The sequence below is a fragment of the Platalea leucorodia genome, assembly GCF_965183815.1.
Source record: "Platalea leucorodia genome assembly, chromosome: 1".
NCBI lineage: Eukaryota > Metazoa > Chordata > Aves > Pelecaniformes > Threskiornithidae > Platalea > Platalea leucorodia.
The window spans coordinates 42,751,689-42,889,108 of record NC_138823.1 but is presented as its reverse complement, the minus strand read 5'-3'; the positions used below and the strand labels follow the sequence as shown (position 1 = coordinate 42,889,108).

The 137,420-nt window shown below is 41.7% G+C and overlaps 4 protein-coding genes and 1 long non-coding RNA gene across 8 annotated transcripts; 2 read left to right on the top strand and 3 right to left on the bottom strand.

Moving 5' to 3' along the window:
• Nucleotides 1-29,242: 29,242 nt before the first annotated feature.
• Nucleotides 29,243-84,912, top strand: LYN (LYN proto-oncogene, Src family tyrosine kinase). Of its 4 annotated transcripts, none has more exons than XM_082321129.1 (13): nt 29,243-29,325; nt 50,642-50,715; nt 52,014-52,062; nt 52,155-52,260; nt 52,642-52,740; nt 52,847-52,950; nt 54,439-54,588; nt 55,889-56,041; nt 62,921-63,103; nt 64,027-64,103; nt 76,081-76,234; nt 78,015-78,146; nt 83,247-84,912. In XM_082321129.1, exons 2-13 carry the CDS (start codon nt 50,647-50,649, stop codon nt 83,447-83,449), a joined length of 1,479 nt encoding a protein of 492 aa, XP_082177255.1. In that variant the 5' UTR covers nt 29,243-29,325; nt 50,642-50,646; the 3' UTR covers nt 83,450-84,912. The 4 variants fall into 4 exon arrangements, with proteins under 4 accessions (XP_082177255.1, XP_082177252.1, XP_082177254.1 ...); XM_082321126.1 differs by having other exon boundaries at nt 50,642-50,778; XM_082321128.1 differs by lacking the exon at nt 29,243-29,325 and adding an exon at nt 35,902-35,919 and having other exon boundaries at nt 50,642-50,778.
• A 2,086-nt stretch (nt 84,913-86,998) lies between these two features.
• On the bottom strand, nt 86,999-111,444 carry LOC309592534 (kinesin-like protein KIF20A; the record flags this gene model as incomplete). Its single annotated transcript, XM_082316006.1, has 18 exons — nt 86,999-87,274; nt 89,363-89,482; nt 91,175-91,242; nt 91,325-91,442; nt 93,089-93,254; nt 94,496-94,635; nt 95,300-95,470; nt 96,789-96,954; nt 97,576-97,722; nt 99,703-99,774; nt 101,351-101,462; nt 101,547-101,741; nt 102,214-102,310; nt 105,813-105,997; nt 106,096-106,234; nt 107,172-107,291; nt 110,075-110,149; nt 111,316-111,444. The coding sequence occupies 18 exons, from the start codon at nt 111,442-111,444 to the stop codon at nt 86,999-87,001; spliced, it is 2,496 nt and encodes an 831-aa protein (XP_082172132.1).
• Nucleotides 111,445-114,482: 3,038 nt separating this feature from the next.
• Nucleotides 114,483-117,452, bottom strand: RPS20 (ribosomal protein S20). The gene is made up of 4 exons (XM_082318850.1): nt 117,299-117,452; nt 115,947-116,046; nt 115,125-115,198; nt 114,483-114,706 (listed from the first exon to the last, which is right to left on the bottom strand). Exons 1-4 carry the CDS (start codon nt 117,299-117,301, stop codon nt 114,524-114,526), a joined length of 360 nt encoding a protein of 119 aa, XP_082174976.1. The 5' UTR covers nt 117,302-117,452; the 3' UTR covers nt 114,483-114,523.
• Nucleotides 117,453-117,860: 408 nt separating this feature from the next.
• On the top strand, nt 117,861-127,969 carry LOC309593786. Its single transcript, XR_014228935.1, has 3 exons — nt 117,861-117,941; nt 126,785-126,863; nt 127,618-127,969. It is a non-coding gene; the product is annotated as an uncharacterized lncRNA (long non-coding RNA).
• Nucleotides 127,970-135,234: 7,265 nt separating this feature from the next.
• On the bottom strand, nt 135,235-136,599 carry MOS (MOS proto-oncogene, serine/threonine kinase). The gene has a single exon (XM_082325807.1). It carries the CDS (start codon nt 136,385-136,387, stop codon nt 135,338-135,340), a length of 1,050 nt encoding a protein of 349 aa, XP_082181933.1. The 5' UTR covers nt 136,388-136,599; the 3' UTR covers nt 135,235-135,337.
• Between the last annotated feature and the right edge of the window lie 821 nt (nt 136,600-137,420).

The following is a 137,420-nucleotide window of genomic DNA, read 5'->3' as shown; positions in this document are numbered from 1 at the left end:
TAAGGAGTAGCTTTAGAAGCGTTTTGAGATCTCGCTGCTGCTGCTGCTGCTGTAGAAGAAAGCTCTATGGGAGAAATACCAATGAATTTACTTTTACCTTCAGGAATGTAGTCAGATTTTGTTCAATGCCCAGGATGCAAAATGTGGAAGCTGAAATATGACATGAAAGGTACAACATTTACTGTTTTAATGTTTATTTTCAATGTAATGAACTTACTGGTTAAAAGGAACAATTTATCAAACGTCTCTGCTGAGCTTTGCAAGCACATGAAGAGCCAAAAGCAGAAGAATATCCTTGTTCATGGCTGTTCCTCTCTGTAACCAACAAGTACAAAAGGTGGTCTTTTCTATTTTTTTGTTTAAATGCAACTCAAAGTCAGAATACACTCTGCTGGGTTGTGATAAGTGTTTGCCCTCAGCTTCCCACTTCGACAGAACAGGTGAAGTTCCCCAAGGCTGTGAATCAGTCAATCTGTTAAGCCTAAAATACATCTACAAGTATTTTTACTTCGTTGTTAGTAATTTCAACCAACGAACACTTAATGGAGGACAGCTTCATTCATGATGTGCGTTTCTGTAAAACGTTATTCTGCTTTATATTGTAGAAATAAAGTTAACATGGGCTGTTACGCAGCAGTAACCGAGCCGTTACGCAGCAGTAACTGAGCCGCGGTTAAATTTCCGGACATCTCACGCCCAGAGTTTTAATACCCTTTTGGGATTCGAGTAGTATTTTGCATATGATCCGTTAGGCTACAAAGAAGTTATGTTGCTACTGTGAAGTAAATACTCCCAGAGGTTTGGTCTTTTACCAATTTTAAGCCACAAAATAAGCTGTAGGAAAATGCAGATTTTTTTTAAGTGAACTAATATTTGGACTAAATACAATAAATACATACTGGTTTGTACTTTCCACTGTGCTCTTGAGCTCCTAATCTCTTAGGTTTATGTTAATTAAATCCAATATTAAACCAAACGCATCGGTTTCTTTTCCTGGTGCGTGGTACGAAGGGAAGCGATGGATACAGTTAAAACAAGTACGTTACAAGGCTGAAGCCTAACTGCAGATTGAAGGGGAGCAGAGCATCAGCGACGCTGAGCAGCCAGCTCTTTGTGGCAGGCCAGTCAGTGTTGTGCCCTTCTCTGAAGGAGGCCCTGTTAGTGTTATGGTAAAAAATCACCGTTCCATGAAGTTCTAACGTGCAGGTTTTAGAAAATCTTCCCCAAGTGTAGTGGTTCTGAAGTAACATCTGGCTCTATATGTGCAACTCAGGAGCTATATAAACAAATTAATATTACACCACAGTGACCATGGTAACATTCAGAAGAGGGAAACCCCATAAATAGCACAAGGAAAAAATTACTTGCAGTAACTCATTGAACAAATCAGTAGAAAATTGGGTCATTTTCGCTTGGTTTACTCTCTCTGCTTTCATATGCCTCATACTCACTGTTTGCTTTAACTGTCCTTCCCTCCCCTGCCAAGAATTTCCCACCTCCAAACACCAAGGAAGGAGGGTATACATAGCATGAACTAATTTAGCATTGCTAGTTTGGCCTTTCCTACACAAAAAAATCCTGGTATTCCTGCCACTGGAATATCTTGGTGCAGTCCAGAGTACTTAAAGTTGATTTTCAGCGTCAAGGAAGTTTTAGATTTCTGTATGAAAGCAGAACAGGTATTTTTGCAAGTGTGTGGTGCAGTGGTGAAGGAATAAATGGTCTAAAACCGGACTTGAAATTGATTCAGACCCTCTCCTGTTTCAGCTGTCAGACGGTGAAGATGTCAAGTGGTCCAGCCTGCTCCACCCATGTAGTACCCATTCACACACTCCGGGGAAGTACTTGTAAGAATGATGCTGTCTTGGTTCAGTTAAGTGAAGTCCCCCAAATGCCCAAAGTAATTAATACAAAAAAATAAAAAAGGCAGCTTGTTACTTGGGAGGCTGCAGAAGGGATCACTAGCTGAAAGGAAGCAACAGGAATGGCTAAAACCAGCTGGAGTGATTGAATCTAGTGAGGCTGGAGATTTACCCAAGCACTGAAAATCCCAGCTGCAGCCATGAAGGGAGGAGGCAGGAGAAAAGGCTGAGTCTGCAAACAGGGCTCGTCCACCCCAGGGTTTGGTTTCCACCTCTACTCAGCATGGTCCTGTGGTGTCTCTTAGAGATGCCCGAGGCTCTGGTAGTGCCTGAGTGATGCTGTGAGCAGGGCTGTTGGCTGGGGCAGAGGTGGGGAGGGCAGCAGCCCACCTGGGAGCTGTGACAGCGGCTGGGCTCTGCTTGAGGGTTTCCCTGCGCCAGGGAATTCCCCAGCTGGGCTGCACGCGCAGCTCTGCAAAACAACCCCTGCAACCTACAGCAGGGTCTCACCATTTACCTTCTCCTACCAAGCTGAGTCAGCCCCGGATTTCTCCATATAAAGACCGAAGGATCGGTGTCTTTTTAGCACGTCACGACAGAGGGTGTCAAGGAGTGTGGTTCTGCCATCAGCCCCTTGTGCATTCTTCAAGTCTCACGCAAATGCATTTTCTGAGCTCTTCCTTTTGGCACATCTCCGAGGTCTTGGCCCATCACCTCCCCATGTTCCAAAACCGGAGCAGGTTTCAAAGCGCTTCCCAGCAGCACGGGCTTCACTGAAAACCCGAAACATCGCTCCCGGTTTCTGGGTTCTCAGACCGCTGAGAAAAAAAAAGTGCTGTTGGAGGCAGTCTGGGTTTGATGACAGCGCGATCCTTCCTGTCTTTCTCTGTGGCTCAACTCATTTTCTTCCTTTTTCTCAAGGCTGTGCTGCAACCTTCTTGTGAAACCCCTGTGGTTTATTAGGGGAGTGCACCACCAGAGCTTTAGCACTGCATAAACATGAGTGAAGAGGCTCACAGTGTGCCTTTGCCATGTTGGGAGTAATGAAATACCTTTCCCCAATCTTTTATCCTAAAAATGTGGCCAAAGAATGGGCATCAGAAAGGATATTCCTCTGCATAGTTATTGCAGGTTGAATAAATACATTTATCATATCAGTGCACTGCTACTTAGAGCTCTGGGGGTTCATCACATATTGTCACAGTGTCAGACACAGCGATGGTGACAGTAGCAAGAGCTTTTGTGAAAGGCAGCGTTATGATCTGACAGCAAAACCCATCCTAAGGTATTAATTAAATTGTTCCAGGCACCGGGACAGCCTATGATTATGTCAAACAAGGGGGGTAAATTGTACGCTCTGCTTTCCCAGTATATGCCAACTTAATCTGAAAGTCTGCCTAGGAAGGTTAAACACGGACAGCTTTGCCCAAGAAAACTCCAAATGGGCAGAGCCCATCGCCCCAGAGGGTCAGTCTGGGGGGGACTGCCCGTGCCAAACATCTGTGCCAGTGCGGGAATGATTTCCAGTGGATGAGAGTTGCAGCTGGGCGTATCCCAGGTTCCCTTGGACCTCAGAGCATTTGGATGCTCCCAGCAGACACGATGTTACCTGCAGCTCAGGCTCAGACCTGTACTTCTGGAAAGCGACGGCCCCCAGACGGGAAGCTGGAGTTCCCCACAAGCGGCTGTTCGGGGAACCCCGGGCTGCGGCTCCTGCTGCAGGAGAAACCGCACTCCGGGAAGTGTTAAGAGTCAGGTTTGAGAACAACCTTTGTGGTCACGTAATGCAGAGCAGGACGTCTTCTGCAAGCAAGTGCTCCTGATGGCTCAGGAACAAGACGAGTACTGGGAGCAGGACAGAGCACGGGGCCGATAGAGCTGTGTTGAGGCTGCAGAGCTGAATGCCATGGCGCCTGGATTGTGGCTTCTGCAAGAGACACTGTTTGTGTCCACTTTTTCTTCTTGCTGCCAAGTTTCGTGACTTTACTGGCAGTCTTGATTTTTTAATGCAGTTTGTAAAGAACATTGTCTGAAAAAAAAAGAGCTTTCATCTAAAAATAAATCTGTAGCCCCTGCAGTTAAAAAAAAAAAAAAAAAAAAAAACAGCTGACACAAAAACAAGACCTGTCCAAGAATGTCCAAACTGTAACTATTTTGCAATTGCTTCCTAGGCAGGTCCACCTCATGTTTTGGCCTGAGGCACAGAGATGGAGAGAGGCTGAGACGATTTTTCAGCAGCTGGGATTGACCATGCTGCTTGTCTTTGCTGCTGCTCTGATTTATCAGCTTTGTTTAAAGAACTGGGGGCATTTATTATAAAGAAGTTGAAGTAGGAAACAGTCTGACTTCTTGCACACTTATTTTGCTGTTAATGAGAAGAATGACCTAATTATTGTCGCTTGTTATAAAAATTCAAAGTGGAGAAATCATTTAATCTCTTTGCAAGCAGAAAACTGGTTCACAAATGGATGTGGTGGCTGCAGAATTAAGGTCTGCCAAGAAGAAATCCAATTTGGCAAAACTAACACTGTCCAGTTAGCTAAAAACATGAGCTCTGCCAGCACAGAAGACTCAGAAAACCCTAAAAGATTCGTGATCTCAAATCAGCGCAGAGGAGGAACCAGTGATGAGCAGCTGTTTGACAGCTATGAACCATGAGAGAAGTGAACCTGAGTATTTGGCCAGCTCAGAGCACGTGGACAGACATGATAAGTGGTGCGGATTAGGGACCTGGGAAAACTGCCAAGAGAAGGAATTCCAAGGAGCAGTGGGTCCCAGCTTGGAAGTCAACTGCTTGGGTGAGAAATAAAAAGAGCCAGAATTTACAGATCACGGTTTATAGATATCCAGTCTTGCAGAAAGTTCATGAGTCTTAAGAGAGAAAAAAAAGCAGATTGCCCAGGCTAGTGCAGGTGTTTGAGGGAATGCCTGGGAGCAGACCTGGATTACTGCACAGTTTTGCTGATGCTAAAGATGCTGCTGCCTTGCACAGCAGGACCATCGTGAGCAGATGAATGGCAAAATCCGTGGCAATTCACAATAACTTAGATAAAGGAATATTAAGAAAAGATCAGATTCCTGCTGGAGTCCACTGCCTCTTCCTTTCCTCTCTTCAACTGCAATATGAGTTTTGTATTGCCTTTCAGGCTGTGCAGGGAACTTTATTTTTCATTTACACAAGAAGAACGATCAATTGACCTTGGTGACAGGTGTCATGTTTTTGAGACTACACGCTGAGCGGCAATGCTAGGATCCCCACCAGCAGTATCATTTTCCATAGCTTATCGCAGAGGAAGTAAATGCAGGAGCTGCTCCGTGCTGGCCACAGCAGGACTCCCAAGCGCTGTAGCACACCAGGCAAACTGCGTTTTAGAGAAAAATACCACAGATGCTTCAGCTGGTAGGCCTGGGAGCCAGCTGTCCTGTGCTGGGGGTAAAGAATAATGGGCCAATGTGACCCGAATAGGCAGCAGGGTGGTACCAGGTGCCCTCTTCACAGCATCTGAAACACGTCAAGCTCCCCACGGGTCTCTGAAGAAAGCTGGGGGAAGGAGGCAGTGCAACCGGCAACCAGCCACCATCTATGTGGGCTAGCACCTGTGCTGTCCTTTCCTGGTTAGTTTTTCATTAAAAACAGGTCAAAATGAGTCAGTGGCGTGAGGCGGTGACACTTAGCTGCTGAGATGTGATAATTGTTAGCTTTCTGGTCGTAAGAGAAAATAGCAGTGCTGCAGTTTGCTGCTTGCACTATAAAATGTATTTGCTAAGACATTTGGGGGTTAACACAAAGAGCTGTGAATAAACAATATATATAAGAGTATACAGTAGAAGTTTTGAAGTCATGACTTCTTGCTGATGCCTGGTTATTGTAGCTGAACTCTTACTTGGTACCATAGATGGCATGAGCCCTGAATCCCTTCCTTGTAGCCGAAGAGAGATTCTCAGCTTTCTTTCTGTCATGCCACCTTCTTACCAGGGTAACCCAGATTCCAATCCCAAAATCATGTCCAGCCATGCAGGAGAGGTTCCCACAGCTAGGTCCACATGGTCAATGCAGCACCCTAGGAAGGGAGCTCCAGAGGAAAACAGCGGGTGCGGAGGCCCCATGCAGCACACGTCCCTGGGATTTTATCACAGAGCAGCTCTAATCCGGTCCTGTGGGCTGAGTGCATGTTGGTGGTCAAAGTGATCTTCTGTCTACATTTCCCGTGGCAGGAATCCAGGTTGCACACTCCAAGACTATGCTGCAATGTGAGCCACAATAAGGGGGGCAACCACAAAATTAATTTTAAAAAATTGTTCTGAATCCAAATTGAACTACCAGTATGGGGATACCTAGAGATAACAAGTGCCTTACCCAGGGACTCAACTCCAGCTCAGCATCCCGATGCTCTCTAGCTGGAAGAACTGGAGGGCCAACTGGAGCTAAAAAAAAAAAAATCACTGCTAGCCATCTGTGCTTCTTCTCCTTATTTCTATGTCTGTCTGTCTCTACAGACAGCAACTGAACACTTCTACTTTGCATGTCAATATAATTTCACTTTGCCTTCACTTAAAATTCATTTCAGTTTGAGCTGAGTGATTTCAGGCCGGCTGGCAAACTACCAGTTTCTCATTCTCTAGGGAAGAGCAGTCCCAGATGGGACTGTGAAAACACGGCCCACCAGCTGCAGGCAAGGTCCCTGTGAATGTGGGGCACACAGGGCTGTTCCTGCTCTGAGCCGTGAAGGCTGGTTTGAAGCAGCGAAAGGCAGCGGGGAACTGGAGTATTACTGGCATAGCACAGGACAGGGAACACTCGAATCCTGCCTGCCTCTCTAAAATTGTCGTTCTTTCCCATCTGTGGCTTTTTCTATGGACTAAATCTGTATGTCACAACAAGTGAGAGCTGCACCCTTACAGGTCTTGGCTCAGAGATTAATTTAATAATAAATATTTCTTTGTTAATTATATATCTACCATGGGTTTTCCTAAAGTATCAGATGCTGCTATGTAAACACCACAGCTATCTAGATAGGTTATCTCACACACTACCTCCACCGCTTTCCCATTCGTCTCCATCTTGTCAGCCACCGAGTGCACACGGATGCTGTCCGTCCTCACGCCTGCGGGTGCTCGGGACAGTGCAGCTCTGGAGCGGCGATGCAGAAGTGGAGCTGCTGGGTGTAACTCAGAAAAGAAATGATGCAACTCGGTCTAAGAAATTAATGAAGTGGTAGCAAGTAGGGCAAGATTGTTTTGAAATAAGAATGAATTATTATTGTATACTAAGCTGATTATGCATCCGGGTTGAGATGTACGGAATGGGTGGGCTACGCTATAGCTGGGAGAAGCCAGGCACACAGCCAGCCCCATACAATGCGTGTGTTTGTGTGGCTGGTGGCAAGCAAATCCGTCACCCTCTTTGGAGAGTACTGTAAATGTGAGCGGGGTCTGCCAGATGGCAGACATCCGGCAAGACACAAGGAGAGAGCAAAGCGTAACCGCATTGTGCATGGCAGTAAGCAGGCTGGGTCTGTCCACAGATGGAAACTTGCAAATCGCAGCCCTGGTACGAGCTCATGGGAAAACGCTGACAAAGTCAGGCCCCAGTTCCCCAGCCTTCTCTGTGTAACTGAAAAATCAGGACGAGGGTCCGGATCAATCTCATTTTCTAAGGTTGGAGGAAATGGCAAGCCTGGATGTGGCTGAGCTGCTCTTGGTGTAGGGCACACAGAAGGGCTGTAGGAAGACAAGCTGACTCACAGAGCTCTTGCAGCTCATTAGCTCTGGGGCTAATTAGAGATGGATCATCCCGTAGATTATATCAGATTAAAATTCCAAAATCAGAAAGTACAAGGAATGCAAATATGCTCCCTCTTCCTCCTCCTGCTTCCTTTGCTTGTCACTTTCCATGGGCAGCCACAGGATAAGGTATCCGAGAGCTGCTGAATGCCAATGTGGAATAGGCAGGGGGAATTTTTATGTAGCTGTTTTCTCAGTTGTGCTATGCTACTAATTCCAAAAATTGAATTCCATGAAATGAAGACAAGAATGGCTGGTAGAAAAGAAAGCGCTTTTTTTTTTTTATTCCTCCTACCACGTCCAGTCTGTATTTGACTAAGTTTCTTGCTTCTTTGCAAAACTTTTTGTCTTTTTTCCCTTTCAAGGCAGGCTGAGGAAACAGAGAGCAACATGGGACTCGTGTCCTCCTCCCTCGTCTTGCCTGCCTCTACTCAGGAGACACCTGGGGAGAGGATGCTTACCTGAGACTTCTGGCTCAAGCAACAAGTCTCTGTGCAACACACTTTCTGAATCACTCCTCTGTGTGATAAATAGGGCCAGCCTTTTAGCTTCTGGTGTCTTTAAGTTTTATTCTTATCCCATATGAGCCCAAATAAGAGAAGCCTGAGACCCCTGTCTGGGTCCAAGTGAAAACAGGTAGCTCAGAAAATTTAATTTGATTTACACCAAGGGACAAACCTGTTTGGACAAACCAGTGTGTCTTTTTGAAGCCAGCTACTGATACCTTTTTTTTAGTTCCACCTTACTCCAGTAACAAAAAGACCTGGCAGAAACACCACAATTTGGATGTCAGGCTGTGACATATTTTACCATCCTCTGTGCAGCAGCTCTTTAGACCACATTGAAGTGTGTATATTTGTCAAGGACTGACAGAAGGGTGCTTTGTAAAGATACGAGGCTCTTCCACACTGCTGTGATATAATGGGTGGTTAGTGACTTGTCAGTTCATGTTTTCAATTACTGTTATTACTATTATTTTAAAACTGTGGGTGTTTCTAAAATTGCTTTATATCAGATAATAAGTATACTCATTCTTCAGTTACAGTAATTAGCATTCTGAGTTTGATTCTGCCACCTCGATGGCTCCAAGAGCTGGGACTGGTTACCACATACACAAAGCTCTTAGCTCTTTTCCATAAATAGATTACAACCTCCTAGTTTTAACTCTTGATGTCCCAAAGACCATCCTTCCTGCCCCTGTTTCTTCTGTGGCTCATTCCTGACGTTCCTTCAGAGTTTCTCTCCCACCAAATGATATGTCTTGCAAAGGAGTGCCTCTTTTTGACCAAAATAAAAACGCAGTCCCTGAGCAATTCCCAGCCCTTGGCATGCTGCTGTAGAGCACATCATTAACTTGAAGCATCCCTAATGAACAGCTTCTGTATTAGCCCCTCCTGGGCCGCTCTTACGTTTCCTACCAATTGTGCACGCATTCCCCAGCCCCCGGAGGGGACACTTCAGATCATTGCCAGGCTACGGCACGGAGCAGCCTGAAAACGCCGTGCATGCCCATCTAGCTCAAAACAAAGCTGGTGAGCAGTGGGTAGAGCAGAGAAAAGTCTTGCTTTTAAAAACTGCCTTTAAAAAAAAAATCTGAGTCTGACCTAAAAAGAAGCAAAGTAGCAGAGCAAGTCAATAAAAGCAAAGAGAGGGGAGGATTTGATAGTGTGGCACTGCTGGATGCAACAACAGCTTAAAGTATGTTATTAAACCAGAAAAATGTTGTCCTGAAAAATTTATGGTATTTCACTGGAGAAAACTCTAAAGGGACATTTCAAAGGAAGAACAAACCAAAGAACGAAAAAAAAAAAATCCAGACCAGCTGAAACCTTGGGAGATGGGCCACAAGGACTTGCATTGAACCGAGGAAAAGAGACTGGATTATCTAATAGAAGTAATCAAATTTATTTCTTTTAAAGCTTTGTTAGGAGGCTCTATATGCATTTTATGGTCCATCTCCTGGCTGGGGAATATAATGTTCTCAGAGACAATCAAAATCTGCCTTTGTAATGATAAGGAGATACCTAGAGCCCTCAAACTGTGGTACAGTCAACTGTATTTCATTAGGTAAACTGTTGTCCTCCTCACCAGACTACACATGCACATCATTCAGAAGCTAAAGCTTGTTTACCTTGTTACCTACGCAGAAGCTTGCTGCGCTCCTATTGCCAGACAAAGCATCTCAGCTGGTTTTCTTACAGTATGAAAGTAAAGTTGCTGCTGGCAGATATTCATTATGACAAGTCATCAGGTTTGAAACTCGCTTCACACCTTGGGTTTGCCATCAACAAAGTCCCTTCACCTTTCAGACCCACTACAAAGCCTGCGTTTTTCCTCACAGCTGATATGGGGTTTTCTATCTGTGCAATAGCTCAAATTTCTTAAATAGCAAACGCATCCTCCATTTAACTGCCAATGTGGGGAGAGATGAAACAGCCATACCGGAGCTCAGGACAGAACCAGGTCTGTTGATCGATGCCTGGGTGTATTTGCACACAGGACATCTTGCTCTGACTGCAAGATGAAGCTGTGAACTGGTACATGGATTTACTGAAGGTACAGAAAGAACCAAACTGACTTTTTTGTTAAATGTGACAAGGCAGAACATACCGGGTTTATTTATAAGAAAAAAATATACAAATTCTCCTATTTCTAGCACGTTTATTTGATTTGTAGCATGTCTATTTGTAGTGAGTGTCTCCACCAACACTAGGAGACAGCTCCCTAACCTAACCTACCAATGGTCCACTTACTGCGTACAACCAACACATCCTCCTTTCTGTGGTAGTGGGGTGTATTAATAAAGCAAACAACACCCAAATAATAATGGTAAGCTCAAAACCTTGCTCCTGGCTTGGCTGCTGCCAGGGGCTACGTTGTAAATGTGCTGAACTCAGACACTTTGCCTTGTTTTTTATGTGCTGGGGACACCTGTTTTGGGGTGCCAGAAATGCCGTGGAAGCCATTTAACTCTTCCCTGAAGGTTACATCCCAAAAAAACCCCTATCTTCAGGAGAACAGCGCCAACCCGTTATACACTGCTGTTGAGGGAGATTGTATCTCATTAACATGCAATGAGTAATATGTTTGAAAATGTAATTAAAATGTTTTTCAATCATTCATGAAAACTCTTTTAATGCAGTGTAAAGCTTGATAATGTCTGTGGTTGTACTTTGACCTGATGAAAGCTCTGAATGGAAACTTATACAGTAGGTAATATTTACTCTGGCAGTGTGTCAGTAGGCAATGTCTACTGATTTTATTGCTCTGTGGAATAAAAGTTTTGAGTTTTGCTCTGTACTGAACCATTTATTGTCTTGAAATTGGCAGCAGTAACACCCAGCTGGATGCCGGTATGTTTTGTGTTTGCGAGCAGGCTGATCCATGGGAAACAATCTAGCAGACAAATCAACTTCATTATGAATTAAACAAAATCTTTACTTGGGTATGAGACATTTGAGCCTGAGGGAGCTATTATTTTGGAAAAGGCCCATAAAAGGACTTTTTAAGACACAGACTTTGTGAGTTTTAAGTGTGATATTCTTAGACTGCCTTTAGTTATGCCTTGCTTTGCATAATCCAGTGGACTTTTATAAAACAGTATCTTCTATGTAAATGGTGCTGGGGTCCAAAGCTCTGAATTGAGAGTCAGAACAGAGCTCGGTGTCTGGCCAAGCTGTTGAGCTGTTTAAATTGTTCTTCTTCTGCCTCCCACATTTTTTTTTTGCCTTGTCCCTGGGACAGGAACTGCCATTTCCTATCTGTTTCTCTATTGCATAGCACTGAAAAATTCCTTCTTATAAGCAAAAGAGAGAGGCAGAAAGTTTACTCAGAAATAGCTGACCACTCAGTACCAAAAATAAGCTTAGCATGTAGAGATAATTCTGTATGCTTAGAGCCAGTCCTATCAACTCTCACAATCTCATGAATGTCATGGGATCTGATGTTTTCTTAATTCTCCGGCTGATGGTAATCGGTTAACCACATGATAATCTTGACTTCTTTAACACAATGAAAAAATCACATGTAAATTTCTAGCTTTGTGATTGCTGAGAAAATGTGAAACAAGACAGTCTTAAATCCTGAAGGTAAATAAAATCATCTGATGGTCATTCTGGGTTAACATGCCTAATGTTTCTTGGCTGCTTCTTAGACATGATCACACAAAAAAAAGGCTCCTAATGAAATATCCTCTAACAGTCTTTGCTCTCATCCCCAATCAATCAGCCACGTTTATGATTTTTTTTTTCCTCTCTGTACTTTTAATAAAGGACTCGTAGGCTCCTCTTCTTTAAACTCTGAGTGCTCAGGCTATTACACCGGTACTCAGTAGAAATAGGCTCCATTCTCACAGACTTCCCACATGGCTTTGGGAAAGTCACCGTGACAGTTCCTCCGTTTTTTCTCTATGAAATGAGGATAATTGTATTTCCTTTCCTGGTCTGTGTTGGACTACCGACTCTTTTGGACAGGTACGTACAGGGCCATGCACAACCAGGCTTTATAACCGATCTCCATTTACTTTATACGTCCCTTGGAGCAGGGACTGGGATTCAGGTTTCCCCCCTCCCAAGCTGGTCCAGGGATGTGACAAAGGGAGGAAGCAGACAGCAAACGTCCCCACAGCTGCGCACAGGCCAAATGCCAGCAGTCTACAGCCTGGACACTCATAGGTGAGGAACCTTGCACTGGGTTCCATAAAACACGAACTGGGAACAGTTTAAGGTTGATAATGCTGGTGTGAATTGTGGCTGACACGACTAACCATTCATGGACATCTCTTTATTAAAAAATAAAAGGTCAGGATAGTAAACTCAGTATATAATCCACATCAAAGAATATGCTCTGGGCAGGACTTTTTCCAGTGCTGTGGATGATACCGTTTACTTTCTTGTAACACATCTTTCAGAGATGGGCAGGCACATTTTTGTCACGTGATTTTTTTCTGGACTATGATAAGCTTTCAAAGACAGACTTTTAGTTTCCTTATTCTTTCCTTAAATTCATACAGCTTTAAGATGTCTCCTTTAACCATGTTTCAGAGTTTGAATGCTTGATATTTTCAGGAAGGAATGTGAGAAAGAAAGAAAAACATAATAGTTTCCGATCATCAAATATTTTGGGTGAGTCATTCGCCTGCATCACTAGATAAATGCAACAGGACATCCTGTAACCGCTGTGCAGTTTCTTTAACTTCTACTTTTTTTCCCTACAACATTAATAGTGAAGTAGGGAAGAAAGTGGCAGTGGAGTCCTGTCCGGGCTCTCCTCTATGCTTAGATCCTCTCCTGCATCAGGAGAGGGAAGTCACAAGTCGCCTCTTGGGGTGACTACCCACCTTGGTACTGAGATGCACAGACAGATTGTGGTCTCCTCCTGGCCAGCGGCAGGGAATGCAAAGGCAAACCCTCCTGAGGGAGGTTAGGGAAGCTGATGTTATTTTGCTGAGCCTTTTGCTTCGTGGAAGAGTTTTAGGAGTTACTAGCATCAGAGGGAGAGTGTACCTACAAGTCTTCACCGGAGCTTTCCTGGAAAAGACCTGGATGGGGAGTTTCTGTGCCAGCAGTCCTTTCTCTCACCCACAGTTTTGAGACTAATGTCCCCCAACCATTTTTGTAGCTTTTGCATGCCAGCAGAATAATTTCTAAGCAATTTCTCTTCTTTCTTTTGGATGCTGATAGAGGGATACAGCTGACCAGAATACCAGTAAGAGTGGCATAACTGAAGTAAAACAAATCCTGCTCCCAACAAAAGAAAGCAATAAATCAGAACATAATAATTCTGGTCATGGAGTTGGCATATTTAACAGTAACAGAGAAAGAAGGAAAAGCTGAAAAACTGGCAAAAAAAATGCTTTCCTCTTTCTACTCTATCTGCAAGTACAAACAGAGCTTTGAACCTTAGATCTATCAAAAGTCAATCTGATCTTACCCAAAGGCCTTGGAAAAAAAATATCTGATATCAGGTAGATAAACATCTAGCCAGAAATCTTAGAGCAAGCCTGAGAGACAGTTTGCATGTGTGTGTGTATACATATATAATAACCAACAATTAAACAGACAGATTTATGATGACAGACCAGGTGAAAGGGAATTAGTGGAAAGATAACAAATTAATAAAGCCTAACTTTCAGTAATATTTCCTGACAGAATTTTGGAAGCATGACTTCGCATTAAGTAACTGGAATCCCCTGAAATTCATCTTCCTCCTCCAAATCCCTTTTCAAGACTTGTCCCTACAGAAAGAGTTAGCTGATGAAACTTGAATGGTGATGTGTTACTGAGGTATAGAGGATTTTATTTCATTTTTCATTGCCACTTACTACATTTATTATTATTATTATTATTATTATTATTATTATTATTATTATTGCCCTTTACTTAGTGTCAGGAAATGCCTTTCTGTGTTTACATAGTACATAGCACAGTGGTCTTCAGGTGTGGTGGTGGTGGTTTCAATAAACGCCATTAATAATTACCAGGAACCAAATCTATGAATAAGTAAGTCTCATAACTTCATGATCTGAGAAATGAGGAAAAGTCAGTGTCTAACTGCTATCATGCAGATTTAATTCTGGCACTGTTCTTCCTCTCCCTCCCACACAGATACAACCTCAGGAGGCAGAACAATAAAGGTGAGGCTCCGTGGTTTCATTTGCTATTTACATCAACATTTTCTTCAGGGCGAGAAGTTCCCTGTAGACCTTTTATACACTTCTCCCATTCCCTCATTCTTTGAGTCTTTTCCTGATCTGGTCACAGGTATATTGGCAGCAGGCATTTTGTTCTTTATATTGGCAAACTTCTTTTTTTCCACTTTTCAATCACCAATTCTCCTGCCCTCTCCCAGTGCCATCTATTTCACAACTGTTTTTGTCAACAAAACATCTTCCACTCCCTATCTGCTTTCCACATCGGGATTCATGCCTTACATCTAGACTGGGAAGTCTCTGGGGCAGGGACTGTAGACATGTATGTACGTTTACTTATCCTCAAAAAGCCCCAGCTCCAAACCTCAAAGTCCTATTACAGTAACTAATGCTGGTGTGGGTGAAAAAGCTTTAACCTATTAATTCCAGGAACCACCTGAAACACTACTTTCCAGCCTTGGCCAAAAGGTAAAGGTCAATTTCTTCATGACCCTTCTAAGCCTTGAGCTCTTCTTTCATCCAGTTTCAGGCTCTGTAGCCTCTCTTGAGGCTGTTCAAGACTAGTAGTGTAGAGCCTTTTCTTTTTCTCCCTTTTAATTGGCATAGCCTTCCTGAATGACTTGGCTTTTCCCTGCTTTTCTTCAAATATTACCTGAATCTTATCTTCCTCTCCTAATTGTTCTCACACAATTGTTTTCTAAAACCTTTGATTTAGCTGGCTTAGTAAAACATGCTATGAAAAATGCCACAGGAAATTGTTGCTTTATTCCAGATGGTATTTTTATTTTTGTAATAGGTAGGAGCTATTTAGTTTACCTACTAACCTGCTTTCTGTGTTTGTTGTTGGTGATTGTGGTATCAATTTTCTGTTACGTTCTCATCACCCAGTCTGGTATAATCACTGTAATCCTTCTCTTTGTACTTCAGAGCACACCTAATACACCAGTTTAGGGTTGTACTTGTTTCCTTTATCTTTGATGAACCAGTTGAGCTGGTTCACAAAAATAGTGAGTATTTTCTGCGTAGTTAATTGAAAAGGTTTTTTAAATTGACACAGAAAACAAATAGTGAAGCTGGGAAGTGAAAGAGAGTTTGTGTTATGCTGCTGTTAGTTTTTACATTTATCATTGTATTTATTTATTTTTGTAAAGCCTGTTTCAATGGAACTCATGATCTGGATAATGTCAAGAAGCAGCAAGAAGTGTAATACTCACAAAGCCTACACAGTAGCGTATTCAGAAGCAGCATGCTGGTTTTTGCACAACAGAGTGCGTAATTCTCCACCAGCTCTCCATATCTAGCCTACTTCAGTCTAGCCAAAATGCATCACCGTGGATGGCTTATACGGAGGTCACCACTGTCCCCTTCCTTAAATACAGCACAAACCTTCCTCAGGGTTCACATTGTTGTTTACAGGCTAAGCAGGAGAATGATAAAGAAACAAAGGAAACTGTCCTTTCATGGCTCAGCTTTGCCCCAGTCTCCTGGGGTTGGACAGTCCGGGTGAGGGAGCCTGGAGCCGCAGAATGGCATCATTTAGGGAGGTGATGTGGTGTTGCCTCCCAGCAGCCATGGCCTGTGCCTGCAGTTTTACGAGGCTCTGGCAGATGCTGCACAACTCCTCTGCACAGGAGTTTGATCCCGGCTGCTGTGCTCAGCCTCAGAAGGCTGTAGGCAGCTGCTGGCAGAGGTAGGTGCACAGTGTGGCTGTCCTGTGCAGGTGTTTCCTGACTGCCTTGGAGCTGAGGCTGGGTCGAACACCCCCCCTCTGCGTAGCCTTCCCTTCACCCTCACAGCCAGCTGAACGATAATCATCAGACTGTCCTACAGACGTCTTTGTGCCTCACAAACACCTGCCTCTCCCTTCCTTTGCCTTCACGTCCTGCTATGGTACAGCGTGGCAGACATACTCCCCGTCACGAGTGTGACACTCAGGAAAGCTTTCCTGGGAGCCTGGCTGAAGCTTCCCCCCATAGCTGGGGGCTCTAGCTTCTCCCCAGATCTCATCACATTCACACACTCCCCATCTGAGGGTCCATAAAGGCTTGGGAGATCCTTGTCAGCTCCCTCCCAGAACATGCCATCAAAGCGTGGCTGCTCTGTGGAGAAGTCCTCTACACCACTGAGTCCCCCTTTCCTCTGGCTGTCTCATTCAAGTTGACAGTTTCTTTGAGCAGTGGGAGTCCCATGGGACTCCTTCACAGAGATTTTTGGTGTTTCTCTTTTTAAAGAAGTAGCCCACACTAGTTCCTGTTTATCTTCATTCGTGTTCTCCACTGCATAGATGCGGGGGAAGCCACGAGGTCAAAAGTAAACGGGCTACTTAGTCCTTGAAGACTTTATCTGCCATGCCTGACGGATCTGTCTGGCCAATGACATTTCTAAGTGCTATAATTAAATATTTTTATCATTCTAAGCAGTTTCTATTCTGGGCTAACTCTTTCAGGATGCATCAGCTTGTTAGGTTTCTCTGCATGCTTGCAAATAGCCTTAACTTTGCCCTCCGTGCCATAATAGCAAGTTAATATCATTGCTGTTAGTCAAAACCAGACTCTTGCCAAAACTGCTATTCATAACTCACCTTTCAAGAAACAATATACTACTGACTACAGCTACCATGCAGTTGTCAGATATTTGCTACTTTGATTTTTGATTTTTAAATGTCATTTGGACTTTAAATGGAGCACAGAAGTTTTGCTCTGGCAGATTAAACCTATGCAATTAATAGTGGGTTTTTGTACATTTTACCTTAGGGATGTACTTGGATGAGAACAAATACGTCTTAATATCCTTGTTACATTTTAATGTTTTTTTATCAGGATTTTGCTATTCTTGCCATTATACTAAATTGAATGTTGAGTCGTATTTCTAAACCTGGATTTCAAACATTAGGCAGTGAAATAGTTGCACAGCATCTGGATGCAACCTGGATGGGTGCGCTCAACCTCGTACGCAACAAGCTGGGTGTAACTCAACAGTTTTCTTATTGTTCAATAGATTTCTTCCAGCCACTACCTGCAGAGCAGCTGAGAGCTAAAAAAACTTCTTCCAGTTGAAAGACAACTGGGTATGGGAGAGCATGATGAAAATTGCAGAGAGGAAAGGCTGCACATAAATCAAAAGCATGGTCTCGCTTTGGGGCCAGTGTTGCTGATGGCTGACCAGGTAGGGTTAAAGGCTTGAGTGGGGTGGGTTAAAGGGAAGCTTATTTGAGAAGGTCTTAAGAAAATGGAGATTAGCAGACCAAAGACATTTGAAGACAGAATCACAGAATAATTTAGGTTGGAGTCCAACTTCCCACTCAAATCGGGGCTAGCTTCAAGGAGAGATCAGGTTGCTGAGGGCCCTGTCTAGGAGTTTTGAGTATCTCCAAGGATGGAGACTTTATGGGTTTTCTAGGCACCTGTTGCAGGTTTAACTACTCTCATGGCGAAAATATTTTTCCTTAGATTCATCTGGTATTTTTATTGCTGTAACTTTGGCCACTGCCTCTCAGCATTTCACTCCACACCTCCAAGAATCTGGCACCTTCATCTCTATAACACATCTTCAAATAGCTGAAGACTATAATTAGACCTCCATTGAGCCATCTCTTCTCCATGATGAACACAGGTCTCGTCTTCTCCTCATACATCATGCAATCCAGTTCTCTAATCATCTTTGCGGCCCTCTGCTGACCTGCTCCAATTTGCAAATTGATCCCTGACGAGGAAGAGGTAAAAGATAATAGGACAGGAGAAAAAGTAGGAGACAAAATAGAATGGGGAGGAAAACCTTCAAAAAGCAAAGCCCAGAGCAACTAGGACACTGTGCTAAAGAAAATGGAAGGTGGGAAGGCAAAAAAATAGCACGAGGAAAGTGGCCACATAGTTCCAGCTGTGCCCTGTAGTAGCTCTGTTTCTAGAGCATCTCAAGAATTTGGCCCAAAAAGCTTATATCTGAGAGAGCTGTTATTCCACGGATTCATTTTAAAGGTTAGTGTTGACGTGGATTTCTTTCAAAAATGTCTTACTAAAAATCTAATTAATTTTGCAGTAGTGTGCATGAATTTTGCAGAGTATGGATTGGGAGGTTATTCACATCAGACAGTTACCAAGAAAAGTGAGTGATACTGGGGTTTGCATTAGGCTTATTCTCCCAATGAACATGGATGTCTAAGTAAGACAACTCTGAGACAGAGATATGGGGGTGGCAGATAGGGATGCTTAGGCTCCGATTCCTTGATTTTCTTTATTGCAGCAGGCATGGCCATGAGCTTGCTGCGCAGCCACCTTCCCGTTTGTTTTGAATCATCCTCACCTTCTGGAAGCCGCTCTCTAGCTTAGTGGCGTAATAGTCACTTGGCTGTTTTTGCTCAAAATGGTCGTCAGGGCTGTAGCTGTCACTCATAGAAATTTGTTCTACTGCTTTGGGACTGCTGTGAATGGTTCCTCTGATGATGAGCTTGACAGATCAACTGGCTGTTGCTCAATGACCCCCGCACCATACTTGGCAGACGTTGATTTGACACATCAGGGCAGGCAGCTGCTTTGGAGCCTGGGTAATGTCAGTCCCTGACAATGCACTACATTTGTGCACAGGTGATGGCAAAGCAGAGTGACATTTCGAGTAATGTCACCAAGCAACGGGGCAATAGCTACCATGTTTTAAAATGTGCACATATTCATTCTAAAAAAGCACATTCACCTTTTTAGACAAAACATTTCCGTAATTATCTACAAATCTAATCCTGTATATGGTTTTAGGGATTGTCTGATAGTTTTTTTCTCATTTTGTGTATTACTTGGTCAAGTAGATATTTTACAGTTTCAGCTCTACCTGCAAATTATGAAGCATATACCTGTCTCTGTTGTGGGTGGGATTTCTTCCACTTTTAAAAACTTTTTTATGACTAATCAATCTGCTTAATCATCTAAATAAATGTGAACTGTTATCCAAAACTGTGATCTGTACTGAAATAATAATGTTATCAATAAAAAGCATTAGAAAATCTACAGAAAGAGCTAAAATCTTCATAGCTCTATATACTCTTATGAAGTCTAAATGCCAAATTGAACAGGAAATCAGAGAAGTAGGAGAACGTGCAGTCAGATATGGTCAGCTATGTCCCATTTGAGGCCAATTAAGGGCCTGAAAGAGATGGAATCCAGTTGAGCTCTTTTGGCGATGATATCCAAGGTGCTGGGAGTCCCTTACCTTCCTCTGGACAGTTCAGATACCTTCCACTCTTCTTGTAGTTCCCTCTTTGGTGGCTTGCCTGGGAGGTGAAAGAATTGGAAAAGACATATCACCCTTTCAATTTCTCAGCATTTAAGAGATATTCAGGTCCCAAATAATATTTTTTCCTGTCTACTTTCATCAGCTCTATTTAGCACAAATTGTAAGGTTGGAAAAACTGTCTCTACAGCAATTTAGGTAGTAGATTAGAATTAGATTAGAATCTACCACGTCTCACACACTTTAGTTAAGAACATTAAAGATTGGGTTCATTCAGTTTATCTCTGAGCTTGCACATTTCACAAGCACCCTCACAGCTGCACCTGAAGAAATGCTGCTATACATACACAAATAGCAAATTAGCCACACTTATCATCAGGCGATTTTCACGCCTAATGTAATGTATGCATTTCTGTGCACTGGGGGGCTACACAATGCATTTCTGTGTTTCTTTTTGTGAGCAAACTTGACTTAATTCTGAGTACCAGCTCACTTAAATTTAACCCTTTATGAGCAAGAGGGCTGCCTTAGTGACAGAAATGTGTGCACATGTGAGGAACCTAGTTGCAGGTTGCACTAATAACCTCATGTTAGTAGTGTGAACTGTTTGACTTGTTCATGGAAGCTATTTAATAAAGTTTTATGTTACAGTACGGACCACAGAAAAAGAATGTTCATATGCTTGTCATTTTACTTCATATGGATGAAAATTAACTTAGTTAATCAGACATCTCTTAACATGCATGCCATCTACAAGATTAGCCTTATCGCCCCACAGCTCAGTCTTAAACTGCTTTTGACATTTGATTTGTATTTATAGTGGCACCCTTGCCTCTAAGGCTGTGGTTCAATACAACAGTAAACCTCATTTTAAATACTACTGGACCAAAATTGCAGTGGCTGTCTAATACAAAGCACTGCCCTGATACATATAGTAGAAAGTTTTGATGGATTAAGTTCATATCAATGAATTTTAAGCTGGCTTTGCTGTAGTATAAACTCAGTGGCTCTCTCACAGCTAGCACCATCCCAAGAGTCTGCCCCAATGCTCTCTTGCCTCTGCCCATATCATTCTGTTCAAAGATAATGATCCTTGGATGTCACCTGCAAGCTTGCAATCTTACATGTATTGGCCATCTCTAATGGACACTCACCCGTCAGGCTTCTTTGTCATAGATCTTATCCTAGATTCCTGCCTTGCATCAGATGTCTTCATCAGATCTTTTCCTTAACCCTTGCCTTTGCCTCTGCATTTGCACAACCAGTCTGCCAGTACAGCATTGTCACTGACTCATAGCCAAGCTAACTGAAGTCAAGCCATAAATCTACGCAAGCCATAAATATAGCTGATGTTCCTCAGAAACCACCCCTTACGCTGCACCATGCTGCAGACCTTTGTAGGCAATACATATCAAGATACAGTTCACCATTTCCCACAGATGCTTCAGTGGGGACATCAAAGGGACTGGGGAAAGTTAAAGGCAAAAGACATCTCTCTGCAAAAAAAAAAAAAAAAAAAAAAAAAATCTGCAAGGTGGTTAGGTGGTTAGGGGCAACAATGGAAAGTAAAGGACAGGTGAGATGGTGCTGACAGGTTTACTGTCATTACAGTGGTGGACTGTATCCTGAGTGGGAATATACACATACTTTCAGAGAAGAAAAGGGACTCCATGGCAAAGAATCTAGGGTTTCACTTTGTTGTACTTGAGGTCACTACCTTTAAGGTAGAGGACAAGTTTGAGCACAAAAACCTGCCTACATGGAAAAGACAGCCAAGGAGAAATGAAATGCTCTTGGTGCCTAAAAGCACCATCCACCCCAAAGGCTCTGAGAAGGCTTTTTTAGTTTTCCTGGGTTATCTTAACATTTTTTAGGCATTCATTCTGGTCCCAAGTGCTTTACTAACAAACTAACTAGTATGTGAGGAATGCTGCTCCCTAACTCTTGCATGCCCCTAAGTTTGTGCCAGAGGCTCCTGCCTTGGTTTGTCCCAGGCTTGTGACATATGGTACCTCCCCATTACCACCTAGAGTGTCCCTCTGACCCCTGCACCACCATACTTTGTGTCAGGTTGAATTGCATGTCACCCTCTTGCAAGTCTTCCAGGTCTGTGAGCCCAGTATGTCCCAGTATTGCTTTCTTATGCCCAGCAGGTCCCTCCCTTGGAAAGAGCCACTTGCCACATTACCAAGAGATAGGCTTGTCCGTAAAGAAGAAGTTGTTTCACCAGTGGAGAAATCCACCTTCACTGCCCTCCACCTTGTTGCAAGTCCACGTATTTTCTATCTCAAAGGCAGTAGATCATGCCATGCATCCTTCAGAAATGTATATGCTCCTGCACATCCTAGGAGGTCTCTTTTCCAAGTCTAACACTAACATAGGTTTGCAATCCCTCACTGACTCCAATCCACGGCCCTTCATGGCTTAGGAGCAACCCATCCAAAGAACGTGCACATGGAAGCTGCCAACCATTGAGCTCATCGAGGCAGAGCAGGAGCTGCTGGTGTAGGCCTTCAAATGACCTTTGAAAATGTTAACAACCTGTCTAGCTAAGGAAAGAACAAGGGTTACTTTTATTCTCTTACTAAACCAATTCTGCTCACTGCGGCAGAAAACAGAACAGCAGGTACAGGGTGTGCACGACAGCCAAGAGGCTAGGCAGTTCTGTGGCAGCAAATGTGTAGATGCAGGAAAGAGGTGGTTGTGATGATAAGAAAGAACAGACTCTGTCCTGGACTAAAGTAAGTAACCTAGGACACCCAAAAAGAGGAGCCAGGTGACAAGCACAGCTGCTGTTGAGATCACAAGCGCTAGTATAGACTCAGAGGAGGTTGGCAGTGGCCATAATGAAGATCAGTAATTCCTACTCCCTCAGAAGCTCCCGCTACCTCAGACTTAGCCTTCCTGACCCCTTCATATCCTGAACACCTCCACACCAGAAAACGTACCCAAGGCTCAGCAGCTGCTAAGGAACAACTCCTAATAGAGCAGGCATTGCCAGGAGGAGACACTGTATGAAATTCTTGCTACAACCGGATCCCAGAAAAGAACTCAGGCAGTGCCCAACTTCCACACTTCAATTCAAGTATGTCTGGAAATAGCTGCTGTGTCCAGTTTTGCTCAAGATTTGATTTTCTTTTTTCCTTGGTTTTTCAATCACTCCCTACTTTTCATTTGTTTCCAGCTGAGAGCCTTATTTGGGGGCTTTCACAGCAGGGCTGGATGGCATCAGAGATGTTAAGGGTTGACATTTCAAACATTTCAAAGCCTGGGGCAAAGAGCTGAAGAGCTGCAATGGATGGGACGGCGCAGCTGGGATTTCAAAGCCAGTAGGGCTTGGCTCCAAGAATGGGATACAAAGGGCTTCAGGGGGAAACAGCAACTGGGAACAGGAAAGCCAGAGAAAAGCTGATTTACTGCTCATGTCCGACATATGCATGATTTCAAGTTACAGCAAACAGCTGTCAACCACTCGGCAGAAAACAATTAGTCAGGTTGTCCCTGACAATGTGACCCTCCCAGTTTTCACAGGAAACGAGTGAGCTGCAGCTGGTGGAGGGACTGGCTGTAGTGCCACTTGTTATACTCCTACCCTGCCACCATCTGCTCTTTTGGCTCTCCGGGTTTTTGTGAAGGACACAGCATGCAAACAGGAGCCTGGTTCAGAGGGCAGTTTAGTAGTCCTCCAGCATCCTTTTAGACACATTGCACAGCCATTTTGAAGCCCTACCTGAGCTGGTAATGCAAGAGGTTCTAGCAACAGCTAGGTTGCTGCTAAAGGCAAGATGAGGTAAGCAGGCTCATCCAGTATTAAGGTGATTAAGCCACTCCATCAGTCCAAATGGGCTCAGCAGCAGGTTTGTACTTGGCATGGCTGCACAGCATCAGACGGGCAGGAGATATGAACAATGTGAGTGCCATGTGCCTTGCCAGACCAGCCAGCCTGAGCTGACAGCAGTGAAGTACCTGTAATGATCCATGATGGCTCCTCTTGGGATTCCTGCCGATGGAAAATTGTGCTGGGTCAGGAGACATGGAATAAAGAGAGCACCCTACCATGTTGCTGTTACAGGTGGCACAGCCTTCCAACATGTCCTCCATGTCCACAGAGGGTGCAGGCTGAGAACTTTACGGGTGGCAGGTGTCACCTCCTAACTCACACAGGGCACTGTCACCTTCCCAAGCCCAGGCTGACAGGTAATGCACCAGCAAAAGTTAGGTGCTCCCAGGTTTCATATAACCTAGGCAACCTTCTTCTTGATGCTTAGTGGCACTCCAGTGATAACTATCTTCTGTCCCAGATAAGAGCTACTTCTTACAAACCCTGTGCAACAAGGGGAGGGGGTTGATAACTTTAATTGGTACCAAATGTTTTCATCAATGCTACCAGCTCTAACTTCATTAACTGAATGTCCACATAAGTTGCCTGATGTTCTGCACTGTCCCAGACGCAAAATGAAAGCTGCACTTGATGCAGGGATGCCTCATACTGCTGTATGACTGTGAGCAGGAACAGGACTGCCTTCCTACTGCTACTGCAGCTGTCCAAGAGCAGCTTGAACACTGTGTTGCTCTTGCACAGTGAAGATGCTAATGGTGGTCCAGTGCCTCTCTGTAAGGAAATTTTCCATAGCAACTGGCTGATCTTGGAAAGGGAAATCCACACTTCGACATCAGACCACTCTGGAAGCTGCCTCCTGAAACACCATGTGCTTCTGATCTAGCAATTCATGTGGTGCAGGACAGGCAAGATGCAGTCTGGACACCCATCATCCAGGTGGGTGATACCAGGCGTAATGCCTGGAGTACAAGGCAGCAAACAAACAAACAGACAAATATATCACCACTGTGTAATTTTGTTAATTTGAAATGATCATACACCTGCTCCTGAATCATCTCAAATCTGTTCTTTCAGGTAATTAAATATTAGCGATCACAGAACTGTGTACTAAATTAAGCATAACTTAAACACATTCTTTAATAGTGTGGGCAGCCTCTTCAGACCAATAAGAACATCTGCAAATGGCGACAAATCTTTGAAAGCAAAGGGCTCCTGGAACCACTTGTTTGCCAGCTCACCCTTACTATTGCCTACCTGAATGAGCTGTGAAGAACCCATCAGTTCGGCTGCTTTTCTTGTCTCTGTGAGGAAGATGATATTCATGAGAACCAAGATGACCCTTTATTTGAGCTGTCATTTCTACAGAAAGGCAATCAGGATATTCTGTAGGATGCATGTAGGCCATTTTTAGCCTTCATCAGGATATGCACCAGTGCCATGCCACGAACACAACCTAGCTCTTGGCAACTGGTTCTTGAACTATCTTCCAGCATTGGACACGTTTTGATTTGCTAACTAGCAATTTTTCTGCTCACACCCATGAAACAAGTGGAAATGGAATGGGAAGGATTCCTGTGTATAAAAATGGGTAATAGTGGGCAAATAAAATATTTAAAATCAGCAAAGACACAGAAGAAGCAGCTGGTTTTAACTTTCAGAATTAGAGTATCTCAAGGCAAACACTTTTTCTATGTGCTGTATTACTATGGCTCATTCATGGGAATTAGAATTAACAAGATGAAACAAAAAAGGGTGGATTTAGGATTTACAGCCAGAAAATATCAGTGTAATAAAATGTAAGTGGGTAAGCATTAGGCAGACCACTGCCTACAGGAAAGATGCCAGCTTTCCCTCATTTAACCTGCTGAGTACGTGTAGCATTAGCCTAAACAACAGGTCAAATGCAAGTTGAGCCAATATAGGGATCTGTGCATTAATCCCTGAAGTGTTTTTAAATAATTTCCAAAATTTGAGCCATAAAATTAGTCAATTTTGTAAATTAATGTGTGATACATTTCAAATAATCTTAATGGAACTACAATTAAAAATTAAGATTGTTTGTTTGTTTTAGTTTCTCTTTAGTGCACAAAACTTATTGTCCCAGGCTCTAAACTGGAAACAAGAACAGGAACTGATGAATGCCCACACATAAGAGTATATTAACTTGTTGCTTCATACCTGAAAGTAACATTTCTTTCCTATATTCTTTTTCTTTGAACAAGCAAACAAAAGCAAACCGTCTTTATCACATGAAAAGCACATTTCTTAGAATAAAATTTGTAAATATTCTTTTTACATAGGTCAATATGGCTTTCTCTAATGCTAAAATGAATGCTAAAACATACTGCTTTTTTGTTCTTGTTTTTTTTTTTTTTTAGTTCTCCAGCAACATTGCGTGAAGAATGAGCATGTGACTTGGATCTCATTTTTTTATAATCCACCTTTCACTACTTGTTTAAAAATTGCTACATTATTACAAAGCAGGTTAACAATTCAGACTTGAACTACTTAATGATAATCCCTTGAGGAAGAAATAAAATACAGAAAAACAATGCAAGCGGTGACCATGTAAATGCTGGGATTTCCAGAGAAAAGACATTTTACTATGTCAACAAATTGAGAACGAGTTTCCAAAACACTGGCTCATTCAAAAAAGCCAGATGTCTTAATATTTTAGTTTTACATGTATCTTTGCTCTCTCTTTCACTGTTCTTCTATGGAGAATTTAAATCCTTGTAAATCTACTTTTGAACAAAGTGATCTTTTCCCTGCATTTTTTTGTTGAATGAACCCAAGTGTTCCTTGGGATCTCTCTGAAACTACTGCTCTGGCTGTGCCATTTACACTTTCATGACTAACTAGTATTCTTCTATTACTGCTCTGCTTCTGGGTTCTAGCATACTGTAGAAAGTGCTCAGCAACGATGAGATTACGGAATATATAAAAACAGAGCGTGAAATCTGCTGTCTTCTTTCGTTGCCCGTGACAAAGTTCGATTTACTGCCCAGAGACACTGTCCCCTACAGTTTGTGCCACTTCATACTCCCAGACGCAATCCAAACCAGGATCAGCAGCTGTCTACAAGGGTGCGTAGCTGGATTGGTCTGGAGTCTACAGGGCTACATATAGGCCAGTAATTAACGGTGCTCAAGGAAACTTTCCTGGACATTCCTCTGAGTCTACTGACAATTTGCTGGATTGATCCCTGGCCCAGGCCACTTACCACTCTCAAAAGATTTCCAGAGCTGATCTGGAAGTTAACCTGGGCCAGGGACTACTGAAACACCAGTTTGGTGTAGTCCCCGTGTTCTGGATGCCAAGAGAATTTAATAGCACAGACATGGACTCTTACAGCGCCAGCTGGCCTCCGTACTGGAGCACTGCCTTGGAGCACTGTCTTGCAGCCATGCTTAATTCAACAGTAAAGACATAGGCTGGGAGTCACGCCGGCCCAAAGCGGAAAATCAATTGCTGAGCATGAACGCTAGCTGGCTGCCATGGCTCACAGTCCTTTGTACAAGGACTTCCACTTCAGTGACAGGCCTGAAGTTTCTTTCTTGATCTATACAAAAAGACATTTAAAACATGTGACTAACAGTAGATCTGGAGACATAGGGAGGCTGGAACCAGCTTTTTTTTCCTTCTTGGTGAATATATAATGAGAGAGTTCATTTCCTGCTTACGCTTTCTAAGGTAGGTTTTGTATATATTCCTCTTATCAGCGGGAACAAGGATGCAGAAAACCGTGACTTATTTCAAATGATACTAACAACCTGTCTTTGTTTTCTCCTCTTATAAAGCACAGTGTATTTATTGTACTCCAACTGTTCTTCATATTAGTTCTTTCAGGGCAGAACTGATGAGTTTGTGCTATGTCTTCTCAATCTAATATTGCACAGCAGCCTATTAAGGGTAATTCAGCACTTTTTTTATTTTTACAAATTATTTACATTATAGGTAAGATGATCGTATTTTACTCGATTGCTAGACTCTATTATGCATTTATAAAATGAAATTTTGTTTTGTTTACACTAATGCTTTGATAGGAGAAGGTGAATTTTAAACCCACCGCAATACTTGATAATGGAAAGAAGAAATAGGGAGGAAAGGAGAGAGGCCAAGACAGATATGGGATCTGTGCACCATTTCTCCTCTCCAAGAAGAACGATACAAGATGGAGGTACTTATCCTATAGAGGGAAGTGGAAACATGAGGCATTGCCAGTACATTCTCTTGACCCTCTGTGATAGCACTTCCAAACAGAAATAGCTCACTTTGCATAAACTTTTGGAATCCAAATTTCCAACAACAACAACAACAAAAATATCCCCAAACCCAAAGACAATGTAAATTAAATCTGATGTTTTCTTTTTGTATAAACTTTTCATAGGGGAAAATGTTTTGTAGGTTTTTTTATTTCTTTTTAAACACCTTTAAATAAGTTGGGGGAAGGGAGAAAACATTTAGCAACTTTTTATTAACAGAACTTGAAGGAGTACCTTAATGTCTCACCCTACAATATTTTTAAAGGCTGGTCTTATACTGAGCATCTACATGATGTTATTTGAATCATTGATGATATAATTCAAAGAAGACAAGCAACTATTGCCGTCCACTTTTCAGAGCTCTACAGATGCCCAGGGACATCTGGGACTGATTTAGAAATGTGGCAGATTATGGTCTGACTGCTTCTACAGACTGAGGGATCTAGGTAACGGCCTGTGCTGGAGCCACAGCCTCGAGAGAGGACAGCAGCTCATACAGTGAAGTGATTGTGCCAGTTGCACATGACCACGTGTGGCAGGCCTTTACATCAGTGCCAGAGTACTGATATGAATCAGATTCTTAAACCCATAGGGTGTGAGCTGCATTGACTCATTTCCAGCTATTTGGATGGTCTGCTGGAAGTCCTCACCAGCTCCTCAGTCTGCTCCAGCTCCAGTTTGTTAGGCCTTGGTGGTGGACTTCAAGAAAGGGTACAGAGATACCTTTGAGCATCTTGTACCACTCTATTCCCAAAACTTGTTCCACTGTCTTCAACACTTTATGTGGAAAACCTAAATGTCTTTTTTTTTTTTTTTTAATTCTGACTTTGAAATCTCCGTGACCCAGACTCGTCCAGGTGGTCTGGCAGTGCGCGTGACATCTTGACTCCAGTTCTCGTAGAGCTTTTCAGCTGCATCCTCTGGGTGTTATGTCCGCGCATTCATATTTCCTGTTTTGCTGACCGATGAGAACTTATTTCACTTTTCAACAGGCTAGTAAAAAGTTCTTAAAAAAAAAAAAAAAAAAAAGATAACCTTACTTGTTCTTTGCTTTCTTCCAACCCAGCCTCCAATGGACCTTAGTCCATTATAGCAACGTGAGTTGCTATAGCTGAGCTTTGGCAAAGTTCCTGATGGCTTTTAGGGCTGTTGGTGGAGCAAGACAGGCCTTTCTGTTTTGCCTCTCAGACTATCAGGGTTTTATTTAGTTATAACATTTAATGGAGGCTCCTTCGCCTCCTGAAGTTTGCTGCGGGGCACAGGGGCGCCCACTCCTTGAGGGCAGCAGCTCCGCCGGCCCGGCGGCACCCCCCACCCCCCTGGGGCAGCTCCTGCCCCACCTCGCCCCGGCCGCAGCCTCCCTCCGCTCCGCGCTCCCCGGTTCCGCCGGGGGAGCCGCTCCTCCCCGCCGAGAGCCGCCCGCTCCCCGCCGCCCGCCTTTCCCTCCCTCGCCCGGCTCTGCCCTCGCAGCCCCGCATGCAAATCTCCCCCGGCACCAGGAAGTCAGCCCCGGGGCTGCGAGCCAACCGCCGGCGGCCGGGCGAGGTTCCTCCGCCGGCTGCCCCCCTCTCCCGGCCGGCGGGACCGCGGCGCCGCGCCCCGCACGCAGACCGAGGCCAGCCCCGCCGGCCCCCGGACCCCGCTCCCGGCGCCCCGGCGGTAACCGTGGAGTTCCCTCGCTGCCGCTCAACTTTCGCACCCGGGAAAGTAAGTGCTTTCGCCCGTCGCCCCGCCGGAGCGGCCGGCGGAGGGGGAGAGGCAGCCCCGGCTCTCCCGGCTTCTCCTGCGGGGCTGCGGCGGGCGGGAGCGGGGGGGTGCCCGGCCGGGCTGCCTCCGTGCCCCCGCCCCGGCACGGCACGGCACGGCACGGCACGGCGGGTACAAGGTGCTTTCCGGGGCGGCTTGCCCTCCCTGCTGCCTCCCGGAGGAGGTGCTGCTGCCGCCTGACCTTCCCGGTAGGACTGGATGGGGTCTTGAAGGAAACACGGCATTGGGGGGGAAAAAAAAAAATCATTCTCAAAAGCATGATTTACCTCTTGCCGCTTTGCCCGGCTCCTGCTGTGATCTTGAGGGCTGTTTCGTGCGGGAAAGCGCGTACAGTTAGCTGATCAAAGTCTGCAGTCGGTGTTTCAAGCCAAGGCGATAGCCTTGACTTAGGGGAGAGAACGTGGCCTCTGGGTATTCCTTCTAACACTGCTTTTTTCTAGGACAGTAATTCCTGGAGCGTCTTCTGTGTTAAAGCTGCTTCCTCTTAACTGTATGTGCAAATGTGCTTTAGCGTAAAAGAAAGATGAGAAAATGGTATCGTGGTATTTGGCGCATGGTGTTTCTTGCTGACTACTGTTGTAATGGTACTGTACGCCTAAGAAATGGTCTTGAGGGGTTTTCTCTTTCCAATTTTAATTTAGGATCTGAAAGTCAAGCTAGATCTCCCTAGCTGATGCCGTACCTTCAGTAAAGCAGTTGGGAGTTTCTGTTGAAATTGCATCTTTTATGCGCTCGCAGTGAATGGGTTTGCAAGAACTCATCTTGCTGCTTCACTCCCCTCTGTTGGCACTAGAGACCAAAGAGATTAACACTTAAAACTTGTTTAGCCAGATCATATTACTGTGGACATACATAGGGAGCACAAAGGTTGAGTTCTTATTCTGCTGTTCCATCTGAAACCCCAAATCAATACCCCATCTCTTGCCTTTCATTCCCACCTTTGAAAAAAAGAAATAGTCTGACCAATCTTAATGTATTTTAGCTCATCGTAATACAAATTGGAAATTACATTTTTTAGCTTGATCCCGTAAAGTACCTGGAAGACTTCTGTAATTTAGAAATCTTAATGTTAGTTGCAAGTACCTGTAAAGTATGAGTGCCAGGTAGATAAGTCTGCACTCATCATAGTATCACTAAAGAGTTATTAGAAAAAAAGGGAAGATTTTTGTTGGGAAATTGCAAAGCTATGTTGGGAAAATGTAGCTCAGTTTTACCGAAGGGATAGTCAAATTGTGCTTGTGTGAATTGTTTCCAACCCAATATTGAATGAGAGTAGGAGTTACTTATCCTGTATGTGTTGGGACTTTGTATCTTTATAATAGGTACCATCAACAGCACTGAAGTATGGATGAGAAAAAATCAAAAAGTAGCAACAGGCTAGAAATCAGTTAGATACTGTTAATAGGATGTTATGAAATCTTGGGCAAGGATTAAAATTAATGAACTCTGAGATCAACAGATGTCTCATTCTATGGATCTCTTCTGAGATTTATAGCTTTTTTCTGTCTTCATTTCAGCTTTGTGAGGTACAGACTAGTTAGAAAAGAATTCTTGATTTAATAACATAAAGACCTATTTTAATTGTGTGTTGTTGAGATATATTTTTTTTTAACTTTAATGGTGTAGAACGATCATCTTTGTTTGTACAGTAGCTGGCTGACTTGAAATTACTCTGCTTTTCTCCTGCAGCTTTTTTTTTTTAGTAAATGAGGGTTTTTTTCCTATATAAATATACAGGGAACAAGGTAAGACTTCCGCCTTTCCTTATAAGTTCCTTGACCAGTGGAGTTGCACAATGACTTTTTCTGACAATGCAACGAATTATGAAATTTTTGCATATGAAGTTAAACCCCATTGCCTTTAAGATGTTTAATATTCTGGTTTTTAATATTACCCTTTCAAGAGAGTTTCCATAAATGTGAAATTCTTTCTTGCACATATTTATAAATATGTAAGTATTTATGAATGTATAAGTAACTCTTTCATAACACTTTTTCCCCCCATTTTATCTATGTAATTGAAGTGAGCTGTCTTCCTATGGCCTTGTTGGCTCTTGTAAGATAAATGGCATCACGGAACAGCAAGTGTTGTAGGAAGCCATTCCTAAAACGGGCAATGAAAAAGGTCCAAGGTCCTCCTGGCTCAGCTTAGTAGCTGATCTTCAGTGGGGTGGCTCACGAGACCAGAGACGCTACATCTGGCCCTTGTAGTGCTGCACATCAGAGAGCAGCATTTGACCTCTCTGTAGCTATTCAGCAAAGTTTAAGAACTGCAGTATTTAACCTCAGATGTGATTCCATTTCTGTCACAAAAAGAAGTTTTCCTATGTGTACTTTGCATGTTATTTGGAATCTTAATGGGCATCTTTGAGGTTTTTGGATGGAAACATGTTGACCATGAACCAATTTTTATTTTTCTCAAAGGGCTAGGTGGTCTGGAGAGGGGGTGAGGTCTTTCCTCCTTTCCATATGTGCATATTCTGAGTGACTGAGTGACTTTATTTCTTGTGTCCAGGGAATTGTAGAGCCAGTGGTACTCTTGGGGTTCAGGGAGCCCATTGCAAAACTGAATGAACACAGAAACAAGCAGATGAGGAATAAAGAAGGGATGGGGGGAGAATTCATTAGCCGGGGATCCTGAGGGTTGTGTGAGCTTTGTGTGCAGTAGGTGATACTTCCTTCTGAAGCTATGGAGCCAAGTGTGTAAATAATTACACCAAACCACATGACTCTGTTAAGTATTATTTATTGTTGTTTTACCCCTATAGGATTTCTATCTCTAAGAAAAACAGCTCCATTCTGTAGAAGAACCAGTTTCCCAGCTGAGAATTAGGATTTTTCTCCTGCTGATCATATTCCTGCTTCCTATTTCTCCCATTTATTTGTGTCCCCTCTTTCATGAGAGTGTGGGCGTGCTAGAGATGGTATAGAGAGAGGGCTTCCAGACTTGCCGAGCCATGCCACAGGAAACTATGTAGATAAAAAATACAAAATTACATTCGTATGAAAACAGTCCTTAGTGAAGCGTACAAGGAGGAGACTGCCATACCGTAAACAGTAATGGTACCTTCTCAAAGAAATCAGCTTCTACTAATAAAAGGCAAATACAATGTAACTGTCCTTAGTGTGACTGTTCCTAGTTTAAACTTAATTGTCCTTCAGGGAAGGATGGAAAGGTCTGTGCTTTCATATTTATTTTTGCCTGATTCAAATACGTTTCCTGTTGACATTGTCATTAAATACTGTAATTTCCGAGGCTGAATCATTCACAGTCATGTTCAGCATCTTTCCTGAAACTGTGGGTTCACGGAACAAAATCCAAAGGCAGAATTCATCTTGTGTTGGAAGTATTTCCTCCAAATATCTACGAGATACTTGTATTTGCTGTGTGCCCTGAAGAACTACTCGTAGAGGTAAATAGATGAATTATTTTTGTCAGCCAAACGTCAGAAGAGAGACGGTATTTTGACAGTGACACTTCGCTGGGGAGGGAAGGAGGAGGAGACCAGGGAAAGGTGAAGGGGGGAATGGGTAGATCTCATTTCTCTGGGGGAAAAAGGGTAGACTAGCACCTTTCTGGCCAGTATTTGCTATCCCTTAGGTCAGCATTGTCTATCTTTTTCAAACTGCTGGCATCTTAAGTATCTACAATTGGTTCCTGTGTTTGCGCAGCATACTATCTTACTTCTTCAGTTCAAAGGACTCAAATGATAAACAGTCTGAACAATGTGTCCTTCTTCCTCTATGGTCTCTGCTGCGTGTGGCATGAGGCTACTTCTTCCTGTCTAAATTGTGGTTGATATGTTGTAGAATTTGCTACTTTAATTTGTAAAGGCATGCTTTTTACTGTGCATGTTCTTGTGACCAAGCCATTTCTTGAAAGTGCCTGTGATAGCAAATTGTGTGATCTTAAGCTGGAAAAAGTGATAGCTCACCACAGGGGCTGAAGTATGGGATGCAGCTGCTCTACTGGAATGGTGTTTTCTGCACTTTTCTCTATTTTGGAGGGCTACTGCAAGTCTGGACATGATAAAAGTTTGGAGGGAATGGACTCCCTCTGCGATGTGTTCTTAACTACTCCTTTGTTGGTTTAACAGAAAGCTGTTTCAGGAAGTTTGTCAGTGAAAACATTATCTGTTAAGTGGGCTTTCTGATGTGGCATCTGTAATATATTGCTTTGCTTTTCATGTTTCCTTCGTTAGTTTGTGCAGATAGGTGTACAGAAAGCTGTTTGATCAATTTTTTGATGAAGTCTTATTCAAGCTTTTTCTTGGGCATAAACTGAAACAATGTGGTATTACAAGAGTTAGTGAAGAATTATATTTGCCTGCTAAGCAGGTTTATTCTTTCCATGTATGACTGTACTAGGGGCTTAGAACAAAATTAATATTAAAAGTTAAGGAGTATGTTTGAGTGAATTCCTACATAATGATAATGTGTTTATAAATCAGTAGGTCTGACCTATGACTAAGTTTTACTCTATTCAGACATAGAAAATATTTCCCGGTAGTATCAACTGAGTAGGAAAAGATCTGGGTAGTAGTGCCTCTATTGCATTTCTTGAAATTGCCTGCTCAAGTATCCCTTGCCAGCATCGCGAGGCTTACATCCATTAGAGCCAGTGGGCAGAAAATGGTTTTCTCCAGGGCAACCCCAGCCATGCCATGTGTCTTGATGGGATTTCTAAAACCCTTCAGTAAATGCTGAATGCCCTAGGGTAGCTGTGATTCAGGTGCGAGTGGACGAGAGCTGGAGAGCCGGGTGAAGGGATGGCCAGTGCTGGTGTCAGCACCTCTGAGGAAGTGAAAGTTTTTCGTAAACACACAGGAAGGGGATGGGCAGGAGAAAGAGGAAATCCTATGTTGGATGTCCTGGGTTCAACTTGCTCAAAATACATTGCAAGAGTCATTTGAATGTGTCGTTATGGCGTAGCAGAGCATGCAAATAGGATTCAAAGTACATTTTTGTAACTACAGACCTATCATTGCAAAAGATCTGCCAAACTATGTAAAGGCTAGAGAGAAGCATTGCAGCCCACAAGGGGTGTAGGAAAACTTGCCTTTTAAGCAACTCCCCTGTTGTATTGCTGGTGTGGCACTTTGTCTTCCTTTTTCTGTCTTGCGAGGTCTTTGCTCTGTCACTGATTTCCAGCTCTACTTGCACTGGCTGCGAGAGAGATTGCAGCCGCTGCCCTGGCACCAGTATAGAAGCACCGGGCCATACTGAGGTAAACACAAAGCCAGTTTCTCTTGGGATGTAGAGGGCCTGATTGATGGTTTCTGCTAGGCAGGTGATGGACAGCAGTACTGCCACTAGGGCTGACCAGGAGACTTTGCCTCTTCTGAAAATCTCCCACTAAATTTCCTTGGTAGCAGTTCCCGTCCCTCTGCCATGATGCTTACCGGTGTGTCTGAAAAAGTCTTAGAGCCACACTGCTTCAAATGTCTTCATTAGTAATAATGTGCTGTTTGTTTGGGGCTTTTCCTCCACAATTTCCTGGAAAAAGCCACATTTCAGTCTTTATCCTGCTGTAGCCGTACTCCCTTCCTACCGCTGTTTCCTTTTTAGTTCTCCCATCGTTCCTTTATTTCCCCAGCATCATTCTGTTGTTTCTTTCTCCCCAGCTTTGTCTTCAGGACTGTCAGTGGTATAAACAGTTTATTTCATCTCTTGATTTAGATCTCTGTGCAGCAACTTTTCTTTTTCCCCTTCCACCAGAGAAATAAGTCTCAGCACCTTTCATAATCTAATTATCATTTGTAATCTATTTGTGCTACCACATCAGGGAATACATGCCCAGAAATATGTACCCCCAGCCTCTTGAAGAGTTGTGAAGTCCAATGGAGTAGCAACCTGGCAGTACTGATGTGGCCTTCACAGTGATTTAAGAAGCCTGTGCCTCCTTAAGGGGCAGCTTTGTACTTCTATAGATGGCCAGCAAGACCCTCCTATCTAGAGCATGTATTATGTGTAGGTGTGATCTCTCTTTAAAGCCAACTGCCACTGTTTACCACATCTGATTTAAAATAGTGACCTCAACCTGACTCGAAACAGGTTAGTTTCTGTCTTGGAGATGGTCAGCGTGGATTGTCTGCTACCCCTTTGTCTGCCGTTCTCCGATGTTTCTTTGACTTTCTCAGGTCAAGTTTCATTTCTGCTGTATGCAGGAGGTTTTTCTGTGCTGTGTAGTGGCACATGTAAAAGGTTTTTGAGCGAGCATTGACCCTCCTTGTAAATCCACCTGGTTCAGGGAAGCAGAGCGTGGATTTATTGGCATGTGTGCTGGCCTGTGAAGAAGAAACCAAGGCTTGGTATGGTGGGGGTGTGGTGCTAAGGCAAGAGCTCATGCTTCAGGATTTCTGTGCTGTGTTCCTCAGTGTCGACATGCCCCGTATGGTCTGTCCCCACAGAAAGTGAAACTTAAGAAATTTAGCTTTGGGAAGGCAGTGCAAGTTTTAAAGAACCAACTTCAGCAGTGCCGGCACCAGCAGAAAACAGATTGGTGGAGCGAACAAGTGGGGAAAAGGTGCTTCAGGTGAGATGTTTCTGCTCTCAATGGAGCATTTGAGCAAGTCTGAGGACATTGGATACGAGTGGCAGGAAATGCGAAATTCAGCATTTGAATAGCTTATTTGAATCAGAGATCAGAACAGTGTTCTCTTCTGCAATGTATTTGACTATGTACAATGGCAGCCTTCTCCTGCTAGGTTTAGATGGGTGAAAAGTCCTTTTCCTTGCTCCTGCAATAAAAGCAAAAATATCAAGATGCTTGGCATGGTATGACACAGGAAAGTAATTTCTCCTTTGAGTACAGAATACAGTTTCAGTGATGTGACTGTATTATGTTCATTACGTGTTCTGTATCTTGTCAGAGTGAGTGAGATTACATGCTTCCCTAGGGACTGCAATTGTCTCTACCCCGTTAATTATCATCCTTTGCATTCTTATTTGGTTGTTGTTTCTCCTTTTATCTCTCTGCTTCTGCAGTCTTCCCTCTTCATTTATTTCTCAGCATCCACCCCAATTCTGACTTCTCAGGGATTTCAGCCTCCTCTCCTACACCTTTTCTCATATGGTTTTTGTTGTCCTGAGAACTTCCCGTGCATGCCTAACAATGAAGCAGCCTTGCTGGTTTTTAAAGCATCTTCTTTGCACAGCGCTTAATTCTAAGTTCATTGTGGACTCATTACAGTTCTCCTGAAACAAACTTGGGTGACCATTGTGAACACTGATTCGTTCTTACTTCTTGCTTGGAAAGTTAGCTGCATGGGCCGTGAGTGCTAAAGTCACATATAAACAATCAATCAGGCTTGTGCACAGTCTAAGATGTTTTTGTTAGGTACAGTGTAATCACGCGGCCTGCCTATGAGCTCTATCTTTGATACTTGAAGTTACAAAGATTATAAACTGCAATGAGCAGCCAGTATGGTCGTAATAAGAGTGGTGTAAAATTCTTGCAGTCTGCAGTATGAATGTGAAAATAATCCTTGTCATGGACTTCCAGGTTACCGTGAGTGTAAATCTGTCAAAATTATCATGCGTGTTGTCCTACTCGTTAAGGTCTGTGTCCTGCACTTTGTTTAGAAAGTCCTGGCCTAAGTCTCTCAAAGTCTGTAGAGCTCCTGCAAGTTGTCTGCAGTCACTTACAGGATCAGAGCCTGGTTCAGTGGAACTGGCTATGGTCGTAAGTGCTAGGTCTTCATCTGCTATCAATTGCAAGGCTCTTGACCATTAAGCAGGACTAGAAACAATAGAAAATACAAAATACTGTGCAATCCAGTAACGATACATTGTGAGTACAGCAGTGTTCGTTCTTTTTAGAGAGAGAAAACAAGAAATGTCAAGGCAAAGTCAAAACAGTAGCAGCAGTCAAAGTATTAATCAGTTTCTGAAAATGAAATAATTAACATATTGAGCAAATGCAACATGCTTCTTCAAGTCCGTCCTCCACTCAGAACTTCTATGTAGTGTGGAATAACTTCTCTCAAATATAAAAGAAATTCAGTCAAGTTAATATCCTTGCATAGCTGTCGTCCCAGTGATTTGGGGAACTCTGTGTTCATTCTTGCCCTTGATAAAGATCATCTGCAAAGACATACATGTGTTTAAAATCCAGGGTCTCCAGTTCTTCCTTAGAATGTTTGAAGCAGGAGCAATCAAGTGAACCATCACACCAGCGATTCACAACCCTCCCTCAAAAGAGAGTTTCCAGATTCCCGCTCTCACTCCTCTCTGAAAATAGGAAGAAGGTAAAATATTTTTAATTTTGATTAACTTTAGAGAAACTTCCTATTCATGCTCATGTGTGCAACAAATGTGAAAAGCATGGTTAGAAACTTGGATGTGAATTCTTACTCCATGTTCATTCAGTGACATCCTTCCTTTTACACTTTTACCGTCACCCCAGCTTGAGCAGGTAGGTTCACAAGACTTTAGTTAAAGTGTGCTTCTGTCTTTACGTGCCAGGCTTTCAGACCTGAATCAGTGGCAATCTGCAGTCCTTCAGGATATGTTTGGTAGGCTTATGCAGAGTGTACGCGTATCTATTAAAAAAAACCCTGATCTCAAGGATGTCATCTAAAACCCTCCAAAAATTGCTCATGATATAGCTCTTTTAGTTCTATTTATCATATTTGCAGCAAACTGTTGGTCCAGACAATATCCTTTGGTGCCCCTGCATGTATCCCGAATTGCAACAGTTGCTTAGAACAGTTTACTAAGATGGGCGAGAAATCAACCGGAACATGCCTGTTTTAGATTCATGCCCTCAAAGGAATATAATTAATGCAGAGTTTAAAAATAAGTAAAAGAAATGAGTTATAAATAGACCTCTGTGAAGTGCCAGAACCTGGAGTACAATCGTACACCCTTGAAGTTAAGGGAGGTTCTGCTACTTACATCAGTGAGAACAAGACGAGGTGGTTCCTCACAGGAATACTCACATGGTTAGTGCTGAATGTTCTTCTAGTATCCCTGTAAAGATTAAATAGCACAAAACTTCATTTCTGCTAGTGTAATTTACTGGCACTGGATTCGACACTGTCTGATTTTTTTCGAGAACTCTTGCAACTTCCTCTTGTGACTTAAGAAAACTTGTCCAAGGTTTGCAAACTTCCAGGAGGAACTGGACTCTGAGTAACAGCGTTAGCCCACGTCAGCATGAATGATTTAACCCCAAATTTTCATCTTATCTTAGAGTTCATTCTTAGAACCAGTATTACATACCCTGGTGCAATGGCCTGTGTTTCAGGGGGATTCCTCTGTGTATATCTAATGCTGTACAGCTAATGAAACACAAAACCATCTGCTGGAGAAGTAACTCATTTTTTTTCAACCGAACTATATGCTGGCATTTGAAGAGGGTGAAAAAAATATCTGTTTTTCTTCTGTGAAATTCAGTGCTTTAGACAGGTGCCCAAGGCATAATATGATGCTATTATAACAAGAATGCTATGTTTAAGTTGCAAGTTTGGTCATAAGTACATGTCAGCATTTAAACATGGAGGTGACAGCAGATGAAGAAGCCCTCTGACCAATGGAACAGGACGGTAAATGCAGCATGGTGCAAATTAATATGAGTTACAAAATGATCAGGCTGCTACAGAGTTAGGATCCATTGACACAGAAGTCATTCTGCACTAATTTAGTCATAACTAGCTTAATCCATGTTGAAAACAGATCGTAGAATGCATAAAGCCAGGTAAGGTTTATAATAATTTATTTATTCCATGGGTATATGGGTACCTGAATTTCAGAGAACAAAAGCTAATATGCACTAATGATCTGCTCCCCCTTTTATTAAACACACTGAAAACAGAAGATAAACCCAAAGGAGAAGTGGGATACTTTCTATGAGGCCACCCTCAAAACCTTCATCAGGGCTTGTTGGCTGTGAATTTGCTGTCCTCCATCATGCTTTCATTGACGTGATAATTTCATGATCTCTGAGTTCTGTTTACAGTATAGCAATGGGTTTGAATTACAGGCAGATCTCAAAGCAAGAGATCACATCTGCAAAAGACTCTTTATTGCCAACAACATCTTTAACTAGTTGAAGGCCATGTGCATAAACAACCATCTCTTCTCCCCTTAGTCATAGTAGCTATTAATGATTCTCCCTAACAAATGTCCTGTCAATACATTTGTCTGGACATGTGGAGGTTGAGCATTAGGTTGCCTTACTTGAATGAGATTAAGGTTTCAAGTATCTACTGCTACCTGCAAATACACCTTCCTAGTTGAAGTGCTAGTTGGGGAACAGCCTGGTGATGATATTAAAGAGAGAGATTAATTTTCTCCAAACTCACTAAACGTTAGCAAGCTGCTCACTTCATCCCATGTTGTCTTCTGAGGCTCAGTGAAACAGGGAGAAGCTAACTCTCATTTCTCTTTCATGTGTCATGTAGTAAATGGAGACATTGGGTACTGCACATGCAGGGCCACTTGTTGCTCAGTGTAATTTGTTTGTGTGGCTGTGCCGTTGGTTTCAAGTACTTTGATGGGTATGTTGAAATCAACACCTGAGTAAAACCACCGTGTGTATGAACTAGACCTTTTGGACTGACATAGAAACACTTGTTGTGTGCCTCTCAACTACACCTTGTTTTAGGCGGCAAAGTGTATGTGTGTGTGAAGGAGAAGGGGAGAGCGAGGAGCTAGGTAAGTACTGTTGGGAGTGAAGAAGAATAGGTCCTGGATCTGTGTTCTCCAAAGAAACCGTGTGAAACTTGTCCTTCTGCCCTTCTGTCACGTCACTTGTTATGGGGATGACGTCATTTGGGCTACTCCTGGACCTCACTCCAACACCTTGTTGTTTTTATGGGTAGTTTCTCATTTTCTTATGCCACAGTGATTGCTCTAGGCATTAAAAGGAGGGGAGAAGGATCCTTATACGACTAGTAGACATGGACATCTATAAAGCTCAGGGCAAATATTAGACTGCTGAAACTTCAGCACACTGCCATTATTGGCCAAAGTGATCAATTTAAAGCTGAAAAAATTGTATGTGAGTTATAGATACACTCAGCTTGGAATGTAGACATAGTCCTTGGGGTTTGCTAGCTGGAGTGAGATACTTCCTAATACTTAAGAAAAATGTTGATCCTCTTCAATGCAGTGGTTTGGCCAAATTTTCATCTGGAAATGGAGATTTGGTTATGTGGAGCTGCTGTTTGTCATTACTGAGGTTTTTTACTAGAAAAGAAATGACATTTTTACTTATAGTTTGCATGACACTTTTAAGTCTGTAAAGTATTTTGGGAACCTTCCCTTTAAGTTGGTTAACGTGTTGGTACATTTTTTTCAAATTTTGAAGAATTCAATAGAAGTATTTATTCTGTTATGTCAAATTAAGATGTTATTTGACCTTTTCCCCTATCTTCAAAAGATATAGTACAGTGGAAAAAAGTTGAGGAAATGGAAGATGTGGTTGCCTGAGGGCTGGCAAAGTGAATTAATTCATTGTTGATATTGATTCAAAATTCTGGAGGATGCAGTTGAGGCAAATGATTGTAATAAAATGAAACGAGTGTTACAAGGTCAGAAAACAGATGTTAGCTTAATGTAAGACTTGGTTTAAAATTAGTGCCAAAAATACTGACTACATGAATCTGGAATATTTTCATAATATATAAAGTCTATTATGCAATGTTAACAAAATTACAGTCTTGTGTGGATTAACTTTCTTGTGTTTTGGTATTTTTCTTCAATTGAATAAACAAGGATCAGTAGTTTGTATAAATTATATTCCACTTCATTTCAATGTAATGTTTTGTTTCAGAATTTTATTTTCATCCTTTTGCAAGCATTATAACATTATTATACTAGCATGATGACATTAGTTATTTTCAGTGTTTCTTTTTGATTTTTTTATGTTTTTTTTTTTTTTTTTCACCACTGCCAAAATTCCTGCATGAAACCAAGCTTTTGACAAACCTAGGCAAAAACTGTGGTGGATTTACAGAAAAATAGAAGATGCTTCTTTCGTGGTCAAGGCTCCCTACCTCTGTTAAAGCTACCTTTCATGTCATTAACTATGTTGATATTTATTATATATGTTATACTATCATTTATGAGTTCCAACAAAGGTCATGTATCATTTAGCTGAGCACTGAATAAACTTATCCTCTTCCCAGAGTCCTAAGAAGACAGGCAAAGGTTGGACTGTGGATTAGCATCATTTGAATATAGAAAACTGCTTACCTGAACAGATACAGTTAGTTTTACCAAAGCACTCGTATTTCAAAGGCTGCAGAGGGAAGTACACAATCCTCAAGCCTTGCCTGACCACACCTGATTTGTGTATAGCTGTATTGGATCACTTCATACTTGGAAGTCTGACTTAAGTCTGACTTAATACATGACTTATGTCACGTTATTTTCCATTTAGTATAGCAATGTGTTAATTAATGTTGGTTGTTGCATAGCTAAAATGCTTGGTCTAGTAAATAAAAAAAAAAAAAATTAAAATGGGGGCAGGATAGGAGAAAAGTTTTTTTCCTTGTACGATTAGATTGTGCTGCTCAGAACAAATGGGTCTGCCTTTCCCAGAAACACATCAATACAGCATCAGTACAGCAGCTCTAGGTATTTTATCTCACCAGAAGTTTCCTGTTCTTATGTCAGCTGTAGGGGGATTTTTGCCATATGATGTAGTACACAGTCCGCTTCCAATATAGTCAGATGGCAGCATACCTTTTTCCCCTTTTCCACCTTGAATTTTGATTTTAAAAATGTTTAAATTAGGAAGTGGACTTGAGTTATGATTGTTGCAGAGTCCTACCCCTGATTTCAATATGCAGGGCAATGTGGGAAAGGAAAACAGGACACGAAAGGGTGGAAGAATGGGCATTGAGAATGTCAATGAGAACAGTAGTCAGCTTGGTAATGAGTTCAAGAAAGGTTTCTGCCAACCCAGATTGGTTTAGTTGGACTGAGATATTTGTGCACTAGTATCTGGAATCTAGGCTCTGAAGAGGAGGAGTAGAAATACTTGTGCAGGACTTAAAACTGAATGTTGCAGAGGAAGTAGAAAAGTGACAGATTTATAACTCTAGTAGGAATGCAAGTGTTGGAGAGCATGAGGGTGATTGATAGAGTGATACTTTCTGTAATTGATCTAGGAAAACCATAAAAAATAATCTGAGATAGCATGGACAAAGTAGAATTTGTCTTGGTCGCAATTGCTAAGGAAGGAATTGTGAAAGAAGTTGAACAGGGTAGTGGTGCCTGTCTGCTGCACTTCCCCAAACTCTCAGCAATACCACTTTGTGTTGCCTAATGGCACAGTACCATTGCATTGAGACTTTTTTTTAATACTTTCATTTGCAATGAAAAAAAATAGGAGTACCATTGTGATATTAGGAGGCATTAGAACCACACAGGCAGCTGAGAATATTGTGCAGAAAGAATGGTCTGGCAAAATAATGGGGAGAAATTTAATATCAGGGTGTAAGGTCACGCCACTGGAGATACGAAAGTCTGCCGAGACAACAGTTTGTCGTTATGAAAAATGAGACAAACTTGGATGTCTTAACAGATTGCAAGATGATTATAAAAGGCTAGTGTGATGGAAATGTGAAAATAATAAATTAATTTCTGGAATTTATTGGGCTACATATTTCTGTAGATGGAAGAAATATTAATACTATTTGCTGCAAGGCATTGCTGAAAGTCATCTCGGAACACCTGACCAACTCCAGCCTCTTGTCCTTAAAAGGGATGAGTTCAAACTGAAACAGATGTGGAGAAGGGCTCCTAGGATAACCAGTGGAACTGGAAAAGACTGAGAGGGCTTGGTCTTTAAAGCCTAGAAAAGAGGCTGAAAGAGATGTGACTTCTTCCTAATTGCCTGAGAGGATGAAGGGCTAAATGCCATTATTGTCCCCAAACCCGTGCTTAAGACTGGGAATTACGAGACAGCTTTAAGCCAAGTGGAGTGAGGTTCTGAAACCTTTCAGCAATAATATTGTGTTCTTCCCCACCACCTCCCATTAAACTCTCTAAAAATGGAGCATGGCAAACTTGCTTCTGAGCTGGTACGATGTGATTGTGCTGCTCAGAACGGGTCTGCCTTTCCCAGAAAGTAATTTTTAGTCCTGTGCTCTAATCATGGATGATAAACTCGATAGCTCTGTTATCTTCCTCTGATAGAAGTGCAAATTGGAAAATTTGAGGGTTTGACTTAAATGAGAGTAAGTCTGAGAAAATCTCACAGTAATGTGCTTGTTGCATACTTTTCCACTACAGTAATATTTTGGTTTTGATGGTTACTCTGAGGATTAACTTGTTTCTCTTCTTTGCCTGTTTATACAGATATGTGTGTCAAAATATTATTTCAGCTTTGTCTCACCTTTTCCCAAAAAAAGGTTGAAGAAGGTAAAGAATTCCCCAAATTTTCTCCTTTTTTAAAAATGCTGTCAGCTGAAATACTGCTTCTCACATCACAGGAACAACGGGAGTTTACACTGGGCAAGTCTGTCATAGCTAAACACTGAGGAGATTTAGGCTATCCATGCTCCTTTTTATATGCATCACAGGGAGCACATGGTGATTTGTGCCCGTGTGTGTGTATATATATATGTGTGTCTGTGTGTATATGCCCATGTATATGTGTGTCATATAAGGGATAAATTCCGTTTGGGAAGCATAGAGATGATGTAATCTGGACCTATAGAAATAAGCTAAATTAAAAAAGAGATTAAAATACTTGAGGCAAGGAGTGACTGAGACATACATAACCGTTTCAGCAGAAGGGCAAGGGAAGAACAAGCTGCTTAAGTTCCCATAGTTGGTCTCCAGTGCAAAAACAAGATGTAGGAAGTGAAACAAGCCCAAGATGAATGCTGACCCAGGATTTCGGTGTTTGCAAGAGTCTAGTTTGATGAAAGTTACCAGGCAATCAAGATTTACAGTAAAATTTAAATGTGCGTATATCTATAATACTATATTTATATAGTATATTATTAAATATACAGATAGATATTTTTTATAGATATTTTATACATATGTGATGGATTACATGTATAAGAACAAGGCTGAACAAAACCAAAACTGATAATTTTTGAGACAGGCAAGAAATAGGAATCCACTTCTATTCAGTTGCTTTCCAGTTTAATTCTTTCACATTACTCTTAACCACAGATAATTTATTTTTGTCACTCTTATTCTCACTCTGGTCTAGTAGCACATCTTCACTGGCACGAACGTGTATAGAGCAGTACTGATGAGGCTTTGCTGAGCTCTACCACCTCAAATTAAACTCCTCCTCTGTGTTCCTTGGAGGTTGCTGTGCCATTCTGCACCATATGATGATGGGTCAGAAATGAACCCAGGTTTCCCAGGCCCCTCAGAGACAGTTCTCCTCATAGTCCCGATCACAGAGGTATAGTAGGCCGTTACAACACTCAGGTACCACAGATGATGTGGAAAGAGATCTTCAAGTGGAAGTCAGCAATAAACATTAAGATAAATGAATTCCTTAAATTTAAGATTTTCCCCATTTTTTTCATGGAATGGGAGACTTGAGCAGTTGATTGAAGTGATGTAGAAAGTTGGATGGGGTACTGAGAAAGCAGGTGTTTGTGTCTTTGGGCAGAGCAGGCTTACGATTCTTCCTCCCCAGCAGTTTTAGATCGACGTTCATCATTCTGAGTTTGTTTGGTTTTCAGGACACTTCTGCCTTGACTTTGAAGGTAATGCAGAGAAGTCCCACATTCTCTATTATTCAGGAGAGATGATGAAAGCATCACTGTGTTACCTCTGGCTTTATAACTTGTGAAGTAGCAGCAAACCAGCTGCCATTAAAGGCCAGAATGAAACATCTGAAACAGAGGAGGGAAAAGATATTTTTTTAAATTTTTGAAAGAGATGTTAAAAAAAAATATTTACCCCTCTGCTGTCTAAGCTGCTTTAAAGCTCCAGGTTTAAAACCAGTTGTTTTTTTAATATATATACGTGTAAACAGTTGCTTCCTGTTCTTTGATTCAGAAGCTTAAATATAGAGCAACATTCAAGACACAGAATAATTTGGGAGCCTTGATTTTTTTAATTTTTTTTTTCTTTATACTTCTTAATGCACTGTCTCTCTCTTATTTGTACTGCTAAGGAACATCTTCTATATACATATATATGCATAAGAAATTCTGTGGCTTAAATGAAGAGTTTACTGCTTATAAACCTTGTAATTGAATACAAATTTATTTTATGTACCTATTAAAATACATATGTATATATCTGTTAAACGCCTAAGCCACCCACAGAATTCGTGTTTATGCACATGATTACTGACCTTTTGAAAAACAGATATTTATTTGATAAAATAGAGTTGCTTATATACTCAATGTTGTAGTTCTAATTCTTTTAAGAGTTACTTTACCATTGGAAAAACCAAAGTATCCTCTATTTCAGTTGTTTTTTTCAAAATTTGCATTTTCTGCAAAGATTAAAATGAAACCGCTCTAAACTGTTGAAAAATCTGTGAGGATTTGAGAATCATTTTCATGAAGGCATGACTTCGATTAAGAAAAGCCCAGACATGACAAGTGGATTTTTAGGAAATAGTTTCTCATGTGCACCGTAAATACTGTATGTAACAGAATCACAAGGAGGAGAACCGTTGTGACCATGAGCAAAATGAAAAATGAGATCGGCTTTGTAGATGGTGCAAAGGGTAAGCGCTGGGAGGAAACGAAACCTCAAATGCTGCTGATGGCGGATGGGCAGGCGATGGTCACGCAAACCTTGACTGCTTGCAGTAGGAACTATTGTGGCTTTAGACACATTACTCTGCTGGTAATGTAGCAACAGGCAGATAAACCAATAGTATTGGGGGGATAGACAGCAGTTTTTAACCCTGGAAAAATGTTGCACTAATTTCTGACCCCCACCCCTCCGCAATCCATTTTAGAATCAAGACCCACGTGCCACTGTAGCAGGATGAAATAGGGGATTCAGAGGGAAAATTCAAGGCAAATGCTTCTGTAGACATCAAAATCAGCGTCTGTGGAACAACCTGCTGCAGAGGCTGTGTGTGATGGTTCTTATGGATACTCCTGTAGCTTTTCGAAGGGTGCCTGCACTTAGATTCTTGACACCACGCTGCAAATGTTAACTCAAGTACCTGCCCTTACCTTTTAGCCATGAAATACAATATGCTCTTTGCTGTAACAGCAGAGAAGCTGTTACTTTTTTAGATATCTGTTTATAAAAGTTAGCAGCTATGTTGTATAGAGCTTCTTTTAATTCAATTTCTATCTTTCATGTCTAGAGTTGTGGACAGGACAACAAATAAAAAGCATGGATGAACAGTAGTGTCTCCTGTATTGCAAAACTGCTGGAATGGGAAATGCCTAAGTAGGGGCTGACAGCATTTCCTCTGATGTCTAAATTATTTTTCTCTCTGACGAACAATAACATAGTTTCATTTGTAATGATGCTGCGCTCTCTGGATTGCTCTTTGCTTAACATGTTCTCTTTCTCTTTATATCTGCACAAAATGCTTCCTTGATGCTCCTTGTGATATGGCAACAGAGCGCTATGCAAATAAACATTTTACACTGAGTGAAATATTTTATTTATGCACGAATGAACTTCCCCCCGTCAGATTTTCCTTATGACTACTGTATAAACTAAGAAAGATGTACACTGCATACACATTTTGTATTTCAAAGCTTCTTTTTTGTGTAAGTAATTTGCTAGGGTCGAACGTTTGTGAAGTTAACTTTGATAATGATATAGCATTTTGTATTTTGAAATCCATTACAATGTGTGTTGATTAAAACTCTCCCATCAGTGTCTGCTGTTTATACTGGTCCTATGAATCTTTACTTTGATGCCACTTTCAAAATGTTGGGAAAGACCCAGATCAAGACAGTTACGTTTGCTTTGGACATAGGACTGATCTTACGGAATTTTAAATGTGCAGTCCGGAACCCAGTGCACACAGCTTTACAGAGGTCTAGCATGTACAGAAATATAGGATCTTGCAGCCTTTGAAGAGTTCAAAAATCTTTCGTTTCACACTATCAAAAAAACGTGTGCTCGTTGATCCAGTTTCTACTGCTTAAAAACTATTTTTCAACTTTGTTTATGCTTTGTCTCCGTTGTCTGCCTATACTTGTTTAGAAATAACATAAGGTCAGAAAATTAAATATTAAATTATATATACTTAACTATATTGGTATATATTAAGTGCCAAACATTCGTTTTATGTTATTGCATATTTTTCATATGTTTCTTTTGCAAGATTTAAGAGGCTTGTTTTATAAAGAAGCTAAAAGTCTCAGGATGTGTCTACCTTAGCATTTTAGTTAGAGTGGGATCCCAGTCCTGAAGCAGTTGCCCGCCCTTGCTAGGCTGTGGTTCGTGTTGTGGAGCAGACTCGGAGTGCAAGAAGGGGACTGCTTTAGGCAGATGCAGTGCAGGGCTTACCTTTAAATAAACCCTTGCTATATGATCTTGCTCCTACTTAATGTTCAGTCCTTGGGGCTATACTGCAGTCAACGGGGCAATAACCCCCCTTGAAGCAGGTATGGGCTTCAGCACCAACAGTTGGGGCTATTTGCTAATGTGCTAGCTAAGCCCTGTGAGGACTATGGGCTTTCATCTCCATGAGGAGAAAAAAAACAACAGTGCTTCATGATGAGGCTCAGGATCTTCTCTTTGTTTGGTGCCATCACATGTATTATCTCACATACTGTATTTGTGTGATTTCACGTGACATCAAGTGGTCTTCTGTGGGATTACGGAGCACCTGCACGTTGGCATGGCTGATCCGTTGTTGTTACTGTCACGAATAAATGCTAACCTTGAGTTTACCAGCACAACCTCACAGCAGGCTTAAGTTACAGCTGTTCTTGTGCTTTAAGCTGCAGAAAAAAATCCGAGTAAAAATGCTTTTCTCTGAGTTTACACTGGCACTGGGCAAGCTGCAGTCTCTAAAGATATCTTCAGCTTTCTTACAGCAATAGGGAAAGGGATTTTTGGCTGACAACTTAGATCAAATTACCTTATGTTCTTCACTTTAGATGTTTGTTCTGTAGAAGCAGAACTATTCAAGAGCAAAAGGTTAGCACTTAGGTGGCTAAATACCTAATCTTGCAGATACAGCAGGTAATTAAACACTGGGCTTCATGAGGTCTAGGGTGAGGATGTGAACACCAGCCTGCCTGTGGGTATACAGAAATTTCCTGTGAACCATTAACTACAGAACAAGAGCCATCTATATATTCACAATTATAAATAAATAGATTTAAAAAAAAAAAAAAAATCCTTCTCAGTATTTCAAAACAACTAGTATGTAACCCATGTAGAGCTGAGAATTTGGAAAAATCTCTCAACGAGGGTTTTCACAAACTAAAATTAAGCATTGAAGATGTTTGCTTCGAAGGGAAGATCCTGGCTGAAGGTGCCCCCCAGTGCCTTCAAACGAGTATGGGAGCACTGAAATGTTGACACACAAGAAGAGGAAACTGTAGTTTCTACCTCTGTGGGATGATGATGCCTGATCAATGCCTATTGATTTTCTGTATGATTCCTTTTATTTCAAGAGAAGACAAGAAGGGGAGCGATGAGTTCTTATGCTGCTTTTAAACCAGTATCACAGTTCACTGCATCACTGCTGAAATCTTACGAACACCCAAGATTTGTTGGCAATAGGTGACAGATAATTTGCAGAAATGGTAGGAGAGGAGGTACCCTCCTCTCGTGTTCAGAAGAAAACATTCAGCCTGTGGATAGGACATTGCATCTGTCATGATGTGGGGCTTCCTCAGTGGCAGGATGGGAGATTAAATGAAGGTGATGTGGGAAGTTGAGACCTGCCACGTGGGAGTGCTTGTGGCCTTAGTTTATTGTTATAGTCAGTTAGGATTATGATTTTTACCAGTATTGTTACAAAAGTACAAGTCTTAATATGAACCCAGACCAATCTGGCTAATTTTCCTCCCTACAGGGGTAGGGTGTGTAAGGCACCATCCCATTGAAACAGTTGTGTCTGCACGTGGACTACTCTTCTACCCTTCTACTCTACTACTTTAACTGTTTACTGTGATGACCTTTTCTATCCTAGAGATGAAGGTGAAAGTGAGATGTAGTATAGGGTGTTACAGTCTGCTTTAGCTTCTCCAGCTGTGTTTTGGGCAGTGCTGCTTTACTTGAGCACTGAGCTCTTATTTTAGGTTTTACATTGTTCTTCAAAGAACTGGCTTTAAAGATTAATTAGGGCAGGGGGGGGAGTGAGAGTGTGTGCCTGCAAGGGAAAATGTGACTGTGAACCTAGCATTAGAGCACTGACCTGAAAGGAGGGAGAGAGGAAGGAAGGAGGGGTTTGAAAAGCATTCATAGTGAATTCTTTGAAGAGTAAGTATAATTACTCTCCTCTGAGGGAGGAATATAGAGATAATGTTGTATATAAGCTTGCTGAGGTACTATATAATTACATCATGGGATTAGCAGTCAGGTCCCAGTCATGCAGATGCCAACAGCTGTATCTCATCTGATTTAGCATGGATGCACATCCTGAGAGAAGGATTATCCTTCTAAATTGTATTGAAGAAGAAATACTTGTGTAGTGATTTGCCGTCACTGATACACACATCGGCTATTTTAGACTGCTGTAACAGGCCTGTTTGAACAAGGAGATTCATTACTGAAGGTCACAGTAGCAACGTATCTGCCATGGAGCTGGGACTGCACAAGTCATCAGGTTCATGTAAGATGGGGATTTGAATCAAACGGAGCTCCCTGCTAGACTGGCATACGCAAAATGAAGTGGGGAGATACAGGCATTGCTAACTCCAGCTGCAATTCTCATCACTTCTCATCACTTGGACCGGACACTTTCCTACATCTTCCAAAGCAGCCTTTTCTCTAGAACATACAGAAATAAGTTGTCACTACAGTAATTATATTTTTCTTCTATCTATTCTGAAGCTCACAGAAGTATCAGAAAGATGTAAGGGGTTTGGGGGGGGGGGGGGCGGATTGGGGAGAAAAGATGATAAATCTGAAAATGTTGAAATGGTAAATAACTATTTTGAAATATTTACTTCATCTGTGGATTGAGACAAGAAGTCATTTCTTTCCTTTGCAGCAGAAAAGAGCTTTCAGCGTGTGTTCCTAACCTTCAGTTGTTTTCCCCGTGAACTATTGTGTATGAAAAGGAAGCATGTTTTTGCTGCATTGCCCAGATGATTGCATGGGAAACAGCTTGGTTTATAGCATAATGTTTTTGTTTAATACCTTTTTTATTCCAACAGGAAATATGGGATGTATAAAATCAAAAAGGAAAGAGAATCTGCATGGAGATGGGCTAGATTTGAAGAATCAACCAGTACGTAAAACTGAACGAACTATTTATGTGAGGGATCCAACGTCCAATAAACAGCAAAGGCCAGTAAGTAGATAGTCTCAGGGGAGAATTCCAGTAGCTAGATCAAAGCATGACTGGCATAACTTAAATTTCAATCCAAAGCACGTGCATGAAGAAATTCAAATGATCATTAGTCCGCAATTGGGCTTTTAATGTTGTGCAGTTCACCCTCAACGAATAAGTACTTAAAGAAATAAAAAATAAAAATTGTCGGTTTGTTACTTAATTACTTTATGTTTGTCATAGTTTTCTGCATGAAAACAGTAGTCCTTGGCAACGCTTGATCTAGATATAGCTACACCTGTAGAAGAATGATAGGTGACTTCAGAAAAACTGTAGTTTAGAACCATTTTTAAAAGCATCGGTGTTGGGTTTTTCATACTTATGGGATCCAGGTGTTGATTATTCTATTTAAAAAGGCTAAAGTAATCATGGGTGATTCTGTATCAGCTGTAGTCAACTTTCCTTTTGCTCACTGAAGGCCACTACTCGACCTTGCACAAGCTGCGTAGGTAAGGATGGGAGGGGAGGGGAGGGTGCAGTGGTGAAGGGAGCAGCGCTGCGCAGGCAGGAGGAACAAGCTAATGGCAGTTCCCTGTGTGCTGCCTGGCATTAGAAAGGAAGGGTGCTGGGAAGGGGAATCCTGGGGGGTACCAAGTGGGTTTGCTATTTTGCAGATTGACTGGTACCTTCTTTCCCCACCCTCTCTACTGTGCTGAGGAAACTGTGTTTCCTGCCTGCCCTTGTTCGGGGGCCGCGCTCTCTGCGGGTGTGAATGACACCCTCCTCTCCCCTCTCACCGCCTGACACAGCGGACTCAGCGTGCTCTCAGTCAACGTGCCCACATCACAAGCTACCGTTATTTTCTTTTAATTACTCTTTTTTTTTTTTTGTGCGGAATCTTAGCAACATAACCGTGCTTGTAGTTCCTAAGCAAGACAGCTACATGTTAATAACTGTCCTGTTAAAGTGCCCTGGCTAAAGCCTCTTCAGCAGAAGTCACAAAGCTGTGAACTTCCTCCCCACAGCTTATGTCATGCCTTCCCGAGGTCTGAGCTGCTCAATTCAAAATCTAGTGGGGACTTATTATACTTCTATGCTGTTATTCACTTTTGAAGAATGATGGGAAAAGATTGGAGCATTTCCTTTTAATTTAAGACATATAAGATGATACCAAAGCAACTGAATAATGTGTAATTGTAATGTAGGATTGTCACAAAGATCTAAAACTGCTTAATTAAGGACATATTTTATTGTAGGCAAATCCAGGAGAACAGCTTTTACCAGGACAGAGGTTTGTCAATGAAGGTACGTTTTCATAGGAATCTTACTGCTGTGTGCTATACCCATGTCAGCCTGCAAAATAATGTGAACGTGCCTTTGGCTTTCTACCTTTGTAGATACAGAGGAGCATGGAGTCATTGTGGTAGCTTTGTATCCCTATGACGGCATTCATGAAGATGATTTGTCCTTCAAAAAAGGAGAAAAATTGAAAGTTATTGAGGAGTAAGTATGACAGTACTGATTGTATTGTAGTTTTTCTTTGAACTCATCTAATTCCCTTTATAATTTTTTTATATCCTACTCATAACTTGAGTGTATTAATGGTAATAAGAGCTGCCTTATACTTGAGTGTATTAATGGTAATAAGAGCTGCCTTATATGTGAAAATACAAATGCACATGGAGCTGTTGATAGGACTTGGCAGCTGCCCTTGGTAACCAAACATTGATCCTGTGGAGCCAATGGCTCCTCCAGGGGCTTGAGTTCAGAGAGAAGATGCTGCTTCTCTCTCCAGCGCAGGCAAAGCTCTCGGCACAGTAGAACCCAAATAACAATTTATAATTTTCCTTTCCTGTGTATACTACTGTTGTTTGTGTTTTTCAGGCTGGGAGAATGGTGGAAAGCAAAATCTCTCACGACAAGGAAGGAAGGCTTCATTCCCAGCAACTATGTAGCAAAAGTAAACACCTTGGAAACAGAAGAGTAAGTTCTCCCAGGCTCTAAATACTGGCAAACTTCTTCACCCTCGTGGTGTATCCTTCGTGGGTGGAGGAAAGAAAGGGTTCTAACTCTTTGAAATACTTTTCAGATGGTTCTTCAAAGACATAACCCGAAAAGATGCCGAAAGACAACTCCTGGCTCCTGGAAATAGTCCTGGAGCTTTCCTTATCAGGGAAAGTGAAACGTTAAAAGGTAGGCTTTGGGGTTGGGTTACTTTGGAATGGATAGTAGGGTTAAAAACATACAGTCTGTCTTCACAAAAATTGGCATCAAGTGGCACTGGGTGTGGAGTAGTCCTAGTGTGTCCTACTGTGTGAATTTTCTGCAGTTCTGTAGGAGTGAGAAGGATGAGAAAATCACCAGGAAAAGAGAGAAGAGACTTTACAGGTTTACACCCGAAGTTGAGATGGCGGAGGTGGGGGGGAACACGTGTGTGTGATTACACTGACAGAAAACAGGAATGAATGGAGAGATTTTTTTCCTGTCCTAATGTTTGATATTCCTTTATTGAAAGACACTTTTCATTGTAAACAGTACATGCTGCATTTTATAGTCTTCCATTATTGGGCCTGTATCCATTGCTACAAGTTTTGAAATGTAGTTAGTGCATAATGAGGGTTTACACTTTACTGCTCTGTACCGTGATTTTTTTTCTGAAAGCTTTTTGGTAAAGGTTTCTGCTGTAGACAGAGCTCTTTGTACTGAAAAGCTTAGTGAAGTCTCCAGACTCTTTGGCTGGGACTTTCAGAAAAGCATAGGAGGTTCTGCCCCAGCGTCTGGACTCTGACAGCAGCCTGACTGGATTCCCCCTGACTGGATACTCTAACACTGCGTCCTCCAGAGGAAGATGCATGAATCCCTCCAGCGGATTGTATGTCTGTCCTCTCCACCGGGGTGGTTTCTCTGGCCCTAACACTGCAGATTCTTGATTAGGTAGCTCTCTGTAACGGGCCCATATCGCTGTTTCTGTGCTCTCAAATGAAGACAGAGATCTAAATCAAACACAGGCTGCTGGGTGTAAGGCAAAGTACCCTCAAAATCTTTCTGTTACTGCATCTGTGTGTGGGGAGAGAGATGGGACTGGGGTGGTTTCTGAGCCTTGAAAATGGACAACAAGAGCTGTATGAGTGGAAGAAATGAAGAGCTCTGTAGTTTAGGATAGATGCTCTGCTGTCCCATCTTAAATCCCAGCTGAGGTTAGGCTCCCTAGGACTAACAGATCTGCCCTCCCTCCTGTGTGCCTCAAGCCATCTCCAAGCTATCCTTTTGCTAGTTGGCCCATGCCATCTAGCGTGTTCCTTTTCCGAAATATTGATCTCCGAATTTCAGCTTCTGCCTGAGGGGTGTGACAGCCCCGGCCTCGCTTTCCCAGCTGGTTCCGCTCCAGCCGGGGGCACTTTCTGCAGAAGTAGGCGTTGGACGGAGAGCCGTCTGGATTGTGGAACTCCTAACTTTGTTGAATAAGATTGAAAAAGAAAGCGTGACTGTAAGCATTTCGGTGACCAGTTCAGCACCAGCTGTTGGTTAACTTCCTCATGTTGATTGCAAAATGCTTTTTGAGGAAATAAGGGAGTAAAAAGAAAAACAGACAGAAAGGTGATTTTGTTAGGCTCAACTGTATATGTGTGGACACTGTAGACTTTTGCTATCTGTTAATGACCATTCTTTCTTTATCCACAGGCAGCTATTCTCTCTCCATAAGAGACTATGATCCACAGCACGGTGATGTTATTAAGCACTACAAAATTAGAAGTCTAGACAATGGAGGATTTTACATCTCTCCAAGAATAACTTTTCCCAACATCAATGATATGATCAAACATTATCAAAGTAAGTTAAATCAGTTAGTGGATTATTTAATAGAATACAGCCATTATTTCCTGTAAAGGAAAATAAATACTTTCTTGTTTTCTTTTGAATCTTTTAATCTTTTTTTTTTTTTTTTCTCCCCCTAAATAACCCAGGCATGCATGTTATCAAAGATAAAGTAAAACTGGTTGGAACCCAAGTAATGTTGTTATCTTAATCAGACCTAATACTGCTTGCTCTGTGGCATACCATTGTGAAATAAAGAATAGCTTTATAAAACACCTCATCAAAGTTATGATGATATGAAACTACAGTAAGAATTAACTGCACTGTAAATAAATAAATTCTGTATTGGAAAGTAAATTTGTATTCACAATTAGCAGAAATACGTATAGACTTGTGAATGTCTTCTTGCAGTGTTGAGTGTGGAATTGTTTTTATTTTTCCTATAAAATTGTTTGTTTGTTTGTTTGTTTACTGTGAACAGCGTTTAGAAGGAAGTAAAAGTCCACTGACTTCAAAGAAAGAAAATTGCACCCGCATCGAATGTATACATTTAACATTTAAAAAAAAAAAAGGGAGGGGAAGGGGAGGGGATGAGTTTCTACCTATGTTTTAGCTACAAAGGTGACTTTTCATTCTGCGTAACCTCCTTGTGGATAGCTCCAAAATATGTTTTTTAGTCTTGTAACTGGGAAGACAGAGAAGACGAAAAATGTAGGACAGAAAATCACATTGTGATTTTTCAAAGCCATGCTGAGGACTTGGCCATGAGATTTCTCTGAGTTGTTAGACATGTGTGGAAATTCTTTGGCACAGCTGGAAAACCTGAGAATTATTCTACATTTGTATTAAAGTTGTAGCTGGTCAGTATCTGGAGAAAAAAAATAATGGTGACCTACTTATGCTTGCATGCACATGCATCTGAAACAATGCTACAGGAAAATTTAATGACAAATTCAGAATACAGGCTCCAGCCCTGACTCCAGTGTGCATCTTGATCTATGTACTGTCAGTAAGCAGGTCTTATATTTTATTTAGTTGGTATGAATTGTGCTAAAAAAACGTAATAATCTGACGGTAACCAGATGCATGTGACACTTCTTTACTAAATTTGTTTCTGAATACCAAATTTCAGTTCAGAGGTGCTTAAAGTTATGTGAAAGCACCAGAAAGGTTACATTTTCATCAAAACACCTGATTATTTCGAAAATTATTTTGAGCTGGTTAGTGCACACCTGTAATTAAGTAATGTTTGTCTGAAGTCGTAAGGCACAGAAGTGTAACAGATTTTGTATTTTGTTTTTCCTTTGAAAACCAGAGCAATCAGATGGCTTATGCAGAAAGTTGGAAAAAGCTTGTATTAGTCCCAAGCCTCAAAAACCATGGGATAAAGACGCATGGGAAATTCCACGGGAATCAATTAAATTAGTGAAGAAACTTGGAGCTGGTCAGTTTGGAGAAGTCTGGATGGGTAAGTTTATTCCTTTGGAAAGAGTATTTAAATCTCCTGAAAGAAGTGTCATTTCAGAGTCATTCAGAGTAATAGTAGACATGAACCTGGTCCGATAAACGTGTAAAACGGCACAGTCAGGCCCAGAACATACCTTCCCGTGAGGAGACAGGATTTGCGAGGGGGAAGATATATCATGGAACAAATCCTTTGGTGTCTTTTAAAGGGAAAAAAAAAAACCCAGTGAGTAAGCACTGTAATTTAGAGAGCTGACGACAATAGGGTTTGTTTTTTTTTTTTCTTGGGTTTTCTGGGGGAAGTAGAAGGTTATAGGAAGATGTGACTCCTGATTCTCAAAATCAGTGGGCATCTCAGAACTTTGTTTCAAATCAGAAAGTGGTGAAGAACCTGAAATAGAAAGAAATCACGTCTTTTAGTGAATTATGTATAGAGTTTTCATTGTCTTTTGGTAAAGAAGGGGCTGCAATATAATGTGTGGGACTACCATACTGGGTGAAAAATGGGGACACTTAATCCAAGATTGCTGCTGAGAAAGTAGGTGACTTACGTAGTAAGAAGATTAGAGATTGATCACCGCCTGCCTTAAACTACCATGCAGGTGCCCAATAATGAAAGTGTCACAACACTTACAAGTTGTAAATGTTAATATATACCCAGCAAAAAATGATAGCGTTAATTATTACAACCATAATTAGCTTTGCATATAAACAATCTTATTTTCTCAGCCTCAGTGACTTCCCGTGGCAAGGGGCTATGACCACTGTCTGATCACATTCTGCAAAAATATTTAATCTTCTTGCTTTTGAAATGCTGTCTATTCAGGGATCTGAGTATTCTTTTGGGTGTTCCATATTGCGTGTTCAGTGTGCTATTCATTACTTACACACTCGTTACTGATTGCCATCTTATTTGAGGTAAACTATACTTTTTTCCCCAAAGCCTTCATTATGGTGTTTTTTCAGGCCAGATCATTGTCTCAACCCTTCTCTGAATCTCCTTTTTGGAGACTATATTTAAATAGTAATAAAATTGTTATTATAATAATAGAACAGGTTTTGTTTTGGTTTGTTTGTTTGTTTTAACAAGATTCTAGAGGCATGGAATTTCTGAGCAAGTTAAAAGCGTATCCCAAAACTTATTAGAAGACACAAAGCTGTGATGTGAGGTCTCTGATGACCCACGGGAGTGTGGCAGGCTGGCGGGAATGCCATTGCTTTAAAGAGATGCTCTCATTTAGGAAAGTAAAGCATAGAGTGGTGCTGTTTGAGTGGCAAATTCCAGACACAACTACAGTGTCAATCAGAAAGCTCTAATTCAGTCATAGGTGCAATCATGTAAAAAACGCAAGCAGCGCATGTCTGTAGTATAATATAGCCAAATTCAGCCTTTTATCTGCCTTCACGAGAAAAGGCTAAAGAAACCCTCTAGCTATGATATACATGACTGACAATTTACACACTAGTTAAGACAAGCGTCAGCCGTTGTGCAGGTTTTTTTCTGCCTAATAAACCAAGGCAAGAAATGTTTAACTGACACTGAAACACTATGAAAGACTTTATGGCAGAAGGTAATCACCTGCTTGAAAACGTAGATCGTTTTGGGAAGTGACTACTTCTGCACATGCACACACAAGGCGTAAAACTTGAAAAGGGTGTTTCTGGTTCAAGATGTTTCCTCTTGTTTGTGTCATTATTTTAACATCGGGCCTAACCCCTGCATCTGAATTGTTGCCCTGTGAGAAAAATTAATGTACTGTGAAAGCGATCGCTGCGTTTCCTCTTCTCCGCTTCCCTTCTGAAGCGAGAGAAGCTGATTTGCATGGCGCAGGTCCTCTCGAGTCAGGAGCGTGGTTAATCTTAGAACCAAGGAAGTTCAAGCTGGAAAAGACATATTAGGTCAGCTGTGTGGTGCAGGGTATCAACAAACACAGTGTGTTGTAATGATCAACCAGGGGCATCAGCAGTTATGTAGAGGTACTGAGAAATAACCTAGTTGTTACTCTCTCCTGATTAGAGAGCTAGTTGTTATGCTCTCTCCTCGTATAGAACAAAATTATTTTTCAGCTATAGTGTGAATTAGAGAGAAATATTGTTCCATGGTTTAATTACTAAGCGAATTTCTTCTTGATAAAGGGTACTTAGAATTGTGGTTTCAGAGGGAACAGTGTCCCATTCAGAGGAACAGGGCTCCCCAGTAAAGAGAGATACACAGCTACTGGAGAGAGTCCAGCAAAGGGCCACAAAGATGGGTAAGGGACTGGAGCATCTCTTCTATGAGGAAAGGCTGAGAGAGCTGGGACTGTTCAGCCTGGAGAGGAGAAGCCTCGGGGGGATCTCATCATTGTATGTAAATACATAGGAGGGTGCAAAAGGGAGGGTGCAAAGAAGACGGAGCCAGGCTCTTCTCAGTGGTGCCCAGTGACAGGACCACAGAGGCGATGGGCACAAACTGAAGCACAGGAGGTTCCCTCTGAGCATCGGGGAACCCTTTTTCACGGTGTGAGTCACCAAGCACTGGCATAGGTTGCCTAGAGAGGTTGTGGAGTCTCCATCCTTAGAGATATTCAAAAGCCAACTGGACACAGTCCTGGGCAACCAGCTCCGTGGGGCCCTGCGTGATCAGGGGTGTTGGACCAGATGCCCTCCAGAGGTCCCTTCCAACCTCAACCCTTCTGTGATTCTGTGATATATGGGAAGATAGAGATAATACTGTTAATGGAATGTGAAGATACACCAGCATCTCTTTTTTATAGTCTTTTCTTTTTAGTTTGTCCATAAGTATTCTTTGGGCTTCCAAGTTGACATCTTCCTCTTGCACGTTTTGGAGGGAGTTAGTGTATGTTATGGGAGGACTAAGAAAACCCTAGGAACAAAAAGCAGGCCGCTATATCCCCCAAGCACTCAGCTGTGCTCCTGTGTGACCTGTGCAGAGAATCTTTGTCACTTTACGAAGCGGGCAGGTGAATCTCCTCCCACTCTGAAGAGTTTGTACATAAAGAAAACTTCCTATAAAAGACCATCATTTCCCAGTTCTGTCTATCACTGCAAGTCCATTTAATTTCTTTCTTCATTACAGCTATGTGTGATTTTATACACTTTATAAAGACTTTCTGGTTTTAGGCTACCAAGTTAGTGTTTATGTGTGTGTTTTGGGCATCAGCTCTGCTGACATGAGAGATGAAAACAGCATGGCAGAGTTGTGTTTACATCTTATGCACTGCACCATGGAAGTGGTTAGAAAGCTGCGGCCTGTGCTTTCTGCCTTCACATTTAATGGGCTGTATGGAAGTAAGCTAGGGATGGAGCTGCTCTTGCATTCCTCTGCTCTTCAGCTGAGTGATGGCTGTAGTTGCTGAAGGAGGAGCGATGTGCTGACAGGCAATAGGATGCAGAGAAGCTGCTGTTCTTCAGTCTCTTCCCCAGTACCTCCTGCAGTCATAATGGCCTGAGACATTATCTGGCTTCTAACAGTGTCATATCTCCGTAGCTCAAACCAGTTGTTCCCAGTATGACCTTGCAGGGAATTACTGTGAAAGCAGAGGAAGGAGAAAGCTGCATCTTGTAGCCTTGTTCACAAAGTTGTTCATCTTCAGTCCTGGAGATCTGGTCAGAAATGGTAGGCTCAACCTCATTATTGTCTGTTATAAATTCATATCGCAGCTTAGCCTGATTAAGCCCATGCAAGAATCTGGGGGCAACCTGCCTGTCCAAGATACTACTCTGTCAAAATAATCATAATCAACGTCAAAATAAATACCTGAAACACTAACAATTTTTGGAGGATTCTGTTCTAACATGTAGAGAAGAACATGGCTCTCTGTGTAAGACATCATCACATTCCTCAGACTTGCGTACTATTGTTTGCATCACATTTAATTTTTAACAGGTCTAAACTGCAGAGAGACTTGCTTCCTGCCATGGTACGAAAGGTTTTTTGACCATGGAGTTCAGTGCATCTGGGCAGCTTCTTTAGTGATGTGATGAACCAGAGTAGCACTGCAAGAGCAGGGTCTATGTTTTATGCATCTTTGTCCCTAGTGTGCACTGATATGATGTGAACCGTAATGTTCTGTGGTATTAATAATCCATGAAGAGAATTCTCAAGAGAAAAGTTAACAAGCCAAATGGAGCCATTATAGTGTATTTTATTAATGAGACACATTTTGCTTGCATCTCAGGTGCAAAAGATTCTCTCATTTGGTAACCCCCAAACTAGAATATAAATAATACACATTTTAGATGTGAATTTTCTTATGCAGCTGTTAGAAAAATCAGAGGAAATCATACTGCAGAAATACTGTTATTAACATAAAAGGCATTTAAAATGAATGAAGAAAACTTTCTGGTACATCTCATCAATATCAGAAATGGATTTTTACAGTACATACATGAGCTGAATGTTAGTTGCAAAGAATCTGAATTTTAGGTAGGGTGTTCTAGATGTAAGCAAGAATTTCATTGCTTACCTGTCTTTTTGAATTCGTGTTTAGGCAGCAAACTGACCATATGTTCATTCGTATCGTATGGTAAGGAATACCGAGGCACAGCAAGTGCTGGGTTTACACCTGGAGCCAGGTTCAGTTCAGCCAAGGCAGATGTTAGTAGATGGTTTCAGAGCTGCCGGTACTGTACGAAGCGGGGCTGATGCCATGCTGTAGCCACCCCTCCCCACAGCTCCCTGTGCGTCACTGGAATCCTTCTGTGATGCAGACTGAGCATTACATTTGCTGGCACCAGCTGAAGCACTTTGAGGTCACCCATTTTCCCTCCACCTGCAAAAAGGCTGCATTTTCTTACCTGTACAGTAAGAATGTGCCTGCAAAGCAGATGATCTTTGGAAACTACCACAGAGGTTCTCACAGGAACAATAAGTGACCTGATGTGAAGACTAGGACTTCGTTAAACTGGGGTGGTACAAACACATACTAAAAAGATGCTGCCTGCTCCAGGTCTGATGTGGTCCTCAGCCCAAATCAAGCTAAAGCTGGTTTTGCTGGTAATAGGTGGCCGAGAGAGGTGACAAATTCCAGTTTTGCCTAACTGTCAAGGGTCCATTTTTTACAGATGTTGTGTGTGCTCATAGAATTCATGACTACCTTTCCTCAGTGTTTTGGTCCCCCATCCCTCCCAATACCTGATGAAATAAATTAACGTGAGAGAGATCAGGCTCAATTATCTCTAATTTGCTTTGTGTCTTACCACCAGAGGGTCAAGGCAGACCATTTTCCCACAGAAAACATCTGTATGGGTGAGGTGGTGTAGAAACATAAACTTTCTGTAGGCAGAACCCTAATTTGATGGATCTCTTCAGTGAATGTAAAATACTGTTACATCGTTAATGTGAAGTGTGTTGGTCACAATTGCTTCACAGAAATAATGATATTAATATGTTCGGTTGAGTATTCAACAAATTGGGAGTGGAACTACTGCTCTGCTTTAGGGTATAGGATGGAATAGTAGAAACAATACAAATAAGCTTTCTGCTTCTTAAGCAGAACATTTTATATAATATTTAATATCTGTTTTTCTAATAGATATAAATTGTATACCTGAGCTTTAACAGCAGATTTGACCTGTAGTTGTTGTTTCTTGTTATTAGATCATTTAGAGCCATATCTTTGTTAAGCTTTGACCTGACCATGTTTGGAAAAAATATATTTAATAATCATGCAGGTGAATATTTTGTGATAGACATAGTGGCTTTTCTCAGGTGATGATCTTTCTTTAAAAAAAGGTGATGGAAGATGCAGTGGTTAGAACAATCCCTTAAGATCTGGAAACTCGTTCCTTGCTTTGCCACTGATTTCTTAAGTTAGGGTGATAAATAGTATAAGGAAATTGCGGGCTCCAATTTAGAGGTGTATCCATTGTGGTAATACTGTCTGGATTGTTGCTGAATAAGGAAATGAGGCTAGTTCATTGAGTCATGAAAGTTCTACCTCTTCAGAGAAATACTTTTGCAATGCTGAAGTGGGTATGGCGGGGGACAAGAGTTGCCTTTATATCCCCCTCTCTCTTCCTCTCTCTCTCTTTTTTATTTTATTTCTTATATTTCTTTTATTTTTCAAATTAAATGACTTCACAAGATAACCTTTAGGATCAGTGCTTGCTACTCTATTTTTTTAATGCTATTTTAGCATTTATTTTATGTTTGGAAAACATTAAAGCAGAAAATAATTCATTGCTTTTCTCTATACTGATGGTTGCTTTTTATATAATTAGAATATTACATTAGAAGGTTTGATAAACAGAGAAATGAAACAGCCAGTCTCTTCCACTCTTGGCATGGGCTGTGTGATAAGAAGTTATCACATTTTAAATCTTGCTGTGAACACTGGAGGATTGCAGTCCTGGCAGCGTATCTTTGTTGGTCATGAGAATCCTCATTTGATTGCACTTTTCCTGTAATGCTCCGTTTTGAGCACTGAGGGTTACAGAAAGGATTATAAGCATGAGACTGGCATGCACAAAACGGTTATAATCACAGTATTTAAAGATGCTCCAGAATCTTGCAAGCAATCCATGGACTCTATTAGATTCTGAGACAATTTATGTGGACATTCATTAAAACATCTCTTGACTGTTTGAATATTTTATGGGCTACTTGTAAATGAGAACTTGATATGAAGTAAGATAATTTGCTTGCTTTATTTTTTTTTCAGATAAGTGATTTCTTAAAATAGAGAATCGATTATTTTTCGCTGCAGTGTTGTATCAGTTGCAAAATAAAAAGGAATTCTAGCATAAATATTTGTGCTACATCTGGCACTTGCTCTCAGGCTCTTAGCTATTACTGGAATCCAACTTCACCTGCTTTACAAATTCCTACTTTCCGGCGCAGAGTGACTTCAAGTGCACTGATCGTATTCCCTCCTTTTAGGTTACTATCATAACAGCACGAAAGTGGCTGTGAAGACTCTGAAGCCTGGAACGATGTCTGTGCAAGCCTTTCTGGAGGAAGCCAACCTCATGAAAACACTTCAGCATGATAAGCTCGTTAGGCTTTATGCTGTAGTGACCAAAGAAGAACCTATTTATATTATAACAGAATTCATGGCTAAAGGTGAGAACACCATTGGGTCTGCAAACAATGTTTTAGTAAACTCTTCTGCTTCTCATAAATCAGTCCCCTTTCTTTAAGAAGGAAGGAATAAAAAAGGAAAACTTGGGATTTTAGCATTATTCTTTTGAATGCTCTGATATAAAGTGAAGGAGCACCTATCCTAGAGGAGGGCTGAGGCTTTAATTTTATGATTCATTGCTGCATTTGTGAAATAAACTATTTTTACAGTGTTCTTAAATGTAGCTTTTTTAATTGTTTTGGATGCAGAGTATAACCCCCAAAATAGCTCTGGTTCCTTTGGGCTCCCTGCCTAACTTTTTGTGTCTGGTGTCATAGCAAGGCAATTAAAACAAACCTTAGAAATTGCCTTATGTGGCCCTTGAATTGATAAATCCATGTGTAATAACGTGAGTGATGAGTGGTCCTGCAAGGATGGCTGCACTACTAGAAAACGACAACATTTATTAGAGCATTACTACACAAAATAAGCGAGGTTTCCTTCTCAGATTGTCTTGGGTGGTAGTTTTTCTTGTTTTGTTCTGTCTTCAAGCAATTCTGCGGATAACTTCATAAACAAGTGTTGAGCCACTTATTCTTTATGACTTGGAAAGGATTGATATGTGTGATTCTCCTAGACGGCTTTCCTGATAGTCTGTAGACTAGGGTGCTTATCAAACTCAACAAGGTATGATCTGATGGGGGTTTTCTGCACCCAGGAAAATGGCAAAACTTGGATGCCTGACAAGCTGACTTGGATGTTACTGGTGTTAAATCATGTAAAGAGACTGCCTTGCTGTAGTCAGCTTGAAAATACATCAGAACACTTCACTGCAAAAATTTTGTGATCCAGAAAATTGGGGACCTGGCGTGACCTTTATTTTGGTAATAAGCTGCACTGACTTAGTCTTTCTCTGTTGTAACAGGAAGTTTGCTGGATTTTCTGAAGAGTGATGAAGGAAGTAAATTGTTGCTTCCAAAGCTAATCGACTTCTCTGCTCAGGTAAATTTTAAGAAATATGCTCAAAATTAATGGGATTTATTTCTCTCTCTGTGTGAAACTCATGCTGGGCAACTTCATCCTAAGTTTTTTTGCTTTAAAAAAGAATTTAATTTTCAAATAAGTTTTGGTCTGAGTAAATAAGGTTACTTGAAAGGAGGGAATAGATAAAAGAGGTTTCAAAGGAAATATGTGAAGTTAGGCTTAACTCTTAGATACTGCTGGGGACCTGCTTGGATGGCAGTGGTACGCAGCCACTTTCCTTTGTGGAAAGGCTGCTTTCAATTCGAGTGGCTGTGAGTTGAAAGTGTAAATATAAGTTTGTGAGTTTGTGCTTATGAGATTCCTTCGATGTTAATAAATGTGTCATTTTTACTTCTTAAGTTAGGTCAGTTGGTCAAACTTCTCTTAACCTCAAGGGACTATTGTTGGTTTCAAATTCTTATGTAGATTACTGTGAAATAAATGAAACCTAATCAAATGATGTTTCAGGTACTAGTATCTGATTTATGAACCGAGATGATTGTTTCAAAATACACAAGTTATCCCATGTCATAAATGAAATCTGTAGAGAGAAGCCCCAGAGTGATTTGTATGTCAAAGCCTGGATCCAAGGTGCCTGGAGCCCAGTGTTTCACCTCGGACAGTTGCCAGCATCAGATGTCCAGGGAGGCATATAAGAAAACAGAGTAAGAATCATGCTTCTGCAAGGTGTAGTTCATGTTACTAATAGGTAATGAAGGCATTTCTGATAGGTTATTGTTTCACCAACCTTTCAGGGTTTTCAATATGCATTAGCAGTTGCAGACTGTTGTACTCTATTAAACTAACTTGTTACAATTCATGAGGGAAGATGAGAAAGCTTTGAAAAGATGTAAGAAAACAATAGTGATTTATACCAAAAAATCACTATAAGAATATTATAGAAATGTTTTATGTAACTATTGCTATATAAATAAATATAAGATTAGATATTAGGAAACATTTCTTTACCGAGAGGGTGGTCAAGCACTGGAACAGGCTTCCTAGAGAGGTGGTCAATGCCCCAAGCCTGTCACTTGGACAATGCCCTTAGTAACACGCTTTAACTTTTGATTGTCATATATAGTTACAAAGATGTTCAGTATATCAAATACAGATTTTTATATAACATAGATTCAATGCAGGAGCTGGTTTTGCTACAATTGTTGGTCCAGTGTACCTACAGGCATTCTAAGTTTTCTGAAGTCTTTGGGTAACTTGTCCTTGAGAATTTAGTGGGGCAAAGGCTTTGTAGATGTAGAAAACTTGCTGGATCTCAGGTCATGGTTTGGGGAGATGAGTAACAGTGGGCAGAAAAAAAATGTAGCTTTGAAAATAGTGTGTAAAATTCAAGGGAGAGAAGAACATCTGGGAGCAGTGATATGAAAGGAGACCCAGGATGTGGAGAGGAAAGCACATGTGGTTTTATAGCAGACCTTTTTATTGGACTTAGGGATGTTGTGTTCATTTTAAATTAATATTGTGGTTTCAGAAATGTAAGGCTCAAAAAGCTTAATGAACTAGAGAGCAACTCTGTGTACAACTTGGGTAAATCGCTTGCAAGATGACAGGGGTCAGCGATTGTCATTTACAAAGCTTTGAATGTCAGCTCACTTGAAGTGGACATCGCTTGTCACCCTGATCTGACAGCAACCTCTCAGAGCCAGTTCCTGCACTTGGCCTCAGAGGCCAGGACCTTGTGCAGCACAGGTGATACGAGAAGTCCCTCTCTTCACCTAAGACGTAGACTATCAACAGAAATTCCTGAGAGCAAAGCCATGCATTAGGTTGCAGAGTGATCTTAAAGGGATGTTCAGGGAGGCCTCTCTGAGGATTTCTAGCTGCAGCCCAAACAAAACTCTGGAACAGAGATACTGGGATTTTTCTTATGGAAAGAATTTGTAGCTTTTTTGAGCACATTTTTAAAGAGCCCTTAAAGCCACTGGGTAATAACAGGAGTGTGTGGAATAGACTTGCAGGCTGCATGTCGTTCCCTGACCAGAGATTTCCCTCTGACTAACACAGATGTTCCACTGGTCTTCTCTAACTCTGACGGTTTAAATGTTAATTGATGGGTCTTTAGGGCAAAAGACAGACGAAAATGTTTTCAAACGCTGCTGGCCTATTGCTAAGGTACTCGTAATTTTACTGCAGACCTGTGGATCACACTTTTCCAGAATGTAGGCTGTATATAAAGGAGAACATAAAATGCGTCTAGTATTTTTGGTATGACTCTGGCTTGTACAAATGGAACACTAATTTATTCTTACAGCAGTGATGTTAACCTCTCTGTACAGCCTAAGGGGAAAGAAATTTGGAGAGCTATGTTTCAGAAGAGGTTAAAAAAAAAAAAAGCATGGGAGGAAGCTCATGGTGAACCACTTAAATAAGATCAGGCATATTTTTTTTGCCTTGGTTGGTGGACACACACTTGAGCTCTTCATGACTGTCTAATCACACCATTCTGGCAAGCGAGTTTACCAGACTATCCCAGCTTCTCAGAAAGACTGAAAATACAACAAGTGGTAGCTGAGGATTGGCTTATTTTTCCCCTCATGCATCTGCGATGTTGCACGAGGCTGGCCTGCTCCCAACCATGCTGCACAGCTCGCTGACTCACATCCACATGTGTGCACGAGACGTCTGTTGCAACAAAAATTGCTGAAAGAACCCAACCCGTTGTAGAAAGGTACACTAGCAATGGACTTGTCGTACAGCAGGAAGAAAATGAGCAAGGAGAAGTTCCACTTGGTATGTTGCCTTTTTATCCAGAGGAATGTACTTCGCTGCCTTACAATGGCCTTGTCAGATAAGGAGGGAATGGGAATGGAAGAAAGGGAGGGGAAGATGTGGTCTCTGTGACTATCAGATAGCTGAAGAATGTAGTGCAAGTAGTTGAACATGAACCTGCAGCTGAAGCCCATTTTCCAAGTGGTGTTGAAGAGTGCGGCGGGTTGGTGTTTCCATTGCCAGGCTGCTGTTAGTGCTCCACTCGCTGACTTCGTAACACCTTTGCCTTGAACAGTCTTGAAAGAAATCTGCATTTACAAGCGGTGAAACATTCTGATTTTGCAAAAAGAAAAGTAAGGACTGCTCCCCCAGGTGAAATAAACACCTTTTAAAAAGATGATAGCATTTTTCAAGCAAGTAATCTTGCTATACTCCGCTACACTGATTTTGCTGTTTTGTTAGCTTTACACCCACACCCACTGATTGCCATTTTTGACAGCAATAGCTGAGTACTGGGGACGGACTTTTTAATAGGGCCTGTAGTGATAGGACAAGGGGTAATGGTTTTAAACTAAAAGAGGGTAGATTCAGACTAGATATAAGGAAGAAATATTTTACGATGAGGGTGGTGAAACACTGGAACAGGTTGCCCAGAGAGGTGGTAGATGCCTCATCCCTCAAAACATTCAAGGTGAGGTTGGATGGGGCTCTGAGCAACCTGCTCTAGTTGAAGATGTCCCTGCTCATTGCAGGGGACTTGGACTAGATGACCTTTAAAGGTCCCTTCCGACCCAAACCATTCTATGATTCTGTGACTCTATTTAGTTACACTTACATCTAGTGACTACTTTAGCGTACAGCTGTGGATTCAGGATTTTTGTGGGGTTTTTTGCTGTAGTAACAATCACAATTCATGAAATCAGGCTTGTGGAAGACATGGCAAGAAAATGCTTGCTAGGAAAGTGGTCTGGCCCAGTTTCAAAAGCAATCTTCCCTCTGAAAGAACTGAAGGTTATCTTTTGTGTTTTAATTAGTGCATATGAATAGGGGCTGGGGAAATCTAGTGTTAGCTATGCCCTGGCAAAGATGGTTTTGGCCATTAGAGATGAACATCTCTAAAAGGAGCGTGTTTTAAAGGAACCTGAGGTTTGCAAACATATCTTCAAGCACATACTACCTGCTTTAGTACAGAGCAGGGCTTTGGCATCTCCTGTAAAAGTAAGCAGAATTGTCAGTATGTTGGACATGCCAGAAACAGCCAGGAATATGGAGAACTCAAAATCTGAGCCCGTTTCCCTGCCTGCATGACCACTGCTGGTGCGTGGGTCAGCAGCATGGCAACCTCATCAGCTGGTCTTGCAACTGCCGTACGTCTGGCAGGCATTAGCTGACATGGTTGACAAACAGTTCCCCTTCCTGGGGCTTCTGCCCGTCGGTTCAGCCAGCGGGCTCAGGGAACCCAAAGGTCCTGTTGGTTCCCAGTCACGAGATGGAGGGTAAGCAAATTTCATCGCTTTGTCCACGAGCTATACTGCCAAATCTTGCTAATGCAGCAGGCCAAGATGGTCCGCGTGGACATTGCCCATATTCCCTTTGGTCATCTGCAGGCAGCAGCCTAGCTCCTTCAGCACTAAAGCGACTGGCAAACTCTGGATTTTACTAGTTGGTTTTCGTCTTGCCCCAGAGGTAATTTACCCAAAGAGCTCCCAATTCTTTGTTTCGCAGTTCTTGAAATCATACTTGCTTCTGTGTGATGAGAGCTGCTGAAAATGTATGACGCAAATTCAGTGAACCTTTTGCATGTGTAAACTCTTCCTGCTTCTTATGCAAATCCGTTATCTACCATGTAGCACACACATGCACAGTTAGGAAAATGATACCAGTTGTTACTGAACATACTCACATCATACCTTTCAAACTGGTCAAAGCTTTGTCACAAAACCAGTCTGTCGTCTTTCCCGTGCAGCACTGATACTTTCATTAATTCTTCTATGATCTACAACTTCATTGGCAACTCTTATCCTCTTCTTTCTGCCTTCTAAGGCTACAAATTAAAATTATAATAAACTTAGAATAAAAGTAATAGCGATTTTTGATGCAGTGCTTTAATCCCTTTCTCTCCTCTCTTTTTTAAGGGGAAAAGGGAAAGTCCTAAATCAGAATTAATGTTAACACTTATTTGGCATTGGGAGATTTCCACTGCAGTCTTGCCATATTCCTTTTCAGGTTTCTTTCATTTTTAATGATACCCTCTGATGTTCCAGTGCATAATTATATATGTTACTTTAATAATTCCTTTTTTCCCTGTGGGTCTGCTTTGACTACATAGCTGCTTGACTGGAGCAAGAGGAATATGTTTTTGCAGCCTTTCCTGACCTCACCTTTAGGATAAGCACTGCTGCAAACTGAAAATTGGTATTACACTGATATATCACTTGAAGATTAAAATGTGACTATTACACAACAGTTTTCAATTGCCAGATACAAAGGGTCTACACCCTGTTCATAGGCAGAGAGTCACATGAAGATGAACTCCAATTTTACAAACTCTGTGATGAAGAAGTATATTTTATTTTATTATGCATCTGGACATTGTTGAAAGGAACCTGGGTTTGGTTAGTTCCAGATCAAAGACAATCTTGTCCAGATCAATAACACGTATTTGCTGCAAATCTTTCAAAACTGCAGACTGTTTTTTCCCTAGGAACTGAGAATTACCAAATTTAAGGCAGTGTGAACCTCAGGATATGCTCCATTATTTCCTCTGCTTAAACTTCACCAGCAGGATGCTCCCTCCCACCCTAAGTGCTTTGGACTCATTTCCAGTCTGGTTTTCAGGCTGCTTTATCCGCTTTGGCAGGAGCATCCCGCTAAGCCCTGGGCCTGAGCTGGTGGGCAGTCGAGAGCAGCTCTGAGGCCACCGTCCCCCACCCGCCGAGCCAAGGACGAGGGATGTGGCCGGGCTGTCCTGCTCACGGCTGGACCCTCAGGGGCAGCATCCCAGCCCCGGGGAGCGAGCGCAGTGGTTCAGCCCCGCTTGTCTCGCAGGCAGCAGCACTATGGAGGGAATTTCGAAGCTGCCTTTATGCACAAATCCTTGCCTTCTACTGCCTGCGGTTTCACGTGTAGTTTTATAGTACAGATCCTGAAAAGAGTAAAAAGCCGCATCTGTCAACACAAAGGGAAATCTTGTAAAAGTATACCTAAACCATCTCTAAGTAATCATTTCTGCATGGTTTTGGTTTAAAATCATAGATAAAATAGGGGTGGAGAGGACTAGGGAGGTTCTTAGCCTAGTTGTTTCTCATTATTTTGGAAACTGTAGGTCATACTCTTTTGTTTTTTTCCCAGAGTTGACTTCATTTGTAACCAAATAAAAACTAGGCTCAACTTTGAATACTGATTCATCACTTATATTTTTTCACCATTTTGCTTACTGGCTTTGCAGGCGAGTAAGGATGCGTGAGTTTGGATTTACTGATAGTTTTCAGGTGACTCATAAGCTACCTATATCCACAAAAACTGTTCTAACCCAGTTTTTTCCCTTTTCCACTCTGTGTTCTTACCCCTTTGTCATTCGTTAACCATGTGTGCACCCTTGGCCCTTTCCATGGAGACTGAAGCAAAGGCAGGCATTTAAAAACTTCTCTGTAGCATTTGCATGTAGTCTTCTCCATCATTTAATCATTCATTTAATGTGAATATTTTCATTGGTCTTGTCCTATGACTAATGCACCTCTAGTTTCCCTGCTTATACTTACTATTTGTAGCACTTTTTGTGGGTGGGCTCTTCTGATTTTTGTCATATTGGGGGATTTTTTTATATTTTGTTATTTGACTTTATAATTTTCAGGTGTTTCTGACCATGTAAGATTTAGCCAAATCGATCATCTACCAAAGGTCTTGGGAGTCTGAGGAGGTCCCTGCTGACTGGAAGCGAGCCAATGTTATTCCAACCTACAAAAAGGGCATGAGGGGAGACCCAGGGAACTACAGACCTCTTAGTCTAACCTTAGTTCCTGGAAAAATTATGGAGAAGATTATACTGGGTACTACTTAAAGGCATTTACAGAATAATGCAATCATCAGGCACAGTCAACATGGGTTCGCAAAGGGAAAGTCCTGTTCAACTCATTTGATATCATTCTATGATAAGGTCACCTGTGTAGTGGATGAAGGGAAGGTGGTGGATGTAGTTTTTCTGGATTTTAGTAAGGCTTTTGATACTGTCCCTCACAGCATCCTACTGGACAAGTTGTCCAACTGTGGGATGAGCAGGTTCACTGTACACTGGGTGAAGAACTGGCTGAAGGGCAGAGCTCAAAGGGTTGTAGTGAATGGGGTTACATCTGGCTGGTGACCAGTCACCAGCGGTGTTCCTCAGGGCTCAGTCCTAGGGCCAGTTCTGTTCAGTATAGTTATCAACGATCTGGATGCAGGAGTTGAATGCACCATTAGCAAGTTTGCAGATGATACCAAACTGGGAGGTGCTGCTGACTCTCTTGAGGGACAGGAGGCCTTGCAGAGGGAGCTAGATAGATTGGAGCATTAGGCTATGATTAATGGGATGAAATTTAACAAGTCCCAATGTCAGATTCTGCACCTGGGATGGAGTAACACTGTGCACAAGTATAAATTGGGAGAGGAGTGGCTGGAAAGCAGCCCTGCAGAAAGGGACCTCGGGGTGCTGGTTGACAGCAGGCTCAATATGAGTCAGCAGCCTGCCCTGGCAGCCACGAGGGCAAACCACATCCTGAGGTGCATCAAACACAGCACACCCAGACGGTCAAAGAGGTGATTATCCCGCTGTATTCGGCTTGGTGCGGCCTCACCTTGAGCACTGTGTGCAGTTCTAGGCCCCACAATATAAGAAGGATGTGAAGGTCCTTGAACGCGTCCAGAGGAGGGCAACAAAGCTGGTGACAGGGCTGGAAGGCATGTCCTGTGAGGAGTGGCTGAGGACTTTGGGCTTGTCCAGTTTGGAGAAAAGGAGGCTGAGGGGCAACCTCATGGCTCTCTGCAGCTTCCTGAGGAGGGGAAGCAGGGAGGGAGGTGCTGAGCTCTTCTCCCTGGCATCCAGGGACAGGATGTGTGGGAATGGTTCAAAGCTGTGCCAGGGGAGGTTCGGACTGGACATTAGGAAGCATTTCTTTACTGAGAGGGTGGTCAAACACTGGAACAGGCTTCCTAGGGAGGTGGTCAATGCCCCAAGCCTGTCAGTGTTTGAGAGGCATATGGACAACGCCCTTAACGTGCTTTAACTTTTGGTCAGCCCTGAAGTGGTCAGGCAGTGGGACTAGGTGATTGTTGTAGGTCCCTTCCAACTGAAATAGTCTATTCTATTCTATCATCTAAATTTTTCTTGTCAAGCACTCTTTACAATAAGTGTGATTTACCCTTGCACTTGGAATTGCTGGGTTTTTTTGACGGTGTGGTTGTTCCTGAGACTTTTTTCCCCATGAAGTTGTACTTTTCAGCCCTCCAGGTTGTTTAAAACTTGCTTTCCTAATAAAAAAAAACCACCCTTCATATTTTGCTATTCTTTCATTCCCTGTCATATTAATTCCACTCTGTTTCATGATCCCTGTCACTTAATTTTCCTTCTCAACATGATATAATGCATTCTCAGCATGATGTAAAAACATCCTATCAGGCTGACCCTAAGCAAACCCATCCAGCCTCTTTAGTATTCCACATTTTTACATACAGCCTAGAAATGCACAAGCAGAATCCATTACGCATGTTGCCGTAACCTCCTCTCTGCATGAAGACACAGCGTTGCAAACTATGTGTAAAACATGCCTTGTTTGAAATAACTCTTGCAAAAGAGGATCACAGACCTTTGGAATGGAAGTTGAAATCAAGCATTTCTTTGAGTTGGAAAATGGAGCTATGAAGGGATCCAGAAGTTCTCTGGTTTTGCAGAAAAAAAAAAAAGAAAGCTGAGTTTCACCTTTTGGAAAAAAGCACAGAACTGCCCGTCCCTCTACGTGCTAATGCCAGCTGGGACATTTCACCGAGGAAGTCTTTGAGTTGTGACCAAGTGCTTTTGCTTCTCAGAAGGTGTAGCTCTCCTGTGACAGTAGGTTCTCCCCTCCCTACTTCAAAGCCCTCTGCTGCTTTTGCCTCCTTCCCCGAACACCTTCAGAAGCTAAAAGAATGGGTCAGAAAGTGGGGAATGCATTTTTTCAAAGCAACATCCTACGTGCCACGCTTTTGCAACTGTTTTCTTTCAGGATTTTGAAAGAGTTTTATACCTGTTTGTGAAATGACCGACAAGAGCTCCAAAAAGTTAAGCAATTACCCTGTTGTACAGGTAGAAAGAGGAGAAACAGAGAGGAAAGAGCACTGCCAGCTGAAATCCTGCCCCAAATGGGTGACAGAGCTGTCTGCAGAGCTGCGGCTCCGAGTCATTCACTTATTGCGTGAGTTTTAGCCTAAGATTTACCGTACAGAGGCTGTCTTGTGGAGTGATTTATTTCTTCCAGAAGACTTTTCTTCCATTCTTACCCCGGGTGCATAGTTCCTAGCATTTAGAGCTTGGTTGGTTGGTTGTTTGTAAAAGGATTTAACTTGGGTATTTCTAGAAGTGTGTCAGTAGTTCATTAAAGGTGAAGGGGAATTTGCTCCCTTCCTGATGGTAACACTTGTGCCGTGTAGGGCAGAACCCTCTCTTAAAGGCCACAAAACATATTCCAGAAGCCCAAATTAACTTTCCCATCCTGCTTCTGAGTAGTAGTTATATGTAGCTGAACAGTCTTGACAGGTACCAATGATCATTAAAATAGGGGGGAAAAAGGCTTTAATTTTCTTTTGTTCCCATGAATTTCTCTAACATATCATTTGGCAATGAAAACCCAACAATTATCATTAAAAGTTATCACATGGGCTCTGGCACCCGTTCCCTTAATCAAAAAATCCTCTTTTTTTTTTCTTTTCCCACGAGCAAAGGTTTAACGTGACCAGATGTGTGAATTCAGTTGCCCAGTTGCTGTGTTTCCCCTCCTTCTCCCATTCAAAATTCCTTGCCCATTATTCTTCTCCTACTTGGGAATTTTTTGCATGCCCAAATGCTTGTACATACGTGGCTTCTTTGAATTTCTCTGATTCAATGCAGCCAAACCTATTGTCCTGGAATTTCACAGAAACGTAGCTTGTATTTGCTGAAAACATAATGGATCGTTTGATGTCACATTCTTTGTGACTAATCAGATGATGACTTCAGTGAGTCTGGCACAAATAAGAGGAAATAAAATGGTCTGTCCAGTGGCTTTGCTAGGTTGGGCTTGGAAACTAAATATCACCAGCACAAATGTCTCTTTCGTGAAGTGACTCTTCATTCCTCACCCAGCAGTTCACCCAAATGTTAAATCCGCGCAGGGAAGTAGGAGGAAAGTTGATTCCTTCGTGATGGCTGATGTATTTTTGGTGACGTTAGTGGACCTGTCTGCGTTTTGGTCGTATCTGCCAAGCTGGCCAGTCCAATCTCAGCATTGATCTTAAAGCAAAACCTTCCCTTTCATCTCTCATTCCTCCCCAAACCCAAGTAATCACATGGGAAGGAGAGAGAGGCAGAGCGTGCTCTAATCAAATACTACTCTTCTGTTTTGTCTGCAAGTCTCTAGTAAGACTCTCTGTGGCAATTATTCACTAGTAGCTGCTTCCTTCATTATAAAACGTCTTACTTATTTCTAGAAAATGAAATGCAGGTGTTCTTCATTCTCTTCATCACCGGAGTTTCTTTCTGGTTTAGTGTGAGACCCCCCCTGCGTCGTACAAGGGCAATGTAACACTCTGCTCTGAAGAATACATTGGTTTGTACGAAGACACAGTGGAAGGAGGTGGGAGGGCGAGTGGCTTTATTTTTCCATTGCCTAAACTGAAAAAGAGGAACAAAGACCGTGTGGTTTTGTGTTGTAAGTGGTGGCAGTGTGTGCCTTCGCAGCACCCCTCGGGGACTTTTTAAAAATGAATAAGGAGAAGTGATGTTAATGTTTTCTTAAGATTTGGTCAGGTGCCCCTGCCTGCTTTACTGCACGGCTGAAACGATCACCTCCGGCGCCGAGAAAGGATCCGTGCACTTGTCTTCTCCTGAGGTGGAGAGGAAAGAGCCCGTGTACGAGTGTGCTGGGGACTGGCACTGGAGAAGGACCCTTACTGCTTTACTGCTGGTTCATTAGCAAATCTGAGGGCTTGCGTGTCCCCAGCCCGACCCGGCCACCCCCAGGCACCCTGGAGGGGTACCTGCCGCCCGGGCTGGGCCGTGGGCCTTGCCGGGGAATGAATGGCCCATCACCCGAGTCTTACAAGGGAGAGAAAAACTGACAGCTCACAAGCACTGGGTTTATTTTTCTTTTTTCCTAGTTCTTCTTAAACTTTTGGACAGAATACAATCTACCCAACAGTTTTATTGCTCTGACTTTAGAAACTATTCTTTCAGTTTCTTTTTTTCTGGAAAGTAATATGTTTTTCTCTAGGGGAAAAAAAAAAAGAAGTTCATCTGGGCAAATACTGAAAAAATCTTCCCCAGTGCATATTTTGAAGACATTAATCATCTTTAATTTGGGTTGGAAATTAATTTGGGCTGCTGAAATACAAATTAAATTTACTTATGATTGTATCTGAGAGCTGGCTGTTGCCAAACGCTCCTCGTGTATGAACAGGTATATGTTGTTGTAGAAGAAAATAGATAAAGTTGTTTTCCCTATCTTAGTAATTATTTCCTGATTGTCCAGGCCTATACTGGGTAAATAATAGAAAATTGTTGGTCTGTTTTTTTTTTTTTCACTCTATCTGCACTGTTGCTTCATCAATCCTTAAAAGAACATCTGTATCTTGTTTAACTTATTAATTCCTTCCATTTTCATAGTATTTGGAAAATAAACTGTTGAATAATTTAGGGAAGAGAATAGTTGAGTAGAAATCTTAGGAACATTTTAATTAAGATTTTGTTTCAGGAAATGTCTCTAATACATATCTCTAATCCTGCCAGCCATTAGTCACCCAAACAATTCTTCTGAAGCTGCTACTGTAAGTATAGTTTTGCAGGACTGGATCTACACATAGGTTTTCTGTGGCAATCACCCTTTCCTTGCTTCCATCTAAAAATTGCTCCAAAGATACTGGTAAGGAATAAAGGGATGCGGCTTTGCTAATACGTTGAAAGAACAGAGAGCTCAGACCTGCTGATGGTGTTGAAATATCAAAATCGTTGTTTCATTTGTTGCAGATTGCAGAAGGGATGGCATACATAGAAAGAAAAAATTATATCCATCGGGATTTGAGAGCAGCGAATGTTCTGGTTTCGGACTTACTGATGTGCAAAATTGCTGATTTTGGACTAGCAAGAGTCATCGAAGACAACGAATATACAGCAAGGGAAGGTATGTATTTTTATTTTTGTCTTTAAAACTTCAGCCTCTGGGAGGCAGTGAGTCGGTATCTAACAATAATATGGTCACCACGACAGAAAATGCCGTAACAACTTCCCAGGCAGCATTCTAATGCCAACAACTTTTAAACACAATAAGGAAACAAGCAACCTTTCTGTGCTCCCCAGGCTTTTTGAGAAGTTTATTTTAAATACATTTGAAGAATAAAGAAAATTGAGAGTACTTAACTGCACGCAAATTTTTCTAAATTGAACAAATTAATTGCACACCCGCAGCTTCCATCCCACTGAATTAAATGCCAAGAAAATATGATCTTATTTTCTCTTCACATCCTTAAGTGCCACATGCACCTCCTTTCCCTTAGGGGAAGGAAGGAGCCCTAGCAGGTGTAGTTGCTGGTAACAAGAAAACCTTTAGCAGAACGGGTTGTCTTTTGAAGCTGCTTTAGGAGCTGCAGCGCTGATGTGCGTGTTCGGCAGCACTGCTGCTACGTGTAGCGACGCTGCAAGGCTGGGTCACGTCCCTGTTCAGCACACGGACGGAGGTGACATCGCAGCAGGGTCAGGACTGGCGAGAGGGGAAATCCTACCGTTAAAAGATATTTGTCTGGGTTTCGCCATGCGTGCTTTGCTAACGTTGTCAAGGATCCTTTCAAGAAGCGCGTAGTCAATTCGTTGGAGTGAAAAGTTTTTATTTATGCTTCCATGCACAGATGGCATTAGGGTAACTTTGCGGAGCAGGTTTGTTGGCTGGCTTTCCCCCTCTTGTTTTAAAGACACTACTTCTTATTTTCACACAGTCTGGATGGAAACTGTGGTAATGTAGGACGAGGGGGGAAGAACTAAGGTATGAGGAAGAAAGAGAAGGATGCGCTACAGTTGAGATTAAAGGAAGGTGAGCTATTCAGCAGTCCCTGGGGAACAGTAATTCAATAGATCAGAGGCAAGGGTCAGATTAAGCAGTTTTCAGAGGTACAGAACCCTTATCTGTGTTTTTTTTAGCTAGCTCTGGACATTGTATATTGATTGAATGAACCTTTCAGGTTATAAATTCTTTATGATGTGTTTTCTGCCATTCAGAAAAGTTTCCTAGCTTACCTGGTATTTTGTGCCAGAATGATAGAGCAGGCTAAAAAGGGCATAGAGAGAATCTGCTTGTATTACTCTTCTTTGTCTGAAGAGCTGATTTAATATTTAATATTTAATATTTAATATTAATATTCCCCAACAACGGCTGCTTGAACTTTTCTTACTCAACTGGAAGGAGTTTTCTTTTATATGGGATTTTCTGAATCAGTTAATTAGACATGAAAGACAGTATTTTAAGATACGACTTGCTACTGCTTTTGCATCTATGGCTGAATGTGAAATGCATTAAAGTGTCTGTTGAAGCTAGACGGGCTTTCGTTAAAATAGGAAAAGTTAGTTAGTGTCTAGTGAAGTTGCAGGTGATGGGAATTGTAAGATTGTTGCCTGACCACTGGGCAGAAGGGAAAACGGTGACTGTATTTTTAGCAAAAATTCACCATGCCTAAGAGTCAAAAGGTGCTATGCAATTTTCGGCATCTCATTTGCACCTCTGACACAGGCCGTGCAGTGTGGCAACACGCATCCCGCAGCACATCTCTGCTGGTAACTCTTGGACAGAAAGGAGTTGCTGGCAACTTCGCCAATTTACGGGTATCGTAGGCAAGTCGTTTAAGACCTTTTAGTGACTTGATATCGAGTGTTTAAATTTGGCTTTGACTGATTGAGACTGTGCTTTTTTGTAGGTGCGAAATTCCCTATTAAATGGACAGCACCAGAGGCAATTAACTATGGATCTTTCACTATTAAATCTGATGTGTGGTCATTTGGGATTCTCCTGTATGAAATCGTTACATATGGAAAGATTCCTTACCCAGGTATGGGCCTGTGTTTATACCATTACTCTGTATTTATACTTTGGTGTTAGAAAGCAAAGAAAATACGCAGGGAAAGAGCTGGCATCTGACAGTAGCGACAGCAGTGATTTGGAAAATGTCTCGCAGGTAATGTTATCGCTTTGAAAACTTATAATCACCCTATGTGTAAACCACGTGCCTCTCTGGGGTAAATTTTAGCAAACAGACTAATGGCACCACGAACAAGTGGTCATTTTTATATATTCAAAAGTGCAACTGCAGCGAATGCTGAATTGTCACAGATCCCGGCTTTACGCTCAGCAGCACGGTCTCTGTAATACGTGAAAGTGCTAAGAAAGTGTGTTTTCACAAGCAAATAGGCTGTAATAATTTGTCAGTGGTAGCTAATCTAAACAAACATGAAAGCAGACCCTAAAGCAGCATTGTATACAGCTAGGAATATTTACTCTTCATTGTTCCATATGGTTCAGGTGTGAGACCAGAGAGTACATCAGTCATAGCTGCATTAAGTAGCTGTGAAAGGGTTACGTGCTTTATGTTTCGTTTTTCTTTCTGTTAAACAAAATACATATTAATGTTTCCAGCACACAGAAGGATATTTTTGCACACAAAATTGTCGCATCTCAGGCATAGCTGATTAACTTGGGGTAGCAGACCGCATTCATTTAAGCTTACTGAGGTTATGGAAAATGAACCGAAATTCTCTTATCTTGTGGGCAAATGGGGAAAGTACAGCCATATTCACCTGTACTGCCATCTCACAGATGGACTGACTTATGAGAAGAACCCTTAGGATCCTGCAGTCTACAGGCAGTAAAGGGAGAGCAGATATCTCATCCAAGCAAAGCTTTCCCAGCGCTTCCAGTGCAGCAGCTCTTGCTGTTTACACAGTGAAAGCATTTTCACCACCATGTCCTGAGCAGCTGGAATTTTGCATCCTGAACTGCCAGAGGTGTCAAAGGGGCAGACCTGGGTGACCCGAGTCCCGGGTCCTGAAATGACAGTGGGCTCAACACCTCTGGGCAGAGGGAGACCGGACCTCCCATGAGACTTGGGCAGCGGGGAAGGGGTGATGGTGGCCAACTTTACACTGTGTTATGGAAGAACATAGCAGCTTTCCATACCAGGCATTCTCATTGCTCGGTAAGGCTCCAGTTCAGGAACGCACTTAAGCTCAAGGGTAGCCCCCTTAAACTTCAAGAGATGATAGGGCTGCTTGCACCCCTAAGTGTTTAAACATATGCTCCGGGTTCGTTTTTAGGTAAGGGCTATGAAATATGTGACGGCGTAGCAGGTCCTCCCAAAGCTATTCTAAACACTACTCATGTCTCCAGGAAAGACCAGGTGGGAGCTGTATGCAGCCGAGTAACGCCTGGTGCTTCCCACAGTTGGGATACCTTTTTTTCCCCGTTAGCACACACCTACGTATCCAGACAGTTGCCTGTGATGAGCTGGGCTCACGAGATTATGTCTAGATGCCTTGAAAATTATCCTTCTCTGAGCAAACCTACGAGCTCACCTGGAAACCAGCACTACAAAAACACAATCCCCAATTCAATACTTAATTCTGCAGCTATGTCTGCTCTCTCTTTGCCTCCATAAAACATATCATATTTTTATTTTAAGAAAAAAAAAATCAATCTGTACAGCAGACACTGTACTGCTCTACTACTGTGGGAAAATATCTCTTTTAGAGGAAGTCTGGGCAATATTTTTTTAATATGCGATCATTTTTATGAGCACCATAAATGGGCCATTCACTGTGGATTCATTTGTCAATGAGCAATTAGAAGCGGAAGCCTCTTGACTGCATACAGGAAGATTTTAATAGTTTGCAGGCATCGTTTGGATTAAACTGGAAGAGGGATATATGTCTATTTTACATAGAAGTATAAATTGAAATAGCCTATTAAACTGAAAGTTGAAACTGAAGAATTAGAAGGACAGCAAAATAAATGGGTGACCAATTTACTTTACATGAAGAGATGTGACAGGTTTGGGCAAATTACCCCAGCATGGCAAGAGTAACCTAGTGATAGGTTGTAACCAGCAGCCACTGGAGAGAAACAGTAAATTGATTTTTCAGTTCTAACAGGAATGCTTCAAAATATTATTTTCAGTTATTAACCAGCTCCAGCAACTAGACAGTATTCAGCATAAAGCTGTGTATGAAAGAGTTTGAGTTGAAACCAGCAAGTAGTTAATACCTGTGAGGAAAATCTAGGCAGGCAACTTGGTAGGAATCGTTTCCAGCCAAGAAACTTGGGGCTTTTGTGACCTTTGCTGGTAAATGCCAAAAGCTGTTTCTCTTACTGAGAAACTCAAAGCAATCAGTGGGACCATAGTTTCAGGAACTACCTCTGAAATATGAAACAAGTATCTGAATCTCTGGGCAAATAAGTTGAATTGGTTGTTAAAACTAATTTCCAGGAGATTCTATAGTATGTCAAATACTGACAACATCCATACTTGCATTCCAGTTATGTCAGCTGCTCTTCACAAGATATGCCACTTTCCATACGGTGGGATTCTTCCTCCACATCACTGCGTTCACATAATTTCCCAGGCTCTAACATAAGCAAATATGTCTTTATCTGTGACGCTTAACAGGTACCATAGTGTAAATTAACAGACGTACCGAACCTTTAGAGCTAATATGTCCTTTGCTAGCATTTAAGAGGGTGTAAGTGTACCGAATATGCACGTGGGATATATTTCTTTTACTGATTAGGATGTAGTTTTGATGAGACAGGTAATTCTCTAGCCACAAAAAAAAAAAAAAAAAGAAAAAGGAAAAGTTAAACAAGTAGCGATTTGGAGAATACCACATGGACTGTGGGGTAGACAGGTAAACCTTTTTGTTTTAAATAAAACCCAAAACATATGCAAGTATGTTCATGACATTGTATTGACTATGGAATACTGATAAAAGTCTTTTCATTTTTGTCTTTTGAACTTAAATGGTTATTTACCAGATATAGTTTTCTTTCAAGTTAGCTGAAACATAGGCTTTGTCCTTGGCATTCAGAATGTAACAATCAAGCAGTCCTGTAGACACTGGATCTAAGCACAATCCTATGAAGTACTTACTTAAACCCACAGAATCAGCCCCATTCTGCGCAAAACCCAGTAGCAGTAGTCCTCATGCGTTACACACAGTTAACTAAGACTTTGCATAATATAACTGTTTTACTGCATACATTATATACAATCCGTTTCTTTAAGCTCAAGCAGTCAGATCACTGTTCTCTATAAAATGCTTTATCGACTTTCTTCCTATATTTATTTTGTCTTTATATAGCAGTAATTCCTTATTCTGTGACAACATGCCATTCCACAGCTACCTTCAAAATACTGTTTTTCTACACGCGTGTGCACTGTTAGCTCAGAAAAACGTCACTCCTCCTTCCAAAGCGGAACTGAAAATACAAAAGATGTACCCAAAGTAAGCACTCTGATTCAGACCCAGATTTCATGGCTGACAGTATTTCTAGAACAGGTTAAAGCCAAAAGGCTTGAACTGAAGTCAACTATATGAACCACAGTAATCTTGAATAATCAAAGTAGTTATACCGGATAAAGTTGTCATTTGTTTGTAATTCAGATGTGTCCTTACCTGCCAAGTGGTTTAAAGCGTAGCTTTAATAGTCAGAAAAGACGTACAAAGATCCGCACAGTCTGCACCAAGAGCTGCGCAGTCACCAAGTACTCAGGGGAGCACCACATCTGCACCTCCGCTGCCGACCTTGCTCGGAGCAGGACCTCTCCTGCCTCCTCTCAGCAGAGCGTAGCTGCTCTCCCCGCACCCCCGGGGAACTGGCGTAAGCAGGAGCAGTGAATGTCACGCACAGACCTGACTGGAGGCTGAGTTGCCTGAGAAAAACCATGAGAAACTGTAGTCTTAGGCAGCACTGCGCCACGGGGAGCATTTAGCCTGAGGAGCAGCCAGCAGCTGTGGGGTCTGGAATACCCTCCTCGATAGACGGAAAGTCTTCACTGGTGGTAGCAAATATCTAGGCTGAAGCCATTGGAAGAAACAGCATTCACTGGAGTACAGAAAGCTTAAAGTTTGTGTCCTGGAGAAGGTAATCCTAGCACAGTTATTCCCCTGGGTTGCATAAGATTTGCAGAGGAAGGGACAAGCTGAAAGGCAGGTTTCTGGGTAGGAAGCGGTGAGCCTTTTTGTTGGCCCTGCCATAGCTGACCTTCTGAGAGGAGCTGTCGAAATCATTCCGTGAACCAATTGGTCAAGGATTTAAAAATGGAGGGAGGGGGGTGGGGCACAAAAAAGAGAGGAGGAGGATGGAGCGCAGGGCAGGCCTCTCTGACATGACATTAGTTGGCATGTGAGGGTCAGGATGCGCTGCTGGTAATTAGAGTTCTTATCCCCTGAAAGAAACCCGTAATGGGGAAACAAAGCAAAGCTCAGCACAGCTGGCAAGATGGTTTTGCACAATAGGAATAGGATGAGAAAGAAGGGAGGGGAAATTGCCTGTTACAAGTTACAATATCTCCAGTGACAACATTCAGTGTCTTGCAATCAGCAGCACTTACTTACACAAATGCTGATGTAGAAGAAAATCTGAAAGTGTGTTACCACCTCGGGCAGGGTGACTGGGAGCGTGGTCAAACAGGTAGGCTCTTCTACGTCTCAGTGTGGACGGGGTCTACCACGAGCAGCGTAGAAGCTCTACAGCTACGAGACAAAGGCTGATGCCAGGGTGGGCTTTTGCTGGGAATCTCACCACCGCTGCAAGCAGAACAAACGGTGGCAGGACTGGTCGAAGGAACAGAACGGAGCTGGTTCTGGAGACAAGAATTATGATCTCCCCCATCTTGTTAGACTTGGCACTAAAAAGGTCGCTACAGTCAATTGGGGAAATGGAAATCCTCCCCCAGGGTTTTCAAAGCAAGTCCCTCAGTTCCAGAACACATCTCAGCCTTGTTTATTGAACTCTTATTAGTAGCTACCTTTAATAAGTAGTAATACCCTTGTATTATTGGGTGAAGATCTTTAGAGCAAAGTAAATAAAAAAGAAAAAATTGTTTGTTTAGGAACTGAGATCATCATTTGCTCAAAATTTTCTTTTTCTGTTGAAGGTATGAGCAATTCAGATGTGATGGTTGCTCTTCAGCGCGGGTACCGAATGCCACGCATGGAAACCTGTCCAGCTGAGCTTTACGATATCATGAAAACATGCTGGAAAGACAAAGCAGAAGAGAGGCCAACATTTGATTATCTACAGAGTGTGCTTGATGACTTCTACACAGCAACAGAAGGGCAGTATCAACAACAGCCATAGAACAAAGAACACTTTTTCTACTCACATGGATCATTGGCACAGACTATTTTTTGGACAGACTGCTCAAACCAATTACTTCACAAGTTTGGATGTCTTAACCGAGTGTGGAAGCTGAAATGCTGAAGGAAAGAGTAATTCTGCAGAGAAATAATAATGTTTTTCTTTGGTTAAAACAGTTCCCCTAAAGAAAGATTGAAGTTCTCCTTAAATGCTCTGTGTTTTGCATCTGCAGAAACATCTCAAACCAAGCAGGCTTTTTGGGGTGGGGAGGGAGAAGGAAGGAAAGCGATCATGCACCAGGTACGGTTTGACAACACCTTCTTAGATCTAAGTCATGGAATACATTACAAGGAGGCCTTTATAAAAGGGGTGAGAAGATGCATGAACAGCCGTTTTCAAAAGAAAAAGTCATGAAGGAGAACTTACAGATTTAAGACATGGTGATGTTCTTAAATCCTCTTTTTGTGAAATACAGCATATTGTGAAAATTATTTTTATATCCTTGTTATTTCACATACGTAGTTGGAGTACTGTCACCTCTTGTAAGACTTCCTAACCAGCGTCATCGTTTCCTTTAAAGGAAGGGTTATGTATGTAATTATTTACACTGAAGATGATTCTGGTTTACTGCTGTATTACTCAAATGTAAAATAATTTTCAAAGCATTGCACAGCCATCACACATGTGGAAGTGCAATATGAACACACCTGACGGCAGAAGCGGCATCACGCCTAACTCCGTATTCAACCTTCACTTTCCCACGAGGCCAAAGTCATCATCTGAAGTCCATGGGAAAGCACAGGAGTTTGAAGGAAGTTTATCCTTTCATTGCAGTCGCCGAGACTGTTACCAGTGAAAATATTTTTATCTTAATTTTTAATTCTCTGTGATTATTCAAGAATATTCCTTATATTTTTGCTGCTTTAATCAACTAACCTCAAATCTGTTTCAAAGCTAAAACTAGCCCTAGCACTATCAAAAACAATTTGTGGAAATATGCAATAAGATATCAAGTTACATTGCAGTGACACTATAGGTTTGTTGCTCAGTATATAAACCTAATTCATAAAAGTGAATGCAGTTTGCCAAGCTCTATATATTGAATTATTCTATCAAATTACTTACGAAAACAGCTGAGCTAGTGCAATTGCAATGTAACTACAGCATAGATTACTTTTTTTTTTTCCCCAAAGTGACACTGGTTCTTACACCCGAAACCCAGTACATCTTTGGCACCCCTCAGCCCAATAATTTAGGCAATGGTACTTTGCAGAAGCTTAAAACCCGTTTGATAAAGCTTCAGTGTGCCTGCAGTTGAAGTTCAACAGCATAAATATTCATTGCTTTTCTTTTCCATTGGCTTCCTTCAGTCAAGCTGTGTAGTTTAAGCAGACTACCAGTTAAATATGTAAATAGCGTGTATTGTACGGTGATTTTTAATTTTAATAAACACTTAATCTGAAGCAAGTTGTATGGTAGTAATTTGAGATAAAACAAATGGCTGATGTTCTATCCAGAGTGGTAGCTTCATGTGGAACAGGGCAACATCTGCTCATCACCACTAACAAGATTATTTTGCAATGGTAAATATTAATAGAATCTGCTTTCTTTAAATCCATTGAGCGTTGAGAAGCTGAAAAGGACTGAACCAGCCATGTCTTCATCCTTGTTAGGGTTTCTTTTTGGTGTGGAGGGCAGGAAAAAAAAAAGTCAGACCTCAGCTGTCCTTTAAAACAGTTTCTCAGAAGACTTTAATGTAATAGCAAGACAGTGCATCGCAACTCTTTGGAAAAGATTAGTTAAGAATTGGTCAGCCCTTCACTACAGGCTTCATTTTATTTTAAGGGAAAACAAAATAGCTTAAGATAACATAACCTTGTCTTTCAAACCATTTCCTGTAGCCAACCAAAGAGCTCTGGGAAGTAGGAGGGAACACGCAAACAGCAGTTGCTCAGGGGATAAGAGGTTATAGTTACTGTTATAGAAACTTGCCAACATACACTCTCAGACAAGTGGCAGACTGTCAAGGTGTAATACCTTTTCAAGTGATCTAGTGCTATAGACAGGTTCCAGCATTAGCCTGTTTTGATGATTTATTTTCACTTCTCTTTGGCTATTGCTGTTCTTAGAGCAGTTTGTATGTTACAGCTTTCTTATTCAAGTGATCAACACTCAGTGTATTGTAGCACTATACCAAAATATTTTTTAATAGCTGGAATAGTTTGTGTGGGAGTAGAATAATAGTTCGGAAATTCTACCCTGAAGGGATAATAGGCCTTTAGAACTACTGGAGCTGGATAACCTGTATTTAACAGAAACAGTTGAAAACACGAGAACAGCACTGGCTCAAGCGCTACATCTCCAGCCTGGTTAACGACATGTCAGAGTGATCACTTAGCACCGCATTTGCGCGGACCAAACCAAAACTCACCCGGCAAGACCAGTCACACCACAGAAAGGCTGTCCTCAGTGTCGGAGAGGAAGGCTGCACCACCTAGTGTCTGCACAGGGAGGGCGAGGTTCTCCCTCTGAACGGGGTCGCCTTCCACTATGAGAAACAGCATTACAGGGACTGGTCAATCCAATTTCCTTATGGATTCTGCCTTGTTCTAAAGCAATCCTCCAGCACTTACAGGCATGGTACTTCCACAGTAGTTCGAAAAAAACTCTTACCATCACTGACTGAAATGGCTCTAAGAAAGCTACTTCAAATTTCGTCATGCTCCAGTCTTCCTTCTTTGAGTTACCAGATTAAGGTAAGTAATATAATCAGGGCTATGATTCTTTCAACTCAAGAACATCACATGTCAATCACCATAATCACTGGGTATCTAAGCTTATGATCTTTCCTTATCTTGATTTCACCAATTTTCTGACCTTTATAAAATGAACAGTCAGAGCTTAATTTAGCAATGGAAAATTTTATTATAAATAGATTTTTCAAAGTTTAATGCATATTCTTAGTGGAAATTCAAATTATATTAAAACAAGTTCCTTTAAAAGCCAAGTTAGCTGAAAAATAGCAAGGAGCCAGGTAAGACCTCATTTCAATGCCTCTTACGAGGCCTTATGTTTAGCAATTTGCTTAGTTTGGTCCCAAGATGGCAGTTTCCAGGCCAAAGCAAGAATATTAACTGAAGAACCAAGCTATTTTAACTACTTGAGATTAAGCTTACAAGGCATCTGATTTCTAGGAATCAACAATTAAAATTAAATACTTTATTTAAAAAGGTAACAAGACCAGCAGATGAGGAACATCCCACTTTGCATGAACACACTTATCAGTATAGAAGACCATGATAGCAGTTACTCAAGAATTAAAATTATATATATCTATTTCTCAAATCACATCCCCATTATCAACAGTAAAAACACACATTTAGGTCTATACTTACATAGCTCTAAATTCAACCCTGATTCAATTAAAACAGTTCTGTGTTAAACATTTTTCTGTCAGTTAGCATGACAGTGAAGATGGCATCTGAGAAAGCTACTGACAGTTTAAGATGGATAAAGCAGCCCAGTAATTGCACACTGATTAATCAAATATTATTCTTTTGCTTTATGAGCCAACAGTACTTGTTTTCTTGAAGAGGATGAAGCATCTTCATACTTCCCCCAGCCTTTACCAAGAGGTGTGCTAGCAGTGGCTGCTACTGTGGATTTCAGGTTAACCAACAAACCTCTCCTGGGTTTTTGTTGTTTTGGCTCCTCTACAGAGAAATGTTTTTTCCGTTCATCAAGTTCTTTTTGCAGGGAAGACACTGTTTCTTCAAGCTCAAGAACACGTTTAGCCCAGTTCTGAAGACTATTCATTTCTTGATCCTAAGAGGATAAGGTTCTGTTAGGTACGTGAACACTCCAAAGTCTTTTTCGTGTAGTTAATTTTCTGTTTCAGATTATTCTAGTATACCAGTAAACACCTCTGTTATTACTATGCCAAATGGCTATTCAGTACCCATTTCTTCTGAATTACTTCTATGTAATTTAGAGCACAGGAAACTACAGGGCCATCAGATCTAGTTAGAGACTAAGTCTGACTGAAGAAGCTGATGCTAAAATGCTTAGCCACACTATGCAAAGAATTGCTGTTGCTCTAGGAACCAAGTAAAGAAGGCTTTCCTGTCTTAAGCTGCAATTACTGAAAGCAAAACTGGTCAAATCAAAACTCTTATTGTAGTTGTAAGTCTGCTAACCAGGACTGAATAAATGCTTTGAGTGGGCAGAATACAGCATCTTAAAGATGCTCTCTAATCCTTGTGGTTAACAAAAAGTCACCTTCCTATGTCTTAGAAGCAATTAAGTTCAAGATGAATAATTTTCAGTCTCAGACTTAGACTAAAGAGCATGCAGAAGGTAATTTAATGTTCAAAGAAAAATTTCACTAAGCAGTCTTATTCCTGCCTTGCTTCATTTGCAGATTACAAATGAGGCATAGATGCAAAGTGTCAAGAGTTCAAAATTTTCTTTTTTTTTTTTTTTTTTATTTAGGAATCTACTTGATGTCTGAGGTCAGATGCTGTCAGCTTTATGAAGTCCCTGCTTTTGAAGGAAAGATTTCTTCTATTTCAGTATTAAGTAGTTTACCTGCCCATCTCTCTTATCCAGCTTGGCCACCTCTGCAGGAGCGTCAGTATAGCTTCAAAGCCATAGACCCTTAGGTCTTGTTGCATTAACATTTGTGCACTGACAGCTTGCTTGCCCTCAGCCAAATACTTCACGACTAGAGTCCTGAGTAGTATTTTATTTGTTTGACAATAATTTGTCACATCTTTAGATGAGCAAGAGTTGTCAGTGCAGAGTCACCCTATTGACCAAGTCTATCACTTAAACTGAAAAATGAGTCTTGTCTTACAAGATAGAAAGTCAAGGAGTGAAACACAACAGCTCTGAGCTCATAACTCAGGAAGTCAGGGATGGAAAAAAGGAAGGCAAAAAACCAACTTAGATAAAAACATTATGCTAACACAGAATCATAGAATAGTTTGGGTTGGAAGCGACCTTTAAAGGGCATCTAGTCCAAGTCCCCTGCCATAAGCAGGGACATCTTCAACCAGAGCAGGTTGCTCAAAGCCCCATCCAACCTGACCCTGAATGTTTCCAGGGATGGGGCATCTACCACCTCTCTGGACAACCCATTCCAGTGTTTCACCACCCTCATCGTAAAACATCTCTTCCTCATATCTAGTCTAAATCTACCTTCTTTTAGTTTAAAACCATTACCCCTTGTCCTATCGCAACAAGTCCTAAAAAGTCTGTCCCCGTCTTTCTTCTAAGTCCCCTTTAAGTACAGAAAGGCCGCAGTAAGGTCTCCCCCGAGTCCTCTCTCTCCTCCAGGCCAAACAACCCCAACTCTCTCAGCCTTTCCTCACAGGAGGGATGTTCTATCCCTCTGATCATTTTTGTGGCCCTCCTCTGGACCCAATCCAACAGGTCCATGTCCCTCCTGTGCTGAGGGCTCCAGAGCTGGATGCAGTACTCCAGGTGGGGTCTCACCAGAGCAGAGTAGAGGGGCAGAATCACCTCCCTCGACCTGCTGGCCACACTGCTTTTGATGCAGCCCAGGATACGGTTGGCTTTCTGGGCTGCGAGCACACATCGCTGGCTCATGTCCAGCTTTTCATCCACCAGCACCCCCAAGTCCTTCTTCACAGTGCTGCTCTCAATCCCTTCATCCCCCAGCCTATATTGATACCAGGGGTTACTCCAACCCAGGTGGGGGACCTTGCACTTGGCCTTGTTGAACCTCATGAGGTTCACATGGGCTGACTTCTTGAGCTTGTCCAGGTCCCTCTGGATGGCATTCCATCCCATAAGACTGAACGGTGGTTTTACATGTACAAAGATGCAGAAACATCCAGTACAACTACAGATACAAGCCATATTAAAATTGCTTTTAAACTGTTGACAAACCTTGAGCATGATTGTATGCTTCAGTTCACTGTTCTCTTCTGCCATTTTTCTGTAGCCTTCGTTAGCTTCTAGCAGGGTTTCATTTAATTTCTGTATTTTAAACTTCAGAGATTTTATAAGCTGCAAATAAAGCCCATACACACTGAAGTTCAAGACAGTGTATTTTATGTGAATTTTGTTTATGACTAGAACTCATACAGACACTGTAAGCATTTCTGTTTAATATTGAACAGTGCAAACTGCAAGATCAAAGCAATGAAGACAAAGCCTGCTTCTCTCAACCTCCTATGTCCCAGCCCATCATTTCTGGTGATAAAATACAGCTGAAGCATTCAACGGCTATCGTGCTGAAGCTACTAGATTTACACAGACCTGTCAAACAAAGAACAGCCGCACAGACTAAGCTACTTCTGGAACAGCCCGCTCCTTTTCAGTAAGAGTAGTTAAAAGAATGCTGTCATCTCAACACTATTCATATAATGAACTGGAGCTCAGTTACAACAGAAGACCTCACCTTTCTGATGGGAATATTGGTGATTAAGTCTTGAGAGGAAAAAGAAAGTGTGAACTAGCAAAATTAATGTTGCATCATTCATTTACTTCTACAAGGTTGGAGGGAAAATATCTAGATTGCTAAAATAAACTTTTGCCCATGTTTAATGGCTGAATGGGAGGGAAAAAGAAAAAAGTAGTGAATTACTCATCACACATGCACAGATATGCAAGGCGAAGCAGCAGAAGGGCACTGATGGAACCAACTGCTTTAAACTGCTCCCACTTCAGTTATTACCAGGCAGCAATCCCATCACTCTAGCACTTTCTAGCCACACAAAACAATCAATACTGTATCCCCATATCAAGCATAAAAAACAAAGTTTCTTTCTAGCATCAGAATTTGAAATTAACATAGGAAATGGAAAATGATGTAGAGCTGTCAAGAACAGGAGTGGAAAACAAATGCCAGGGCCATAACACGAGACATTAAACTTGGTAAGGAAAAAAGTTATTTTTGGAGTACGCTTTCTCAATAGAAAGGGATTTAAGTTCACTTTCCCTTTACATGGTTTATTAGAACCAGCTGGAACTGTTTCTCCAACCCCTACTCCCATTTGATATTAGTGAAGGAAACAAGGCTCGTCTCTTCCCTCCTCCCCATCCTCTTTAAACACGGGAAACTAACTGTAGCCTTACAAGAAGTTCATTCAAGGTATAGACTAAAAATGCATACCTAAAAATTATTAATATTTGTTTTCCATAACACAGCCTGAAGCTCCTAATTTCCAGCTCTATATGTTATTCAGAAGACGAGGATCTTGTTTGTTTGAAGAACAGAGACATTACCCTTTACTTAAGTTTAAGAGGATAGTGAAGTTCAGTACTTACAGAAAGGACTGGTTTAAGGTACTATTTTGGCTTTAGATCTAAACTGTTACCAGATTCTGTAACTGTTCCCCTGTGCATGATCAGGCAGCATTTCAGGAAGGAAAGCACTGAGGTCATGGCAGCAGTGTTTACCACACATTCCAATAGAGAACTATATATACTTCCCTACTTCCAACGCACATCATGTTCACCATGTGACTTGTTACAGTAGCAGATGCCTTTACAAACTAGAGCAAAGCCAGAACACAGCCAGTCTCTGGCAAAAGTCATCCACAATTGGGCAAAGGCTTTTTTGTAAACTTGACTCCCATTTGCAGGAATCTTCATGGTTTTGTCTACAGTGCAGGTCTTTAAGCATTGAACCATGCCAGAGTTTAAGACCATTATCCCCAGATTTGTTAGATTTGTTAAATACTAAGCAAGAGCTACCTCTTCTTTCTCTTTGCATTGTTTCTGCAGTCCTTCATTGGCTCTCTTCATCGTCTGGTTCATAAGATCTACATGCAAAAGAAAAGTTTGCTTGTTTATACACAATACCAAAAGTAAATCGAACTTTGAATATCCAGATTAGATTCTTACCTAGTTCCATGTTATTTTCAGTAGTCAGTATATCTGAATTCGGACTTCCCACAGCCAACAGCCTCCCTGACTGTTCATCAAGTTGCCTTTCCAATTGCAGTATTTTATTCTCTCTATCCTGGAAAAAAAGAAGGGCACACAGTAGAATTTGTCTAAATTTCTGCTTAACTTGATGCACATCCTTCAATTACACTGCACGTATATTCAGTTTTAAAATCATTTCAGGTGGAAGTTGTGATGGTTATGGTTGAGAAATCACAGAAAGGAATAACAGAATACAAGACCTTCTAGGAGGAAGTTACTTTACACAGGAGTCAATTGAAGATTTCCAAACTGTATTAAAGGTAACCATACAGCAGAAAGGAAACTTTAGTGCATCTGTGTTAAACACTGCTGCCAGTTAGCTTGCTAAATAAGGAAGAACATATTTCATAGAATTGAAGTTTTAATGTCAATCTCTTTTTCAGTACCTGTCAGATTGGTAGGGTGGTATTTCAGAGTGAGAAATCAAACAAGAGTCACCACCAAGAAAAGTTATTCATCTAATTCTGGTTCTCTGAAGCTGCCTGCTCAGATTTCATGTTGTGCTCTTGTTTGTCAGTCAAGAATTTTATATCTTAGCAATTTCATCAGTTTCTTATCTGACTTGCTACCAAGACCATATTGTTCTTTGAATCTTCCCTTATGCAGCCTTGCGGCCTGTGTAGGAAGCAGCTATAAATACAGAGGGCACTATTAAAACTCTTTTCCTCCACCCCAACATGGTGTATAGCTAGGGCTTAAGTGAACATAAAAACAGAGTTTAAGTGGGAGGGGGAGAAAAAAAAAAAAAAAAGATAAGCATGAAGGAGCTGGAAAAATAGAGGCCATTACACAATACAGTGTTGCTTGTCAGCACCTGAATGGAGAGCTGTAAAAGGAGAAATGTTTATATATCACAACTTACAACTGAAATCCACTTCCCTCTTAAAAGGAACCTGCCTAGCAGTGGAGCGAGATGTCTTATCAGTTCCTGGACAGGAGAGTGCAGTGAGAAAGCACCTCTGGTGCATACCACAATTGTTCTATCTTCCACTACAGACCTTCTGAAAAGACTGAGACACACAGGTCTCATCCGTTGCCTGGATGCACTTAACTATCTATGCAGAGGCTAGAAGTAAAGACTGATGAGTTGCACATGGCTAAGATGGCTCAGTTGCAAAAGGAATAGTGACTTACTGATGCCAACTCTGAGCAGTTCTAGGTATAACTACATTCAGGAGATTAAGTTCTCTCCTGCATAAAATTTGATTTCTCACCACAGTTTCTTATCCCACAATCCTCCCTCTAGACCTTCAGAGCAAAGATGCATTATAATTACAGTATCTACCCTGTACTGAATTCCCCACCAGCCCTTTCAGACTAGGTTTTTACTCTATACCCTACAATCCCAAGGATCTTCACAAAGCCAGACTGCTGTATACGCCATCCCTCTAGGTGTTCCAATCATTGCACTACAGAGATAAAGACAACTTGGATTTAATTGAACTGTGCCCTCAGAGATCAGGAAGTTTAGGTATACACTACACATACTGTTAGACAGAAGACATCTCTATCCCTAGCACTGGACACCAGAATCACTAGGCTAAACTGCTAGGCTGATCTGCAAGTTATTTTGACTGTTCAGTGTTAAATTTAGGATTCCCGAATGATTCTGTTAAGGGAAAGCAAAATTTACAGTTAAGAGGCTAGCAGACATTTTTTTTAGAGGCAGTCAAGTCATACCTCAACTTTCTCTTGTTCAGCTAGAAATTCTTCTATAGGAACATAATGGTCTTCAATTTGTTCCATTGCACACGCATATGCATGTTTCTTGATGGCCTCTTTATACATTTCAAATTTGCTCTCCAATTTTTCTTCATAACTGTCTTTCATATCTTCCAAGCGGTTGCTGGGGAGAACATGTTAGTTTTACTTAATATATTAGCATTCCAGCAATTACAGTTTGATTACATGTGTTCAAGTGGCAATATCAAAGCTATTCATCTAATCATAAATAGCAAAGTTAAGAGACCAAGAAGTACTTTCCTCCCTTTTCTCCTTTTTATTTCTCAATGTTCATACAGACTTGCACCAAGGCATAACTTCTACTTGCCATATACCAAGAAAAGTGCTATAGGAGAACACATACTTAAGGTCTGTCAAACAGAAGTTTTATTAAAAAAATCCACCAACACGTAGCAATAGATATGACTACACCCAATTAGACCTGATATTTGAAGCATATTTCCAGGGGCTGTCTTTCACATTATTTTTTTTTTTCTCCTCCATTAACGATAAATGCCAAATTCATTTTGCCTTATTATTTCAATACATTACACATTACTCCTGTCACAATTTTAAAAAAATTCCCCAGCAGTGACACAGAACATGACCTCAACAGAGAAAAAGCATCACTGCTGTTTCACATGTTTGGCCAGAGGCACCCAAACAATTTTTAAGTCAGTGCAGGTGTTAAACCATAGTATGCTCAGCTGGCAACTTAACGTGGGGTTAGTCTCTGTTAGCAATTCAAACAGCAGGAAACTGATTTCAGGAAGAGAAGAGTTAAGAGGAAGTGAATTCTGCTTGAGCAATCTGGACACACTTGAAAAAAAAAATCCCCAAATGAGTAACATCAGTGCAGGCAGCCACAGTAATTTATAAGATAGTAAGCTAACAATGGCTCATAAGTCACCCAGGAGCAAGAATCTAGGAGACCTCCAAGAGATACAATTCAAACTACCTTAAGCTCATGCATGCATAGTAACATGACCAAGTGTAAGTTTCGGAACTATCACAAACCTCAGTGGGGTACCTCTAACAGTCTTCCACATCTGCTAAAGACCAATAACGAGTTAGGACAGTCTCCACTAATTACAAATTAAACAGAGAAAAGTTCAACAGAAAGCAGCATTACTTTTTCATTGTACATGGGAAGAGGCTGATCTGTACAAGTTTATTTCAGTGTTCCCTCTTCCCTTTTCATCAGAAGCTTTGAAACTGTCCAGTCCTAACTTTTCTAAATTACATGAATATGCATGTCTTGCATATACATATGTATATATGTACATATATATATTTATATAAAAACGTATGCATTTATATATGTGGAATCCTTTCAGTCTTGAAGAGGACTGCAATATGACTTGCCTCCAGGCTTCCTCTGTTTCCAACAGCTGTCGGAACATTGCTTCTGCCATCTCTCTACGTATCTTCACCTCCAGAAGGAGTTTACTTTGCCTTTCTGCAACTAGCTTCTCCTTTAGGTTCTCTGTAGTTTTCAAGAGATCCTAAATTTAACATATTTCAGTTCAGAAAACAAGCTAGAAACACATATTGATGTGCATGTCAAATGAAATATTCATACAGACAGCCATCCACAGAGGGCATTTCTACAAGCCTATATTTTCAGGGGGGGCTGCACTAAAGGTTAAATATTTTCAAACATCAATTTCTACTGCAAAGACAACCTCTCTCCATCTTGATGGTTTCTGCTATCAAAAAGTTTACTACTGTTCTGGCATTTAAATATTAATTTCTACAACCGTTTAGCATAAAGCCTACTTGATTTTTACAGTTTATTGCTATTAGCTTATATAACTTTGTTTTAAAAATGCTGCATCTTAACTTGTTCCTGCTGTTCCCAAAAGAGTACAAACGACTAAATAATGTTGTTTTAAACACACATACTGCTTCCTTACTCTTCTTGTTGAGCAATCAGTTGAATTCCAAATTTAGCACTTGACCTAACTAGAAAGCCGCAGGCAGCCTTCCACAACTACACTTGTTCCCTCAGAACTAGACCGCTTAGTCTAGGTCTGCCTGACACTGAGCAGAAGCTCACAGTTCCCATTTGACACAGCTTCCAGCACCGCTCTTATGGTAAAAGATTCTAATATTAGGACTAATAGCAATGGCTTTCTTGAGTACAATTTTGAGTGGATGTGTATCTACCTCATGACTCAGAATGGTGATGTCCACTTCCTCTTCTGCGGAGGTTTCAGTACTGTCAGGAAAGTCATCTACAGATGTGTTAGCATCGAAGTGTATGACAGGTTTGCCATCGCCTCCAACTAACTTGGGTGGAAAGTAACCAAAACTTTTGGGTAGGATTGTCTGGATTACCTGGAAAATCCAGAGTTGAATGCATTGATTTGTCAATGCTGTCAATATTGCAGATATCAGAATACTAGGAAGAAGTGGCATGAATGCATTGTTGTATTTACACTGTAATTATTGCAAGAACGTTAACAAAACTTTACATGGCTTTTAGCAGATAGAAACTTATCCATACGACTTTAGCACTCTAACAAAGTGAAAATGGGAAATATTATCTACTAACTTAGCATGCTTGTCTAGAAAGGTGTTTTCTCTCCCCCTAAAATATAAGGTTTTGGTGTGGTTTCCTAGGAAGTTACCAAAAAGCCACAAATCCCTAAAGCATTTGCTTATTCCTGAAATACTGTGACAAGAATTCAACAATTCATGCTAGTCGCAAAGATTTTAAGCATGTGTGTCATAGGACAACATATCAGAGAAGCTGATCCTCAGTGCATGTGTCACCTTATGACGAAAGTTGCAGCTGAACAGAATTAGAAAAGTCTTTCTCTCAGATCATATTTGACATGCCATTACAGACTTGGAATGTGTCAGAACTAATCCATGGTTCCACACTAGAAATGGACTTCATTTATGCCATGAAACACAGTATAACTCACCGTCCCAGTCCTTGCAAGACGCAGCTTCTATGGAAGCTGAATAAACTTAAGACCAAACATCAGCCCCAAGTCCTGAATGTAATGGAAGGCTTACAAGCAGAGCTAGCAGAAAAAGCATGAAAGCATGTAGATTTAGCAGAGTTTTTTTGCCTTCAAAGGAGAGGAGCACACTACCTTCAAGAGTTAACTTAGAAAAAAGTCTCCCATTTTTCTTTGTCATTAATTACTCACACTTAGCCAAACAGGAGTAATGCAGGCACAAGAGATCTCATTCAGACTACAAAATAAGAGGCTACTAGCCTCTACAGCTACTACTAGCTGTCCAAGAAGTTTTGAACAATTGTCATCTTGCGCAACAGATGCTTAACTGCACACAGGTTAAACAATTGATCAAAAGCTTTAATGAAAATTTTACATTTGCTCAGATATATGGTATAACCAGTCATATCTGAAAGTGCCCTGACTACCTTTTTTTTTTTTTAAAAACACAGAATGCCTGTGGTATAGAACTGACACAGACAGCTGCAGCTGTCTTAGCTTCTTACCGCAAATAGGTTTGAGGACGGGCAAGACTACTAGAAGCCTTTTAGAGGGAAGCCACATGCAGAAGAATTAATACGATGCATCAAAAGTCCTAATCACACTCACGTTCATAAACCTGATCATTTCACAAACCAATAGTAACAAAGAATGCAGAACAGCAGAGAAAGTAGATGTGCTCTTACCTGTTTGGCTACAGCTGAAAATTTCATAACATGTAGTGTTTCATCATATGTGGAAGCATGCTGATTGATGTTTACAATCATACAAGCTTTGCCTTTTCCACAAAAGAATGGCTGAAACAGACGAGTCAATTTGCTCTCTCTGAATGGAATATAGCTTGGCTTCGTCCTCATGGAGAAAAGAATAATAAAATTGTGGAATAAAAAAATTGTAAGAGGCCTGTGCAATACTGTAACTTAGGTTAATTCTGTTTCTCTTTCCTGAAAGAGAACCAGCAGGACGCTCATATTTAAGCCTAAACTATTTCACATCAAAGAGCAAGGTCCTTCCTGGATCTCATAAGCTCTACAACAAATTAAAGTATTTAAAAGTAAGAGAAGTAAAAAGTGTCTGCATTACAGCTCCCTAGTGTTGAAAAACAGATCCTGGAACAAGCCAAAGGCTAAATACAGAATTGTCCACCTGTGTGATTTGGAGGTGGAAGGGAAGAGGACAAAACAGGAGATCTGTACACAAAGCATATTGCTCATATGCACACACTGAAAAAAGCCTGGTAGTTTGCTGCTAATTCCCTTTTTTTGTTCTCCACAAAAAAAAAACAAACAACAAACAGTTTTAGAGAAAGAATGTTCATTTCAGATTTTCCAGTGACATCTGGAAAAAAGGCAGCTTACAAGATTTTGTAGATTTGTATTTTGCTCTGACCATGTGAATCCCTTGCAGAAACATAAAGGAATGCTTAGGGTTTCAACCTAAAACTTGGCATGCTGTTTACAACTTGTCACTTACTTCGGATTTTGATTTTGCTTCAATGCTGCAATGCATTTTCCAAGGATATGAAGAGAATTATTAATATTTCCTGCTTCTTTTAGTCTGTCTCCAAAGGCTTGTGTTTTATTACACCTCTCTGATCCAGCCAAGTCACAGAAAGACAACCTGCATGAAAGAATTATCCAGAACACACAAACTTATTTCTAAACAGTATGAAAATGGAACTGCATGTCTTTTTACTTCTTTATATCTCTAAAGTGTAAATGAGTGACTCATTTCAGCCTACCTAGATCACAGAACAAGTTGTACTTTAATGTTGACATTTTTTGTAGAACGCACTACGCAAGGTATTTAGGATAACAGCACTAACCTATCTTCCCATTGCATAAAGATACTTGAACAAGACTGCTGCTCCTAAGACAGTCTATTTCGTACGTTCAAAGAAGTCTGCTGGTAGGCTTCATCTAAAACTTTTTAAGCATTCTTACACAAAGAATTCAGTTTAGGAACCTAAATTTTGTTGCAATCCTGAAGTGTATGCTTCCAGACAAGACAAGAGGGATTTCTGAAATAGTTTTGCATAGTGAGGCTATGCTACAGAAACACTGTGACCGTCACCTTCACCAGTTCCAGCGCTGAGAGGACTGCAAGATAGCAGTAGGCGTCAATATGCTGCAGCCTGCCTCTTTTGGATGCAGAACAATGTTTCATATTGCAAATAAGAGGCCAGAAGTCCTTCCCAGATCACCTTAAGGCTCTTTGGCTATAGCAATTAAGTGCTACTAAACTCAGGCAAGTGAATTGTCCCTCATGGTACAATAGGTTACAATCAGAGACAATTATCTTGTATAATCAAGGAATTTCATTACTTTTACTTAATATAAAGAAAGTCTTTGAAATACAGGAAGCTCTGGAAGTTAGATAATTTATGTAACCGAACTATTACTCACTTATACATACATTTATTTACATAAAATAACACCTTAGTAAGATCATAGCCGTTCACACAGTTGAAATAAGTACATATTAATAAGGCACATATTTCAACTGTGTGAAAGGCTATGATCTTATGATCTTTATCCTTTTCAGTACAAGATGAAGAGCTTTTTTTCCTTCCTTAAGCAACATACAAACTCCGTCATTCACCTAACACCTGCTGCAAGCTTTGCCAGGGGAATACACCAAGACATGGAACAGCACAGAATACAGATGCAGTCATTTTCTCAAGTTATCTTTCCTTAGATTATTTATCACCGTAACATCTGACATTAAAAGGTGTTATCTCACAGTGAGGTATATTTATTACCAGCTCTGCTCAGCAGAAACAAGAGAGAAATCAGCAGGAGCCATGACTGAACTAAACACTCTGTTACAGGACTGTCCTCATTTTTCCGTATCAAGCTAAATGCACAATTAATCAGGGAAAAAAGAAACGAAAAAGCTATTAAATGGCTTCAAGCAGCTCCAAGCCACTTCCTCTAAATCACAAAAGAACAGAGAGGTGTAAAGACTTAGTACCTACATTAGCATTTTAGATCAGAACAGTTCTTAAGCAAATCACCTCTTACTGTGGATTGTACCATGGAGCAATCCCAGAGCACATCACCTGCATTCTTTTTGGATGACAGACTTGAATTTGCATTCTAGGAGCACGTCAAATGTGTTGCCACAAACATTCAACCCATAAACTCTAGTCTGGTCCCCAAGTAGAAAGATACACTGACATAGCTTGCACCTTGGGTCTTCAGCACTAGCTGCTGTGCTCCAGCTGTAGAGATTGGCATCTATCAGCCATCCATTTGAATTCTGATTAACAGAATACATAGTGTGGTATTACGTAGTACGACTCTGTTCCCACCTCCCCGTTATGTAAGACAATATGCATATATTTCCCTCAATTTATGTATTACCAACAGAGTTTTAACAGGTTCCTTCAACCAAACCTTAACAGAGTAAGAGAGACACGGAAACACTTCTATGTCTGTCCCTATCAGGTTTCCAGTCAGGTTTATGCAACCAGTTCTGATTTCCTTCTCAGCTCCCACAGGGTTTATTAAAAGAAAGTTCACCATTTTAGCATGCTTACACCTTATCAACTTTTCTAAAATATTTACATTTTGGTAATCAGCTGAAGCATTCACTTACTCTGAAACTCCAAGAACACGTGGCTGATGCTCATCAGTTAGCTTTAGTAGCCTGATTGAAAATATACTGTGACTGGAATGGAAAGAAGTCCTTTTTAATAACCACAATTATGAAAATTAAGCAGTCACTGAAGCAAAGTAAAATTTGTATGCTACAGAAAGTTCAGTGCTGAAGAAAGAACAAGAACTAATTCACTAATTTACATTAGTTACCTTTGTAATGCATTCATTCAGCAAAAAGCAGCAATAAATTGTGGTTTGTGACTTTCCATTTCTTTTAATGCAGGAAAGGGAAAAACATCACATGAAGCCTACAAGCTGTCTTGGAGAAAGAACAAGCTGGTTCACTTAAGTCTACTGATCAGAAGATGAGTACTCAGGTAGCCACTTCACATACAAACTTTAGACAGCATCTGAACTCAGTAACTGAAGAATTAACTTCTTACAAATAAATGGGGGGGGGGGGGGTGGGGGTTAAGATTAGTTAAGATTTGACAATCCTGCAATTTTGCTGTGGACATGCTGTCTGAAACCAAAGAGAAAATCCCAGAACTGGAAGTGCCCTGTCCCCAGTTTATCCAGTAAATCAGGAAGCACAGAAGACAAACTTCTCTAGTATATATTTAAAGCAGCGCTTTGCTCCTCAGCACCAACCCACAATGTAAGAATGAAATTTCTAAAGAAAAAACAAAAACAAGAAAACCCCAAACACTCCACACAAAACCAAACAAAAACACAATTTAGAAACAAGCTAAGTGGAAGTCAGCATATTCTCTGGAGCAAAAGGAGGACATTCTAGGCACAAAACTCTACCAGAAAAACACAGTTCTTTTCTGCACTACTTTAGGCTTGAGTGAAATTCAGGTGGAATCATAGCATGACATTTAATGGCAGCTGTCTTTAGCTAATTCAGAACAGCATAACTCTTGCTTTTTAGAGAAAAAGCAGGCTTAGTATGATTATATTAGCTAAATATACAACACAGCTCTTCCACACTTAAAGGACAAATTAAGAAGAGGGCATTAAAATCAACTAAGGACGCATTTTCAACAGGAAGTATACAACCTCCTCTATTTATTTCCTCCCACTCCATCAAACCAGATTCTCCCTGATCCATCTCCCAGAGCTGGGTAAGAGCTAGAGGCTTAATCCTTAAGATATCAAGTAAGCTCGGCTAGAACACAGCAATCTAAAAGCATCTAGATAATGTAGCAGCACTGAACGGTACTGCATGACTTGCTCCTTCCTACATCCCCTACTGACAGACTCCAGGTTTCCAATAATTATACTGTCAGTGACGAAGAATTATCCAGCTTTTCCTTCAACATCCTCACACAGCCATTCCCACTCAGCACCATTAGCATTTGCCAAGATGTATAGCCCTGTTGGCATTCAAAAATGTGATTTGATCCTTTTGGCTGTCCAAAGCCATGATTATCAACCCAAGTCCAGCTACTATTAAAGCCATAGGGCCTCCCCTAGCTTTCTTCCAGAAAGAATGTCATAATAAAACCAGACTAATCAAGGAAAGTCTTAATATTATTGAAGAGTGGCTCATTTCAAACATATTCTGAAGTCTTCTCCTCCCTTCCCCTCCTCCCTCCCCTTAAAAGAAGAGACAGAGTATGCTTATAATTAGAGGAACAAACCTCCTACTTGATTGCTCATTCATTCTAGTACAAGCAAAGCTTCGGTTCTTGTTTCCTATTTTTAGTATTTTGCAGGCTTCTTCAGTGCTCTGAATGTTAATCCACTTCAAGTCTGTGAAAAGAGACCGTTTACATACACCTCTGATCATCAAAGAAGTTCTGTGAAACTGCCAAGGTCATAAAACAGTATTATTACCTTTAATATAAGAATTTCCTCCTTGATCCTCACAAATCCTTAAGACTCTGCGTTTCTGAGTTTTTGATGTAGATAATACATTTAATAGGTCATACACATATTCATTATAAATTTCACAAAAGGAAATCCACACAGAGGCTTGTGTTCTTTGGTGTATATCAGTCCTATATACATCAAGTGGAACAAAGCTGTTCTCTGGTAACCCAAAACACAGAAAGAGTTCAATGACCAAACAACTCATTGATAAATTTTAATCGCAGTATATAGAACCTTCTAAAAGGAGGCGGCTTGTATATATCAGTGTTGTACAATGAGACACACAGTACTGCATAACTTTGAGTTTACCCAAGGATGTTCAAACTTCTCAGAAGTCACCTGTAATCAGAACATGCCCAAGTTTAAGCTATTGGCCCCCTCTACCACAAGCTTCCAGCAGCTTATACATTAGCTTTGCAGAACTAATCCTCCCCTCTTCTCCCAGAAGGAGCAAAACTATCAAAATATTTTTACATTGTTCCTCTTTCTCCTGAGTTGAGCCATTAAAGTTTGGTTAAAAACTATATATATTTACTTTGTAGTATAGTATAGAGATTTTCTAGTCCACAAATAGTTACCCCACTTATATTCCTAAATTTCTATTCTTTTTTTTTTTTCCACTTCAATTTACCTAGTGAATCAGTAGGAAGACTTTGTGAAGTACAGTTGGAAGAAGCCGACTCCACATCACATGTATTTGTAATAGTATTTGAGATGCTTTCTGTCTCCTTGAGAAAATAAGAGACCGTTACATCCACATGAATGGACTATGAGAATAGCAGGAAAAAAAAAAAAAAAAAAAAGACTAATTCCAGTATTTAAGATTTAAATATTGAAGTAGTATGAAGTGTTAAGCCACCCTTTCTCTGGCTGCAAATGAAATGTTTTTAACAATGCCAAACTAAAATCAATAAATGCTCTTTCCCTCACAAGAATTACTGCGCTCTGCTACTCCCAGCAACCTGTTTTGGAGCCCAATTGCTACTAACATAGTAGACTTACTTTACAGTTCTGGGAGAACCAAGATCCTCTGTCAGACTGCGACAGCCCAGAATGCCTTTATGAACTACGGGGCAAATTTGAACAGTATCTGTCAACCAAAGAACTGGAAAAGCAAGTTTCTTTCAGGGGCAGATGGCAGGGTGGTGGGCAACAGAGAGACTAAAGCAGCAGGGATTCCTAATTTGCTTGCTTGTTGCCAAACACTTTTGTAAATCACAGGCTTGTGTCAGGTCTGTGAGAGTTTGAGTCAAACTTACTTTAAGACCTCAGACAGAGTGAAATAATAGCTTCATAAAGGACTTAAAGATCTGATAAACCAACAGTCTATGTAGGTTTAATTCAGACTGAATTAAAAGGCCATTAAAAATCCTGTATAGACAACAGCACAGTTTCTTTCAGTACACACATTTTCTGAATTTCTTTACATCAACAAAATTATTTAAAGACCTGCCAAGACTTGTCAAAGCATAGGCTTCAAATTACTGCTAGGAAAACTGGTGTAATGAAGTAGCAACTCCCACTATTTACAGATTCCAACATCTCCATGTACTAGCTACCTCTCTCCCCGTATTTTATACACTGATATAAATTTCCATTAGGGCATTCACCGTGATTTCCCAAATCCCAATTCTGATAGAGGCTCATCCTACAGTAGAAGATGGGAACAGACTCAAAGAAGTAAACCTTAATGCTCTAGCTATTAAAACGCAGTACTCCATTTATTATGGATTGTCTACTGACGCCTGTGTTACTCACTTGGTATATCCTAACCAGAAATTTTACAAACAGAAAAGTATGAAGCCATACTTTCAGATCTTCCATTTTAAAGATAAATAGCATACAATTTTGTTGTCATTTATTTTATAAATGACTATTCTGCAAAGACTGCACTGTCTATATGTTTATGTTGCCTGAGTAGTTACAAGTATAACCACAAGTATGGATTCTGCTCATTCTGTTTGTAAAGTACAAAGCAGAATTCTAAAGCAGGGTAAGGGACTGACAGGCATGGTACATCTATGCATGTCAAAAATGTAATGGAATGTAAAAACCCAGTACCACAGTAGTTGTGCACGTGGTAGGTTTTTGTAAGGGTATTTCAACAAAACGGAGTGAATTAGCTATGTTGCTATACTGTTCTTCAAATCATAAGACCAAATACAGTAAAGAACATGAAGATGACTGCCTGAAAACAAGTGGGAACAGGAACTGACATTGTTTGCCAGCGACAGAAGCTGACATTTAATAGCAAATATGAGGACAGGTGGGAATAGGAATGCAAGTAAAACAGCTTTTAATCCAGTAAAACCCAGTATTTAATCCAGTGAATAGACGAAGTAAAGGGAAGGAAAGAGAGGGCGTGAACCATGCCAAACAAGAGTTTTTGCAGCAGTACTGTATAGAGAACATAAACAGTAGAACATTAAATATAAGGGTATTGCAGTAGCTCAGAGCGGTTTAAACTGAGAGAATGAAAGCAACAGCAGGCTCTTTCTGCACGACATGTAAACTGAGCCTGGGAAAAGAGCCTACAGAAATCCATGCAAACCAAAACCAAGCCCACCAAAACTGTACTGTCTCAGATTACAAGCTTGAGTGAACATCCAAACAGTGATGCTATTCACAAGCTATCAAGAAGCACAGCTTCAGTACTGGGGATAGCCGAGCTATCACTATGGAAGCATTGTAACACGTAAGCAAGGTCCTGTCACGTATTATTTTCTAGATGCATTTTTACCTTTCCTTCCTGATGGTGGAGTCTTGCTTGCTTTTCACTGTAGTGCATCAGCATCTAGATCACCTACTGCAACATTCAGTAACTAAACTATTAATAAAGTCAGACTGTGATTTAACAGAAAGGAATATTTGTAAAGCATAGAGTTATCTTCAAAATAAGATATTTGACCTCCTGTTCTAGAGCTTGAGCTCCTGCTTGTTCCTTCTTGCAAGCTGGTAGGTTTCATAAAGCTTTCAAAAATATTTACCTACTCTCCTCCTGACCATCTCAATTTTTCTTTAAGACTCTCAACCCCCTGCACATACACAGTGCGAGTGAGCTTTTAAGACACTCTCAAAATAAGTATGCAATCTTCAGCGTCTTTTTGATTTTTCGCCTGAGGTCTTTCCTTAAAAGTTCACCAGACTCAGACTAAATGAAGTTCGGTTTGCAGAGCTTAAATTTGGCAACAGAATTTAGAGTGCAACTTTACATATGAATTTGATTTATAGAAGGATATTCTTTCAGAGCTAACTGGAGTACTTTAGCAACATTAAAGACCACAGAAAAAAGAAAACCCAGTCAATCATTACTTCTATACTTCCCAGAATTCATTCAGAGTTGCTTTGAATGATAATCCCAAGACGCAGTAGGCTCACAGTTCAGGTTGAAAATGTTATGAACATAAGGAAAAAAAAAAGCCAGACATCTTCTGACAATTTGCAGCTGGGCTTAGAAATATAGAACAGTCACACACACAAGGGTGCCCATTTTCTGGTGAGACCCATGTCTTACACTGGAAACAGAAATGACTAGATAATGAGAACAGGAGGCTGACACAGTACAGACTCCTCTATTTGACCTACAGTCTTCAGAGACCAGAGTTAAAGATGCATACAATCCTTTAAAGCAGGCTGTAAACCTTTTAGAAATTCATTTTGTGGCATCTCACATCACTTGCTGTATCAGAAAAATTTCTTTGTGAAGTTATACAAATCAAAGGTTTACCAACTTTTTAATCTGCCTTAAGACTGTCTTCCACCAAAAGGGACTCTTCTGTCTTCTTCACTGCCCCTGTTAAGATGTTGCCATCATCTCTCCTGAGCTAGTACTGGAATTTAAGCAACTGCCCAGAGATCCAGCCTGGGAACCTGACCCAAAAGAAGACTGACTTAATAAGAAGGAGGTTTTAGATAGGTCAGCTCCCAGAGACTTTTCAAGGGTTAGTGTCGCCAGAGTGTCAGAACTGCTCCCCTATGGAAATCCAGGCTTTGCAATGGTTTTTGTTTTGAACTGTGTGCTGCCCGCTACAGAAAGTTCTTCCATTTTACCCTGAGCTCCAAAACCAGCCAGTTGCCTCATTATTCTAAGGTTTACCAAGTACCCAAACTATAGATTTAGATAAAACTAAAGAATCAATAGTGAAACAGAGATTTTATTAAAGATAGTCTCTTAGACAGGAAGTTTTTAAGAAGCTTCATTCAGTAACAAGGAAGTACTTGGTCACTGACCTCTTTCAGTGATGCAAGAAGAGCAGTTTTTATGGCTTCTTCTTGCTTAACTTGTGCATCTTCTAGTTTCTTAACACTGTTGCTCAAATATGGTTTGAAATTCATCTTCAGGTAATGTCTTCCCCTTATGTGGTTAAAAATCACCTCAAGTGAGCGAGGCAAAATACCAAAATCTTTTGAAGTCCCTTAAAAATAACAAAAAATAAAATTTAGACATTCATACAAACTTCTCACTGGATTTTGACTTGGTTGTTATACATGCTTTTTGGCAAACATTTTATACCTTGGATAGTGAATGTCTTGCCCGCATTTGTAACCCCATAAGTAAACACCAGTCCATTCACTCCATTAACATATGCTCTTACTATCTCTTTCATTGAGCCTTCAAAAAATTCACTCTGAGTAGTTTCTGGCCCAAAGACCTTGGAGAAGGGAAAGAAAAAAAAGAAAGGAAAAAAAGGAGTGATAAATGGCACAAAGTAGTTTAATATATCAAAATATTAAGCACTGATTAATAGTAATTAGTTTTTCAGAGCAAGCCAAGTAGGAGATACCAGCTTAGTTTTCTGTCTTGCCTGAACCCCTTCTGATTCAATGTTTTCTGTTAGGTTCTCATAGGATGCCTGCTTAATTCTGAGAGGCACTCAGGCTTGCACTTATTTCTGAATATTTTCCTACTCCTAAAATAAACTACGCAGAATGCTAAGCAGCACATACTGCTTAGTGGATACTTTCAAGAGCTCTGCTAGTGATGCACAGCTCCCTCCTCACTCTGTACCAGTCACCCATAACTGATAAGAAGATCAACGTTACAATGGTCTAAAAGACTGAATGCCTGGAGCTGTTTATGTTTTGATACTGTAAGAACAGAAGTTCTTGCAGTAGGTAACAGAGTTAAGAAACTTACTTCCAGTATAGAAGGTTTAAGCAGTTAGGCTGCTATTCTTTCAAAATTAAGTCCCTAAACACATGCTTAGATAAGTCCCTTTAAACAGGTGATTTCCTGTAACACTTCGCAGATGAGGGCATCTGCAGGAACAGCAGAACCACTGTAAGTTTGTGCCTACAAGAAGATTCTGTGGCATCTAATCAGAGAAAACAACAGAGCTACCAGACAAGCTTCCTTGTCTCATCTAATAGGCACCTCCATTGTAATACAGCTTTCTTGACAGCCTAACAGTAAATAATCAGCAGTCTGTTTTTTTTTTTTTTTTAAGGCAAGTACCACCACATGTATTTCAAAGAAGAAAAAAAAAAAAAAAAAAATCACATCGCACGATATAGTAGAAAATTCAATTTTTATCATTACAGTAGGAAAAAAAAAAACTATAACTAAAAATTAGAAAAAAGTTTGCCTACCTGAGAAAAAGTGAACCTGTGCACAGAATGACCAATTCCTCTTTCACTGTTTTTCATTGCAGAAGATTCTTTGGGTGCATTAAGAATTACTGTCTGATCATCTTCAATAATTACACAGCCCTTAAAAAACAAGACAAGGTAAACCAAAAACACCACACTAAATTATTTAGGAAGAAAGCTGGCGGGGGGGGAACAAACATAAAACCCACACAACAAAAACCCTCGTGTCTTCATCTATTTACTAGAGCTACAGAGAGTTGCAAAATTTACACATAATCTCTCTTGAGGTGTGTAGCAACTACAGATATATCCACTTCATGTGAAAGCCAGAGTGTAGAAAAAGTTAAGGCAATCATCTTGAGTTTTCTGAGAGGTATAAAACTTTCCTAGGATTCCTTCCAGCAACTTTTTGGGTTTTTTAAACACTTTCTAAACCCTGGTATTTTGTGATTGTGGCTTGCACAATCCTAGCTATGAAAACAAAACTATATAGAAATCCACTGGTTTTCCACTTCAATCATTTTCAGTGTGAAACAAGCTAAGACAAGCATAAAGTAAAATAAGTTTGAAGAATTATCCTTTGATTGATAGATGGTGTTATCAGTAATGAAGAAAACTGAGTTAGTTTCAAGTAATTTGATTGCTATTTCTCAGTTAAGCAAAGGTGAGATGCAGTTACCTAGCACTCACAAACTAGATAAACATAGGATGCAGCATCCCAGGAAAATTTATTTTACACCAGACAGGCTACCAAAAATACAAACTAAACTACCAGTATAGTTCAACAGTGTCTTGAAGCATCAACCGCAAGGACTGATAGTAACTAAATCTGGCATTTATGTTCAGAGGCTGGCCAGAGCTGGTAAAACTAATAATCTATGTGTAGCACGTACAGAAGTATTGCTCTTTCTACGAGTCTCAATTAACAAGTCTGTTTACCAACTGGTACAGCAGCTCTAAGAAGCTGGGTACTGAATTTACACTAATCACTTGCTCACTGGGCCAGGCTCTAAACCCATATACTCTTTAGCGTTCCTCCCACATTGCCTGTACAGGAATACAGGTCAGATGTACTAAATCCTAGAGAGCTACAAAAAAAATCCAACATCTGCCGCACATGCCATCAGCTGCCACCAGCCTCACAGATGCTCGTGAGTAGAGGCCTTGAAATTGTCAGATCTGCAGAGCTGGAATGCAGCTGGTAACACATCCCTCTGGTTGCCTCCCCCAGCTAACCCCACAGGTAAGTTGGCAGCAGTTGGACCACATCTGGCACTGTACACATCACTTATATCCAAAGAACACAACTTCCTGCTCTCCAGCAGGTGACTCCAGAGAATTACTGGCAGTTGTATCGAGAGTACAGAATTTCATCCACAGCTCTTAAGCTTTACTTGCATAAATCATTATCTCTGTAAGCCACAACAGATCAATTAACCTGTGGATTGTCTCTGTTTAAAGCATCAGTCTACAGCTGTAAGAAATAGAGCTCGGGTTCTAGTTTTTTTTTTTTTCTTTTCTTGTTGCATATTCAGAACAAAGATGCTTTCCTGAAAATTACACATGGCAGGGAGGAAAAAAGGACCTAAAAATTAAGTTGATCTTTCATTGGTTATAGATATGAGAAGGGGTTTGTGTTTGGTTGGTTTGGGTTTTTTGGGGTTTTGTTTTGTTTTTTTCATTTGTTACCAAGCATCTTCCTCACAGATTCAGGTGATAGTTAAGAGAGTATAAAACACTGAAGACATTGAAGATCTTTCAAGAATTCTTAGTTTTTGGAGGCTGAGGAAAAAGCCTTCATACCAGGCAAAACAGGTTATACAGCTAATACGACGCAAGTTCGACTATTTCATCATGAACTAAACGAAGACAAGAACTTTAAACAAAATCTAGTATAAACTTCAAACACTTACTCTTTTCCTCCCTTCCAGCTTTTAAGGACAAGTAGTTTCACTAATGGTCGGGTAGTCAGAAATTTCCTGTTCCAAACAACTTGTAAAACAATCCGATTTTGTAAATCAATTTACCCTTACAGCAGCTCAGATTGCTGAATAATACCAAACTGGAAGCACTGTGGCAGTGCACACTACTCAACAAGAACTGCCTAAGGAAAGGTGAATGGAAGTTGAGGGGGGTGGCGAGGGCAAATCCAAGTGAAAAAAATACGAAGGTTCCAACTCTGGCAGATTAAATGCAGGAATACATTTTTGACAATCAAATTAGAACTAGTATTAAATCCTTCTCTGAACCAGTCAGGAACAAGAGGTCTGTCAGAGAGCCTGTAAGACCCTGCAAACATGAGGGCTGAGAGATACGCTGCAGAGACCTTGTCCTCCAAGGACACCTAAATTAATTCTTTGCATCAGTATTCACAATGCTGGGGGGGGGGGGGGGGGCACGCAGGGAGGAGGGAGGAGTATTTCTGCATGTTTGCATGTGCACATGTATGTGTGTGTAAAACACTGAAGCATCCAAATCTGACAGTATAAACTGCAGAGGTTATAGAAAAATTTGACAGGCTGACCAGCAAGTCACCGGGATGAGGTAGCAGACTATTCAGGCATTCCAAAGAAACTCAAGGGTCAGATACCTGAATTACTCCTAGAATTGCATAATCTGTTCCATGAAACTCCTTCGTTTCTTGAGCACTGTACAGCGTCAAGAGTGACACCAACTTTTAAATAACGTACCCAGTGGAATTTTGCAGAGCTACAGGTGTGTGTGTCTGTACCACACAAATTAGTAAAAATTGTGACAAAAAAAAAAAAAAATCACATTTATCCAGGCGTCCACTAATTCTATTTGGAAGCAGTACATGGCTTTCATAAAAGAAAGTCCTGGCTTACAATACTAGGTGTTCTTTGGGGGAGAAGAAAAACTTATTTCTTAATTGTCCAACTAACCTGAGATTCATGGTTTTCAAGCTCTGCTACAGAAAAGGGCCTCACTCTCAAGAAGACTTTCAAAGGTTGATATGCCTATTCATTAAAAAAAAAAAATACAGAGTTATAATGGTCACTTTTTAAACAGAACACCTCCAAATCATATCAGCATACATCTCTGATGCAGTAGTTCCTATTTTATCTTACTGCCTCACTTTCTCCTTCCTTGTGAAGTTCAGACCCTTTCTTCTGCTTCTTTACCTCCTAATATCCTTAAGTAACCCCTTTTGTGTGTGTGCGTGTCCAGCGTTCTTTTGTGACAAAGCCAAGATTTTGATTTAAAAAGAGCAGACTATTGCAGGCATAAACTGCACTGCTTCCACCTTCTGGTCTCCCTCTGTATTGAATTCAAGCTGTATTTTCTAACAGCTGCTCTGCAGTACTGCACTTCCATTTTGTATGCAGCATGTTCAGTTTATAATAGAGTGACACATTCTTAGCCTCAAGAGACCGCTTCGTTACCACCATCCAGGCACTAGCCCCTCATCTTCCTCACAGCAACAACCATGACACAGTTCTCAGTTGCTAAGGTGGGCTTTTCCATCCCATACCATTATACAAAGCTCTCCCTATCCAGGCAAAGCAATAATAGCAGGAAGATCTTTAGAGGGATCCCAGCATTCCTTCCTTTCTCACAGAGCTTCAAAGTCTCTACTTTGGCAACTTGTTCATTCAGCAGATGGATTTACCAGAGGTCTCCACAGCCCTTCGATGACCAGCACTCCGCTAATGGCACAAAATTAAGTCACCTGAGGGAAGTCAATCAGGAAACCTACCATTCTGAAACAGCAGAGATGGCGATACTATCTTCAAAAGCATACTGCAGCACAGCATTATAGATTTTTATTTCCAAGCACCTAACAAGCTTTCAACAAAGATCTATATCCTTTTTTAGCTTACTAAAAAGAATGGTACTGTCTCATTACATTCAAAGTGCAATTACTGAAGTCCTTTACCTCTTTCTCAAAAGCTTAGCGCAACACATCATGTAGCATGGACCACCTGTGTTTGCTACTAGCTGTGTTTGTAAGCAATGAGAAGTAAGCAGAAGAATCAAACACATCTTGGGGGCAGGGGAATACAGCAGTTCTTACTAAAGAAATATTTGCCAGAATTAAAGCTTAAAAAAAAAAAACCCAAAACAAAACAAACACCAAAAAACCCCCCATAATCAGAAAACATATTACAAAACCAATCCACACCTCCTCTTCCTCTGTGTTAGGCAATACTGTTGACTCCATAGGTGAGGGTTTACCCGCTACATTCAGAAAAGAAACTGATTCCAACATATCAGATACTTCTGCAGAAACATAGCTTTTCCCCTCATCCATTGTTCTGTGCAAAAGAACTTGTAAGGGGGAAAAAAAAAATGCGTAATTTTCTCACAGAACAGGCAGAAATACACAGAAAGCAAAACAGAGATCAGGGTAGCCTGCATATAAACAAGCACTTCTGAAGAAAATAAGGTCCGCTAAAGAAGTTTGGGAGTTATGAAGGAACCTTAAAAAAACAACCGAGAATTGGGTTACACTAACAAACATGCAACTGAAAGCAAACTAACTGCCCCTGCTGGGCATTACTCTCATGCACCTGCAAGTGCTGGCCACCGCCTGTAACCCCCACCCCTGGAAGGCTCAACACCCGCCAGGTGTCAGGGACCGGGCCGCCAGGCCCAGGCCCGCGATCCCCGCGCTCGGCCCCGAGGCCACCGCGCCCTGCCTCGCCGAACCGCCGGCTCAGACGAGGCCCCGTTCACACACAGGGAAGGGACGGCCCGGGGGGGGCCGGGCGGGCATCGCCGGGCGGGCGCACCCCCCTCAGCCCGAGGGCGGCGGCCCACCGGGCACAGGGCAGCGGCGGCAGCAGCCCCGCCCGGCCTCCGCGCCGAGGCGCCAACCGCCGCTACCTTGCCGCGCGCGGGAACCCGCCAAACACCCCCGCGCGGCCGGCGGAGGGAGCATTTGGGCGGGGGGAAAGGCGGGCGCTGATTGGCCGAACGGGAGGGAGGGGGGCGGGGTGGAGCGGCGGTGACGGACAGGCCGGTGCGAGCAGAGGCGCGGTTCCCTCCGCCCGGCAGGGGGCGCCGCCGCACAGCGCAAGGCAGGCGCGGGGCCGCCAGCCCGCGAGGAGCCGCCGCCGGAGGCGGGGGGGGGGGGGGTGGCGGCAACGGGTGGGCGTCTGCAGCGTGTGCTCGTGACGCAGATTTATTTATCGTTCTTAATGAAGGACGGGGAGAAGGACGGGGTTTGAGCGGCGACGTAATGCGACGCCGACAGCGGCAGCTCAGCGGCCAGAGGAGAGGTGCCTCGCTTGACCGAGCGCGCCGGGGCGGGAAGACGCAGATACCTAAGTATTTCCATCAGAGCAGTTATGTAAAGTTACCGTGCCTCTTACGTAACCGCTTCGACAGCACGCGGTATTGTCGTAAACTAAGTAGGAGGCCAACGACTCGCAAACCGCTCAGGTCAGCAACGGGAGAGCGGCAGGGGCAGCGGGAGGGAACCCCGCACCGCAGGGCCCGGCCCGGCCCGGCCCGGCCCCCGCCCGGGGAGCGACCGGGGGCCGGCGCTCCGTCACCTCCGGCCGGCAAGCGGCAGAGAGCGGGAAACCTTCATGGGCGAGGCTGCTTGTTCAGAGAGCAGGGAGACAGTTGCCTCCCTGTGAAGTACAAGAGCCGGGTGCAGAGGAGGTGTATTTGTCCTTGTTTTTAAACGTAAGTTGGCGGCAGGTGAAAAGAGAGAAACACACTCAAAAGACAACAAAAAAACTTGATTTTAAAGAGCCACAGCTGCTCAAAGAACACAGATGGGACTTCAGGTATGTTTAAGGGGTGCTGTGTAAGTCCGAGACACAGCCAGCTGCGAGCCACTAAAAAGCTATTATGTTTTGACCAACAGCAAGGACCAAAGACAGAAATGATGTCAAAGCTAGCCAGCTCTCCCCTCCCCAGATCCCTCCAGGTGCTTTTGGTCAGCAGGCTATTGGGTTAAGCAGAGGGAAGACCTGGGTGAAAGTTACTAACTAATCACACAGAAAGGTCGGTCAGCCTCAGCTAGTAACACTTCCAGTCTGTCGCTTGTCCGCCCCAGTTTATCCCCTTTTAATCGGACTGGTGTCACAAAGTCAAGTTCTTACTATGCTTTTCAGAGCACCCCATAAAGTACAAATTATTCTAACACTAAGGCTAGAAGTATTTGTCAGGCAGCTCACATTTATACCAGAAACTGACCTTTAGGAAGAAGCATTTTTATTTTTTTTTTCCTCTGCTCACACAGTTCTTTGAGATGTTCCCCAAGGAAGCAGGCTTGTCACAATGTGTGTAAATACAAGCAAATCTCTCACCTCTCCCTTCTACCAAAGCTCTTGAGCCTGCTAACTAGAGGGATAGAATCCTTCTAAAGCTTTACATTTAACGAAATTAAGACAAGTGGGCAGGTGAGGGACTCTTGAATCCCTTGAGTAAGAAAGCGCAAGCTTTGGCCACTGTGTCAGATCCTAGCAAATACAAATGGGACTGCAAGGTCCACACAACTGCGTGTTTCCTCACTTCTGCTTGTTTAATTAGAATTCAGGTTCTCTCCTATGCTTGAAGCAGGAGCAGCAACCTGATCTTAAATGGATGAGACAGTGTTCTTTCATTTAACTCAGGGCTCTGTGTCTTGTAGGTTTAAGAATTAATCATAATTCCTTTAAGGATTAGTTTGCAGAAGAAAAAACCCACCACCAAGCTTGAGAGGCCTAAGTAGCAGCAATGACAATGGCTGGTTTATTGCTTTACATATAAAGCTTACCTTTAACACTACCTTTAATATTCAAATCTATGGAAATCTAAACCTAGAAAGACAACTAGAGAGTTCCACAGCTTAGTTTTGTGACTCTATGTACAAGTCTAAAGAAAGAACTTGATAATTTCAACGTATTCACCAAAAATTATGAAGTTTTATGACTAACATCCTCAGGTTCCATTGACAGAGAAAAGCGTAAGGAAAAAAAAGCCAAGTACGCCAAGTGTTAGTTCAGCCTTGTACGGCAAAAACCAAGAATTGAAAACTTGTTAGTTTACCTGAACATCAATTTTAATACTACTGTTTGTCTGGGTATAGACTAAGATTTCAGCCAAAGTTAAATTATTAAAAATATATTTTCCATAAAGGATTTAAGTGCTGCATGTCCATACAGTCACGAACCTCCAATGAAACTATGATGCCCAAGTTTCATCTTCCTGATGTTTACAACTGGCATATTCTTCCTTAAATATCACACAATCCTCTCACACAGCATTTAGATTATGATCTCTCTTGTCCTTCTTCATGAAAACCATCGCAGGGCTACCCAAGACTCTTGGCACACATACAAAAACAAACAGTGATGAAAATTTGTAAATCAGCTTTATTCAACGATGACCATCATTTAGGCATCGGCAATAGTAACTTCAACTTCTACACCTGGTTCGATGCTGATGGAAGTGATCTGCTTCACGATCTCGGAAGGGCTGTGCAAGTCAATGAGCCGCTTATGAATACGCATTTGGAAACGATCCCAGGTCTTGGAACCTTCACCACAAGGCGTCTTCCTGGTAGTGATTCGCAGAGTCTGAAGAAAAATCATAAAACACAGGGTATTTAGTTGATGCATACAGAAGACTAATCTACAATCAAATCAATCCACCTACAAATACTGTATGGTATCTGTGTCATTGGAAAGGTACTTCTTAAGTTATATTCTACTGAAGTTAACACTCCTTCCCTATATTCAATTTAATTAAAAAAAAATTCAAGATTAAAATAAATTCAAGGACACAAAAGCCCCTTCCATGTTCAACATGTTTTGCCCTAAACAGCTGCCCAAGTGTCAAAGCAACTTGTGAAGTCATTATCCGTTTACACTGGGTCACCCTCAATTTAGTAGTACTGCTTTTCATCTGAACTTTTTTTTTTTTTAAAATATGTTTTAAGTGCACATTTGCAGGAAAAAACACAAACTTTTAAGACAGGAAAACAGTGTTAATTACCTTGGTGGGCATGCGAACAGGCCCTTTCACCTTTAGGTTTTTTTCCTTAGCGCCTCTGATCAAGTCAGCACAGACTGAAAAAAAAAAAATACAAAATAGCTCAGGTTTGTGAGTATTTTTTTTGCTTGTTCTCTTAAGTGAAGATTTCAAACAAGATGTTGGCTCAGAATAGCGTATGAAGTGATCACTGCCATTCATTTTAAGGGTTATCCTCATAGCCAACCACATACAAGCGGAAGTGTTACACCATGGTTAGCAAAATCATGTTACAACAGTAGGCAAAAGCCCTTAGCTGCAAGTTTAAGCTGTATTTAAGCTGTTATCAGCCTGAAGATCCTGCATTAAACAGTGATTCTACAACACTTACATTATATGATTAAAACACTGGCAAAGCCAGTTCCTAAACAAGATTAAATAATTTCTTAAAGAACATTAAACTTCTAAACTCTTTGTAACAAGAGTGACAAAGTATCAGTCAAGAAACCAGTGCCTTTCAGTTCTTACACATTCGAATAGTGACAACTAAAACCCCCACAAGAACTAAAGGGAAGACGCTGCACTCGCTTAAGTTAATCATTATGATGTGAAGTTTTCAGCATGATGATAAACCCCAAACACTAGCTTTCATTAAAAATTAAATTAGAATCTACTTGTCAGCACTTTGGGTTGACTTTGTTAGCCAAGTCACATACAAACAGGCAAACGCCAACATCTTTAATTACAGCTGGTTTCAATACATTGTATTTTGTAATACATTATATCATATATATCATTCATTACTTAACAAGCTAACCCAGTTAAAAAAAAGAAAGTATCACTCACCCTTCTCAAGTGATTTTACATTGCGACTTGTCAAAGTAATTCTAATGCGATGAATTGCTACCTCTTGTTCCACAGGTGCTTTGCCAGTATCTTTAAACGCCTAAAATGTTGAAGTTACAAATATCAGACACTACAGTCAACACCAACTAACACTACCTGCAGCCTCTTAAAAACGGACTTCTAGAGCGTAAAGAACAATTTAGCTATGGGACTATTTTATGCTACTGACTAGATGACGTATCCAAAGGGTATGGTGGCATGGAAGAAATGGTGGGAACAGAAAGGAAGGGCAAAGTCCTGACTGCTCTGAGGAGAAGCAATTTTTAGTGTTTTTTCTAACTGCATCTGGCTGTGGGAAGCTGCAAGAACATCCCTCCCTGGTTTGCCTACATACAGCAGGCTGTCCAGTCACGAATACTCCTCGTCCTCAAAAATAAACACATTTCGCATTTCATGTGTCTTACAACTTATCCTCACCACGAATTAAGCAACAAAGATATCGACAAAACAGCAACGATGTAACAAGAAGGGGCATCTGGCCAGAGAGACTAATTCGGCCGCTCAGGAGGCCGATGTGAAGAGCTTGTGCAATTAAGTGCTTGCAATAACTGGGGGTTAACGCGGACCGAGTGAATTGATGAAAGAAAAGTGAAAATACGGAGGAAGGTCTTAAAAACCCGTGAGTGAAACGTGGTACTTATCAGGCTGATGAGGTACTACCTGTCGTATTAACTGACGCGCATTCCTCTACTAAAAGCAGATTTTTAGGGCAAGCGCACCAGGCCTGTTCACCGTCACTGAGGCCGGGCTGAGCTCGTCCCCCCGCCGCCACCGGCGCCGCTCCCGGAGGGGAGCTCTGCCCGGAGGGGAGCTCTGCCCGGAGGGGAGCTCTGCCCGGAGGGGAGCTCTGCCCGGAGGGGAGCTCTGCCCGGAGGGGAGCTCTGCCCGGAGGGGAGCTCTGCCCGGAGGGGAGCTCTGCCCGGAGGGGAGCTCTGCCCGGAGGGGAGCGCTCGGGCCGCCGCGGCCTGCTGCGCCCCGGCCTCACGCACCGCCCTCCCTGCAGGCCCGGCCGTGGGTGCAGCCGGCGCAAGGCCCCGGCCCGAGGGGCCGCCTCACCCGCGCCCCCGGCTGCCAGGGGCTCGGGGAAGGCGCTCCAGAAGCCGCCCCAGCAGCGGGGCATCCCTCAGGCCCCCCCCCCCCCGCCCCGCAGCCCTGCCCCGGGGCCGAGGGCCGGCACCGGCGGGGCGCATGCGGCCGCCCGGGCCTGGCGGCCACGCGGCGCTGCCGGCAGCGAGAGGCGGCGGCGGCCCGGCGGCCCCTCTCCCCCCCGTCCCCGGCGCCCCCCGCCTCACCATGGCGGCAGCAGGGCCTTCCTGACCGACTTATTCCCGGGCGAGGGGCGGCGCGGGGCCCAGCGAACAGCGGTGAGCCAGGAGGCGGCGGCGGGGCGGCGTGAGGAGAGGAGGGCGCGGCGGCGGCGGGGCGCTTATATAGCGAGCGGCACCGCCTCCATCCGGGCGCCGCGGGACCTTTCACCCCCAGCCGGCGCCCGGAAGCGCCGGGGAGGGGAAGCCGGGGCGGCCTGGTCCCCTGTGCGGCGGGCGCCGGGGGAGAGGGCACCGGGCACCGGGCTCGGTGGTGAGGGGCAGGGCCGAGCTCCGGGGCCTGCCACGGGACGTGCCGAGGGGGCCGGTCTCCGCGGCGAGCGCGGTTGGTGGGGCTGCCGTGCCCCCTGCGGCGGGCCCGGCCGGCGGCCTGTGGGGCAGAGCGCCGGTCCCCCGCCGGCAGCTTGCGCTCCTCGTTGCCTTTACCGGTAGATTTCGGCTTTATCTTGGGGGGTTTGGTGTGCCGGCAGGTCTGCGTTGCTGCCGGGGACGTGAGCCCGTTCCCATCTCGGCCTTTTTTTTCTTTTCAGTCACTACTGAAAGCGGAGGTGTGAGAACAGACGTTTTAAGCAACCTTAAGTAAAAATGCGCGTTTCATTCATTCCCGAATGTAAGAACTTAACTTTTTTTTTTTTTTTTTTTTTAATTGAAGTCCCTTTATCTATTCAGATTGGGCATTGGAGGCGTATGTTTTTAATGAGAACAGTCATTGCTTTGGCCTGGGCACCGGTAACTCAGTCCCAAAACAAGCATTTTGCTGACAGCATGCCTGTTTCTCACAACTTGGGAGATTTGTCTGACTGGAGGAACATGTTATATGTTATGAAATTATGGCCTATAGTAAGGTCATTGTGGTTGTCTTTTAAAAATAATATTTTAATTCTAGTTTGGGGGTGGTTGGCTGGTAATCATAGACATGTATACTGTTAGCAAAACTACTGCCACCTTTGGAAACTTAGTAATTACTACAATTGTTCAAAAAAGACTCCTTGATATTTTAATCTGAGCTTACTTTCAGCTATCACACTGCACTTGATATAATTCCTCCTCCCCCCCCCCCCCCCTCCCCCAGCACTTGAATAGGTCTTCGTATGGTCCTTAAACCTCATGTGATGGAGATAACGTTTGTATGCCAATTATTCCATTATGGTGCTCAATTTTAGACTTGTTTTGCACTTGGATCATTTGTACTTGCTCTTTGAAATCTCTCATTTACTAGTAATGGCTTTGGACTAGATGCTATGTTCTGTTAAATCAGGTCCACTAAACACAGATACAGAAGTGGTCATCACTGCTTCCTGAAATGCAGCAATGTCTTTTGCCAATGGAGATCAGTGCTTGAAAAGTCTGGTTTGGTGATAGTCCTGTTTCTCTGGCCTCTTCCTCTCTGCAGTGAAAGCAGCATTTGTTTTCTGGTGGCTTGATTTCTGAGCCATTTAACAATTATATTAACAATTTTGAACTCACTTATGCATAAGGAACTCATGTTTATCGGTTATTCCAACTACTTCCTGAGGAAGTTTTCCATCTAGAAGTGTTTTATATTCATCCCTCTTAAATACATGACCTCACACTGATCATGCTGAAACACTTAATTTTCCAGTAATCTAGACAGTGCCTGGTCAGCAAGCATGCTATGTTATTTACTTAGAGCTTTTATGAATGTTTTTAGTAAACTTTACTTCCAGATAAAATATTGAATGGCTTGGTGCCAAGAACTAATTCCTGTGGGATTCAATTAGCAATGTCTGACGGATTCCTGATGACCCAGACCTGTAACTTTAGTTTTAATTTATTTATTATGAACTATATGTGCACCACGATGCCAGTTTCTCAGTGTCCTACTGAACAAGACAATGTACAAACATGTTATAGCAACACTGTTCCTGTTGTCTACCAAATGTATGCTCTAATTGCATGAGAGAAAAAAAGTCCATCTGAAAAGATGCATTTTCCATACATTTAAGCTGTGTAACTTAAGTAAAATTTCCTCAGTTATTTCTTGTTCATGTGTCAAGAATTCAGTATTTTTTCTTTCCCTGGAATTAATGCAAGGTTGACAGTAAGTTCCTGAATTTGTTCCTTTCTTACTTTTTTTTTTCCTAGTATTGGCACCACCTCAGCTTTCTTTGAGATTTTTTTTTTTTTCCTGGGCTTCCCCAGATTTCTCAAAGCTTATGGAAAATGTACATTAACAGCACACAAGTCTCCTTTGCCAGCTCTTAAAATTCTTGGATGTAAGCTATCTGGAGCTGCTGATTTAAAAAACGTCTTACTTATATTCCTGTGTTTAAGGCTTTCCTTAGCTGTTGTTAGAATTCAGTGATATAATGTTGTTTGTTCGCCACAAATGTAGAACAGAAATTTTTCTGAACTTCCTGCTTTCTCTGAAATACACTTTAAAAAAAAAAGAAACCAACTCCTTCCTGCTATTCGCATGGATAAACATCCATTGTCAATAAAACTTTTTGCTTACCTTCTGAATATTCTGTCATTCTTAGCTTCTGATTCGTATTTTGTATGAAGCCTGGTTTTCTTTTGGTTACGTATTGGTTTTAATGTAGGTTTTTCTCCCCAGCTAATGCTAACTTCAGTTTAGTTATGAGGTTGTGAGTTTGGACATATAAATGCACTGTTGGCATATGCTTTTTAGATGAATCTTCCAGGAGTGTTTTCCTCATGTCACATAATTAAGCAGGTAAATGATTAAGAAGCAAGATATGCTTTTAACATGACTTAGTAGTCTGTAGCAGAAAAAATACCTAATTTCATTGTTTACCACTCAGAATATCGTTCTATGTGCATTCATGACACTTTCTGACTTTGTTTTTATAGATTACTGGGGGGGGGGGGGGGGGTGTCTCCCTTCCTTTGACCAGTTTGTCCTCCAGAAACAGTCTTGAGTAATGATCTGAATATTTTGTTATCTTTATATTTTCTACTAGCTTATAGTAAAACCAATTAGATTCAATTTATGCTTCCAAATTAGTAATTCAGTTCTTATTAATTAAATATGTATGTGTAGGGAGTTAGGTTCTTGTCAGGTTTTTGGTCCTTTGCTTAATTTTAACCTGAACATCTTTACTTTGTGCTAAATGAATGGTCACCTGATTCTTTAGCTACTTAATGCCATTGCATTTAATCTTGCTAAGTTTTGCCTGGGAAGATCCCCCGCCGTGACAGGCTAAATTATACAGGTTTTCTATCCAGAAAAGATGTCCCAATATTCTACAAATCTAAATCCATTTAGTCTAGATGTCAATTAACCTTCTGTCTTCCTTTGTTCGTGTGACAAAAAGGATCTTCGAGATCTCCTAGATGTTCTTGTAGTGCTAGAGGTGTCATAATTCAAGAGCAGATCCTGATATGAGTCTACCTGTGTGACTGAAGAGTTAACTGAACGAGCATGTGCCTGCTGTCGCTCAGCATCTTCTAAAGTATTGTAAAAACTTCTTGAAATGGAGGCTTGTGCTGTCTTCTGGTGAATGCTGAACTCTGTGCCTTTGCGTGGTTCAAAGGACAGACATACTCCCCAGGCTTTGCAAATTGGCTTGTGAACACCATTCTTCTGAGTAGATTTATTCTACTTATTTCACACAGGTGGCCTGTGGATGGTTTTGGCAGGGCTCACAGTAGTTTCCTTAAATCTGCTTTGTCATTTTTCATAGTGATTATTTGATGTGGGCAGCTCCCTGGAAGCTACCTGGCTTATGCCAGCCTAATGCCTCTAGTCTTTGCTTTCAGTGGTGATAACATACTGCCAAAATATATTCCTATTCACTTTGAAAATTACTTCCTTCTCCAAGGTCTTTGAACACACTTCTAAAGATTTTGTTTGAACTGATCATAAAATACCTGTGAAGCAGGATCATACTCGAGGCTTCTCAGGAAATCATCGGTAGATGGTGGAGTATCTAAATCAGTCAGCAGCAATCCAACGAAAGCTATTTTCAAAGCCTTTTAAGAAACGCTTCAGCATCTGCTTGGTCTTAATTGTAGGTATCTGCTGATCCTCTTACATTAACTTGAAGTTATGCACTTGTATCGTGTCTCAGAACTCTCCTCCAACTTCTTTGCTCAGCAGTTAGTACCTGTTAATATCTCTTTGTCCTCTAGATTTTGAACACCTGTATTTACTGTGTCTACAGCTGCCTCAGCTATTGAAACTTCCAGAAAACCCACTGGAACTGAAAATATTCCTTTTTTTATAAAGATTGATTTGGGTAGTTGCTAACTGGCAACTAAAGTTCACCATATAAAAATGCAACCCCCCTCTAAAATACTAGGCTCTATTTACCTTAAAATTTTTTTATGTAGCTATGCAAAACATGAACTAGATCCTTGACTCAGAAAAAGAGCAATTGTGCTTTATTGGACTCCTTTACTGTTGACAAATGTTGCCGCAGATATTGATCATGAAGAGACTTTTTCAAATGGGCAGCGTGACCTTCATAATGATTATTGCAAGCTCGTTCCTTCTAAATATGTACTTTACGCCTGACAGATAATATACTTGGCTTCTAATACTGACCTGCTTAGAGCATGACTTCCCTGAAACTTCTCCTTTGTCAGCCTGTGTTGCCTTGTTCTTCTGACACAAATCACAGTGACAAAAAATACTTCACTGCTAATATGCTACAGCATTTCTAGTGACACTGAATCTGTAGTACATCACTGTAATGTGTCTTTGAACACTCGGGATTGAAACAGGATTGTACATCTGGGCTGCTTTCAGGAGGATATTATTTGAATTTGTCCTGCCCTAGTTCAGTCTTAATTAATCCATTTGAAAAAACATCTTATGCCTTCTCTGCTTGTCTGGAAGAATGTTTGTTGCCTCTCCACTCCTTGCTTTGCAGATGTGACACTTCTGTCAAATTTGTAATAATAAAACAGCAACTTTTTTGCAGGGAATAACTGTGCAACGCTCATAGTCTTAATGGCACCAAGGCAGTTTATTGATTAGCAACACATAATTTGCCAGTAATCAGTGAACTATATACTGTGGATCAATATTGGCAATACAACAGAAATCACAATACTAGGTGCTTACAGAGTGTTAATAAGCACCTACAAATTTCTTATTTTTCCTTCTACAACTGATCCCACTTACGTATTAACGCAGCCCTGTGCACATCCCCTCTCTTGCAAGAAGTGGGGATTACAAATGCATACTCCCCCTTTCGGGCGTGCAGGTTCCCCTGTTTCTGAATCCTTCTAGTTGCAGATGTAGGCGTGTGTACCTGCGCAGCTCATCCACGTGCCAGTGAATGCGCACCCTGTGAGTTCCCACACGCGGTCCTGAGAGGTGGGTCCCTACTGCTACACCTCGTCCTGTCAGCCCCCCAGCCTCTACTGGGCATGGAGTGGCAGCTGCTTACCGTGTCCGATGGGGAGGGTGCTCTCCGGCCTTGGAAGCAGTGGTGCCTGCTGCTCTGGTACTGCTTTCCCACCCCATGGTTTCTTCCAACAATCGCAAATTCTCGTGCTGCTTTTCAAGCTAACTTCTTTTCTCAAAAGGCTATTGGTAATTTAATCCCCTGGTTACTGTTTAATCTGGGTGATCGTTGTCTTAAGCAAGCTTTGTTATTGTTAATTTCCTCTTAGCGTTATCAGGTTTTGGGCAAACATCCTCTCAGAACATGCCAATTTGGGTATTCTGTTCGCACACGCTATTTACACTCGCATTCCTCCTGTATCATCTGTTGTTACCCAGGCCACGTTACCAAGTGGGGGGCATGTAATTCCTGTACAAAAAAATCCCCAGCATCCGTCCAGTGAAAGCAGAACACACGAACGAAACTGGTCTTTTTGCATCCAGTTTTCATTTTGGAAATCACCTTGGAAGACTTCACGTGTGGAAAGGTTAATCAAGTGTAAAAAATATATTCCAAAATACACAAATCTCTCCAATCCAGAGCTGGCCACTTGACGCATCACCACTTGGCGCAGTTTGTAGTGATCTGTTTTACTTTGAAAAAACAGACAGTTCAAGAAGACTGCAGTAGTTCGTAGCACATGTTGAAAAGCTGCATCTAGTCAAATAATATCCACATGACTCTTTGAACATAGCAAGCTGTTTTACCGACTGAATTGGAAATGGCTTCCAGGACACAGATTGGTTTGCTACGCTTACCTCGCTGGCTACTCTACGGACGTTTTGTACTCGGAGCTGTTAGGAACTAGCGGTACGCGCTGGTGCGTACGAACTCATGCAATACCGCGCTAATAAAGACTTCGGAGTTGTCTTTCCTCTGTATGTCTGCCTCCTGCGAAGACTTTGTGGGAAGCTACCAGCAGCAGGGTGTTTGCATGGTTGGATGTCTGTCCTTGAGGAAGAAAAAGCTGATTAATTTTACAGCGGTAATGTTTACTGATATATGTAGTCCACGTATATTTTTGCTCATTACCCTCTGTCTACTGTTTGAAAGTCCAGTTATGAAGTCACTGATCACATTTTTTTCTTCCAAAGACCAGTTTAATCTAATCTAATTCTTTGGCGAGACAGAGTAGGAGGGAATTGTTTCACGGTGCTTGTGCTGCCTCTCTATCATGGAGCAGGGATAATTTAAGGAATGATCCTGACCTCACACTGCCTTACGACTAGAGGAAAAACTTCTCTTGATATAGAATGCATCACTGCATTGTGGTTTGTTTTTTTTTTCTGAGAACTTTTTCTTCATCCCTTTAAAATTAGTTTCCTCCTTGTGATATGCTTGATCCAACTGGTTTTCAGATGATGAACATGTGCAAGCACAAAATTTAGCAAATGCTTGCCATAGATGGTGAGATTTAAAGCAAGGGGGAATCGCCATCTTGATGGTACAGGACTATCAGAGCAGGATATTAGTTGCATCTCACAATTTTATCTAAATTACATCCAGGTGTCACATTGACTTTTGAGGGACTTGCGAGGAGATGCCCTCCCCAACCCTGCAGTCTGTAAAGAAAGACTAAGGCCAATTCAGTAATGCTTCCCCTGTTGTGACCTGACCCTGTGTGAACTAGCCAAGTTAAATTACTCAAAACCTGACAGAAACAGGAATAATAACATAAAATGTAGGACCTGGAACTAAAGGAGACACTGTGGTGTTAAAGATATGCTTTAGAAACAGGAATTATTAGCCACGGAGGAAATCATTAGATTGTGATTGTTCAGAACAGCTGGTCGGATCCACAACGTAACATGAAAGTGATCCAAGAGGCATCAAATATTAAGAAGTTTTGGTTTCAAAGGGCTTGCTAACTTCTCTAAAAAGCTAATGTGGCAAAGCGGCAGCTGCAGCCTACTACATAGAAATTATGAGGTTGCAGTAGGGGGGCAGGAACAACCACCATAGAGCCTGTAATGGTATTTCACAGGAGACGCAGCAGTTCTGTTTAAGAGAACTTAGAGCAGAGTAAAGCAAGTCTATGAAACTTCTCTTCCACCGAAATACACAGCAGAAGTTCCTACTTCACTTGTAATGAAAACAGGGCTTGTAGAAGTCCTTTCACACGAGTCTACAGGACATCATTGTTACAGATATGGAATATGGTTTGGTTAGTCTCCCAGGAAATACTGTAACATAGAAAAGCCTTTTTCCCCTGCAACAATCGCTTAAATGTTGTAAGAGCAAATATACGTACGTGCACACAGTCGCACTTCCAACATTCCTACCTCTGTGCACAGTGAAAACTCTAGCAGTAGGTTTTCCACATGCAAATCAAGGGAAGCAGTATTGTCTACTGGTTTAAAACTGAGGAAAAGATAGTATTAGCACTTAAGAGTGTTGTGGTCAAGCATTCGATTTTTAGGCAAATAAAATTAATTATTGTGGTATATATGGAAGGTGGTTTTGAGTATGGTAGCCATGCCTCCTGAAAAAAAATCACGAAATATTAATACTTGTAATTCTTTCAGCATTGTGTTCTCATGTTTTTCTTTTACGTACAAAATACATATATTACAAAGTAATCTTTCAATAATTACGACCGTTGGAAGATGTTTCTGAGACCACCCAGCAGGTAGTTCATTCTAGCAATGGCCCCCTTCCCGCACCCTTGCAGCAGGTATATTTCCTTTTTGAGAGTCCCTTACGCATTCAGAGGAAGAACTGCTGCTCATACGCTCTCGTGGAATGTTCCTGAGGTGAGGTAGGGCCAATCACTTTGTTCTGCCAGGCACAAATGCTTATGCAAATAGTAGGGGTTGATTCTCGTCTTTCCTGGAAAAAAAAAAAGAAAAACCAACACACTAGAAAACTGAGCTTTTTACTCTTAAAATCTTCTGTATATAAAAGAAATTTCTTTTCCAATGAAGAATCCACCATTACTTGTGTACTAGTATACATTGCTGAATCATTTGTGTTATTAAAGTATAGCACTAACTAATCACATCATGATGAGCACATAATGCAATCATCAAGAAAAGAAAGAAGAAACCTCACGGACAGTTTTGGGGCTGGTAATGGTTTGCAGAGCATTTAAAATCATTTTGGTGGGCCAGGACAGTTGGGTTTTTGGGGGGCTGCGAGTGAGGGGAAGGCTATGCTTCTTTCAACTAAACAAGTTAACAACTAAACTACAACCTGGTGGTAATGGGTGACGGCTCTGAACTGAATCAGTGTCCTTGTCTAATTTTAAGCACTAGGTCAAGACCTTAGTGTAAGTCACACGGGGCCTTGACAGTCCAGCGGGCAGGTAGCTCTAGCATACAACACAGAAATTCACGTACCAGCATAAACTTATTTTTCAATGAGAGCTTCACTGATTGAAAGGCTTGTAGCAAATAGGTTCGGTTTTGGGGGTGTCTCCCCTCTGCCTGTTTCTGGCTTGTCTCAGTGCCTCCTCCAGCCGCCTCCCTTGTCTCCCTGTGCAAATGGCTCTTTCATATTACCCTTGCTATGATTTGTCAGGTAGTGCTAATTTTTTATGGCTAGGACACTTTTTCAAATGCTGTTTGCAATTCAATACACAGCTTTTGAAATGAACTATGCAAGTGTGAAAACATTTTTTAAAAAATTAAAGACATTTATTTCCTCTGGAAGTCAGCTGTTGACAGGAATGATTAATTAAATTTTAAGAATATTCTTTTTCTCCCCTTTAAATTGGAAAACATCTAATAGCAGTCATTTCACTCCCAAAAGCTATACAAGGATTGACAACTTTAAGGGAGGTCTGGAGAAGTTCCGTCACTTTCTATACAAAGAGAAATTTGTGTGACATTAGTCTACTGGCACGTCAGTGCAATGACACATTCCTTCAAAAGCTTTGTGTGTGGCTTTTGTGTTATCTACCAAACATTTTAATGGAACTGCTAGATAAGAGAGAAACAAGGACGTGGCCAAAGTATATGATATATCTCTAAACTTGCTGTATTATATACTATTAACTACTATGAAAAAAAAATCCAGCCCCTCCAGCCTATCAATTCCCGTATTTACAGTCAGCTTTTTTACTATCTCTGTTCAGGTGCAACTTTCTATACTTGTCTCTGGGACCAGCTTCACTTGTGCCACATCTGAATCAAAACCCTTTCACCATTTTTGAAGTAAGTGGTTGAGAAAAATACATGGCTTGAAAATAAAACTGGTTTTCCTTCCACCCTTTTGGGGGGAGTAACTTAAAAAGAGCTGGACATTTACGTTTCCAATTTGCAACCTACTTTGCTCTTTGTAGCCTGGCACATGTGCAGTAGAATATTTATTAAGTTATGAATTACCCTGTTATCCCCGGTGCCCTGCAAAGGCAAATGCAATCACCTCCCTGCTCTGCTGAACACTCGGGCTATTGAACCTCAGGGTGGGTCGGGAGCGCAACTCAGCCTCGTGCTCGGAGGAGTCCAGGGGCGGACGGTGCCTCTACTATCAAATTGTCCCATGGCATCCTTAGCCTGATGGCAGACTGGGATAGACGCCAGTAGACTTTTTTGTTCCATTTGCCTTCTTTAACTGGTTTTAAGGCTTTTCATTTGACAGGCAGACAAATATTTGGCAGCTGGGTTAACTGAAGCATAGAAAGAGGCTCTTTGAGCACTGCATTAAGGTATTTGCAGCAGATAAATGGCTAAAATAAAGTGTAAGTAAAATGTTCAAAGTATAGTCAATTTTAAAAATAATAACCATTCATTTTCTACTCCTATTTTCATCTTTGTTCTAGTGGATGAATTTGTAAACACAGATGCTAATGCTGCAAAAGTTGATACACAAGTCAAATACTAAGCATTCACTTAAGTCCCATTGAATTTATGAATATTTGTGGTATATTTTGTAAAACATTGTTTTGTTTTGTTTTCTTTGCTGCAGATATATCTTACCACAGAATACAGAAGCAACCCATACATCTTCACTTACATCTTCATGCTTCCCATCATACCTTCTGTATTAAGGATGTGCCCGCCCCCAAGTTGTATCATATTTTTATCATTTGAAGATAGTGTTGTTACCTCTTTCTTTCTGGGTTGAGATAAAGCATGACGACAAAAAAAAAGGGACAAAAAAAAAAGAGAATATGAAGTAAGTGAGCATAGAAGAAGCCTCCAAGGAAAGAGAGGCAAACAACAGCACAAGCCAGGAGCAGGGTTACGGAGGCTCCTTGTTGATGGGAAGCCAGAAGCTATGTCAAAGAGAAACAGATAACCGTTCTCCGCTTAATTACCAAATATGTTTACCTGTAATACTCCCACCCACCCCACCCCCAAATAAAGAGAGTAGCATCAGAATTGTAGCTTATGCTTACTTTTTAAAAACTGATTATGAAACGTCTGTTGATATTTCTATTTCGGAACCAAAGACACTAAACCTTCAGTAATAGCTATAGTAAGTGAAGAGTAATACAGAATGATAAAATTATAATTCCACGCTTTTTCTTTTCCTTCTTTCTCACTCCTCCTAGAAACTGTTTATTAGAACTGCATACTTCCCGTACTTCTAGCCATCTTTTCTTGTCTTTCTTATAATCCCTTGACTGCTAAAGTAATTGTTGAACTTCACAGAACTCAAGAGAGCACGTGGAAGTTGCTTTTCATCGTCAAGAAAAGGATGAAAAAATTTAATTTTGACCTAAGACCATTTCAGCACTAACTAGTATTGGCTCTTACTTGGGGGCTCAGTTTGAATTAGATAAAATTACATAAAACCTCTTTCGTAACTGCATCCTGTCAAATTTTGCACGTGCCCATTTGAGGGAAAAGAGGAGACACGTGGGGGAGGTTGGGGGTGGTGGATGCCATTAGTTATAAAAGAAGGAAAAAAGGCCAGAATTACAACTGTTAATTCATGCTTTCCCTTGGTAGACAATGCTATCTGTATAACCAAGAAAGCACAAAATATAACACTCCAATATGGTTAATAAGTCCAGAGCTACTGCTGTTGATGACTAGACATGAGAATGCAAGCACTTTACAGTATCTTCTTTATATGTACTTTCTGAAATTAGTAAATGCGGCCAGATTCGGTAGTTAGGTACTGGGAGACTGATGAGAACTAGCTGAAGTTTCCATGTGGGCTGTGGTGACCCCAGACTGCTACGAGGCGGGAGCTAACCCACCCAGTTTTGAATAGTTAGCTCTCAGTGCTGCAGAGCTGGAAGGTTGAAAGGCAGCTTGTGTTACTTACGAACAGAGAACATAAAAGAAAACAAAAAAAACCCAACTCACCTTGAGAAAATGGCCACCGTGACACAGCATACTAGGGTCCCAGAAATGGCACTAAGTTGCTGCTATAAAAAAACCCCCAAACCTAAATACAAGAATAGTTTAGTTTCCAAGGAAAATAATTATATCAAGCTGTGGAACATGGCTGATGGTAAGACATGAGAGATTTGACATTTACCAGTTGGGACAAATGAGGCTTTGTTCCTCCCTAAGAGCACAGTCAAGATGCATGGCACTCTTATTTGAGGAGGACCAGCCTGTTCTTAACATCAGATAACTCGTGCCCTGAATTGAGCATACCTGGCTGGCAGAGGGCTGGAGGGCACAGCCCAAAGACATATTACAATACCACTGTGCCCAGACTTACATTGATGCTGCATCATCTAAATCTGTGCAATACGGGATCCCATACTTCCAAATTTGCTAGACCCTAGAGTGCCGACCAGGACATGAATGCTCGTTCAGCCTTTCAAACTCATTATGCTTTTATATATACCCTGCCATGGCATTTAGTCCACAGAAAGAAAAAGTGATGTCTCTTTTTGTATTTGGTTGGCTGGATGGTTGGGGCAGCCATACAAAGGATCCTCAGCACCGGCTTCCCAAGTGTTTCATGCTCAGAAAGCACAGCAAGATGTTGATAAACTATAATTACCTGGCTGTAGTGCTTTCTCCAGGGCTTCAACAATCTTCTGTTTAGGCTGATCAAGGTGCTGGTGATCAGTTCCAGGAATGAAGTGAATAAATCAACTAGGTACAAATAACCCTTAAGGTTTATCCTGACTTATAACTATGTCTTGCTAACCATCTGGAACTGTGTTGCATACATATGTATGGGGAAGGAGAGATAAAGAACAAAACCAGCTTCTAGAAAGACTTAGGGAAAAATTTGGATGAACAAAATCCCATAAGAGTTGTAACACAAATGTCTGCAACTGGTCTGCTAGCATCATGTGCCTTCTGCTAACACTTTACATGGAGGTATGCAAGTGTGACAAAGTTAGAGAGCAATATGCAGCTACACTCGTTAGCTCTTATGCCAGCTTTAGAAGCTAGAAGGCATCTTTTAAAAACCTGAAGCAGTGTCCAGATGAAGAAAATGGAAAGGATAAAACTCTGGTAGATTCAGTATGAAAACAGATGGTAAAAACTTCAAGGAACTACCATAAACGCCGTAAGTTATAATTTTCACAATATCAAGAACAAGAAATCTGTCAAGCCTCTCTGGTAGATCTACTGATGTCAGGTTTTTAAAAGACAAACAAAACAAAAAACCACTAATCATCAAAACCTGATCCCCTCCAAGACAACAAAGCCATTGCAAAGAATCAAAGTGTGTTCCTTGCAGGTGTGATCTCCCTGGAGGAAACACAAAACAGGCTCATGCTACAAGCATTTTTGTGGGAGAACTCAGGAGCTGTCTGAAACTCAAGCATCTATAAATGTTATTATAATTGCAGAATTTTTGTGGCTGGAAGGGACCTCTGGAGACTGTCCAGTCCAACCCCCTGCTCAGAGCAGGGTCAACTAGAGCAGCTTGCTCAGTGCCGTGTCCAGTTGGGTTTTGAATATCGCCAAGGATGACAAATCCCCCACCTCTCTGGGCAGCCCATTCCAGTGCTTGACCCTCACAGTAAAAAATTTTTTTCTTGCATTTAAATGGAGCTTCGTGTCCTTCAGTTTGTGTCCATTGCATCGTCCTGTCACTGGGCACCACTGAGAAGAGCCTGGCTCCATCTTTACTGCCTCCCATCAGTATTTATACAAACAGATGAGAGCCCCCAGAGCCTTCTCTTTCCAGGCGAAACGGTCCCATCTCTGTCTCTCCTCATGTGCAGAGGTTCCAGTCCCCTAATCAGCTTAATGGCCCTTCGCTGCGCTCCTGGTCCAGTACATCCATGACTTTCTTGTTCCGGCAGAGTCCTCAGCCGGCCAGAGCGCTCCAGACGTGTCTCACCCGTGCTGAGTGAGCAGAGGGGAATCATCTCTTCTGGCAATGCTCTGGAAGAGCCGGCAAACCCCTTGGTCGTGCACCCCGGGATGCTGTTGGCCTCCTCTGCCGCAAGGGTGCATTGCTGGCTCACGTTCAATTTGGTGCCTGCCAGGAGCTCCAGGTCCTTTCCTGCAAAGCTGCTTTCCAGCTGGTCGGCCCCCAGCCTGTACTGGTGCCTGGGGTTGTCCCTCACCGGGCGCCCGACTTCGCACTTCTCTGTGTTGGTTCCCATCGGCCGTTTTCTCCAGCTTGGTAAGGGCCCTCTGAAGACCAGCACAACCTTCTGAGGTATTGACCACTCCACCCAATTCTGTATCACCTCAAAACTTGCTGAGGGTGCACTCTGTCCCACCATCCAGGTCATTAATGGGGATGTTAACCTGTACTGGGCCCAGTATCAATCTCTGGGATACACCACCGGTGACTGGTCTCCCGCTAGACTTCATACCACTGATCACAACCCTTTGAGCCCAGCATCTCAGCTAGTTTTTAGTTTTCACTGTCTATCTAGCCTGTACTTCATCAGTTTCTCTGTAAGGACATAATGGGAAACAGTGCTGAAAGACTCATTAAGGTCGAGATGAGCAACAGCCACTGCTCTCCCCTCATCCAGTAAGCCACTAATCTCATCGTAAAAGGCTACCAGGTTAGTCAAGCATGACTTCCTCTTCATAAATCCATACTCACTACTCCAAATCACCTTCTTGTCCTTCATATGTTTGGCAATGGTTTCCAGTATTATTTGTTCCACCACTTTCCCAGGGATTTCGGTGAGGCTGACTGGCTTGTAGTTTTCCAGATCCTCCTTTTTGACCATCTTGCACGTAGGAGTGACATTTGCTTTCTTCCAGACTTCAGGAATCTCCCCTGCCTGCCAGGACCTTCGAAAGATAATCGAGAGTGGCCTCGCAATGACATCAGCCAGCTCTCTCAGCATTTGTAGGTGCATCCCATCAGGTCCCATGAGCTTGCGTACGTCCTGTTTGTTGAATGTTCCCTAACCTGATTCTTCTCTAACAAGGCTAAGTCTTCCTTGCTCCAACCTTCTCATTGGTCTCAGGGGCCCAAGATTCCTGAACACAAACCTTACCATTAAATACCGAGGTGAAGAAACCACAGAAGAGTATGTTGGCCTTCCCCGTGTTGTCACCAGCTCCCCTGCCCCATTCATCAGTGGGCCCAGATTATCCCTACTCTTCCTTTTGCTGCTGGTATACCTGTAGAAACCTTTCCTGTTGCTCTTCACATCCTTTACCAAATGGAATTTGAGACGGGCTTTGGCTTTTATGACCCCATCTCTGCATGCTTGGGTAGTGTCTCTGTATTCCTCCTGGGTGATCTGACCCTGCTTCCACCTCTTTTATGTTTATTTTTCATGTTTGAGTTTAATCAGGAGCTCCTTATTTACCCTTGGAGGCATCCTGCTACCTTTGCTCGATTTTCTGTTCATTTGGGATAGAGCAATCTTGAGGTTGGAGAAGGCAATCCTTAAAAAAATCAACCTGGTGTCCTGGGTCTCTCTTCTCTACAGGACCATATCCCATGGAAGCCTTTAAGAAATAACTTAATGACATGATTGACATCTGTACAAGATACATTAGCAGATACTATATTAAAGAAATTAACAGACACAGAGAGAGAGATGATTTCTTTAGGAGCCAGTATTGCTTTGGTTGGAAGGAGTTGGGCTTCACAATTGTGTTGAATTGTATTGGAATTCTGTAGGAGCACCAACAGCATGCAGACAAGGAGCTGGTTGATATGTTTCCCTTGGGTTTCCAAAGGTATTTGAGAAATCCTTCACTGCGAACTTTTTAAAAGCAGGCATGTTTAAGAGAGAAAATAAGTCAAAAGATAGGAAGAGAGGATAAAAGCGAAGTGTCAGTTCTCTCAACTAGAGAAAGTGCCCAGTGGTGTTTCACAGGGTTCTGTGCTGCTCAGCACATTCATAAACAAAGTGCAAGAGGGCGAGCCATAAGACAGACAAATTTGCTGATGGTGGAGTTATTTAGGACAGTGAACGCAAGGGCCAGCTACAAACTGGCAGAAGGAAATTCAAGGTAAATTGATGTAAAGTGAGGCCAACAGGCAAAATAATCCTTATCACATGAAACAATGGATTCTGAGCTATCAGGCCTGAGATGTTTCTTGATTAGTATTAACTCAATGATCATTAGCAGTCAAAAAGAAGCAAAGCAAATCTTAGAAGTTACTTAAAAATAGAGAACATCATCATGACAGCAGACTATGATGCGCCTACATCTTGAGTGCTGTGCAGAGTTCTCATTCCCTCTCGAAAGAGAAGCCGGTAAAGTTGACAGAGACATTTGCAGAGCTGATTATGCTTCACGAGCAGGTCTTGGCCATCCAGTATTCTTCTGTCAAGTATATCAGAGAATTTGAAGGGTGCTTGATTTTTCACAGAGGCTGAAGTAGCACTTATGGATGCTAAAGTATCATTAAGCACAAAATATCAAGTTTCTAGCAGTTTAAGCAACAAGCTGCCTAGATTGGCAAAATAAATACAACACACAAGCATCTAGGAGCTACTAAAAAACTTTGACTCCATTTTTATTATATTATTTTGAAGACCGGAGAAACATTTTTGTGTAAGGCTTGATGTTAAGGTGAGGCATGACAATGGCTTTATCCAACATTGTCTTATATGCCCTCAGCCAATCATTTTAAAAGGTAATAGGCTTATTATGACAACTTTTATAAGATATTTCTTGTTTATTAAAAGAAGCTATGGAACATGAAAAAACATAAGTTCTGGTTCTATAGCATAATTATTTTGACAGAGAAAAAACAGGAAATCTATTCCAGAATTTACCTTAGGTTTTTTGATTCCAACTGGCATTTTACAATTCCACTTAAGGGGGACAGAAGAGCAAGAAATAGTTAAGCTTAGATATGCTTTATAAACCATTAATTTCAATGACCAACGCAAATACCATAAAGACCTACAGAATCATCTCAAATTCACATAGTTGCTCATTTCCAGGATTTCACGGGGCTAAGAACAGATGTGTGTCAGAAATCAGGAAACTGGCTCAATTCCTTTGGGATTTTTTTCCAGAATGGAAGCAAAGGGGAGGAAGGGAAAGAAGAAAAACAATTTGACTGAAACATCACTCTTTCTCCTGTCTTAAAAAGAAGCAGAATGGCAATATCAGCTACAGCAGTTGGAGCTTTGTAGCTCCAGATAAGGGCTGAGATCTCGACAGATCTATAACTATCAGTTCCGATAAATCGGGGATTGGAGCTCTTTATCTTCGTCATCGCCTACAGCACTTCCTCTCCCAGACACGTTACAACCAGATTAGGAAAGACAGGAGATAAGACATAAGCAGCACAGAGGATAGTTCAATACTGTATGCTTTGAGCACTGGCAGAGTATCACAATTACTGCTTTAAGCAATCTTTTTTTCAGTACTTCCAGTATCTTGTCTAATACTGACCCATGCATTACAAAGGGCGAGTAATCCTCCCCGTACCCTGATTTATGAGGGGTTTTTTGTATCTATACATCTCCCTTAGTGTTTTCCCAATTATTTTTTTTTTTTAAACTCTCCCTGTACCTCCAAAGCCTGGGAACTTCCTATTCTACACAAGATGCTCTTATAATACTTCAGATACTAAAGTTTACAATATACCAACTAGCAAGTTGCAACTAACACACCTGGTACCATGGAGGTCTTATAAAGCACAGGTGGTTAATATATCTTCTTACTCTTAGTAGCCTTAGACTGACAAAAAGATTCCTTTTTTCAATGGGGAGATTGGGTAGTTCACATTTTCCATTTCAGAAACAGCATACTTACTGAAATTAAGTACAGCTAAGAACAAGAAAAAAACCACTGACACTCTACATTTATTCTTCTGCATTCATTGATTTGTGATGCATACTCATTCCTTGGTAAATGAAGAGGAAAAGCTCAAATGCACAAACCTAGCTAGTGTAAAGAACTACTCATATCTGACATTTTGGAAATGCCAAAAGGTATTATGTACAAAGACTTTTCCAAAGGCAGCCCTTTTTTGTACTTCACTTATTTGAAAACAACTATTTTTCTGCACATCACATTCCCCAATTTCTCCCTGAGCAAGGCAGCACACAACAGATCAACCAGAAAAAGTCATATTTGCCACCATCTTGATCCTTGCCTCTATCCCCTCCCACAGTAAAACCCCACAGTTTTGTTAAATCTCTTTATTGATAATCTTCTTATAACAAAGCTTTTTTTTTTTTTTTTTAGTATAAAAAACAGCAACAAAGCCTTTAGATCACACAAGGGCTAAATTCACTGTGTTTGGAGGAAAGGCAGAGGGAAAGAAAAGTCAACAATAAAAGAAATGGTAAGAGTCCTGATTTTTCCTAGAGGCTCCCCTTGAGGTCCCTGAGGCTGGGAAGCAGCTGGGCTGCGCTCAGGCGCTCCTCTACATTAGCCTTCCAGCAGCAGCTAATAATGCCCTGGAGCCTCTGGCCCACCGGTGACTCGTGGAAAACGGCAGCAGCCAGCGAAGGGCGCAAGTTGTAGGCTACCACAGCATAGAGCACATACTGCCGCTCCCCCAGGTAGGGCTGCTCTCGCATGACAATTTGCCAGAGGGTGATAGCAAACGAGTAGATGTCTGCTTTGGCAGTGACCCTCTCTCCCTTGAGGAGCTCAGGGGCACGGTGTGTGTATGTGCCCCCTTGCTGGCAAACATGGGGACTCTGGGACAAGCCCTCCTCCAGTTTCTGGGAGCACCCGAAGTCTCCAATCTTGCACACTCCCTGCTCAGTGATGAAGATGTTTGCAGGTTTCAGGTCCAAGTGCACAATACCCTGTGAGTGAAGAAAGGCTAAGCCAGTCACAATGTCACAAGAATAGCACACGGTCTCTTCCATGCTCAGGGCCTTCCTTCCGCATCCTCCTTCATCATCCTCACCCTGTCTCCACACATCCCCAGTGCCATAAATTACATGGTGCAGGGTGATGTTGCCCACGTACTCCATAATGATGGTGCCCAGGCTGTTCTGGCTGGCTGGGGCACACGTGCTGGCAGCCACCACACGTACCACATTATTGTGCTGTAGCCAGGCTACGTTCAGCTCAGCCCAAAAGCTCTGCCGTGATGCCAGCCGGTTTTTGCTGCTCTTCTTCACCTGCTTCACAGCCACAGTTGCACCATGGTAGGTGGCTTTGTAGACAGAACCGAAGCCCCCAGAGCCCAGGAGCTGCAGGAGGCAGAGCTGATCCCAGTTAATGGAGCACCAGGCCAGGCGCGGAGGCAAGCGGCGAGTCCTGGCTGAAGGAGTTCCCCCCAAGAAGGTTTTGCTGTCTTTGCCAGGGATAACTAAGGGGCTGCTGCAGGGTCGCAAATCTGCAGATGGGGAAAACTCCAAAGGCAGAAAACAGTTAAGAGGAATGGGTGATGGCATAATAAGATGGAGAAAACAACAGGCAGTTACTAAGACAGAAGACTGAAAAGTTTTCCTGAGAAAAAGGACTCTACAGTGGCTTCCAGAGCTTTTTATCCTCTCTTCACCATTCTCCCTCCCTCCCCCAAATGAACTGCATCTGTCACAGCTAGCTGAACCCAATCAGGCTCACCTGGAAACATTCTTCACCAACCCTGAAGTAAATCTCTAGGAAGTCAAGGTAAATGGATTTAAAGCTAAAAAAATATTAACTCTCATGTATTTCACATAATTTCTAATCTCAAGAGAAAAAAAAGGTGTTCTGCCCCTCCAGCAAAATGCCCCGGCAGTAAGCAAAGCAGTGATTGGCGAATGCATTTCACCATGGCTCCAGGCAAGAATGATCATCATCAGATGCACTGAACAGCTCAAAGTCATCGTCAGAGGGAGCAGCTGAAATGGTGAGTGCTAGCATTTAATGAGCCTATGGCAGGCATAACTGAATATAAAAGTGTGTTCATAGAGATCTGCCACTTAAACGTGACTGGGACAAGGGGACCGGTTTGGCTGCTCAACTCTGCCCGTGCAGGACAGCAAGCTTACTAGCAGCACAAAGACAAATGATTGCTCTGTATCATCCATTGGATATAGTACATAGAATCATACATAAAGATTTGGTTGTCTTCCCATCAGACCTCACACAGTTACTACAGGTGTGTATTTTATTTCTAGATCCTCCTTAGTAAACTTATCGCTTAATTTACGGAGCTGTTCTGGCAGAAATCAAACAAACGTAATTTTGTCTTGCTGGTCCCAATGTTTTTTTTTCAGAGGGGCTTTTGCTCTTTTGACCCTGCTTTCACATATTCACAATGCTCATGCTAACTGCCTTAGTGTCTGGTACCTGCTGTATTGCCCTTCCATCAGAGCACCCTTATGGGACCTATGCAGCTACGTGCTTTTGAATATTCCAGTAAGTATCTTTCTGTACATGTTGACAAATATCTTGGAAAGCTATTTGCCACCTCCTCGCCCTTCAGAACCTTCCTCTGGA

Coding starts and splice junctions, on each gene's coding strand:
- LYN (XM_082321126.1), top strand. CDS start 50,647: ATGGGATGTATAAAATCAAAAAGGAAAGAGAATCTGCATGGAGATGGG. Junction 56,042..62,920: donor GTTTGGAGAAGTCTGGATGG/GTAAGTTTATTC, acceptor CCCTCCTTTTAG/GTTACTATCATAACAGCACG. Junction 78,147..83,246: donor TGGAAAGATTCCTTACCCAG/GTATGGGCCTGT, acceptor TTTCTGTTGAAG/GTATGAGCAATTCAGATGTG.
- RPS20 (XM_082318850.1), bottom strand. Junction 115,199..115,946: donor TGTAAAATCACTTGAGAAGG/GTGAGTGATACT, acceptor TTTTTTTTTCAG/TCTGTGCTGACTTGATCAGA. Junction 114,707..115,124: donor CTGTTCGCATGCCCACCAAG/GTAATTAACACT, acceptor ATTTTTCTTCAG/ACTCTGCGAATCACTACCAG.
- MOS (XM_082325807.1), bottom strand. CDS start 136,387: ATGCCATCACCCATTCCTCTTAACTGTTTTCTGCCTTTGGAGTTTTCC.